The 135078-nt window shown below is 35.7% G+C and overlaps 5 protein-coding genes and 1 non-coding gene across 7 annotated transcripts; 5 read left to right on the top strand and 1 right to left on the bottom strand.

Annotated features, from left to right (window-relative positions):
* Nucleotides 1-17241: 17241 nt before the first annotated feature.
* LOC134753881 (protein zwilch) lies at nt 17242-29387 on the top strand. Its single transcript, XM_063689845.1, has 14 exons — nt 17242-17470; nt 17568-17625; nt 17704-17845; nt 18006-18246; nt 19360-19524; nt 20709-20854; nt 21266-21480; nt 22115-22194; nt 22809-23032; nt 23854-24073; nt 25238-25361; nt 27618-27762; nt 28347-28483; nt 28729-29387. The coding sequence occupies exons 1-14, from the start codon at nt 17345-17347 to the stop codon at nt 28842-28844; spliced, it is 2139 nt and encodes a 712-aa protein (XP_063545915.1). The 5' UTR covers nt 17242-17344; the 3' UTR covers nt 28845-29387.
* A 27190-nt stretch (nt 29388-56577) lies between these two features.
* Nucleotides 56578-132030, top strand: LOC134753738 (chaoptin). Of its 2 annotated transcripts, XM_063689677.1 has the most exons (26): nt 56578-56870; nt 99009-99085; nt 107657-107746; nt 110573-110777; nt 110883-111053; nt 111689-111897; nt 112315-112469; nt 112779-112881; nt 113304-113504; nt 114250-114386; nt 115213-115432; nt 115509-115730; nt 115978-116219; nt 116293-116465; nt 122446-122527; nt 122657-122822; nt 122974-123116; nt 123764-123905; nt 124554-124688; nt 124986-125183; nt 125609-125752; nt 126200-126340; nt 126428-126670; nt 126766-127001; nt 127124-127250; nt 127955-132030. In XM_063689677.1, exons 2-26 carry the CDS (start codon nt 99083-99085, stop codon nt 128057-128059), a joined length of 3993 nt encoding a protein of 1330 aa, XP_063545747.1. In that variant the 5' UTR covers nt 56578-56870; nt 99009-99082; the 3' UTR covers nt 128060-132030. The 2 variants fall into 2 exon arrangements, with proteins under 2 accessions (XP_063545747.1, XP_063545749.1); XM_063689679.1 differs by lacking the exon at nt 124554-124688.
* LOC134748894 (uncharacterized) lies at nt 89025-92070 on the top strand. The gene is made up of 6 exons (XM_063683729.1): nt 89025-89227; nt 89319-90030; nt 90113-90155; nt 90869-91164; nt 91439-91868; nt 91982-92070. The coding sequence occupies exons 1-6, from the start codon at nt 89025-89027 to the stop codon at nt 92068-92070; spliced, it is 1773 nt and encodes a 590-aa protein (XP_063539799.1).
* On the top strand, nt 92079-93231 carry LOC134755477 (uncharacterized). The gene is made up of 4 exons (XM_063692032.1): nt 92079-92352; nt 92433-92640; nt 92752-92915; nt 93010-93231. The coding sequence occupies exons 1-4, from the start codon at nt 92212-92214 to the stop codon at nt 93223-93225; spliced, it is 729 nt and encodes a 242-aa protein (XP_063548102.1). The 5' UTR covers nt 92079-92211; the 3' UTR covers nt 93226-93231.
* Nucleotides 99416-99487, top strand: Trnat-ggu (transfer RNA threonine (anticodon GGU)). The gene has a single exon. It is a non-coding gene; the product is annotated as a tRNA-Thr (tRNA).
* An 844-nt stretch (nt 132031-132874) lies between the features above and the next one.
* LOC134755476 (sodium/potassium-transporting ATPase subunit beta-1-like) lies at nt 132875-133866 on the bottom strand. Its single transcript, XM_063692031.1, has one exon. It carries the CDS (start codon nt 133825-133827, stop codon nt 132907-132909), a length of 921 nt encoding a protein of 306 aa, XP_063548101.1. The 5' UTR covers nt 133828-133866; the 3' UTR covers nt 132875-132906.
* Between the last annotated feature and the right edge of the window lie 1212 nt (nt 133867-135078).

Below are 135078 nucleotides of genomic sequence, written 5' to 3'. Positions count from 1 at the left end.
AACATAAGAAAAAAAAAAACATTTGTACGTGAGGTACCTACCCTAAATTCTCGCCATGCATGATTAATGTATCCATGCCAAATTGCAGCTTTCTAGCACTAACGATCACAGAGCATAGTCGCGGACGAACAAACGGACAGACGGACATGGCGAAACTATGTGTTTCTAGATGACTACGAAACCCTAAAATGGTTTTTGGAGACTTATTTGTTTTGAAAGACTTATCCAACGATACCCCACACTATTGAGTCAAAGCAAATTATGTATCCATGCCAATTTGCAGCTTTCTAGCACCAAATATAATAAGATAGAGCGGTACTGTCATAGTAAATTTTGTAACCACTGTAAATTCACTGCCATCTATCGACATACTTTAAAACTAAAATGAAAATTTATAAAAATACGTTAAAATGTATTTAAATATGGATAAATGATTTTTTTATTTGCATTAATTATTTTTATATGATTTTGACCCATGTTCTTTCACTGATATGCGTTAAAATTATAAATAAAAAACGAAACCGTCAACGCCCTCTATACGAGAGTAGGCCAAATCTAGTGGCGCCATCTGATCGAGAATCAAATTTTCGTGATTTTCGAGGCACGTTTTTTCCTTAGACTGTATCCATCTATTACGGAGTTATATCTATCTTTGCTAGCACTAACGATCACGAAGCAAAGCCGCGGACGGATATGGCGAAACTAAGGGTTTCTAGGTGACTACGAAACCCGAGCAAAAGGGGACTCAACTTGTCAAGTGGGTATTTCCTACTCTTTTTCCCACGTTTGTGTCACATTTTGGAGTATTTCATTGTTATTAGAAAAAAATCTGCAGTTACAACAAAACTGTATTCTTCATTAAGTCGTCATCAGATGATGGCTGTACAATAGTTATTTGTTATACAAGGGTGCAAAGTTGTATTTTACCCGCGAGTGTGGAATTGCAACGACGAGCAAGCGAAAGGATTCTATAGTTGAACCACGAGCGAAGCGAGTTCTCTCTCGTTGAAACACACGAGAAGTAAAATACATTTGCACCCGTGTGTAACACAAAACTTTTCCCCTCACTATAGCGAGGAAAGTGCAACATCCACAGCAGGCAGATCATCTTCATCACTGGAATCACTCATTATTTTACGATAATACGATATTATAACAGAAAACTCTGGAATTTGTGTATTTTTATGTGTCGGAGTCTGTGAAAAAATGTATGTTGATGTTGATATGCGTTTGGAAATTGCATCGACTCAACTTGTGCGTTCAGAATTACATTCAACATCATTTAAAAAAACAAATGTTTCTTATGGAATTTAAGGACTTAAAATCATTAAATAAAGCTACATTTAGTATTTTTAATTAAATTCTCAAATCATTTATTTAATGATAATTAATATCGAACGAACCATTATGAGCGTGTTACGTTTTGTTATCTGTCAAAAGCTACTTAAACACGCTCCATCCAAGGTCAAATTACTTTCCCCACTAGTAGATAAAATGCGTTTTTCCCAGCTTGTTTTAAAGGATAAAAGACGGCTTTCCGAGCTAGTGAGGGGAAAATGTTATAATTTTACTACCTACTAAATACAACTAGGTACACCAAAACCAAGATTTACCTATACCTACCTATCTGTTTCAATAATAGTATGCAGCATGAGGTATATGAGACATGAAGATTCCTGTTTCCTGGATGACGCTATATTCTACGAAATTCAATATCACTGTAAAAACTATCAATTGTTTAATGGCACGTAGAACCGCCTGCCCACCAAACAGTTTATCGAACGCCGCCTTTCGTAGTGACACGTGTTCATTGCTGGCTTACAACCAACATTTTATTTTGGGTTAAGTAAAAAAGAAGCAATAGGTGTCAGTTATAGTCTAAATACTTAATTATATGTATTGCAATTAGTATGACGCTTACAAATTGAGTAGGCTGAGAGTTGGAAAAGCTGTTGTACAGTCGCTGTCAGATAAATCGGAGCGGCCAATACAAGGTGCTCACAAATATCTGAACAGGCACTCTAGCCCCTTGACAGTAGAACTGTGTTCAGATATTTAAAAGTACCTTGGCCGCTCCGATATATCTGATGGCCACTGTACAACGACTTTCAGCGACTTAAAAGCTCCTTTTATACCCACGCATTTGATTGTATTTCATTTTGCGTTAATTCATTCGGCTTTTAGAATGGACAATCAAAACTCCATTTATTTTTTAGAAAGGTTTGAAAGTTGTGTAATATTCTAAGGGAGCTCTAATTGTTGGATTTTCATACAATTGTATATGGAAAAATTTCTTAACGCCTAATATATCTTTATGAGAACCTGCTTTCAACATCTTAACACATTCATTGCGGCAGTCCATTTCGTATTTCGTACTTTACGTTAGTGCTGTATCAGATATTTTAGACCTGTTTCTTAACTATTCGTTGTAGGGTTTATAGGGTCGTACCTATAGATCTGTTCGAGATGCATGTGTTTAAGTGCAATTTACTGGCTTGTGGTAATCATTCGTATCTGTTTTATTCTCGTAATATACTTTCGATGAACGTATTAACATACTACTTGAGCCGGAATCGAATAATCAGAAGACTATTATAGTACATTGTGATACAAGTGTGCTAAGTTGGACATTAGCGGTGCGAGCTGTAAGCGAGCGCGCAATAAGAAAGCCGATGTGTGTAATGACCAATGCACACGCGTTTCATAGGACGTTTCTCGATACACTTGCGAGGAAAAAAAAGAAACTTTCATATTAATCAAATTGTAATTGTTAAAACAGTAAAAGTCTAAAATCTGTCATACTGTCGGCCGCCCCTCGCCCCGGCCGCGGGCGGGCCGGCCGGCCGGGCCGCGGCAGGCGTAAATAATAAAATATCGATGAAATTTACAAATACTGCTGCTTGGATTATCGTGAATGTTATGTATACAGGTGAATAAGATGCATTTTGAAAAATCGTTAATGTATGGCTGCTGGTCGGACTAGGATATAGATAGGATATAATAAATCGTAAGCGTAACTAACGAAACAATGTCTAAAACAAAGAAAAATCTTAAGGTACCTACGCATTATGGCTTGAAAACCACTCGCAGCGGCAACAGCCAATGCATTTAACCTCAAAAACAACGTAAGGCACTTAACGTTGTTTAACAACATTGGAAAGGGAAAGATAAAAAAACAAAGGCGAGGATTTTTATTGGGAGTGAGAACAGCATCCATTTCGTTGATTGGATATATCCCGTCAGATTTTATGTGATCACTCGCAGTTAATGAAGGTAGGCAACAGACCCTGGATTAAAAAGTACTAACTAGTGTCAGATATTGCATTCCAAAATAAGCACCGTCCAAGTGCGTCTTTATACGATATGAAAAAGGCATACAAGCAAAAGGGCGTACCTTTCGCGCCACTTACACTTTTAATAAAGAGAGGTGTTTGGAAAAAAACTCATTAATGGCTCAACTGATAATGTTCAAAATAATTCTCGCTTCGCTCGTGGTTCAACTATAGAATCCTTTCGCTTGCTCGTGTTTCAATTCCACACTTGCGGGTAAAATACAACTTTGCGCCCTTGTATAACGGCTGAAACGGCCGAAAAGCGGACTTTCGATGTTTTTAGTGAAAAACTTATTTTAAGAAATGCTATTCGATGGAAAATGGCTTAAGAAATATTAAAATTGTAGTACTTACCTACGTATAGATAAATGTTTTCAATATAAAGCAGAATAGAATAATAAAGTCTGTTTTTCGTATGCAATCTCTATCTCTACCTACTCAACTACCTAGTTTGTATCTTTTTTTAAGAAAACTATTAGATAGCCTTTCTTCTAACCTTCAGAACTGTATTCTGCTATATTTATGGAGTACAAAATGAAAAATAGTCTACTTCTGTAGGTGTTAGATATTTTCTTAGTCCAGTCAAAAGTCCACGCAATTTTTCTTTTATTTTCTACTACAGTTCCATCATTTTTCAATGTTCCTTAAATCATTTTCCATCGAATAGCATTTTTTTTATGTAAATTTTTTGAAAAAATCTAGAAGTCCAATTTTTTGCCGTTTCAGCCCACAGTGCGACGCCGACAGCACGGGTACAAATGGGGGCGATTTTTACAGTGCCATATCTGCTGTATTACCTGCTGCTGTGATTAGGTAACGAAGCGAATGCTTTTGCGCTGATAATTTGGTTAAAATCCTAATTTGGGATTTCGTAAACAAAAATCTTTGCAGGCACACCTACACCTTCGTTTGATTAGGGGCATTTTTTTGATAAATATACCAAAGTAGAAAAAAAAATATTTCCATTATTTCTTACTAATTAGCTACATAGACCCCGGCAGTGAAAATCCTACGATGGGTATTATGATAAAACTACCAAGCGCTGTCTGAAAATTGCTGAGACTTAAAAAAGCCGCACCATAACAAGTTTAAAAAGTGCCAGCAGACGGACGGACAGATTGAAGGACGGACGGACGGAGAGCGAGAGATTAGTAATAGGGTTCCGATCGTCACCTTACGGGTAGGTAGGTACGGAACCCTAAAATAGCTTATAATAATACTAGCTCTTGCCCGCGACTTCGTCTGCGTGGAATTAGTTCCAGCAGTCAGAGTAGGTAAGTACAGCGCCTGGATAAAATCTAATGGCAATAATTTTGAGCTTAATATGCTTAATTGCTAACACCAATTAACAGGCAATTAATTAATTTTCTCCCCCCTTTTCACCCTCTTGAGGGATGACTTCCCATATAAAAACTATCCTACCCGGGACTTAAACTTCTATGCCAAATTTAAACTAAATCCGTTCAGCGGTTCAAGCGTGAAGAGGTAACAGACAAACAGAAAGACAGACAGACAAACAAACACACTTTCGCATTTATAATATTAGTATGGATTATGACACAACCACAACCCGCTGCATGGCCATTGGCCAGGCTTTATCATTCCATTACACGTGGTAGTGAAATGTAATGCAATATTTTAATAACAAACCATTACACTATAATTTGACAGAGGGCTCAAAACTGAAAATTTAATTAAACTTTGTTCCTCTCTGACGCGTGAAACTTCTACAAGCATGATATGACAATTACAACGTCGCATTTGGTCTCGGAGGAATATGGTAGGTACCTATATCTACCTACTAAATAATATGTCTACTGCATCTATTTGATTTTTCTGTTACGAAAAACCAGCAAAAAAACCCAGCTATTTTGATGTATAGCAGATTCTCTTCTAGTTAGATATATTGCCGTAAGTACTATCCACTATATTTACTACTGGATCCCCAGGCATCTGCCAGTTTTTCATTAGCAAGGCAGCAAAGGGATTTTAAAATAAAGAAAGGACGCTTAGCAAGTTAGCACGACGAACTTTGTACATTGACCCGCCTGTTCCAATCTCTATCGCACGCGCTTAGTTATATTACTATCTCGCTCGCACAGTGTCATTGACCGCCGTCGTCATGGGCGGGACAGCAGCAATTATATAATTGCGCGCGAGCAATAGAAAGGGGAACAGGCGGGTCAATCTACATGGGGAACAGGCGGGACATCGACATTGTCAAAAATAGCTTAGTTAGTATAGTTGTTAAAAAATTGTTTTCCTAATTATTTTTCACACTGCACCCACATTTGAGAATTTCTGTTTTGCCCTATGGTTGACTGGTAGAGAATGCCTCGAGGCATTAAGCCCGCCATTTGTACGTATTTAAATTGTGCAATAAAGTTTAAATAAATAAATAAGTAATTCTACGAAATTTCTTTGTTATAAGTGTCCTTTCTTTAGCCTATTTCATGGGCGTCATAAAGGACACACACTTACCATCAAAGCAAGACCCAACAATAACAAATTAAGACTGCCTGTTACAATGGTAACCTATTTAAGTTTTCTTCCTTTTAGTATTGCCGCAATCAAATAAAATTTAATATGGTCAGTGCCAGAAGCATCTATATAATAAATAACACACCTGCAATTGATTTTACAACCCTTAGGCCCCATTCTCATGATAGCTTTTTCAATGCGCGTTAAAAAAGCGTTTGGATAACACAAATGGATAACCATGTACGTGTTCACACGAGGCGGTTTTTAAGCGCGGCGCTTTTTTATCGAGCACTGTTCGATTTTCGGCGTTGAGTGTTGAGCATACGGAACTCCGTGTATCAGTTCTCACAAGCGTTAAAAAAGCGCCGGCGCTGCTGTCAGTTAGCTGTCAAGTGTCAATCTTTGGTGTCAATCACAGGGACCGGCCCGCTATCCCTTATCGGGGTTTTATAAGGGTATTGCATAAGGCTTAACTCACCATACCCTTTGCCAGACGAAACCCTTTGTTTTGCTTTTAAAAACCCTTATATAAAGCTACCACATTTGAGTAATCGGTAGCCCAAATACCCTTACAAAACCCTTATCATCCGCTCACCAACACCTTGCATATTGCTTATAAGGGTTAGCCTTATAAAGGGCTTCCCTTTTAGCATATAAGCGTACTAATTTAAGTCGTCTACCTTGTTCATAAAACACACATTACTTCGAATCCGAGCGATCGTCACGAATTAATAAACGTAACTTTAACTTTATCGATATAAATATCGACATTGCGCAGCATCTGAGTAGCGAAGTTATTTGACATTTAGGATAGCGAATATTCCAGATAAACGTAAAGAATAGTGACAAAGGATTGTGAACTCTAAGTTCTAACTGATAAAATATAGATTTACTTAACGAACATTCGTAAATAATGCAAAAGAAACAGATTTTTCGTATTTATCGGATTATATTTAAATAAATAACCACCGGTGATAGGAAATACCTCCACGTGAAAGATTTTTTAAACCGCTGTGATTTCTGCAGCTTAATACTGCACAATACGGCATTTTAAATTTAATTATCAATTTTTGTTAGACGAGCGTACGTACGACGTGAATGTCATTCGAGCATGAAGTTTACACAACAACTGAGCATAGTCTGTGCATAAAGTGAGTCGGTCGCTACTAACTGTCGGATAGACGGGAACGCCCACTTGCCATCTCCAGTGGCGGCGACGGCGGCGTTCTTTGACTAGGCACGTATTTTCTTTCCTTTTCATACACTACCGTAGATATATACTAATCCTGTCTCTTTCACGCAAAGGGAAACCTTTATAAAAAGCGCTTAAAGATAAGGGTAACCCTTATTAAGAGCTAGCCTTATTTTTGGTTAGCTTTTCGGTAAGGGTTAGTCAGGGTATGAATGGGCTTGCAGTTCAAAAGGGAAAGTCTTTCAATGTGTTAGCCGTGTTTAAGTGTCGCCCATTGAAAGGGTTTTATCGCGGAAAGGGTTGTCCGGTCCCTGGTCAATCATCATGGCTGTGCCGAATTCGTAATAAATAACTATGTAGGAGCTCGATCCCGAATTGTTAATTCTAGAAGTCTAGTCTCGACCATTACTCTATGTACCGTATCAAACCTTTACCGGAATACGCAAATATAGTACTTAAAAATGAAGCGTGTTTTTATTACTACACGTCCACAAGGCAGGGAGTACGAGTCACAAGTGTTTTTAAGCGTTCATATGAACACAAATATTAGAAACGGTAAAAAAGCGCCAACGTCGGGTTTTAACGCGACGCTTTTTAAGCTCTCGTGCGAATGGGGCCTTAGCTGGTCTCTCAGAATAATGACTAAAGCAAAGAAGCCGGGCAAAAATAAAAGCTTGGTAAAAGATATCGTATTCACAACACGTTATTACTTTTTGTCTATGAGTGAGTGAGACAACAATCCGCAAGTTCTTTCGTTTTTTTCAGTATTGTCATAAGATGAACTGAGGGAAATGTCAAATGGTCCTATGTGGTTCTATAATATAATCCAGCCAAATAAAATATAAGTTCGTTATTTCACAGGTAGGTGTCAACTGTAACAACTTGACATAGTCGTATTATTTTAGTTGAAATATTTCGGGATGTTTCAGCGGTCATCTTGGTTTATTTTAATTATATTCTTGCTATTCCTGAAAGATTGTTGGAAAACGTGTTGAGTTTTTATTTGTAATGGTTTGAAGTTCCCTTTGTGATAATGTCTTGTGTGATCGAGGGCTGTAAATCGCATACAGGAAGAAAAGAAAATACGCACGAACCGATAACCTTTAATCGGTGAGTTTTGTTCAATTTTGAAGAAATTAATTTATAGGACCTGACCCTAAACATAGAAATCGATATATTGTTTATGTAATTATTACTTGCATTCAAGTCTATATAGATTTTTGCATAAATTTTCGAACTTTTCTGCTAAGTATGAAAGGTTATATTTTTGGCATAGTGATGTATCGACCTCAGATCAATAACCTATCGACATTTACAGCTTTCTTATAGTTTGGCCCAGGACTGTCTCATTTTAATTAATGAGTACAGTCAAGGGCATAAATATATATACATTCCCAAAGTCTCAAAAATATGTGTACGCTCAGACAATAAAATCGTGTTCACATATTTTTAAGCCATTTGTCTGGATCGATATTTTTGCCTTCGACTGTACCTATAGTTTTCTTTGTTCTTACTTACTGACAAATTGTGTTTGCCAGACTATAGTTTAATACTAAAAACCGGTCAAGTGCGGGTCGGACGCGCGCACCAAGGGGACCGTACTTTTTAGTATTTGTTGTTATAGCGGCAACAGAAATACATCATCTGAAAATTTCAACTGTCTAGCTATCACGGTTCATGAGATACAGCCTGGTGACAGACAGACGGACAGCGAAGTATTAGTAATAGGGTCCCGTCTTTACCCTTTGGGTACGGAACTCTAATAAAAAAGACATTGATTTATTAATGATCATTGATGAATGTTCCTTTTATTAATATTGTTGGTCACAAAACTCAACTTTTTATTTCAGATTTCCAAAGGACGAGGAATAGGGGATATTAATTACTGCAATGTTCTGCCACCAGAGAGCAGCACTAGCTTTTTTAGTGCACCGTATCGTAACTTATTCATACTGTACCTTTAACAGGTTTTTGACAAGTTTTCAGGGGACCTACCGGAAAACTCGAATCCGAAATTTCGTTATCTAGCTGCCTCTTTATCGCTCGAATACGCAAGAGATGTTAGATAACGAAAGTTCGATTTTCTTGTTTCGCGATAGACCCTCAGATTGTGATAGTGGCGCCACCTACGCCGAGTTTCGCGTAATATTCCCTATTATTAAATAAAAAAAATATATTACACGAACGTTTTTTTTTCATTTCCTATTTGGTACAGTCAGCTGCAGAGAAAATGTACCCCACGTCCATACTAATTTACAGAACTTTGTATGCAGGGGGGGTGCCTTTTCTCTGCAGCTGACTGTACATGATTAGAAACTATACTTAGTCTTTTAGCATTAGAAAAAACGGTAAACCATTTCCACGTGTCTTTTTATTGACAAGTTTTTTTATAAATATAGCAATATTTTACTTATGAAAGCAAAAGGTAAATGATCGTATATTATATTTGTTGTGACTTATTTTCAAAGTGTTTTTCGATAAAACGACACGTTAAGATCGCTCGCCTTCTTTCTAATGATAAAAAAACGAGAGGTATAGTTAGACGGTTCTGAGTAGACTGCAAATGAGATAAAAGCTATATTAGGTACATGCATTAATCCTCATATCAGGCGGCTCTTTGATTCCAAGGATTGCATAATTTTTATACTTTTTAATGATTTTTAGAATATGAAAATTATAAAAAGTATAAAAGTTATGCAATCCTTGTATTCCACGCATTTCATTTCATTTCAACGAGCAGCCTGCTACAGATTTCTTGAAATTGCCGCGTTTTTTCAGGTTCAACTTTCATTAGCCAGACTATTATCAATTTGCCAATTTCGTGATTATTCTTTTACACGGCACATAAACTTATGCATAATTTATCGATATAAAAAGTCGACACAGTCACATCCCTAGCAAACTATCAAACTTATGACACCGTACGTAAATGAGAAATAACAAGCATATATGCATCTCTTTTCGGCACATTATCTAATTCGTAAGGAAGTAAAGTACGGGTATACATATTTGCGAAGCATTTTTGCCCGACTTCTATGCTTTAGTCATTATTCTGAGGCTGGTCTGCCACTCAGCTAGGCCTCCATCTATGATTAGAGGGCCTACCGCGAAAATCGTAGGTAACTCAAAATTACGATAATCGAATTTAAACTATCGTGAGACATATTAACTTAGCTAACTTAGTAGTAGGGCTTCTAGCCTAGACGCGGGTTGGACGCGGGCTCGACGTCTGCATACCAAGGATCACGGACATGTGCCTATTTGAGTAAACGATATTTTATGAAGTTATCAATGAGGGCTATCGTTTTTTTGCTCACCAGTTGGCGCCTCTGTTCAATCAATCTTTAGGTAGTATGGCTCAATCGATACTGTCGATGATTTCGCCAAATGGGATCCACGTGGGATCGAATTAATATTTCAGCCAGTGTACGGTAAATAATAAAATAATGGGCCTCTAGGGCTCTAGCCAGACACGGTTAGAGGTAGAAATACCAAATGCTGTTAGAGCACGACGTTGTTCGGTAGTTATTATTTGTAGTTAACTCGTAAAACCGATAGCTGGATTTTACGAGAAGCACGTGGACTACCGGCCGTTGACTCCAAAATGGTGGTTAAACACGCTTTGAGATTAATTCTCCATTCACTGCACACTACTACATTAGATTACTGTATAATAAAGCTATCGATATTACACTTTAAACAATATTAATGAGCAAAAACCAAAGTAATTAATTACGAGGCTACTATCAAGATGGCGTTCGAACCGGAAGTCCTGGTCCTGGCGCCTCTGTTGATGGCACGTTGATGGTGGTCCACCTTTTTCTTCTTCTTTTAAAATTATGGCTTCAGCCCAGTGGGACTATTTCGCCAGTATCAAGGTATTGAGAGGTTTACAAACGACAAAAATTGTACGGTTGTACAAGACAGTGTACGGTGATTTGTTAGCTCTTGTAAATCGATAGCTAGACTTTACAAGAAGCACGTGGACTACCGGCCGTTGACTCCAAGATGATGGTTAAACGCGCTTCAAAATTAATTCTCCATTCACTGCACACTACCACATTAGTTTACTGTATAATAAGCTATCGATATTACACTTTAAACAATATTAATAAGCAAAAAACAAAGTAATTAATCACGATGCTAACTATCAAGATGGCGCTCGAACCGGAAGTCCGATGGTGGTCCAAAAGACTAAAGAACAGCTGTCAGTCATTGAAGTGACAAGTGACATTTCGAACTTTGCGAAGACCACCATCTACACTAGCGCCCCTAGCGGCGAATTCATCAGCTATAAATTCATCAACAATTGTCTTACTGAGCTGATAGACCTGTACCAATAACTTCTGAGGTTATAAGAATATTAATGTTGCTTATTTTTTATATATAGTTTCCAGACCATATACTAAACCTAAAAATAATATTTTGTGTCATCCTAGGTATTTGCTTAGGTAGAAATTTAGGTATTTCTTTTTTCAATCAGCATTCTGTAAAAAAAATATTCGAGACGAAATTCTTTGTTTCCCTGTAAAGGCAAAGTGGCTTCCGACGTACACACGCATTTTGTGTCATTTTCATCCACGGGTATAATGGCATTTAATAAATACCTAATATTGATCCTAAAACGCCTAAAAAAATATTAGAGTCGGTAAGTGAAGTGTTGTACTTTACAGAACATTGTTATATGTTATTCAAACAAATCTGTGTCAAATTCATCCACCGCTTTTATTTAAAAAAAAATTTTTCTAATTAACACCCTGTATCTGCCACAAAAAAAAATTCATATTATTAAGTTTACGTCTACAATATTATAATACCACATTGAGACATCATTCATAATTTGGGTCATTTTGATCCACGGTTTTTTTACTATCTGGCAAAATAAAACTCAATTGAGCAAGAAGGGCGTGCGCGGGGAAGGGTACCTACGCGGGTGGGGTGCTTATTATACTTGCCGCAATATCAGCTGGCGACTGAGATCTTAATACTATCTCCTTTACCCTTGTTAAGACCAACCAAGAGATGGCATTATGAGCTGTCTCGCCACTTAGTTTTGCGATACAGTGTATTTATTTCATTCGGAGGCATAATTACATTGTCTTATCAATCTTACCGTAGTAGGTATATAAATATAATTAAAAATAAACTGTAGGCTGCACTCCTCATACTGACCAACATTTGTGACGTTCCTAATCAAAAGGTACCACTTTCTCTGACAGGTTATTTGTATAAAGATATAATCAAATTTCGTCTTTATGGTAAACGACAAAGTGGTACCTACCTTTTGATTGAGAATGTCACAACAGCGACTTAAAAATTACTTTTGTTTCGATTTTTAGTAGACTTTTTAAGTTTATTTTAAGACGCAATTTATTGTGATTTTTGTTATGTTTAAGCGTGGCAAGCAACATTAATTACATTGATGATGATGTTCATTAAATACAATATTTTTTCATACTATACTGAACTGTCACCCTATACATGAGAATGAACAGCGCCCTCTTGACAATGATCATATATTACTGGTCAGGCTTTAATATGTGTCATAATTTAGTAAAGTCCCCTTTGTGGATTCTAAATCCAGTACTTCTTACCAATCTCGAAACTAGCTATGTACAGAAACGGTCCTTACTGTAGATGCGTCATCATAGCAAAAACTACCCAAAATATTGAAACAGGAAAGTAATGACAAAATATTTAAAAATAAGTTAAAAATGCTGCTCACCGATAAGTCTTACTATTCAATTGACGAATTTTTAAATGATGACACTTTGTTGAAATGGAATCCGTTAAGTTAAATATAGTAGGAATGAATATGATTATGTAAATATTAAAAATAATTATAATATCAGATTATGACATTGCATTGTATAACTTCTTAATTTAATTAATATTGTTTTGACATACCTTTGCTTTGCATGAACTATCTTAGCTTTAAATTATATTAATTATTTTGATTTTCGCTAGAATTGTAAGTACCTATCTGTTAGCATTTTGTGCCCTATCAGGGTGTCATGTACCAACTACCTGTAACTAACATCTTTTGTAATTCACATGACATGTAATGTTGAATAAATATAAATATAAATATAAGTTTCCGAGTTACAGCAGTTTAGTGAAAGCGTTTTTTTTTTAAATATAAATTAAGAGTTGAATAAAGAGGAAAGAAAATTTGATTATTTTTGTGCTACGACGCACGGTTTAGGAGATACAGCCCTATAAAGTTTTTTTTTATTGTTTTTTTCTTTTTTACATTGTGTTTTTTGTATATTACTTTGGGGTTTCATAAAGGGGAACGAAAATTTAATTATTTTTGCGCTACGACGCATGGTTTAGGAGATCAAGCCCTATAAAAAAAAACTTTTTTTTGCGTTTTTTTTGTATAAACTAATGGTTACATAAAGGGGACCGAAAAGTTGATTATTTTTGCGCTACGACGCACGGTTTAGGAGATACAGCCCTATATAGATTTTTTTCTTTTTCTTTTTTACGTTTCTAAATCTTAATTAAGGGCTTTTTGATTATTTTTCGCTACCATGCACAGTTTAGGAGATACATCCCTAAAGTTTTTTTTGTTGTTTTTTTTTCTTTTTTTTGTCATTGCGTTTTTTGTTATTACTTTGGGGTTTCATAAAAGGGAACGAAAATTTTATTATTTTTGCGCTACGACGCACGGTTTAGGAGATACAGCCCTAAAACGACTTTTTTCTCTTTTTCTTTTTTGCGTTTTAAATCTTAATTAGGGGCTTCTTAAAGGGGAACGGATATTGATTATTTTTGCGCTACGATGCACGGTTTAGGAGATACAGCCCTATAAAGTTTTTTTGTTATTATTTTTTTCTTTCTTTTTCTTGTGTTTTTGTATATTATTTTGGGGCTTCATAAAGGGGAACGAAAATGTTATTATTTTTGCGCTACGACGCATGGTTTAGGAGATACAGCCCTATAAAGATTTTTTTTTTAAATTTTCCGTTTTTTTAAATATAAATTATGGGTTGCATAAAGGGGAACGAAAATTTTATTGTTTTTGCGGTACCACGCACGGTTTAGGAGATACAGCTCTATAAAGTTTTTTTTCCTGTTTTTTTTTTGTTTTTTTTTTTAAGTATTAATTACGGGTTTCTTAAAGGGGTTTTTTAAATTATTTTTGCGCTACGACGCATGGTTTAAGAGATACAGCCCTATAATGATTTTTTTTTTAAATTTTGCGTTTTTTTTTTTAATATAAATTATGGGTTGCATAAAGGGGAACGAAAATTTTATTATTTTTGCGCTACGACGCATGGTTTAGGAGATACAGCCCTATAAAGATTTTTTTATTGTTTTTTTTTTCTTTTTTTCTTTTTTACATTGTGTTTTTTGTATATTACTTTGGGGTTTCATAAAGGGGAACGAAAATTTTATTATTTTTGCGCTACGACACATGGTTTAGGAGATACAGCCCTATAAAGAATTTTTTTTAAAATTTTGCGTTTTTTTAAATATAAATTATGGGTTGCATAAAGGGGAACGAAAATTTTATTGTTTTTGCGGTACCACGCACGGTTTAGGAGATACAGCTCTATAAAGTTTTTTTTCCTGGTTTTTTTTTGTTTTTTTTTTTTAAGTATTAATTACGGGTTTCTTAAAGGGGTTTTTTAAATTATTTTTGCGCTACGACGCATGGTTTAAGAGATACAGCCCTATAATGTTTTTTTTTTTAATTTTGCGTTTTTTTTTTAATATAAATTATGGGTTGCATAAAGGGGAACGAAAATTTTATTATTTTTGCGCTACGACGCATGGTTTGAGGAGATGCAGCCCTATAAAGATTTTTTTTGTTGTTTTTTTTTCATTGTGTTTTTTGTATATTATTGTGGGGTTCCACAAAGCGGAACGAAATTTTGATTATTTTTGCGCTACGGCGGTTTAGGAGATACAGCCCTATAAAGTTTTTTTTGTTTTTTTTTTTCATTGTGTTTTTTGTATATTACTTTGGGGTTCCGTAAAGGGGATCGAAAATTTTATTATTTTTGCGCTACGACGCACGGTTTAGGAGATACAGCCCTAAAATGATTTTTTTCCACTTTTTCTTTTTTGCGTTTTTCAATCTTAATTAGGGGTTTCATAAAGGGATTTTTTTAATTATTTTTGCGCTACGATGCACGGTGTAGGAGATACAGCCCTATAAAGTTTTTTGTTATTTTTTTTCTTTTTTTTCATTGTGTTTTTAGTATATTACTTTGGGGCTTCATAAAGGGGAACGAAATTTTTATTATTTTTGCGCCACCACGCACGGTTTAGGAGATATTATATCTATATATATATAGCTTTAATAGCTCTATAAAGTTTTCCTGGTTTTTTTAAAAGTTTTAATTAAGGGTTTCTTAAGGGGAACGAAAATTTGATTATTTTTGTGCTACGATGCACGGTTTAGGAGATGCAGCCCTATAAAGATTTTTTCCTCTTTTTTTTCTTTTTTGCGTTTTTAAATCTTAATTAGGGGCTTCTTAAAGGGGAGCGAAAATTTGATTATTTTTGCGCTACGATGCACGATATAGGAGATACAGCTAATACAGCCCTATAAAGATTTTGTTTCTTTTTTTTTTCATTGTATTTTTCATGTATTACTTTTGGGTTACATAAAGGGGAACGAAAATTTTATTATTTTTGCGCTACGACGCATGGTTTAGGAGATACAGTCCTATATATTTTTTTACAATGCATGTGCTCGAAAAGTGCGTTTCCTACGGAGCCATATCGTGCGGAAAGTACTGTTTTTCCGCACAAGTGCTTTTTGTTTTCAATTTTTTTTTACAGTACATATGGTGCTACTTTCTCGCACTAGTGCGGAAAAGAGCACTTACCGTGCATATGTCGAAAGTTTAAAGGGCCATATGTACTGTAAAACGTACGATACACGTGCGAATAGGTAATTCGCAACTCGTGTCGATTTAAAACACTCCTTTTAATAATTAAACTTATTTGCCATGACATGTTTTTTTATTTACTCGCACAATGCATAGTAAAACATTGTATGATACACGTGCGTAAAGATGATTTCCGCACTTGTTGCATAAACAGCAATTTTTTTTATCAAAGAATGAAAGAAAGTCACGGTATTAATAACCAAATTTTACTTTATTGGTACCTTTTCCCTATCACTGTCACAAATGTATGTGGCGTTCACGTAAACGCGATATTTTTAAGATTTCCCTGCGCAATGTTGCCAGCTCGCTCGCAAATCAAACATGTACTTACAGTTCTTTTGCATAATGGTGACATTGTACAATATCTATGAGTTTTAAATAGGTAAAAGATAATTCGACGCATTCTTTACTTGCTTTTTGCTTGTTGTTGTGTTGTTTGCGTAACTTCTTTGAATAAGTTGCGTTAATTTGGCGCACAGGCGAAGTAAACATGCGTTGCGTACGGCAAGGTCACGCCGCGGCCCCACCCTGCACGGCCTCCGTTGCCCATTCAGACCGCCCGCTAGCTTCGTTTGAACGCAAATAATATTTTTGTAATATTTGTTTATGCAGTGGATGCAAGTGACACAAATTCATACATCTTATTTATCCCGCATTTCAAATTAATAAGATGTAAACTCTAATATCTTTAATATTCTTTTGTAACGGTGACAGCCTGTTACAACAAAATCATCAAATATCTTATGAAGCTATGCCTTAATAAGACACAAAATCATTTAATGGACCTATTTAAACGATTAAATTCGACCTAAGTAATTTTTTTTAACTCTAATTTTTTTTTGTGTCATTTAGAATATTATGACATAGTATCAGATTGCAGTGGACGTAATTGACACAAACTATGTTTTCACACTAAAAACACTATCCTAAATGCAACACAGTTACATGTTTTCTCTCGAATATTTTTTTCTCCAAGATAATTCAAAATAAAAAATAATTACCACAAAATAACAAATTACTAGAAAAGCAAATTATATATATGACACAAAACAAAATGTAAGATTTACATCTTAACAAAGTATTCATAAGCGAAAACAGAATTGACTTTAATATTTTTATAACCTAGGGGTCAAAATATAGCCAGCGGTACAGGTCTATGAGTACTGACTTATCCTAAAAACTTTCCCTGGTTTTATTAAAATATATAGATGTATAGAAGTGAGGAATAAAAAACAACGATTTTAACAGTTTTAAATATTGTTTCTCAAAAACTAGGAATCAGGCGCTTGAATTTTTCTACTGATCTGTCATTTGTTAAAAAAGTATACATTCATTCTAATTTCAAAATAAAATTTATCGTTACGAACAAGTAAAACAAAATTGCATTGTTTCTCTACTTTCTCTTTGTTAAATAAATAATCTTAAATATAATGAACACCGTTCTCCAGCCAGTTTTAGATTTATATCCAAAATATTGCATAGAAAGACAAAAATGTCCAAGCTACGTTGAAATGTACACAAAAAATTCTAGTGATGTTATTATGGTGTATTTAAAGGTAAATTAGCAATAAATTCGTTTGACCTAATCTATGAGTAATAGCTATAACAATTCAATTGAATAATTTAACCTGCAAAACTTCTACTTCCTCACAGGCTAAACAAAATGTGTTGCCTGCTGATACAACTGGAAAAGCGAGTCAAAATCCCAAAGGTAAGTTGCATGAACTTATAGTATTTATTGTATTTAAATTACTAATTACTTATCATAATTTATTTACTGGAATTTCAGAGGAATTAGATTTAACTGGGTCTCCACTTAAACTGGACTTGAGCCTGCACACAATTTTGGATGATACACTTATATCAGAAGAGGCTCAGTTGTGGAACAAGGATGAAAGCAGCCACGTACCAATTGGCATTGATAAGGCTAGGTAAGTTGTAGGATTTTATTTGATGGTATTAAATTTTAAAAAGTTTATTCATTAGTGTCAAGCTCAACTGCAACCATTTCTAGTCATAATCTAAAACAGTTTAGAGAACTTATCATTCAAAGCTTTATTTTATGAACAGTGTTTTGTGGTTCTAATGCAGAGAAATAGCCAACCTTTACAATATGGGTGTATCAAAGCTGCATGCTGAAGACAGCATACCTATGTGGATAGTATGTAACCCAGAGTCTGAGGGTAAACCATTGTTGTTAACTATACAATCAAATGAAGAACAGTTTGCTAGGGGAATTGTGACTTACGATGGAGCTAAGTGCTTGGAAGAAGTAGATGTGGAGAATATAACAGAGAAATTTGCTAAGGAAGAAGGGCTAAATGAAGATTTGGTAAGCATTCATTTGTAATTTGACTTTAAGCTGGTGCATAAGTGAGGTGGTTCTGCCACGGTCAAGTAAAATCCGAACATCAAGTAGTGTATGACACCTTAAACTCTCGCATTCTGTACACATAATTAATGTCATTAACGGGTCTAACACGATTAAATTTCATTAGTTTCAGCCAGGTTGCACTAGCTGTGGTCATGGAAGAAGGTGTTGTGGTGTATGTGAAGGTGGAATGAAATTTAATTGCATTAGACCCGTTAATGACATTAATTATCAAGTAGCGTATACACCAATTTTGTTTTTATGTTTGAACATCCCCTTGGTCCTTGGATGGTCCCTTCAATAAAAGCAACCAAAAACCAGCTAAAGTCAAGAGGACTTGTTACAGTTATCACTGTTATCAGCATTTGTTACTTGCAAGTTACCTGTAAAAACAAATGCTGACATTGATAGAGCGTGACATGAAAAAAATATTTATGTAAAGATGGAGGACACTTTTTATTATATAGGAGGCAAACAATCAGGCAAATCGCCTGATGGTAAGCGACTACCGCCGTCCATGGACACCTGCCACACCAGAGGGGTTGTAAGTGTGTTGTCGGCTTTTAAGATGGGAATACACTCTTTTCTTGAAGGTTTGAATATTGCCTTAAACTAGCAGCTAAAGCATAACTTTATTGCAAACTGAATAACAAATTACTGCCCGAACTCTAATATGAATCAATCCAAGTGCGAGTCGGACTCACGCACGAAGGGTTCCATACCATTATGCAAAAAACTGGCAAAAATATCACGTTTGTTATATGGGAGCCCCACTTCAATATTTATTTTATTCTGTTTTTAGTATTTGTTGTTTTAGCGGCAACATAAATACATCATCTGTAAAAATTTCAACTGTCTAGCTATCACGGTTCATGAAATACAGCCTGGTGACAGGCAGACAGATGGACAGTAATATGGTCCCGTTTTTACCCTTTGTGTACGCAACCCTAAAAACAGTTCATAAACTATCTAAAACAGTAAAATCATCATCAGCTGTCTAAAATGAAATAACAAACAATACATGTATACCTTTCAAAGTTCAAAGTTCCCTTGTTTAATTTTATTTATTTCCAGGTCGACATATCAATGGATTGCAAATACGTGCTGTCAGGCATGTCATACAGCTCTCGCAACACTGATGAGTTGCTGAATGCGCCCCACGGAGGAGTCACAGAGTTACACTGTGAATGGACAGGAAATACACTTATAACTCCATTCATAAGTTGCAAAGTTAAGTTTGTAAGTGCGTTTTTTTAATAAAATTGTCAAACTAAAGGGCTATCAGTGACTATTAGTCCACCGGACGATATCAGCCTGTCATTTGTTCAGAACTGTCAAATTTTTGCTCTAACTGACAGGCAGATATCGTTCAGCGGACTGATAGTCAGTGGGCCCCTTAAGTACCGATATTTTTCAAACCATTTTCTTAAAACAAATGACTGCCGAATGAATTACGTAATGCTATCTAGCAAACCCACATTGCGTTTTGTAATTTTTCATTATTTGAAGATTTGGTACACAATAGGTACCTACTCAATTTGGACTTACCTAAAATAAATTGTACCTTAATAAATTTGGAGTAGGTACAAGGCTAAAATATTTGTGGTTGCTGTAGAGGATCCTCCCAGCAACCCCCTCCTACTACTACACTAAATTTTTCACTAAACAAGTGGCCTGAAAATTTTGTACTCACGATTTTACCCTCAAACAAACTGACTAGGTATTTCTAGTTTAATAGGGGATATTACTGCAATGTTCTGCCACCAGAGTGCAGGACTAGCCTTTTTAGTACACCATATAGAGTAACTTATACATACTGTACTGTAGGTTTTTGACAAGTTTTCAGAGATAGTAACATATGACATTGATGCATCAAGGCGGCTTGTTTCACGAGGACCTACCGGGAAACGCGAATCCGAAATTTCGCTATCTGCCTCTTTATCGCTCGAATATGCAAGTGACAGAGATAACGAAATTTCCATTTTCTTGGTTCGCGATAGACCCTCAGATTATGGTAGTGGCGCCCTGGTGCCCCCTACGCAGAGTTTCGCGTTACATTCCCTATTACCTAATAATGGCTAGAAAGCTCGCAAAATAAATGTGATCACCATCGATGACCGAATTAGAAAAATTGGTTCCTGATCACCGATTAAATTTCATCATGTATTATCTTTCAATTACGCCGTCATCGTCGTACTCGCCGTAATTAAAATCAAAACAAGTTATTTTTAAAAGCTGCTGAACAAATGTTGGTCAGTTTGAGGAGCTACAGCCTACAGTAAAATTTTTTGCTCCTGTTACAGGCCCCACCCGGTATAGCTATGCAGCTATGTCTAAATAGAGTTGAAAAGGGTTTTATTCACATTTCATCTTACCTTTAAAAATTCTTCATAACTAAACCATTATACAATTATCTGTTTCAGGAGCAAGAAGTAATAGTAGGGCATTTAGCAAGCCCCTGCAACGCAATCTGGAAGTCTGTATACGCACTGCACAATATTAACCAAATCCTAGTTGACATGACTGCTGCTGGCAGCTCTTCTGTCAACTTGGAGACTGCTCAAATCAGGTAAAAATACCAGTGTATTTTTTCAACTACTAAATACACAGAATTTCAAATTACTTGTACTGGTCTTGGAGAAACTATTCAAAGGAAAAGGAATAAATGTACCAATTCTTGATAAAAATGAAAGAATGCAAAAACTCCTCAGTGGTTCACGCTTGACCAACTGAGCTACAATGAATATTTTCAATATATACTTGTCTGCCTAAAGGGGCCCACAGATTACCACTCCGCCGGACGATATCAGCCTGTCAGTTGTTCGGAACTGTCAAATTTTTCTTCTAACTGACTCAGTTATCGTCCGGCGGACTGATAATCAGTGGGTCCCTTGGAAACGACTATTGACAACAGCTCTGTCCTATCTATTTTCCCCTCATTTTTCAAAGTTTTGGATTTTTACCAATTGAATTATTTCAGATTATCCAACCCAAGCCTAAAATACCCGAACAACTCCAAGCGCCTAAACCAGCTGCTAAACGAAACAGAAGCTTACGCATACACCGCGCAGTATCCCGAAGGCGGGTGCGTTTGTGTCACAGAAAACACCACCACGCTCAAACAGTGCTTGTCCGTCATGAACGCGGAGGGTTCCAGCAACGACTTTATATACAAGCTGTGGGACATATTTAGAGGTAAAGAAAACTTAAACTTTCAATAATATAAGTAATAACTTAAAGATACTGAACAAATTATGAATTTTGGATCTAAAGCTGGCCATATACACTACTAGGGTATGCCTGCGCAGTTTTGCCTTTACAGTCCAACCGCACAGGTAAAAAGGAGCATATGTGACATTCGACTGTAGTTTAACCGGCATTACCTGTGCAGTTGAACTGTATAGGCAAAACTGCGTAGGCATAGCCTAGTGTCTATAGCCAGCTTAAGTTATGCAATGCAGTATTTTAGGTGTTAAAAGGACCGATCGCGTTCGGTTCGGAACACACACTCTAGAACTTGCATTGCTGACGTTGGAAAAAAGCCGTCAGGCTTAAGTGGGACTGGGCTGAAGCCGTGGGAGTAATGGGATACTCAAATAGGCTAAAGAAAGAAGAAAGAATCTAGGGTAGGATCGGAATTCATAAATGGCCACTGGTGACACATTGTCAGGTCATTTGTACTTACACCATCTTCCTCATCTTAACGTTTTTCCGGTTGAATGCTATAGGAGCAACAGTGGTCCACTTTGTCAACCTTACCCAGAGAATTAAATAAAGCTTACAGTTAAGTTTATAATTACTAAACAATCTTGTATTTTGTTTATTCCAGATTGTGTAACTGCTGCAGAAGTCGTGACGTTACTGTTACAAGCCCTCAAATTCATATCCAGTGGAAAGATAAGACCATTCGTAAGTAAAGCATATAATACAAATAAATACGTAGGTAATTAAAAATAAAAGAGTGAAGTGAAAGTAATATAAACCAAAGAGTATTATAGTTACATTTGACTAAAACCTTGGCAGAATGTTTAACGGCATCGTCGAGACAATAGATTACAGAGCTACATACGAGAATCTCACAAAACCGATGATTGACAATGAATCTTGTTGTCCGTCTCTAACGCATCGAGTCGCATGACGCGTTCTCTTTTTTGCTTATTTTATTAGACCTGCCTTGGAGCAGTGGTGAGCCGATCGCGCCTGAAGAATACCACAAACTTGAGTACCTATGTTACGTCAAGTTAGAGATCACGATTTGACGACGTGGCTACCAACGTACAGGTTGATTCGCAAAAGCTGGTACGAATGGAATGAACGAAACTTTCATTGCATGAGTGTCACCTGTGTCGGTATACAGTCCGAGCCACCATTTTATTGGTTAATGTGATACACACATAGATATTTTCATTCACTCATTCATTCCATTCGTGCCAGCCCTTGTGAATCGACCTGTATGTCGCGTGACATTTTCTAATTCTCCCCTTCCAAATTCAAAGCCTAACAAGAACTTTTTTTTTCTTCAGATAGACGCAAACAACAAAACCTACCTATCCAAGTTGGTACTAAAGTTATCCCGCGGTCACTCCCAAGCGTCCAAAGTCCTAAAGAATTTGCGCGCCAGCCCGCCGCAGGCGCTGTCGCTCGTCGCACAAGTCGGCATTGAGAAGACCATGTGGGAGTACACCAGAGTCATGAGTCTCTTGGAGCATTCCTTCTTCATTGCTGGCATCTGGACGAACGATAACAGGTACTAATGTTTTGTTAAAATTCACTTTTGAGACAAGATAAATAATTATTCACCAACTTTCATCAAAGTGGTTAAAACGAGCATGACATGCGTTTCGCAACCCTCGACCCGACGTCGAAACTTCACATACCTACTTTATCTAAATTCGAGTTGACCTGATGATGGAGCTCCAGTCTCCATAGGAACAGTGGCCATAGGAACTCTGTGATAAAATAACGGAAACTCATTGAGTAGCGGTTTGTTAGAATTGTCTCAATGAGTATTTGTTAACTGTTAAAAGTCAGGAATAAAAACTTGTATCAAAGTCGAAATTTTAATATTGTCTTCGGTTACCGCGATAGTTACTCATGAAATGAAACTATGAAAACGGATTATATCGCGTATATTGAATTAATAATACATCCCGATGTTTCGAACCCCTTACAGCGTTCGCGGTCAGCGGGGTGGTCCTATATTGGGATACCCTCCTACAATTTAGAAGGGAATTAAATCTTCTCGGGTCAGAGGTGTTGAGTTAGAGCCGGCGTAGCTTTATCGCGTATATCTGTACTTGAAAATAGTTGTATTGTATAACTAGCCTTAAGAACCGATTTTGCATGTACAACCAGCCTTAAAGTTTATAAGTTTATTATGGTTCATTATTTTTGTATGTGGGTATTTTTGCACATTTTAGCTTTTCCTCAGTCACCCGTTGACCACGAAAGGGTTCGAAACGTCGGGGTGTTATAAATTCAATATACGCGATATAATCCGTTTTCGTAGTTTTATTTCAAGATAGAAATTTTTGACAATAAATCTTGTTTACTGAGGTTTTTTTCCAGAACTCACGAATCGATAGAGCAAATAAACCAAACCATTCAAGACATGACAATGTGCGGCGAGTTCTCTCTGAACCCGTTCGAGACGCTGTCATCTGGGGACCACTCCATCCGGCTGGACTCGCAGTCCTTCTACGAGGACGACCCTCACGAGCTCACTGTAGATGACTTCGCGTCGCTCAAGAAACACGGACTTGTAACTGAAAAGAAAGATGTTAACGAGGTACAAATGAAGTGTTGCCAAGTTCTAGTTTTTCAGTTACCATTTAAATCGTTCGATAACTATTCCAACGAATTAAGTTATTAGAATGACACATGAGAATCGTGTTGTCTATAGAATAAATCCTATCCGTCTGTTAACTGAGAACCGAAAAATCGGCTCTTAATATAGGGAATAAATATCAGATATTCGGTTATCTGATATCCCTTAATTATGAAGGCTATGGCGTAAGTATGTACAGCGAGCTGTAAAAGTACGTACCCACTTTATGAATGAAATTCAGTCATGAAGTGGGTATGCACTTTTGCAGCTGTGTGTATATCTAAAAATAACCTTGACCCATACTGCAGCAATAGCTTCTTTACATTAGGTATAATTTTCGACAATTGACGACCAGTCTGGCCTAGTGGGTAGTGACCCTGCCTGTGATGCCGATGGTCCTGGGTTCGAATCCCGGTAAGGGCATTTATTTGTGTGATGAACACAAATATTTGTTCCTAAGTCATGGTTTAATTTTCTATGTATATAAGTATGTATTTATCAATATAAGTATGTATATCGTCGCCTAGCACCCATAGTAAAAGCTTTGCTTAGTTTGGAGCTTAGTTGATCTGTGTAAGATGTCCTCTAATATTTATTTATTATTATTTATTTAAATTTTCGACACGAATTTTCTACATAGCGCCATGGGAGCTTCTGTCGGGCTAGCACATGATTGGCGCCAGAGTATCTCGCCGCGACTAGACTACCCGTCCCCCTTTAATTCATACAGTTAGCAAAAGACGGGTAGTCTATCTCGCGGCGAGATACTGTCGCATCAATCATGTGCTCGGCCTAGTGGGTTATTCCCCTTAGTTACCACCAAGTTGTTACCAGTAGTTACCAAGTTGTTAATAACCCGGAGCTTCCAAAGACCGTTGCAATATTTGGCTTCGATTCCGCCCCATTTGAGACCTGAGACCTGACCAACAAATATTTACAGATAAATTTTGTCCCTCTTCCATTGTCATTCTCCCTAAAAACATATAGGTACCATCTGGATGAATATTCTATTCGTTTAGCCGCTCATTTTAACATTATTCTCGTTATGATCGACGTCACTCAAGAAACACGGACTTGTGACTGAAAATAAAGGGGTCAAATAAATATTTGTTTTGTTTGTTTCAGGTGCCTTTAATATCAGACGAAATAGATATCAGCCCTTGGAAAAACCTGTTGATGAAATTTGCACAAGTCCACGTGTGCTTGGAACATTTGTACCGAGCGGAAGTTTGTTTGCGAGCTGATTTCAGTAAGTTACTATTACATTAATCGTTACATGCCCTTCAACTATCGTTGTTTATTAGGGTTCCGTACCCAAAGGGTAAAAACGGGACCCTATTACTAAGACTCCAATCACCGTCTGTCACGAATAAAATAAATATTTAAGTGGGGCTCCCATACAACAAATGTGATTTTTTTTCCGTTTTTTTGCGTAATGGTACGGAACCCTTCGTGCGCGAGTCCGACTCGCACTTGGTCGGTTTTTTTATACCTCGACAATTGCAAACAAGCGTATGATCCACCTGATACCGAGACACTGATATCGTTCATTTTTAAGATGTAAAAAAAATCTAATTGTGCTTACCTCTACTTGTGATTGACAGATAGTTTTATACTATGTACATAGTGCATATAATATAAATTCGATTTTTAACCTTGTCCCTATAGGGTATTTGACAACATTAAAAATATATAACGAATTGCTGTCATCCTGAAAGATAATAAACTAATAAAGTATATTTCACTATATTTGAATGTAAATTATGTTTAGTTTTTGGAATATAAACGAAAGAAAATTTAATATTTTTTGAAATTTCATCAGGGACGTGAACGCTCTGTGATTGGTCAACGCTCGGATGACGTCACACGCGCGTAAACATTCTTGATTGCCTTGAGTGTTTTAACTGTTTTATTTGTATTTAGTTAATTTTAGTTATTGTTTCACAGTTTTCTGATATATTCCGATTTATCCGTATATCTAGTAGCACAATATTCATAAGAATCTCAAAATGGAGCCGAAATATGTGAAAGCTGATAGCGGCAACCTACCAGACATAGACGCACCAATGGTAGTAGTAGTAGTAGTAGTAGTAAATCACTTTATTGTACAAAACAAAAATTGTTAACATGAAATTCATATAAATTTAGGTACAAAGGCGAGCTTATCCCTATAAGGGATTTCTTTAAAGATCAATCAATCAATGATCAATGAGATCAATGGTTGCACTTTTCTTTAAAGATAATCCGGATTACTATGCTGCGGAACTTAGAAATGTAAAAACAGCTATGTGAGTATACGTAGAAATTGTTTATTTACGAACATTTCGATTTCGATGATACGAATACGACGACGATATATATACCTATATAGAATACGATGACGAGAATATTATCTCCATACTGAACTTTAGTTTGAAAGAAAAAGTATGCTACTAACTACCTACTAATGCTGAAAGAGCTATGTTATGAGGTTATGTAGTAATACATTAAATACCTAGATCTTGTTTCGTTAAATACAACAAAATCCGCTGCTTTAACTACCATATCTATTTACAGTTAAATACTACTTACATCGAAGTGGTCTTCACACATAAAAACATTTGTATGCGCTAAAATGCTCTTTGGGTCTCTTCGCGCTAGTTTTAACCACATTTTTCTTTTTTTGGGATTCGTTGGAACGGAAACAAACAATTTATCTGGATTTTTTATAGTCGTACTTGAATATTGAGGCACTATACACCATTTATATACCATTTTACAGTGAAATAATCAATTCAATGCACATAAACCATAAGATTTACTATGGTCATTGACTGAGTTTACTCGCGTGTGACGTCACACGTGTCACGTGATTAGCCCCTTTGCAAAAACAGCGTTTAAGGCGCGTTCAAAATAAATAAACTTTAACATAGATTTTTTATATTTAATACAGGAAATTTCACGGAAATATCAATGTAGTGTAATTATTAAGTCATAAACAATCAATTAAAACCATTTTCAAAAATTAGTCAAATAGCCTATAATGACAATTCTCGAATACATTTTGTTTGTATTAAGGTAGAACATTAAATATAAGAATAGAGACAAAATCACTGTTTGGGTTCCGTACCCAAAGGGTAAAAACGGGACCCTATTACTAAGACTCCGCTGTCCGTCTGTCCGTCCGTCTGTCCGTCTGTCTGTCTGTCACCAGGCTGTATCTCATGAACCGTGATAGCTAGACAGTTGAATTTTTCACAGATGATGTATTTCTGTTGCCGCTATAACAACAAATACTAAAAACAGAATAATATAAATATTTAAATGGGGCTCCCATACAACAAACGTGATTTTTTTGCTGTTTTTTTCCGTAATGGTACGGAACCCTTCGTGCGCGAGTCCGACTCGCACTTGGCCGGTTTTTTACTTGTCTACACGACTAGTGACATAATAAAAGCTATTTAGACTTAGGTACACAGACTTCCACACGTGACATTATAAGGGTCAACCTTTGTTTTTTTTTCAGCAAACCTGAAGCCAATTGCAGCCCGTCTTTTAGAACACTACGTGTCAGAACGATCCCCTGTCAAAACCGTCGGACAGCTGATCAGCGACCCGGTGCAGAGAACATCCATGCTCATCGCCAACAACGTTGTTCAGGACCATCTGAAGTATGTTCACATTCCGTCTGTTAGAACACTACATGTCTTATAGATACCCCGTTAGTCTGTCAGACAGCTGATGAGGGACCCGGTGCAGAAGACATCCATGTCCAACCTCAATTCCCTCTATCGCACCAATATATCAGTTCGAGCGAGATGGACTGCGATCGAGTTTACAGTCGCTAACGTAAACTTCAAATGTCAACTCGTGGTACACCAGGAATATCTGAATTATGTTCACAAACCAATTGTTAGAACAATAAGTGTCCAATAACGAAGCCCTGTAATAAACACGTCTTTATTTATCGCCAACGACTTGAATTTAAGCAAGCGTTTTTAACAGACTGTAGCCTTACCACGACTGCCTTAGCGGTGTCAAACTGACATATTCGCTAACGTCTGCGTGACTTACTTTCTATACATCTCGCTTGCACTAAAATTCGAGTACGAGGAGATGCATAGAAAGTAAGTTACGTACACGCTAGCGAATTATTATGTCAGTGTCAAACTGGTGGTGGTAGCCATACAGCTATCTCAAAACAAAGTTGCTTCCTGCGTATAAATAACAACCGTCTTTACTATTTTTGCCTCAGGAAATCTGCATTCTGGTACCGCATGGTGTTGCAAAGAAAACAGAAAGCAGCGGATATGGGAGTCAAAAGAGAGTCTAAACGAGTGTACGTATTCACTCAGCTACCAGTGTTTCCCCCTTCCGTGTGGCAGAATTTAGGTAAGTGGTATTTGAATATAGGTTTGTGTTATAGTAGTAGCCTTACCACGAGCTTGTCACTGACATATACGCTAGCGTGTGCGTAACTTACTTTCTATGCATCTCGCTCGTACTGGCATATTAGTGCGAGCGAGATGTATAGAATGTAAGTTACGCAGACGTTAGCAAAATGTAAGTTTCAGGTCAGTGGTATGCTTGTGGTGGTATTGGAACCCTAGAAGTATTAATCGAGTTTTATATTTCAGAACCACCAGCAGATGAAGTTGGCGAAGTCACTAATATCGGGGTGGAAGAGCTCAAGTATCACATCACGAAATACACATACATTTGCAACAAGATCAAAAATAGATTGGAGATTTAAATTTTAAATTTACTTTTTTAATAATGTGCCTTAAGAGCCCATCGACGTGCTCACTAGCGCCACTGGTAAATAATTGTGATTATTTAAATTTAACAATAGATATTTAAAAAAGGGGGCCGCTATGTACTGTATTTTGTATTTAAGTACCTTTTGAATACATCAAACTAGTTTTTATGTTGCTGGATTGGTCGATCTGTGAACTCAAAACAAAAACGGCCGTTTTAACTTTCGACGCATGGATGACGAATCCAGCAACGTAAAAACTATTATAATGTATTCAAAATGTACATACAAGATACACTACATAGCGGCCCCCTTTTTTAAATATCTATTGTTAAATTTAAATAATCACAATTATTTAGCAATGGCGCTAGTGAGCACGTTGTTGGGCTCAAGTAATATGATATTACATCATATAACAATACTTCCAAGAACAATTACTTTTTTTAAAGAAAACATACCTGAGTTTACAGATTTTTACCTAAATGTTCATTATTTTTTCCCAGTTATATTTGTCTGAAAATAAACATGTTATCAACCATATTCAAGCTGTATTACAAACCCGACACTTGAAAAAAAAAAACAACCCCCTATGGCACACTGCGTCCGATTCGTACGTCGCTCCGAAGTGTGAGCGAGTCAACGCTATGCGCGTATTTTAGCGACATCCCGCTCGCACGTAGGAGCAACGTGCGAATCGGACGCATTGCGCCATGCCCCATAGCCAACGAGAGAGAGACCAAAGTTTAGACTTAGAAGTAAAGGGTCTAGCAGGCTAAGCGAACAAGAAGTGCCCCCAACGACGGATTTGGTCATTCTTTCAGGTGGTGTACTGGCAGGACCTAAGAACACTACGCTTAATAACAGTCCTCGATCTTCTTTTGTTTTCGAGTTATTCGGGATAATGTAAAATAATCAGCGTATCATTGAAAGTGTCATATTTTGTAAACTGTTTAAGTTAGATGAACCAAACAAAATTATATTTGACAATAATAAAATAGATTACAAAATTCATATTTTTTACTTGCATCATGTCCTTATACTTCATTACAAAAAAAACTTTTTTTTCTTTTAATTTTTTTTTACTTTTCGCGGAGGGTACGGTACACCTACAAAAAATGCATGAGTAGCCACTCATACCCACTACATACAAATATAAAAATATTTGCATAAATCTTCGTGCATCATGTCAAAAAAAAACATTATCGAACAAGTAGTTACTAGCATATACACGGTGGCTAAAAAATAAGTGCATTCCCGTTTCCAGGGAGGTTTTGGGATTATACTGAGCAACTTTTACTTTGGGACCAACCCCAAAATCGCGAAAAAAAATGGCTGTTTCATACATTTTGGCTGGTCCATTTTCTATGGGAGGGTAAAAAATTTTTCGCGATTTCGTGGTTGGTCCCATAGTAAAAGTTGCTTAGTATAATCCCAAAACCTCTCTGGCAACGGGAATGCACTTATTTTTTAGCCACCCTATAAATAGAGTACCAGTGCAGTGTGAAGATAAGTTAGTATGTAGGTATACAATCTCGTCTAATAAACCTATTTATAATGCACCGACGATGACATGTCAACATTGATAACATTTGACAATAGTTATTTACGATACAAGTGCGGAAAAGAGGAAATTCGAAACGAGTGGCGATAAATTAAAACACGACCGCAGGGAGTGTTTTAAATCGACACGAGTTGCGAATTACCTATTCGCACGTGTATCGTACAACGTTTTATAGTACAATGGCCCTTTAAACATTCGACATATGCACGAAAAGTGCTCTTTTACGCACTAGTGCGAGAAAGTAGCACCATATGTACTGTAAAGTATTTTACTCGTGTTGGAGTGGTGAAATTTTGTGTTTCGCTCGGTAGCAAAATGTTCAACCCTGCCTTGACACCTTTTTGTGCCTTGAAACCCTCGCAACGCTCATGATTCCACTTTTCGAATTAATTTTGGAATCTTTCGCTGGCTCGGGTATCAATATTTAGCACGAGAGTGACTTGTAAAACCAATAACTATTATCACGTCGATAACGCCATAAATCATACCATATGTCTGCTGCTACTTAACTTAGTAAGTATATTTTTGAATTACTTTAGGTACAGAGTAATCTTCAAAGAACTCTAAATGCAATAATTTACCGCATCGTAAAGATCCAGGCCTAAAATACCATAATTAAAGTCTCAATCAATATAAAATAAACCGATACAACAACGTCCGTTTAACCCGAGATCAAAGAGTCGAGTTTATTCCTCCATTTGTTTATGTCCTGATTCGTTACGCCGAAACGCGAAATTTGTTTAACGTGTGCCTGTGAGTTTTACAGGAAACTTCCTTTTTGTGTATTTATTAATATTCGTAAAATGCCGAAATTCACATTTATTTGGTTTAAGTATTATGTTCACGTGTAAGATTAATTAGTATATTAATGTTTTGCACTTACGTGAGAAAAAGGCTATTTTACACCATGCATGAAATAAAGCACCAGAAGATTAATAGAGAAACGTAGACAGCAGTTGTTTTGAGACTCAATTTCTATTTTAAAACACGTATAAAACTATAAAGAGTAGGTAATTTGATTGTGACGTCACATGCTAGTGTTTCATATAAATTTCATAGTAGCAAAATCGTTTTGACAGTTTGAAAAAAGAAACTGATTTGACTAGTAGTCAAATACCCTATTGATGCAGACTACCCACTAATTTTCGATTTAACACTAAACTCTCGCGTTTTATACACATAATTAATATCATTACCGGGTTTATTTGTCTACCCCGAACATTTATATAAAGTAATGTCGGGTAGTTTAGTGTTTTTTTACCAATATCTCAATTGACATTTGCTGGGACATTCTTCTGTGACCACAGCTAGTGCAACCTAGTTGAAACGTCGGAAAAAAGGTAAAATGTGGTATTTTCTATATAAAAGGGACCTTATTGTCGATGGCGCTTGCGCCATTATAAACGATGCTCCGATATAAATACAATGCCGCGTGACGCTGTGCGGCGTAAGCGCCATCGACAATAAGGTCCCTTTTCATAGAAAATGCCCCAAATAATGAAATTTAATCGCGTTAGACCCGGTAATTACATTAATTAATTTTCGATTTGTCACCTGCGTCGGATTATACAGGATAACAGGATGTTTGGAAGCTACGTGCAAAGCTTTAGCTGAGGTATTTTTGATTATTTTTAGCCATATTTGTCATAGACGAAATCCAGAAATATGGGTGATGATTTTGTTTTTTTTAACACCCCCGAAGCAATAAGAGGGGTGTTATATGTTTGACGCGAATGTCTGTCTGTGGCATCGTAGATCTCTAGCGGGTGGCCCGATTTCGAATTTCGATGCCGTTTTTTTACGCAGTGCAGTGCGTTTTCTTGTGGCGGTTGGTGGTTAGCTATGTTTCATAGAAATCGATCCAGCAGTTTGAAAGGTAGCTCTTACTCTTTCCCAAAATGATGCAAGACATTTTTGGCATAAAATGGATTTTGTTGGCTTATAGCGTAGGAGGTAAGTAAGTATTTAACATTTTTGATTTCTTTATGCAGATGTTTGTCGAATTCTAAAAATTATTTGATTTTGATCAAATAAAATTTCCACTTTCATCAAGACTTACTTATCAACAAAATTCGGATTACAAGTATATAACCGTCAATAATTTTTTTTTGGTAGACAGGTACACACTTTTATTGCCGATTGTATAAAGGGAGAACCCTTTGCATGTCTATTAAAAGCCTGAGCTCGGATGTGATTGTTTTTCCATCGAAGAGTTAGCGATTTTCCGACTGCATTATCAGATCAGCTCCATGTTAGCATAGGTATTATTGCAGTCATCGGATATACGGAAGTACCTATGCCAAATTTCAGCTCAATCAGATACTGACGGGAAGTGGTTTAAATTTAATTGCAAGATTCGAAGGCACATACCTAGTCGGCTCATAAGTTCTGTCACTGGCCTTTAAAATTTAAATTTGGAACTCCTAAAACAAAAACCGTTCTGCATTTGAATTTCGAATCTTTATTAAATATTTGAGTAGTATAATTTTGCAATTTTCTGTTTTCTTCAACATGGAGTGGACGCTTAAAGATAGCCGTACCGCAATAATTGCACTATATCGTTGTGGTCACTCGCCAACTAAAATTTTTAAGCTACTTGAAAATTTAAAATTCTCTAAGATTTGTGTATCGTACCATAGAAAGATACAGTGAGGTCTCTAGTTTAAATGACAAGAAAAGAAGCGGTCGTCCGCGTACAGCTAGGACTCCAGCGGTTGTACAAGCAATTAGGGCACGCATTGCCAGAAATCCCGCTAGGAAACAAAAAGTTATGGCCCTCCAGATGGGTTTGACCTGAGACTTCGTGCTTATAAACGAAAAACTGGCCATCTTCTCAATGGTCGGCTTAAAGCTTTAAGGCTTAAAAGATCTAAAGCTTTATTGAAGAAGTACGCTAAAAATAAGCACCGTTGTATACTGTTTTCGGACGAGAAAATTATTGACATAGAAGAAAACTGTAATAAACAAAATGATAGAGTGTACGCTCGCAATAGTAAAGAAGCGTCTAATAGCATTCCCCGTATTCAAAGAGGTCATCACCCTTCATCTGTGATGGTTTGGCTGGGAGTTTCTTATGCGGGCGTCACTAGTATGCATTTTTGTGAGAAAGGAGTAAAAACTAGTGCCAAAGTGTACCAAGACACGGTGTTGACTAATATTGTGAAACCACTATCCCATACGATGTTTCTAAACCAGCATTGGGTTTTCCAGCAGGACTCTGCTCCAGCCCATAAGGCAAAGTCTACACAAGCCTGGCTCGCCTCCAATAAAATCGACTTTATACGGCATGAAGATTGGCCCTCCTCTAGCCCAGATCTTAATCCTTTAGACTATAAAATATGGCAGTATTTAGAGGAAAAGGTGTGCTCAAAACCTCATGCAAATCTAGACTCGCTGAAAAAATCTCTTGCTACGGCAGTGGCCAATATCGACATGAAAGTGGTGCGTGAATCCATTGACGACTGGCCACGAAGACTTCAAGCCTGTGTAGATAATTATGGCGGTCATTTTGAATAAATGTTATACATTTAGATTCTCTAGTTTATAAGCTTTCAAACGCTGTACAAATTATACGGAATAAACTTAAACTTTTGATTTTATTTGATACTATGTATATGACAGAACTTATGAGCCGACTAGGTATACCTACCTACATGCAGGTACGCGGTGTGAAGCTAATAAATAAAAGTGTGTAAAAACGATAACATGTTATATATGTAGAAATAAAAAACTCAAGCAAAATGACGTATGTATGTTTAAGCTCATTTTATTGTTTTAATAGAAAATGACGAATGATCTTAAAAATAAGCACCTTCTCTGAATGCTGTGCCAATTGGGATACTCGCTCGTTAATAACTCGCGCCGCTTCCTGTGCCCTCTTTTTCCCAATATCTGTTATGATCGATCAATGACTTGACGATGTACACTTTCTGCAAAATGTACTGTCAAATGCAAAAGTGCTAAAACTGTTTAGTTGGTACTTACTATAAGAACTACGAGAAATAATACCTTACGTTTTAGGCAATTCCTTTGAAAACTTGCTTACGTGCTCTTGAAAAGTATCCTTAATTTTTAAAATGGTATCGCATTGACTTACCATGAAACTCAGCACTCTCAGTTGGTATTGGTAGTCATTGTCATACTTAAATCTACTATTTCGTTGTTAAGTACCTATACCTACCTTGTTGGAAGAAACTATCGTTTAGTACCTCACCTACAAAAAATCTATCAGACTTCATAAGAGCATGGTATGTAAAAAAAATTACCCTAACACCATCCGTTTCAGTCTGAATTTTACCGGTACGGGTACTTATAAATCCATAATACTATATTTAAAATTTAATTATGCTTAAACCTTTTCTTTTCGCTTACGTTCTACTTCTCATTGATGCGTTCAGTTTACAACCGCCGCGTTGTTTATGCTAAGAGCCACGTGCGCTAATTATCCCTTGTTACTCAATCATATTGTGCAGCTATTTCGGCTTGTTTTGCATCGTCTGCCGCCTGCTGGCGCTAACTAATACTCGTAAATTTCGTTCAGGGATGAAATTATGAATATAAATTCCCTGTTTCGATGTTGGACCCTTTTGAGAATTAGTTACAACAGTATCTAAAACCGCTGCCGGCACCATAGTAAATCTGATCCTTAGAATCAAGTAAGTGTACTGGTATAATAACGTTCGTTTAGTCTTTCATTAGCCTCTTAGCCTCTCTATCGCTCTTGGGAGTCTTGGGTCAGACATTTCAGAAAAACGTCCCATCTGTGGACGAAACAATGAAAGTTAACGCACGTTATATATTTATTTATTTATGTATTTATAAATGCCAATCGTAAGAATGTCCTATAATATTTAATATCTGGGAGACCGAGCTTTGCTCGGAAAGCATATGAGAACTTAAAAATGCGCGTTTTCCCAGAGATAAGACCTAGCTAGATCGATTTTTCGCCCCCAAAAACCCCCATATAGAAAAAATTCAACAAAATCGTGAAAGCCTTTTCCGAGATCCACGAAATATATAAATATATACTTATAGATAGATAGATATATACAAGCATTGCTCGTTTAAAGGTATAAGATTAACGGCCTAGGCACATTTATAGGTATCACGTTTTCATTATTGGAGTCTCAAATACTGACAAAATTTATCCTGCCCTGCCTGTTAGGGTGCGGTAAAAATTCGCTTTTGATTCTCTCCACTTTGTGATGTCTACAAGAAAGACGCTAAAGAGTTAAACATACAATAAAATGTGTAGGTATGACCCTCTTTCTTACGGGAACGTAAGAGATACGGTTTTTTCAGCACCGACCTACCTCTACTTTTAGCGCAAAATCTCCTCTCTTTCCAAAGCTTTTACGATACTCTGTTTTTGTTTACTCTTAAATTCTGCTTGTAGGTATTATTAAATGGCATAGCGAAATGCAGTAATAGTTTAATTAATAAGCGGGATGAATGCATCTCGACGTTGCGCGACCTCGTTGCGGACTACTGTTTGTGCAAGTTTGCATTTCACAAATACTAACTGCATAATATATAGGCATTCATATGGTACGCGTTAAATGTGGGTTCCGTTGAAAATAAGTTTCTGGCAGTAAAATTATAAATAAACTATTTTATTGCCGACTGTATTAAACGCCCTTAAAGTATTGAACACTTCAAAATGAATCTAATGAGCCCAAATTTATCAGTTTTACAAGTGGCTTCATTTTACGATCAATATCAGAAAGGTAGGGGGAAGCGGGGCAGCTTGGTACACCTTTTTTGGAATCGATTTTAGGCCTTTTGAACTCAAAATATTTATGGCTAGTAGTAAAAGAGATATGGATTTTAACTAAAAATGGGATTTGTTCAATTCTGCCCCACCTGCAGGGCACTTTGATACATTACATTTACATGGGACAATTTGATACATTATTTTGGGTTTGGGACACTTTGGCACGTGAATCAAAGTGCCCCGTAAGTGTTTCAAACTGCCCCGCAGAGAGCACACGTTACAGATCAACTCACTTCGCTGACCATTAGTAAACTTTTGAAACATTATAAAATGTCTATTAAGTGTGGTGCTATTAGTACATACTACAGTTATTAAGTAGGTGTACTAAAACTACAAAAAAATGTTTTAATGACATCAGTGTCAGTTTTTAACAAAAATTGCTTGGGTTGTTTTAACTTTTCATTGTCAATTTTCTTTCTGTTTGTACGTTCGCACTATTTACTAAAAAACATTTTATTGCACATTTCATAACAAAAACCGGCCAATTGCGAGTCGGACTTCCAAGGGTTCCGTACCATAACACAATTTTTAACAATGTATTTTTTATGTGAAACGTGAGTGAAATGTCTTTAAAAAACCCGTAGGGGTCAGATCAAAACTAAGTAAGTAAGTCCGACTTACGCTTGACTGCACATTTCTAATAGGTTTTCCTGTCATCTGTCATCTGGTAAAGAACTATTTTGTGTATTTTTTTTTTCCAAATTGTAGGCCAGGTAGTTTCGGAGATAAAGGGGGGGGGGGTGATTTTTTGGCGATATTCTTAAATAACTTCTAAACTATTTATTTTAATAATTATTTTTAATACCCCATAAAAGTGCCCCTTATGTTTAAAAATTCATTTGTTTACGTTACATGTCCGTCTTTGGGTCACAAACTTACATACCAAATTTCAACTTAATTGGTCCATTAGTTTCGGACAACTTAGGCTGTGACAGATGGACAGACAGACGCACTACGATTGATCCTATAAGGGTTCCGTTTTTTCCCTTTGAGGTACGGAACCCTTAAAAACTGGCAGGAGCACTTAGATACACTAAATTTGATATCTTCAAAACTGCCCCAATCTTTATTGTACCAAAGTACCCGAATGGTCAAATAAATGAAAAATCATAAAAAACGTACTTAAAGCTCATTATAATGTTCATCCGGTAAAGCCTAAAATTTCGTTCCACAACTCGATATAAAATCGTATTTTTTATTTACTATGCGACCGCGGAAACACGTATTGACGCGCCCAGCGACAATAGCTGGCAGACCAGGTGTGCCGAAGCTGGTTCCTCATTCACACATACAAAGCCACGATTTAGTCTTGCAGAAGGTGAACATAAGTTTTTAGTTAAGGAATTATTGTGGGTGTTCAAAACTGCCCCTTGTGCCTATCTGCCCCGCTTGCCCCTACAAGTTAGATGGGTCAGAGCACTTCCGCTGTGTCAGACCTTTAACTTTGGAAGAAAAATGCGTTCAACGGACTCCTAGCTTAGTCGATAGTGACCCTGCCTTATGAAGCAGGAGGCATTTATTTCTGTGTTTATATCACAGATATTAGCCGAGAGTTCGCCTTTTGTACATTAAGTTGTTCTTTCGTGCAATAAAGTTTAAATAAATAAATATTCTAAGTTATGGATGTCTTCTGTGTTTAAGTATTAATCTGTATTCAAACTACATACAAAGCACCACGTCATAAATTACATTTTAAGATAATAATTTAAATTAAGAAGTTTATAACTACGCTACGCCTTCCAAAATAAATTTGAAGCGAAACCCTAAAAAATCTCAGCCGGCTTATTAAAATACAAGCCCGCGAAAGGCTTGTCTAGCAAGACTTATGAATCCTGAGTATAGTACGGTGGTTTTGGTCTAGAAGGCTTCTGGAAATCGATTTTCGCTCATGCCATCGCAAATATGGATACATTTATAGGTAGTATCAGTGCATTCAGTGTGATGTCCTGAACACAAATATATGAGATGACAAGCGCAAAAGTGGTGGGGGTAGTTGCTGTGACGTCGTAAAGTCGGCAGTACAAAATTTTTTACTTTTTTTTTTTAAATCATACCATGTGGGGTATCAAATGAAAGGGCTTTGTGAGTAGATCACAAATATATAACATACTGTAACATTTTCAATACTTTGTCTAACAAATTATTAGAAAACGTTCAAAAATTTCACAATCCACAGTTGACTTTGAACTGCTCTAAATTGAAAATGACTGAATGGATCATTCCAAAATACATACATACATATTTTTAACAGAAGTAATTGTTATTTAGGTATCTAAATAGGAAATATTACTGCAATGTTCTGCCGCCAGAGTGCAGCACTAGAGCCCATCCTAAACATCCTAAATATCCTAAACCGTAGAGTAACTTATACATTAACTTATACCTTAACATAGATGCATCAAGGCGGTTTCTTTACAGGTGGCCTACAGTGAGACGTGAAAATCGAAAATTCGTTATCTGCCTATCTGCCGATAGAAAGTGCAAGTGATAGAGGCAGAAATTAACCGAACTTTCGATTTTCATGTTTCGCGGCAGGCCCTGTGATTATGCTAGTGACGCCCTCTACGCAGAGTTTTGCGTACCTTATCACAAAAATAAGATTCCTAAAATACGCCTTGTCAAAGCGAAATTTCGAAACCAGACAACTAACAACAGGAAAGCGAACCCCGTCACAGTACGGGATGATGATGATGATGATGACTGGAGAGTTGAAGGTTCGATCAAACCAGTATAAATGTCAGTGATTATAAGGCCGTTCCATCGGTTTGCCGCTATCCCTGTCGTATTTCGCAAGAAAGAACGGGAAAGACCATGCGCTCCAAGTGTCAATTTGGATCGAATTATTTAGATTTTTATTTATTTTAAAAACGTTACCTTACAGTATCGAAATTCGCAAGCTGTCAAATTACTATTTAACTTAAGATTGTTTTTTCTTATTTTTTGTTTATTGTGTCACATAATAAATAACCGAGTAAAGTTTGATTAAAAGTCCGAGTTAGAGGTTACTTTGGGAATTAATTGTATCGAGCGAAGTGTCATAATTCTTGTTTTTATTATTCGGTCGCTCTGTCTCTAAGACTGCTGACAATCGTGACATTGTTATAGGTATTTAAATTTTTCAATAACAGCTCTCCTCTCGGCTTAGGTAGGTATAGGTATCTATAGAAGTTTAATGTGTTTCAATATTTGAAATAAAGAACCTATACGACTCACTGAATCAGTTGTTATTCTGAATCGAAATGTAGAAGTAGATATATATATATATATATATATATATATATATATATGTATATATACACTTAAGTACGTAATCAATATTTTAATCATTACTTTAGGCTGTTGTAATTCGATGTACCGCGATGATTTAAATAGCATGAAACGTCTTCACCACCATGTCGGTAAAAATTGGGATAAAACTTTTTTTATTTAAGTTTCCAACTGTGTCAACTGATTATTAACATAGACATTCATTTACACTGATTATATTGACAAAACGCTAAAATTTTATAATGTAGTATCGCGAAAGAACAAAGCGAAGCCATGCAAGCGCCTCTTCGAACAGGAAGGAGGGCAAACCGGATTTAACATGAATTGCCTGCTTACTGGACTAGGTAATTGTGTAACGTATACAATACCTACAACTTTTTGTATGGGTGCTTTTATAATAATAATAATATATTATTATACAAGCACCCATACAAAAAGTTACTTACAACTTTTTGTATGGGTGCTTGTATGGTCGGAAGCAAACCTTACTCGTCGCACACGGACTACACAGGTATAAATGTAGTAGTAGTAGTAAAACTCTTTATTGTACAAAAAGAAACATAAAACAAGAGAAAAACGCATCATTTGTACAAAGGCGAACTTATCCCCTTCTTAAAATGTATTACCTACTTTAGGTATTCTATCTAACACCACAGTCCATAACGGAGTGCAATGGTGGATGTGTTATGGCGCGAGTAGGTTTAACACGGTAAGCCTAAGCCTGGCTACTGCGTGTAGCAGTATTGTAACTATTGTAATACGTTTTTAATCTGCAAGTTCCCAACTATAGTGGGCGCTTACGGACTTGAAACTAATAAAGACTGCGAATAACGCGAACGTCGGATTTTTCTCCCCAGTTGCTCGAGTGGTCGCTGGTCATCTGGTCAACTTTTATTATGACTCGACAGTTCCTACAGACATAAACTATTGCGTGTCCAACACTAGACCTATGTATAGGTATATACGAGTAAGTAGGTACTACGCCTGCAGTTCGACTTTGTTTTGCCACCGAATGAGCACAAAAATATATTATATTTTTACCACACCATCTTGGAAAGGCTCTATTTCTTTTTCTTCCTGCCCTTGTCCCACGTTATGTTGGGTCGGCACTCGGCACAACATGTTTTTCTCTTCCATTCTCCTCTATCTTTCGTCACCAAAGAAAGGCCCTATTTATACTTCAAAAACAATGAGAAAGTTGCATTTTATCCACAAGAGTGGTACTTAATTTGATGCCATATTTTAGTTATTTCCATATGTTGGCTGGTAGGTAGGATTGGCTTTTAAGTAGGTAACGGTATTAAATGATAAATATTAAAAAACGTTCATTTAGATTTCACTTGTAATATTTTACACTTAGTATTTTCCTCGCGTTAATAGTGTGGTGAAAAATGTTGTGTTTTACTCGGTAGCAAAGTTTGTTTAACTCTGCCTTGAAACTCTCGCAACGCTCAAGATTCTAGTTTTCGAACCACTCGTTATGCTCTTGGTTCTATTTTGGTGTCAATATTAGCACGAGGCGTTTAACAACAACTTGATAAAATAATAAAATAATTTGATTTGTTCCCAAACTTGTTAACAACTCGTAAAACAAATAACTCTTTCATCACATTTGCTCAAAACAGATCTTATTACATCTCATGTAGGTGTACTGGAGGAATAAGGCCTATATTGTTCCCGCGGGGGTTATGGATTCTGAAAAAAGCTATAACTCACGAGTGAGTTATAGCTTTTATCTTTTTTTTTTATTGTCACTAATCCATACGAACCAAGTAGGTATAAATGAGTTTTACTTTGAAAATACTGGCGTTTATAAATTATTATTTTTGTTTATGCTTTAAAATATTTAATTTTATTAATTTAATAGCCGTTTAATAGTTATTTGTTATACAAGGGTGCAAAGTTGTATTTTACCCGCGAGTGTTTCAACACACGAGAAGTAAAATACATTTGCACCCGTGTGTAACCCAAACCTTTTTCCCTCACTATAGCGAGGAAAGTGCAACATCCACAGGCGTTAGATCATCTTCATCAACTGGAATCACTCATTTTTGTACGATATTATAACAAAAATCTCTGGAAATTCTGTACTTTTACGTGAGAAGTTTTTAAGTAAAATTTTTGTTGACAATGTTGACATTTCTGACGTATGAAATGTCAATGATGCGTTTTGAAATTGCATCGACTTAACTTGTGCGTTCAGAATTATATTTAACATAATTATTATAAAACAAACGTTTATTATGGAATTTTAAGGTTTATGACTTCAAAACATTAAATAAAGCTAAATCTGGTATTTTTATTAGATTCTCAAACCATTTATTTAATGATAATTAATATCGAACGAACCATTATTATGAGCGTTTTACGTTTTGTTATCTGTCAAGCTACTTAAACACGCTCCATCCAAGGTCAATTTACTTTCCCCACTAGTGGATAAAATGCGTTTTTCCCCGCTTGTTTTAAAGGATAAAAGACGGCTTTCCGAGCTAGTGAAGGGAAAAATGTTTTTACACAATTTTAATTTCTGGCTGAATGCAATGTTTCAAATGTCACCTTATTTAAGAATGATTTCGCTTAAAATTTAGTTTTTTCTTCGCAAGTGTAATGAAAAACATTGTGTGTATATAATATAAGTCCGGGGGTAAGTACCTCCCCCCACGTTGCACAATGTACTATTTCTTAGAGAGGTAAAGTCTAAGAAAAAAACGTGCCCCTTAGTTTGACGTCCAAAACAGATGCCGCTGTATTTGTATAAAAAAAATTACTTAGAGAAACTTCGTAATAACATTTGACAATCAATTAAATCAATCATATTTCTATTGCAACAATACAATACCTACATGCTTTATCCGCTCTGAGAATTAATAGGAAAGAATCGGAAAGATTTTTTCCCCTCACTAGCTCGGAAAGCCGTCTTTTATCCTTTAAAACAAGCGGAGAAAAACGCATTTTATCCACTAGTGGGGAAACTAATTTGGCCTTGAATGGAACGTGTTTAAGTGGTTGACAGATAACAAAACGTAAAACGCTCATAATAATGGTTCGTTCGATATTAATTATCATTAAATAAATGGTTTGAGAATCTAATAAAAAATACCAAATTTAGCTTTATTTAATAATTTTAAGTCATAAACCTTAAAATTCCATAACAAACGTTAGATTTTATATAGTGATGTTAAATATAATTCTGAACGCACAAGTTGAGTCGATGCAATTTCAAAACGCATATTTGACATTTCATACGTCAGAACAGAAATGTCAACATTGTCAACATCAACAAAATTTTTACTTAAAAACACTTTTCACCGAATCACGTAAAAATCAGATTTTCCCGTGTTTTCTGTTATAATATCGTACAAAAATAAGTGATTCCGTGATGAAGATGATCTAACGCCTGTGGATGTTGCACTTACCTCGCTATAGTGAGGGGAAAAGTTTTGTGTTACACACGGGAGCAAATGTATTTTACTTCTCGTGTGTTGAAACACTCGCGGGTAAAATACAATTTTGCACCCTTGTATAACAAATAACTATTTTACTTTACTAAGCTTATTTGGTGAACTCAGTTAATAAAAGTACTGAAACAGGAGCCAAGTTTACATAAATCAAACTCTTTTCCCACTCGTCGCAAAAAAGTAGCAGAATTACCGAGGCCAGCGTCGTGGTTGTTTATGCAAAGAGCACGCCGGAGTACTGTTCCCGTTTCAACAATTACCTATTTGGCAGGGTTTCTGAAAAAACACGCTGTGTTTTATTTTTAGGCCAGGAAATAAATGCCCAAAAAAAGTTATAGAGGGAAATGCATGGACCTGCAACCTTCAAATCCCCCCTCTCCCCGCCAGCACCATGGTTACGGCCGGGGACTTTTGATATGTTCACCCCCTAACTAGTCCAAACAAAGCTACGAAGTCAAAAAGTGTTTTCCTAGCATTTCCCTCTATACCTTCTTATTGCTTGGCCTATTTACTAAAACAACGGAGGGTGCAATGAACGGTCATATTTGGAGTATTTTCTGGTTGCATAATGAATAGTAGATAAAGCAAGCGAAATTAAAAATAGCAGTCTACATTTGTAAACAATATTTGCACTAAGGCCAGGATTACACTTGTAAATTTTACTTACGTAAGTAGGGACAAAGCTATTTGCTAGAATGAGATAACGATATTCAATCTCATTCTGTAGTATAGCTGTGTCCCTACTTACGTAAGTAAAACGTACAAGTGTAATCCTGGCCTAAGTATATACAAAGGTATGTCATAATGTCATGTAAGTAAGTACCTAATACGAGTTTGAGTCGCCCACCGTTACTTTATTCCGTGCTTCCAACTTTTAACCAACATTATAGATCACGACACATCTGATTAACCAGTCGGACAATAACAAATCATAAATCATTTATTTGCTTGACAAGGGTACAGTTACAGATGTTCACGTCTGTTGTTGTCCTCCTTATTCAGCTGTTCACAAATAGCATGCAAACAATTCAATTGTATAAGCAGGAATATTAAAATATGCCTACTTATAACACTTAAACTAATAAAAAAGTCCATGCCTATATATAGGTACAAGAATGTCCATGTGCACACAATTAAATTACATATGTCAAATTTTAATTTCATAATTAATATAAAATTCATACACATAGCTAAATAAATAAGCAAGGCATAATTAATATTATGTATTATGTTAGATTTGAATTTTCCCGTCTAAACCGCTCATATGTCACTCCAGCCCGAAACAAGTTTTTCAATTGCTTTCTAGGGGATTACTCAATTTCAGCTACCTCATTCAAAAATGCTTTAGTCCCGTATATAAGCTTACGCTTGTAATAACTTGACCTGGTAACCCATAACAACCACGTGTAATTGAAAGTCAGGCATTTACTGGTTCATCGGATCTGTCTGATGTGATGATGTAATTTGTTGTGAATACCTACCTCCTAAGCTCAGTGTTCGCTGTGATGTGAGCAATTATTTTTGAAAGGCGGCATAAATTTTCTTCAGTTACCGACCATAAAATCTGGATTTCGTATGAGCTATGGATTTTGTAAAGCTCCTAAGACTATGATACTGGCGAAATAGTCCCACTGGACTGAAGCCATAATTTTAAAAGAATGAATGAATGAATTTATTTGGAAAATATTTTAATACAGCGTTCGTCTGTTCCTACTTGTAAGAACTAAAATAATAATGTACTTAAAACTGCCACAGTTCCAAATAAGTAGGTAAGTACCTAGCATCCAGCATTTCCCAAACTATGGGTCACGAGCATAGATATAGGAAAAGCGAATATGAAGTGGGCCCTGAAACTACTGGGGCACCTGAGCGTAACAATAAGATTTTATGCCCCTTTTTAATACGGCCAAGAGGTTGGTTCCGATTTTGGCAGTTTTTGTTAGGTGGGTCGGAGGCCAGTCAACTTTGGGAACCACTCACCTAGTCCCAGGAGTTGTGTAAAATCATTTTTAAATCGCAACCTAACAGCGACACTGATGGTATCAAATGTTTTACAAGTCGCTGAATCCTTACAAGGCGCAATGTTGGAGGGACTGGTGAAGCCCCAGTTGACGTGTGAGTCAGACGACCTCCACCTGGGACAACGGGGTGTGGCGTGTGGTCGTATACATTTATTCAACGACATTACATATTAATTTTCCGCAAATCAACATCCAAATGTGCCTATTTTGCGTGAGACGAGGTAGCGCTACTCTAACCACCCCAGCTCCTCCACGAAGCCTAGCAAAGTTCAGGTTGCTAGCTGCGTCCTTCAGTGTACATGGATTGTATATACTTCTACCTGAATGAAAGGGCTTTTTTTGACGATCAAAAGTCTATACTATTACCTATAGGTGTGGTTAAAGATTTTTATTGATATTTAAAGAAAATTACATTTTACTTAATGAGATACATGCACTAATTAATTATGTTCAAAAATAATAGTGTTCCTATTATTTTTAGTAGGCAAAGTTGGCTAGTTTCACGGTATATAAGTAAACAGGCGAAAATGGACCATTCCCTCACTTATCTCCGAAACTACTGGGCCTAAGATAAAAGGCGAATATGACGACAAATCCATCAAGACGTTTAAGGGTCTCCTCAAATATATCATCGACGCAGATTCGTTTAAAAAAAGCCGATAGAAAAAAACCTTTATTACTACGCAGTAAGGGCGAATAAGCTTGCTAAGAAATGGGCATACCTACCTACGAAAAACAATAACTTCCCTTTTTTGTTAATGAAGTAAACAACGAGCGCATTGTGAAAAGGTGGCCTGCACCCGCGCACGCGCATCATCCTGCCATTCGTCGCTCTTGCGCTATTGGATAATAACTCCGCCGCCAATTAAAGGGTCGGAGGTGACTGCGACTGTCTCAAGTGGCGACGCCCGGTTCCTGTCTAATTAGGACCCTAACACTAATTTTATGTTTCTTGCTTGTTTGCTTGTCCAATCGTATGTTGCTTTTGCATAATGTAGATACATTATTCAGAATAGTAGCGACCCGCCCCGGCTTTGCACGAATAGTTCAACTAATTTACACAAAACCTTTACAAATTATACCTTAATTATACCTTCCTCTTGAATCACTCTATATATTTAAAAAAAACCGCATCAAAATCCGTTGGGTAGTTTTAAAGATCTAAGCATACATAGGGACAGACGGACAGACAGCGGAAAGCGACTTTGTTTTATACTTACTATGTAGTGATGCGTAATTTACATGTCGAATAATTCGGTCCTTAGTGCAATAAGTATATGCGACGGAAGTTTTACCGTTAGAATAGTATTAGATTAATGAGGAATTTTAAATGCGCCCTCGATTTATTTGTGTTTTTAATAAAATAATATAATATTCACTATATTTAGTTACTACTATACAGCGAAGAAGTAAGTCCGACGCTTTTATAGGCTAACTATGGAACTTATATCACTATACACTATTTTTATAGGTGGTCAGGTGATAAACCATGTAAATTCTGTCAAGGACCTCTTGGAGTGAATTTTTACCCCGAGCTCACAGTTAAGTTGTATTTGCTTCGGTATTTGTAAGGTTTATTCACAACCTGTCAAGGTAAGGGATAAGAAAGATAAGAAGCTATGAAAGTGTTAATCGGTCAGCGGTCAGCCATAAATGAAAAGTTTATTTTTCACGGAGTGTCTACTCGTACGGTAACTCACATTTACAATGACGGTTTAGGGAAACATTTGAGTTTTCTGCTATTCTATTTGTCGCAGTATAATCGGAATCGAGTTCAATCTCATTGTAGCGAGCTCTTATTTCCAGCATTCATACTAACCGATACGCGGGCTATGAACACGAACCATTACGATTCCAATCTTACTCATGTGGGTATATAGCCCTCGATCAAAATTTCATTTATTCTCAAATGAGACTATGCATTATACATATATTATTTGTGTATAAACTGTAAGAAATCATTATTACCACTTTTATCATGTAAACTAGGACTGATTCTTCGGATACACTTAACCCAATGCCCGCCCGGGAAGAGAGGTCACTTGTCACTGCTTATCCGTCTGACTCATGCGACCACTTGCGGCTTCCGTCCTGCGTGACATTGTCGCGTAGGGCCGGTACAGACACAGACCGACTGCAACCAGACTGCAACTTGTATGGGAACTGCATTGCAGTTGGCGTGCAGTCGGTGTGCAGTTCCCACACAAATTGAGGACGGGTTGCAGTCCGTCTGTACAGGTCCTTAATATGTCACACAATAAATATACAGGATGACCTTAGCCATTGGACAAACCCTGAAATCCCACGTAGGGTTACTTCTCAGGAATGCTCTAACGTTAATATTTTTTTAATTAGAACAAAAGATAGAAAAATAATAATAATCGACAACAAAAAGAAATATACTGTATTAATTGGCAGTGCTTTTGACAATTTGTTAGAAAATGTGCGGCAATGATGACATTTGTCAAAAGTCAGAATCGTATTTGTATCATAAATAAAAAAGATAATCAAAAAGGTCGAAGAAGGTTTCATACTATTTATTACCTCAGGAGCTACTAACAGATACAGGCTGCTCCAAAGTAAAAAATCGTAATTTGTTAATTTCTTTGTAACCGCTACACCGGTTGTTATGATACTTTATACTGGTTCTAAATACCCTATTGCAATTATGTACATTTCGGCTGTATCCAATGGCTAGGGACACCCTGTATTAAGCATAGTAATTCATTCGTATTTGGGTCACCGACTTATAATTATGTGTATTAAATTTCAACTAAACCGGTCCGGTAATTTTGGAGCAAATTGGCTGTGCCAGGCGGATAGACAGACAGACAGACAGACACGCAAGTGAGTAATCCTATAATAAGGTTCCCTGTTTTATTTTTGAGGTACGGAGCCCTAAAAACAATGCCGGTGGATACTATGACGTTGGAATTTAATTTGGCTTTGGATTGCACATCAGCGACGCGGTATTTAAACAATTATCAGACAATTTATTAATTTTCTCAATGGGACAGCTGCACTAGCGGTCAAGGCAGCTGACGGTCAGAGCTCGCAGTAATTTCGTATCAACCTATATCTCATATGTAGAAATGTTGTTTTATGGTATGTTAACAGGAACAATGAAACAATTCAATTTTTTAACATGCAGATACGTCTGCGAGCAATACTCCAAATTTTTATATTAAAGCCGTAAATCCGTGCGTTACGGATTGCGGAGGTTGCGGGTTCAAATCCTGCCGGAAGTGTAACTTTTTCCATTTTTTTCCTTTAATATAAAAAATGGAACAATTTTTAAGAATCAAGAACAATACGACACAAAGACCCGTGCTACGTGTTGATCGAACTAAATGAAAGTGTTGTATTTGAAATACTTTCACAGTAATGTGTTTAACAGTAACGTACCAAAAAAGTCGTAAATATTCGATAATTTTTTCGGCTTATTGAATAACCTTTCATTTAATTTAATGTTATGCACTACAGGTATTCAATCCGCGATGTAACTTACTCCGCAGTTAGACTTGTTATCCTTAGTTTGTAATAAGTAAAGAAATATCAGACACAGATATAATAATAGCCAAACAGCCTTATCTGTATTAAAAATTAAGTTGAATTTAGAGTATCTAACACTATAATGTTATTTTGATACGAGATTGCGAAACATGTTCTAGTTAGTACGATGCAACGCGTAATCGGAAGATTCTCTTATTATGTAGATATTTCCTAAGTCCATAACATGCCCTTTCCGTCATTGAAAGTAATTTATCTGTAGTGATTCAAAATATATACTCTATTTCAAAGCAATTAAGGTTTAATTGTATATGTTTAGGCAGTGTTCGTGCTACGTTTGGTAATAATGGCATGTGTTGTTAAACGTGTGCGATGAACATGGCGGGGCAATGGTAATATCTTGTTCATATATTTCTGGATGAGTCCTATGTTGTTTGCACATGATATATTAGTGAACAAGTGTAGCCTTGCTAACCTTGCTTTGCCTTGTAACCATCGAAATAGTTAACTAAGATAAATTCATCATTATCAACATATATACGAGTATATACCTGTGAGCTGCAAAAACACCGCTTACGGTAGAGTTATAATTGCACTTATACTGCGTATTAAGGGAAATAAAATCCGGGATAACTAGTTAGTACCTTTCTTATTTCAAGTTATGACTATTGGTGTGCCGGATTGTATCCATTTATGTATATCGTTGTTTTTGCGAGAAAGCGTGAGTGAGTTTATAATACCGGCTGTTATAGACCCATCGAGAGCCTGTTGCCAAGAGTCTCCGCAAAAATCCGACCTAATTGGAGAAGGGCGAGGCGAGACGAGTAAGAGCGAGACGAGGAGGGAGCAGCATGTAGGTATAGGTACACACTCGTTCTCGGCCTGTCTCGGGGCCATACGACGAGTGTGTACTGCTGGTATTTACATTAATAGTAGTTAGTAGAACCAAAGATAAAATATTAAAATTTAACATTTGCTATATACCTACTTCTAGTAGTAGTAGTAGTAGTAATCAGTAATCACTTTATTATACACAACACAGGTTTACAACAAAAATACAATATTTGAAATACAAAGGCGAACTTATCCCTATAGGTACTACTTGTCACCTCCGTTTCCACGTTTCTCTAATTCCTTGCGAAGTCGACTTCCGTGCCGAGTGTGGCTTCAGCTAACTCGATTTGCGAGCTATACCTAACACAAATTAGTATGGTTTCAGCCGCAGGTTCACCCTCGGCAGGTAACGTGACATAGTCTATATTATGACTATAACTACGCGTTCTTTATTGCGTGTAAATAAGTAACTAAATATTATACAGTTACGAGTATGAATGTGTTGTTATTTTGATATTTAAATAATTTACACCATATGAGGTAAAATTTACTACTCTTTATTTGCCATCCAACGTTAATGTATTTCTTAAGTAATAATAATATAGAGATTAATATTAGACGCATAACGCTACTACTCTCCATACTGACTATAAGTAGGTACCTACTTTGAAACTTAAAATGAAAAATGCATTAAAAAGTAAATTAATAACATAGCGACCTAAAGATAAACTTAACGTCAATATAATTTAGGAGAGCTTGAATAAAAGTAAAGCGTTACTTTTTTTTTCGATGTAAACATTTCTTCTCAATTCATTAAAATAGTGAGGGCTTTCCCCCAAGGCCCCATAGTCTCAACCACAAACGGCTCAAATATACAACCACTATTTATGGTTGCATACTTGCGCCGCTTGAGGAGCTCGGCCGAATTGACGGCCGAGAGCCGAGCCAGCCTTCACTGCAGTGCCATGGAGATGGGATAGCGCTAGAAAATCGGCACAGGTTGCGTCCCAAACCAATGGTCGTCCCATCTTCCATTTTTTGTAATCTTATGCCTTTCTAAGAAGTTTCAAAGCATTTGTAATTGATTTTAAACTTTCAATCCCGCCTTTTTAACCCTTTTAGGGGATGAAGTTTTAAAAACGCTGAAATGACTTTTCTTGTAGGTATTCTAATAATATGCTCACATACAAAGTTTCACGTCCCGCATTCAAAAAAATGTTTGATCTCCATACAAACTTTCAACCCCTTTTTCACCACCTACAGGGATGAATTTTCCAAAACGCTGAAATTCGTTTTCTTCCATTTTAATTCTTGTACACATTACAAATGAAATTTAATGTAACCTTTAGTGTCCCGCGGTGTTAAAAAGTGACAGTTATTTTATCACGTGGATAAAGCCATCCATAATACGCTTGCTACGTTTAAACAAAAACCGGCCAAGTGAGAGTCGGACTCGCGCACTAAGGGTTCCGTACCATTAAGCAAAAAAAGGCAACAAAATCACGTCTGTTGTATGGGAGCCCCACTTTTATATTTGAGTTGAATGAATGAAAGGTTAATTGCGGTTTACGATTTATGACGAATTAAAAAAAACTACTTACTAGATCTCGTTCAAACCAATTTTCGGTGGAAGTTTGCATGGTAATGTACATAATATATATTTTTTTTTTATCATTTTCTTATTTTAGAAGTTACAGGGGGGTGGACACATTTATTGATCTTTATTCTTATTCTTATTTTACCACTTTGTAAGTGTCTTTCGCGCAAACTATTCAGTTTAGAAAAAATATATATTAGAAACCTCAATATCATTTTTGAAGACCTATCCGTAGATACCCCACACGTATGGGTTTTTTTTTCTATTTTTGTGTGAAAATCTTAATGCGGTTCACAGAATACATCTACCAAGTTTCAACAGTATAGTTCTTATAGTTTCGAAAAAAAGTGGCTGTGATATACGGATGGACAGACAGACAGACAGACAGACATGACGAATGGTTCCGTTTTTTGCCATTTGGCTACGAAACCCTAACAACTAATAAATGACAGAAAACACTTAATAACGTCACTGAACTTGACTCAGCTTGGTGCCAAGGTATCTTTTGGATACCTTGACGCTGGTCTTCCGTGGAAACCCTTCCAAACGTGAATATTATTGCATGAGGATAAAATATTTACTTAATTATTTTTATTATTTACTAGCTGTTGCCCGCGACTTCGGACGCGTGGATTTGTATGTTAGTGGTTATATATTCTACATGAGCATAATATAGAACATTATGCAGCAAAAGATATCAGTAGGGACGGTTAATCATTTGTTAATAATTATACAACGCATGAAATTTGTCTTTCACAAACTACGAAGTTTCAAGACCCTAACTGAAAAAAATTGTTCCCGATATAATTCCTCTCGACCCTCTTAGAAGATTTACAAGTCCACTATTTAAAAAAAAATTCGCTCCCGAAACTATTAATACAAACTTTTTAAAAACGGTGTAAGTAATCAATTTTCGTCTATTTTAATATAATGCCCTTTTTACCAAGTTTCAAGTTCCTAGCTTTAAAAAAAATTTGTACCACATATAAACTTACATCCCCTTTTTAATCCCTTTAGGGGTTGAATTTTTAAAAACGTTTAAATAACTTTTTTGGAATCTTATACAATGCCTTTCTAAGAAGTTTCAAAGCATTTGTAATAGATTCACTTTGAACCCCTTTTTAACCCTTTTAGGGGATGAATATTTAAAAGCGCTCAAATTACTTTTCTTGTATTCTAATAATATATGCCTTTATACAAAGATTCAATTCCCGCACTCAAAAAAATATTTGATCTCCATACAAACTTTCAACCCCATTTTTACCACCTTGGGGGATGAATTTTCAATAATGCTGAAATAAATTTTTTTCTCTTTTATTTATATATATTTCTATGAAGTTTCAAGTACCTAGCTTAAAATAAAATTAGGACCACGACAAAATTTCAACCCCTTTTTAACCACTTTAGGGGATGAATTTTTAAACACGCTGAAATCACTTTTCTTGTATTCTAATAACATGCGTTTATGCAAAGATTCAAGTCGCGCACTTAAAAAAATGTTTGATCTCCATACAAACTTTCTACCCCTTTTTCCCAATTTTCATAAACGCTGAAATTACTTTTCTAGTATTTTAATAATATGCCTTTATACAAAGTTTCAAGTCCCGCACTCAAAAAAATTTATGATCACCATACAAACTTTCAACCCCTTTTTCACCACCTTAGGGGATGAATTTTGAGAAACCCCTTCTTAGTGGATACTAACGTCATAAAAGCTATCTATTGTGAAAAATTCAGCTCTCTAGGTCCAACGGTTTGGGCTGGGCGTTGATTTAAGTGAGTCAGTCAGTCAGTCAGTCAGTTAGTCAGGACTTTTACGTTTATATATATAGATTAGCAGAAAGTGACAACTCAACAGCGACGTAAGCTTGTTACACCTAGAGTGTCAAGCGTGAGGCTCTTAACAAATGAATGAGTAAGTTAGATATTATGATGATCGTTGCGCTGCTTTACCGTGAACTATCTTCTACAAACTAGTATGTCATCTATCACAGGTACGTGATTCGATCGCTGTTATTTATTCAGTAATTAATCAACAGTTTACCTTCTAAAATATAATTTGCCGGCGAGTGGTTTTCCTTAATTGGCCCCGTTGCCCCTTCGTCAGTCTAGGCTTATTTCGATGTCTTCCAAGCTCGAGGGGAAGCAGCCATGGACGGATTTACATTTTAATCGTGAAACTTGATTAGCTTACGAGCAAGATAAGATAATCCTGTGATTATTGATATTATAGTGAGAAGCCTTCAAACCTTCAAGCGCGTACGTAAAAGAGCGTACCCCCAACGCACATACATTCATACAACCCCTCTGGTGATGCGGGTGTCTATGGGCAATGGTATTAATCGCTTACCATCAGGCTATTCGTCTGCTCGTTGGCCTCTTATATCATAAAAAAAACCACCCGGCTATAGTCAATCCAATACTGCAACCACGGTCCACAAGTTCAATAGGTACTTAAATGTATGAATACCAATGTTCCTTTTGGTTTTATCTCCTATCTTCGAAAATAATTTGACTCAGAACTGCGCTACGCTGCGTCAAGCTTCAATGTTGTAGATCCTTTAATGGTTTCTTTTTATAAATAAAATGCGATTCGAGGCAAGGATAAAGGGAGTTTTTAAACACCACTTGACAACTGGTTTTCACTCAAATGCTATATGTACAAAAAGTTTAATTCTTTGTTCTGGATATACCTAGGTACCTTTTACACGCGCGATTTTATATTTCATTAAAAGGCACAAAAATTAGTAGCTGGTTAAATACCAATTACTGAGGCACAAACGACTGCTATCATGTGCTTCAATCGAAGCCTTCTCAATCTATGTATGGGCTGGATAAACGTAGTAAGTACGTGCAATCGGGGACCACACTTATATTGGTTCACCTGCGATGCACTAGGAAAGCGAGGGTAACAACATACCTGTGCCAAAGAGGATATAATATTATAGAGCGGTACTGTCATAGTAAATGTGGTTACTACAGTAAATTCACTGCCATCGATCGACACACTTTGAAACTAAAAATTAAGATTTATAAAAATACGATAAAATGTATTTAAATATGGATAAATGATTTTTTTTATTTGCATTAATTATTTTTATTAATTTTAATCAATCAATCAAATCAATCAAATCAAATTTAACCCATGTTCTTTCACTGATATGCGTTAAAATTGTTAAATAACAAACGAAACCGTCAACGACCTCTATACGAGAGTAGGCCAAAGGTAGTAGCGACATCTGATCGAGAATCAAATTTTCGTAATTTTCGAGGCACGTTTTTTCCTTAGACTGTATCCATCTATTACGGAGTTATATCTATCTTTGCCTGTGCGTATGTATATCTATATTTTGTATAGCATAATCAATTTTGCCGTGGCATTACTTTTTACGAACCTTAGCCCCTTGTTTTTATCCGCTCCTTCAATAATTGCTTTAGGTGCCCTCTTTTATGTTCCTTTTAATCTGGTAGAATAGTTTATTAAATTTAATCTTTTCGTATGAAATATAACCTATACCTATATGACACTTTATTGCATATGAATATGCGATAAAAAAGTTTATTCGTGTTATCAGTACATTTTGTAAAACTAGTCTTATCATATCAAATTAAAAAAGCTACGATGCCTCAGAAAGTCATAGACACCCACTACCCAGACACACAGACAGAAAGACATTGGCGTCAAACATATAACACCGCTATTTTTAAGTCGTCTTCAGATCAAAGTTGACTCTACATAATTACCTATAGGTAAATCGATATTTTGATATCAGCTGGATATTATGAAATTGTCAGTCAAATTTTACCAAACAATCGAATGTCATTAAAAATCACGTAATCTCACTGTTAAAACCCAAACAAATCGCGCATTCCAGAAATGAAAACGAAACATCGACAGACAATACAATAAAGGATACCACTCCAAATTGATAAACAAATTACGTACTTGATGAGTTTTATTTCTGCAGACAATGAGGTCTAAATTCCCGTAACCCAAATAGAAGGCCCAGGCCTGGATCGGGAGCTAAGGTTTTCCAGCAACCGAACTGTGTTAAAATTTCCCTCAGAAAATTTACTTGACCGTCCTGCCAACTACTAACAATACTCCCAATATTTCTTTTTTACTTCTTGCACTTCATGAGATCTTAAACTTAATTATATTTCAAGATCTTTAATCTTTCTCGCTCAAATGTGAGATACCAAAAACAAAACACGCTATCTTCTTAAAATTTCCTCTATTTCCCAAACGCGCGTTCGTTTGACGTTTTCGCAAATTTCGCGTGTTCGCTCTGTGCTGAAGTTAGAAATGGCCGGGCTGGGGGCATAATTGAAATTGCTTGCTATGCGCAGGCTAGTCGAGCTCAGATGAACCTTTACAAGCCCGGTCTAGGCTACGCATCGATGTTACGGATGTGTAGACCACAGGCTACTTGTTCGCCTAAGCGTGTGAATTGCCAGCGCTCGGGAAGCAATGAGAATCTACGGATAGGGGTGCGTGGCGGGGAGCGCAGGCTCCAGGGCCACCCGTAACTTACATAACGCGGGGAAAGCGGATGATACAACCCCGGCCATTCGCCTTCTCGCTCGCACTGGATAAAGGTGTGTGCTGACTGGCGAGAGTTTTCCTTTAATAAAGTACCAGGAATTTTCTTCCCTTAGCAAGTAACACCTAGTGTGGGATATTAATATAATATGATGCCGTTTTAATTTAAATCAAGTAAAGTAATCGTACTGAGAGCAATATGTGGATTATGTGGTAAAAGGTCGATTCAAGAAAAACTTTATATTTTATGAATACGCCTCTACTAAATGAGTAGAACGTCATCCCAATAAATTATTGATATTGTTTTCCTATTTTAACAAAGAACACTTTTATACAACCACCAAAAACACAAGCTAGATTGAGAGCCTGTGTCATAGCTGGACCGTACATTCGGGGCTGTCCGAATACAGAGAGAAAAGGTCATTAAGTTACATGTTTTAATTTTTAAGATTTTGCATGGTTTATTTCTGTGAGACCTCTGGAGACCTATTCAGATAGTAGGTATTTTTTTGTTATGAAATGCCCTGCGGGCTTCGCACGGTAGCATTTTTATCGCCTGTCACCAAGCCTGTCACGTCAAGTATGTAAGTGCCACGTAAGTGCGCAAGTGACAGGCATAGTGACAGGTGATAAACATGCAACCATGCTGACACCGCTGGTGAAATAAATGCCACTGTTGACAGCCGACAGGTCAAATCCATAAGAAATTTATAACAAGCCTCTCTATCTATTTATATTTTATCAAATTTATTCTATCGGAATAGGCCTCCAACAGTAGCAAAATAAAAATCATTATTTGTATAAAAAAACAGGTACTCGTATAATTCATTTATACAAGTGATTATATATGTATATGTTATTATATACTTATACTATACTTATACTTTACGAACGACAAAGTAAATAAATAATAAACATCAGTTTTTTTAATAAATAAATAATATTTTTTACTTTGCTCCGTTATTGGTCAATATTTTCTTATGGAAAACATATAAAAGTAATATTCAGTCATCGTCCGACCGTTTAAACTACTCTAAAGATTATACAATTTCTAAAAAACAGTCAACTTTTCAATTAAAATAATTAAATTATTAAAAAAACAATCACACAGAACCAATCAGCGCGCGGCCTTACCTTCGCTCGCACATGTGCCGATTGCGCTGACATTTACGTAGTGCGCCCCGTGCCGTCGCGTAGCACGTACCGAACGCTGCCGACGAAAACCGAGCGAATATAAAAAAAACAAGTTCCAAATTCAAATGCTTGAAAATCAAAAATAAGGTGCCTAATTTATGTATTTTTTTGTGATTTTAGTTTTTTATATTGTGTGTTCGGATGCTAGCAAGCGCTCTCCCTGGGAATTGCTATAGCAACGAATGACGTCAAGTTCAGGGTTGGTGCATTTTCGTTCAATACAAGTTTCTGAGATTTTCATTCGACCAGTCGCCGAGGATTTGAGGTAAATAATATTTTTAACTATCATACAATTTATATATTTGTGAACAAGCTTTTATTATGCCAATTAAATGCTAATTAAACGAGATTAATGTAATCATTAATTATATAATATGAATTGTATAATTGGAAAAACAACCAAAGGAAAAGAATGTAATATCGTATTTTATTAAGGGTTGCGTGGCCGATTTTGCTTGAGATATTTACATATAAGGTGTAAATATTCGGGTCTTGGCATATTGATGCGACGAAACAGATTTTACAGCAGGGGTTTGTATTCTTGAAGAAAACCGAAAATACGTGTCTTAAAAGGATAAATAAGATATTTATAATAAAGTTCATCTATGGTAACACAATAATTGGACCAATACACGGTATTGTTTTGATAAGTAACTGTGTTATTTTGTGCGCGAAAATACCTACATACTTTATATAAATTCATGTTTTTAAGTTCGGTAGGTAAAATAGTATTGGTATTACTTATATGTATATTCACATTTCGGATGATACTTGGTAACAGTAAAGTCAATATTTAGTGGCGCGTACTGTGAAACATAGACTGAATTTATTGAAATCGATATAAATAGGAACATACTTTTATCTATTTTATTTATTTATTTATAAACGACTAAAGCGGCGGCGGTTTATAAGCAACTAAATAAATAACTTAGTTACTGTTGTGAATTGTAATATTTTTGGCAGTAATTATTGGATTCTTTTTTAATTTCTTGGCATCTAATTAATTAATTAATTTCACACTTTTCCTGAAAAATCACACTTGCCGTTTCCATTATATTCGAATGAACCAGAACCAGAGTTCATAAAATCATGGTCATGTACCTTCTTATGTACATGACCATGATTTTATGAACTCTGGTTCTGGTTAAACTGGTGACAACATTGTATATATGGTTCAAACATATATACAATGTTGTCACCAGTAATATTATACTAATCTATGGTTGTCACATAGTTGGTGAAGCCAAGTAACTAGCTATGTGCTCACTTTCTATGAATAGACGGGATGCATATATAAGTAAATTTGATATAAACAAAACTCGACAGTTTACGGGTAATACTACATTGGTATAATTACCCGTACATACCACGAGTCACTGACAGTGTCAACACTGATATATATACGCTATTAACTTCTACGTAACTTACTTTCTATGCACCTCGCTCGCACTGACATATTAGTGTGTGTCAGTAACTCGTGATAAGGGTAAAGTTGTCATATGTCACGATATGCCATTTTAAAACACTTTATAGACCGCTTCTGCTGACACGATCAACGTTAATCGTCCGAGTCAATCCAAAGTGACTAGACGCCACAATCATCAGCAGCATCAATTCGAAATCGATTAATTATTAAGTATTCGACTAGGTATCATCCAGAAAATATTCGATTAAATCACAATCCAATCCAGTACAAGGCAAAAGATACTTATAGTAAAGATAACACAATCTTTACTATAAGTATCTTTTCACCCTTGCCCTACATTGGAAGGTTCCGGAGTCATGACATGGAATACAAAAAGTGACGAAGATGGTCGGAATAATAAATAATAAAATAAAAAGCCCATTTATTCCATAAACCAACTTAAACTATAGGTACACGAAAAAAATATAAATATAGAGTTCTAATTTTAAACTAATCACTTAACATAGCATCATTAATTGGATCTATACATATGTATTTAAAACTAAGTAGGTTTGGACCCCTCTCGGGTAAAGGCCTCCTCCAAATTATGCCATTTCGCTCAGTCTTGAGCTACTTCTTGCCAGTTCTTTACTTTTCGTTGTAAATCGTCTGCCCAACGAGCGTTTGGTTTGCCCTGTCTTCTCGTTCCTTTTGGCCTAGACCACAGCGTGACGATCTTAGTCCATTTCTCTTCGTGCATTCTTGCCACGTGGCCGGCCCACTTCCATTTTGATCTTAATGCGTATTCTAGAGCATCAATGCATTTTGTTTTTTGTCGTGTATGGTCATGTCTAATTTTCTCGATTAATTTTATGTTTAATATATTTCTTTCAATGGCTCTCTGACATTTAACTATTTTATCTTTAGCCTTGTATGTGAACTTCCATGACTGACTGCCGTATGTTAGTGTAGGGAGTAAACACGAATCTATTACTCTTTTCTTTAGTTTAAGTGGTATATCGCTTTTTAATGTTTCTTTCATACTCCAGAACTTGTTCCAAGTCTTTTTAACTCTTCGCTCTATTTCTTCCAAATTATTAGTTTGATTGATCGGAATACTACTACCTAACTTTTATTCATTGACCATACAACGTCGCTCTGAGCACAGTAGATATCAGTGACATATGAAACACGTCCCATACCTATATACAATATTCACACAGACCTCGAAAGATAGAACATCCCATGGGACCTATGTATATGAATATCACGAAGAAACACCGCTGTCTCTATACGTTTCGGCTACTTTGACCTCTTGAGATGTGGAATGAATGATTTTTTTTTATATTTTAAAGAATATTTACCGGAAATAAACGATTTTTATCTTTATTTTTATTTTTATATGGTAAATCTTTTAAATGAATGTGCATTATCAAGCAGCGCTTTTTTTTAATAATTTGTAATTATCAAACTACATAATAAAATTACAAACATAATTTAACATTAGGTTGTCTGTGACTTAGACCATTATATATTCCACAGTATAGTATTTACCTACCTATATTTTTTTGTACACGGTCTTCTGACAATCTTTACCAAATTCTCATGATAAAACATTTTATTATTTTTAATTATACAAGACAAATTATATACCCTATTACATTATCTTGTCAGAATAGTTAAAACTTTTCTAATTGTATTCAGATTGAGATAGTACTTAGGTGTTTTAACTTCAGTGAATTTAACTTTTTTACATAAAAATGCCTCCCATAGAAAAACGACTTTCTGGGCTTGGAGTCGAAAGTCTGGTAAGACGACATTCTAGTGAGCATAAAACAGCTTATAAAATATAAATAAAATTGTGGCATTGTAGCAGGAAGTGAGTAAAGATTATCAAAAAACGCTGTACAAAAAATTAAAGGTATGATGGAATATATTCAGCGAAAACTCACAGAAGCCCATTTATTGTATTATGGTTATATTTTTAGTAGATAGTACTATAATTACAGATTATTAAAATAAAAGAACCGCTTAAATATGTGCATCCGGTAAAAATATATACCAGATCATGCATGCCCGGATTTTGTCGTGTACAGTCTTTATGATAATTCATATCAATATCATATTCATCGCTTTCGCTTGCGCATTCGCTCGTCATTTCAGATTATTACCCAGGATTTTTTTTTTGATATTCGACTTAAATTCCGCATCTATTCCGTAATATAACCAATTAAATTTTTACTCTACGCATGGGTAGTTACACCCACAGAAGACTCAGCTCCGATCGTACATACATACTCTTACATATGGCAAGGTATTCGCAGTTAATTGATGGACTAGGCATGATTCATGCGTGTTTACTACTAGTTACCAGGTTTGATGCTGATGACGTGACAATTTGCATTACTAATTATTTTCCTATTCCTTTGAAAAACGGCAGTGACTCACCTATCAAATATTAAATAGTAATACATTTATTAATGGGTTGAGACTTTCTAATTGTCCCTCAAAAGTTAAAAATTATAATTGGTATCAATAAAAATAATAAATTATTATTTTATTCTTGAATTATTTGTTATTTGTTTGAATGTTTACAAGTATTGACTTTTCTTGATTAAAGTACCTACTTACTTAAATTATTGCAATAACTATGTAAATAAGGATGAACTGTAATTTTTGGTACCTAATGTTAATTCTAAATTGCTTTTAGATATAAATAATTTCTTTTTTGCTAGTTGAAATGAACTGTTGACATGTAAAATATTACTTTATACCAATAAACACAATCAATCAATGAGATTGTTAACTAGATTTCCGTAGAGTTTACAGGACCCCTAATTATCTTAAGATAGATCGAAATATTTGTATCAATCAGAGAGAAAATATTTCGCTCTAGGAGCCTGAGCACTAATAATATTTTGGTACCTATTTTACTTTATTTAGTAACAATGCGAGCAATGTGTACTTTTGCTCCACGCCACAACAATTTACTGTCCTCATTAGATACTTATTACCATTACGAAACATTACGTTAGAACCCAGTTTTAAAATCAATTCACCTATTTAGTCCAGTTGAGGAAAGCCATTAGTTGTAATAAGTACTTGTCTGGCGGTCAAGCGGTCTGGGGACGGTGTTGTAAACGCCCGAAACACTAACTCGTCGCACACAAGTCAACCTTTTAAGGCTAACCAATATAAATGCGCTGTTGATTTCCCATAGTTGTTACGCATCTCTAGGTCTCAGATATACTAGTTTTCCTGAGATGCTTCTTGCCTCTGCTAGTCAGCAATAATAATACATGGCCTGAGCAAACTAAAAAAACATTAACTTGACGGCCCACTTGGCAAATCGTTTGTTTCGATACTGCCAAGTGGAGGTCGACGATTTAAACTGGAACAAGAACTTTATTTAGTTGTAAACCAATAAGTGCATTCCATAATATTTATTGTTTTTGTGAATGGAGCGATAGGTATATTAATATCTTCTTATTCTCATAGATCATGAATGAGAAACTTAACGAATCAGGTACCTCCATACAGGAAGAGGGCCTTGTAGACGGCTATCTAGAAGAAATCACTATATTATTTAATTGTTCAACGATTTTACAACTTAACCGGGCATACCTATAATTATTATTATATCCAACGAACGTTCTTAGTTCACTCGTAGTAAGTAGTCGAAGTAAATGCTTGAGACCCCGTGTCAAAATTTTGATTATTAATCTGTAATGGCGTGTTAAGAACGTCTGGTGGACAATAAATAAAAGTTCGCACATAAACGTTCAATATTACCTGATATCCCATATTTTCACTTGTTGCCATCGGCCTACCTGGCATGTACGCTGCCATGTAAGTAAGTAAGTAAGTAAGCTCTTTATTTGCGTTAAATGCGGTTAACAAAAAGGTCTTAAACATTATAAATCAAAAAAGTATCACACATTTAGCTGAATTGCAGCATGCAAAATATACACCTAAATCTAAAATCTCTCACAACATGCAATATGATGTACACAAGTTATCTACAATTAACATATCTAAGAGTTGAGAGCAAGAAAAACAGAATTTAAATCATTAACAATTTGGCTATTTTGAAATCTAAATCTATATGAATTTTAAAAATAAGGTAATAATTAATACTAAATGTCAGATTATGTAATAAATATGTCAATTGCTAAGAATTATTATTATTAAAGAAATCATTTAATGAATAGTAACATTCTTCAATTAACCATGTCTTAAGATTTGTATAAAATTTGTGTCCAACTATACTAGTAATAGGTTTCGGCACAGTATTATAAATTTTGCTTAGCATATAATAGGAGTTCTTTTTAAATAGACTCAAATTTGCTGCTGGCATGTTCAAAGGTTTTTGTGTAATTGTTCGTTTATTATTATTGTCTTTAATCAGAAACAGATCCATGTGTTTCTTTACAAAAGTACATGCCTCCAGAATGTATAGACAGGTGAGCGTTAAAATTCTGTGTTCTTTAAATATAGGTCTACACGAGTCTAGAGGTTTTAAACCGAATATCGCTCTTATGCAGCGCTTTTGAGCTATGAAAACCTTCGATATGTCAGATGAGTTGCCCCACAATACAATTCCATATCTGAGAGCAGAACACACGTGTCCATAATATACTAACAGGGCAGTTTTATGTGATGTTACTAGTCTAATTTTTTTTATTGCAAATACAAATTTATTAATTTTGTTGCAGACTGCCTTTACTTGCTCTTTCCATTCGCAGTGCTCATCCACATAAAGACCCAAGAACTTTTGACACTCTACTTTCTCTATCGGTTTCCCATTACATTTTATATTAAGCTTTAGATTTTTTCCCTGCCTGGTACGAAAGTAAATATATTTGGTTTTCTCAGTATTTATAGTTAGATTATTTCTTGTTAGCCATTCTACGGTTTCCTCCGAAACTTTATTTAATATATCATTATAATTTCCTACATTTTGACTTTCTACTATGATGGTTGTGTCATCGGCAAACATAACAGTAGGATGTTGGACTGCACGAGGCAGATCATTTATATAAATAATAAACAATAGGGGTCCTAAAATACTGCCCTGTGGTACTCCGAACTTATTTTCCCTTTTTGAAGAAACAAAATCTTCCATTGTATTTGTTACTTCATTCAATTTAGTTATTTGTGTAACCTGTACACGGTTAGATAAGTAACACTTTATCCAATTCTCTGCAGGACCACGAACACCATAAGAATTCAACTTTTTTAACAGTACATTGTGATCTACAAAATCAAATGCCTTGCTCATATCCAGAAAAAGAGCAACAGTTGGCATTTTATTATTAATATTATTTATAACTTTTTTTATTAAAGTAAAAGCGGCTAAGGCTGTAGATTTATTTGGTCTAAAACCATTCTGTTCTATCGCTAACATTTTATTCTTATCTAAAAACTTTTGTAATCGAGCATAGAAAACTTTTTCAAATATCTTAGATATGACAGGTATCAATGTGACAGGTCTATAATTGCCCATGTCCGTTTTTGATCCTTTTTTATGAAGTGGTTTGACAACAGAGAATTTTAATTTGTTCGGAAATACGCCTTGCTCCAAGGATAAATTTATAATGTGACATAACGGTACCATCAGATGACTAGCTACAATTTTTAAAGCTTTCGTATTTACTTTATCATAACCAACGGAACTGGTGTTGCGTAATGACATTATTGTTTTGAATACCTCCTGAGGGGTCGTGGGTTCTAAAAACATGCTATTTACACTGTTAGGAATAAGGTCACATATATTTTCATTCGTCGCATTGTTACTATTAGTAATATTACTGTCAATATTTGTTAAATTTATAAAATAATTATTGAATGCATTGGCAATGTCAGTTCCATTTCGAATTAAATTTGCATTGAATGAGATCTTATCAAATTGTGGTGAAGTCTTAAAATTACCTATATTTTTATTTACAACATTCCATGTCGCCTTACATTTATTTGGCGCTTGCTTTATATACTGATCGTTACAATTTTTCTGAAGTTCAAACAAGCATTTTCTTAATATTTTAGAATAATTATTGTAGTACAGTTTTTTTTCTTCAGTTTTGCTCTTGTAATATTTATATCTAAGCTTTCGTTTGGTTTTACAACTCTTTTTGATTCCTCTTGTAATCCATGACATCTTATTTACCTTTTTGTATCGTTTTACTTTATATTCAGGAAAACATTGTTCAAACAACAGTACTAGTATATCATGAAATATATTAAATGCTTCATTAGTATCATTTTCCATTAAAACTTCATTAAAACTAAGGCTATGAATGTAATTTATAAATTTGTTCATATTGTCGTCGCTAAAGGCACGTTTTATTATGTACCACGTTTTAACAATGAAATCCTTATTCGTGTTTATAGAAACAGATTGAGCGGTGTCGTGATCCGACAGACTAAGTCGATGTATTTGGCCTACAACACTTTTGAAATTACTTACTATATTATCAATGCAGGTATGTTGCCTTGTAGCTTCATTAATATGAGGCATTAAGTTATGATTCGTGAATACATCATACAATTGAGCTTTCTTTTTTGAGTCAGATAAAAAGTCAACATTAAAGTCACCAGCGATAACTAAATTGTAATTCTGGTTTTCTAAGTTATTAAGGAGTACTTCAAGCTGCTTCAGACCTGTTTGAAAATCTGAGTTAGGAGTTCTGTACAAACAAATAATTCTCGTTTTTATAGATTTAACAGTAATACCACAAACTTCAAAGTCTTTCTCAATTGCCAAATCCTTAATCATATCTAACGGTTCACATTCTATACTATCCCTGCAAAGTATACATGTTCCTCCTCTACGCGCATTTTGTCTTGAAAAATTAGCCACAAGGTTATAACCAAGAATATTAAGATAGTTTTCTTCCCCTTTAATTATGAATGTTTCAGTCAGACAAATTACATCAACAGGCGAGTTGCTTTCTTCCAATTCCCGAATGGCTACTTCTAGTTCACTTGATTTGTTTAACACTCCGGCTATATTCTGGTGTAAAACGCGAAATTGCGTTTTCCTATTCTTTACGAAAAAACTCTTCGTCTTTATCTTCTCCACTCAAGACTTGATCGTTACTGGAACTTGTCGGATTACGTTTGTCATCTTTGTTATGTGTATCGTTCGTATTATTAACTTTCTCATTATTCCATTTTACGTCTTCAATGGTTTCTTTTAATATCATGCATATATTTTTAATTCCGAAGTTATTAATGTCCCCTGAGTGTCTCCTAAACATATCGTAGTCATATGACAGATTCTTATTTGAGTCCAAGAGATAGGCATATTCATACGTGTGTATATCTCGCCAAAGCATGTTATTAAAAGTCTCGACTCTCCAGTTAAAAAGATTAGCACCGTTTCGACATTTGTATGTGGGCGCGCATATAATGAAGTTTGTATGAAGTAGCCCTTGCAGTGATTCTCTTATTATGGAAATTAAGGTATAGAAGTTAGTGGTGTATTTAAAGTCTTCTTCTCCAATGAAAATAATGCAGTAATCATTTTTTGTTAAGTCACTTGTTTTTAGATGGATGTCTTTTAAGATTTCCTTAATTCCTGCATTAGGTGACAAATAATGACATAACTGCGAGTCTTCTGCAAAGCAAGTCACAGCAATTTTCCGAAGGTCATTTTTTTTATTGCTGCTTAATATATTAATCTTATTCATCTTTACTGTAAGTTTTGGTGAAGGTTTTTCGCTAATCGGAAACTGGCCTTGACTATTGGCAGATTTACCCCCTAATTTAGCTTTTTTGCCTAAGTTACCTTTATTCGATTGGGAAGATTCATTTGAACTGGAGCTGTCTCTAAAGCATTCTTCTCCTACGTATCCAGTTCTTTCTTCCAAAACAGGGGTTGAATGACATGTACCTATATTATTTGGTAACGGGGAAGGAGACGGAATTGATTGTGAAATTATATTCTGTTCATTAGTGTGTGTGTATTTATTTTTTCGCTTTCTACGTGAGTTTCTTTGAATTTTGTTTGGCGTTTTTTTCTCAAACATTGTTTTATACATGTTCATTTTTCTTTGATAATCTTCCATAGTTTTTTTTAAGTTACAGATTTCGCCGTTTAATCTATCAATTTCACTATGCGCACTTAACAGCTGTACGTTCAGTTGGTCGATTTCCCCTTTAAGGCTTCCTATTTCAGAGTTATTTTCTTGTCTCATGCTAGGCACGTTGCGAGGTGAATGTGGGCTGTCGTATCTGCTCGGTGAACAATTCAGGTCCTCATCGAGTGTATTGTTTGTTAAATTACTTAGAGAAAAATGCAACGTTGTATTAACATTATTTACCACATCCTTACTACCTGGAGTACCCGATGCCGAACTTTCCTTTTGTTTTTCATCCGGGGTGTTCATATTTGGTAACTCAATATTCTCGATCTGGTCCTCTTCATTACATTTTTTCTCAGACGATGTTATAAATTCACTTGAGCTAGGAGTCGTCATGTATGCGTCGGCCTGTAGTTTAGGTGAGATTCTGATCGGTTTTCTTCGGGTTATTTTAACTCTTAAAGGAGTCTTTGTGGGGCTCGTAGTCTGAAATGTATTTTTGTGTGTCTCTGTCTCCGGTGTATTATTTTGTATAAGACGTGATTGTGGGTCTATTTTTCCTCTATTTTCTAAGCACGTTCTACATGTCCAGTTAGACTTATTCTCCTTAGTCATTAAATTAAATCGTTTTATACTTACAACGGCACAGTCCAAGCCAAATGTATGTTTACAAGTAGAACATATTAGACATTCCTTTGGTCTGGTAACTATTTTACTGCATTTAATGCATGTCAAAGCACCTTTAATATTTTTATGAGACGACATTTTGCACTATATTTTGTTTATTATTGTCTAAAATCCTCAAAATAAACCAACACAAACAAGTTCAATTGTTCCTTTCAAACGTTCCTTTCTGTCAAAAAGTCACAAGCCTTGCAGGTTTTCGGGAATCCGTGAAGCATAGGCACTTTAAGAATTAAATACTGGCCTCAATTCATTATCTAAAGTCAACTATTACCTGGGCTAAATAGATACAGTCAGGTGGAGTTTAGTTTGATTTCAAATAAGAACACGATTTATATTTCCTGTCTAACTTCCTGTATCGTTACCAGAAAATGCCATTACCAAAGTACTTAGTACTCGTGAGCCACTGTGTGAAAAAGGGAAATTTCAATTGGTATTCTCTCCACGTGCCGCTATTGTTTTCTCCTGCAGCGGTATGGGCACGAGCTTCTTGCCGCTTTATAATACCTACTATCACACCATTAAATACACACTATAAAATAAACATTCAACTTTTCCAAGTGGAAAAACATCTACCTCTAAAACATTTTTCTCTCTATTTCGAGTCTGTATAGTCTGGGTAATGGGTTGAAATGGCATTGTAAATAAAAACCTAGGAGCTATTTACGGTGATTAGGTGTACTACTTTAGTGTTCATTCAAGTGCACCTTACACAATGCATTTTTAACTTGTATGTTTAGTACAAATATAGGTAATATTTGTATTACACTTATTTAGGTATTAATCTTGTTCCTATAATTATTAAGTATTATACAGTTTATGATAATTTATGAATATATTAACTAGTAGCGGTTGATAGTCCTAAAACTATAAAGGCCCATTGAATTATCTAGGTTTAGCAATAAATCAAGCCTTCAGCCACATAGTGGAAGCAAAATTGCGTGCAAAACCGGTTGTAGCTTGAAGTACAATAGCTGTAACCAAGCAACAATTATCCCTATGTACATCATTTAAAAACGAATTCGCAAGCCATGGTATGCGGTTCTAATACACCAATGAGAAATAATTGACCCTTCTAATAGATATTTCGCACTTGCTGAGCTGCACTTTATGTAATGACCTGTTACATGAACATAAAATAACTTAACACTACCTACCTGCGCTGACCTAATTTTGTATTTTGTTTATGTTTATGTTTTATAAATAATAACTATTTCGTCTTTTTTGGACACCACTTATTGACGCAATTCCTTTGAATATTTATGAAATACAATGCCTTGACATGAAACCCCTTCGATTCCTAAAACATAACTAGGTAAGCTTCTTTTTTTAAGGTTTGATCGTTTTTCAAAGTACATATTTTATTGTCAAAAAACTTTAATTTATACACGTAAAAAGCTCAAAAAAAATCTTAACGAATAAACCTTATTGTCATTCAGTAGGAATTCTTAACTTTACTTCCTCTACTAAGGTATCATAATTACTACACATAATAGCCAGGAAGAAAATGAAACCATGCAATTAAGATAATACTTAAAAACACGGAATTTTACACGCCATACAAATTCAATAGTAAGCTCGAACAGCTTCCCATACAAGTTGCCATAATGTTGTAATAACATTAGTACAGCCTCCAAGAGCCAAAAGTGCATGCTCTTCTGCCAAGCTAGATTAGACTTTATCTAGTTGTAATAAAGACTTAATCGTGGTTCTAGCGTGACTGGTCTTATACTAGAAATTTTCTTCGCGAGGTCTGCGTTGCGTAAGCTACGTTGACACAGTTTCGATGGTGAGGTGGGGCCTACCATAACAAATAGTATAGCATTCGGGCTTGAATGAAGCACATATTTATATATAAGTACTTAACATCACTTTGTTTAAATTTTTTGTAGAATTCACAGGTTGTGTGTGTTGGTTGCGAGCACATATTAATAAGGTATGGCTTTAATATACAGATTAAGGCATTACGTATTGTACCTAGAAAAATAGTACCTAGACGATGACTGACTAATTACTGTTCACGGTATGAATTTTACTTTCATCAGAAAGAAGGCTCCTATAAAAATGCAGGGTTGGCGACGCTCATGCGACTCCTTAGGAATGACTAGGTAACCGTCAGAGAGGTCGAATTGTTAGTATGCCACCTTTATGCATATACGTTAGTACAGTATATATATATATATAAAGTTATTTGTATTTTATACTACGTTTTATTCAAAGCGAATGTACCTTCCTCAACATGTGAACTTCCCCACGCACTTTTACTATCGCTACCATCGAACAAGCCAGTTGGCGGCACGAGTGCACATTAGTATGCTCGATTTCTTTTTGTGAGGACTGAAAGCTAGCCATTTATAAACAAGCCTCAAAATATGTGGAAAACGGAAAACGAGCGCAAAACTACATTCCAAACCAGTTACTGGCTAGTGGTTTTACCAATCTGAGTACAATTTAGAGAAATCAAATAATAACTAGCATTACAAAATTACATATAGGCATTTAAGCAAACAATAGTAAAAACGACCACTTAAAAATAGGTAACTAGATTTTATTAAACACTCACATTTGATTGTTTTAATAGAAATCTTATAAAAAGTAGTAATTTGTTCGTTCAATCACAATTTGTTTTAATTCATTACGACGGCGGCTAACAAGCGTAAAGCCCACTTAATGATAAGCGGAAATTGTCGCCCAAAGAAGGCTGCAACTCCAACTGTAAATGGTATTTACAAACCAATATGATTCCGATATGTTTTTATTATTTAAAAAACACCTCATATCAGTCAACATCGTTTTAGGGCTGACCTTTAAAATGTAACCAAATAAAAATCAAAAGTATTCTACAAAATCAACCAAACCAGTTAAATAGCTAATAGTATCACTTCCACCGTTACTTACGTCATCTCGGGCATTACCTTCTCACCGGCATAAGCAAGTAAAAGTGAAATCATTCCGATCCAAGCAGTTATCCAATCAAATGGTCTTAGCTCCTCCATGACGCGGAACGCTAGGCGCTGACCCACAAAACACAGCCATGCGTTCTATTGAATGTGCGAGTCGCGCTCGGGTCCTATGGTCGAGTATAAGGTGTTCTTGAGACCCATAGTAACGATGAGTCGTTGGAGAGCGCGCTTAATTATATTGGTTTTCTAATCACTATTTCACGGTAAGCGATTGGATGAATACCTTTACACTGATTCCCATACCACATACACCTCGTGTACCATTGTTAGTGTGATATCCCAATACGCATTGTTATTATAGAACTGGAGGTCATACTTATACTGGAATAGAAGCGATGCGCTCATATTTGTTGCGAACAGTGCAGACATTTGTCTTGAATGCAAATGCCGATGCCGAAGGTGTCATAACAACACATGTAAGTAATATTGGCACAGACCTGGGTGCAGATATTAGCCTTGAGAACAGGCTACAATTGAATTAATAAAGCCTAGTTATTGCCTGTGTATATTTACGACCATTGTAACACTATAAACTATACCTAGAGTAATACAGTGTAACGAGACGAGTGTGGCTAATGCATTTTATATAATAATATAGGATCATGGAGTATTCTTTTGTTAGAGCCGCAATTCCACGTTATTCTAAGACATCATGACATCATAAGGCCTCTATGCCACCTTACAAAATTCTTACCTTATGGAACTTATACCTGTTTCGCTGCTTCAACTTTGTATAAACATAATGCATTTCAAATAACAAAAATGAACAGTAAGCAGATTGAATTGTAGATCCCCGAGCTTATCGGAAGACTGTATTAAAACTAGTTAAAATTCTCTCCATAAGTTCAAGGTCAAGTCTTATGATATTAGGTTTTATACGAGATAAGATATGTGCCCGAGGATGAAAGGAGTGCTTCAAGCCGAGCTCGAGAGCACTCTTCCTATGATATTAATTACGATTAAAGGTCAATATGCATCACTTTTAATTTTCAAGCCTATTTTCGTCGGGTTCAAATCCTGGTAAGGGCATTTATTTATGTAATAAGCACGAACATTTGTTCCTCAATTATGGCTGTTTTGTATGTAAGGTCAATGCGGTCATTTCCGTCAACGGGGCATTTCCGTCAAACGGCGTTTGCGGGTATACAAACAACAGTACACACTTACTGACTCGATCGGTAAAACAGCGAGAAAATTGAATACCCGCAGTCAAAAACAGTTGGCGCTGTCTAGCCAGTGAATGAAAGAAAAACCGCTTTCAAAGTTTAGTTGCGCTCCGAGCTCGAACGCGAGTGTACTAGTATGCTGCTGTGTTTCGCGACGGTGCGATGAGAAAATGTAAGTTACGGCTTAGTAAGTAGGTTTATTATATAGTTCGATATGCATGCTTGCTGGTAGTTTTATCAATTTTCAATTATAGGCTGTTTGTGAGAAACTATGGGTGGTTAAATATTCGTATTAACAAAATGATCGAGCAGACAAATCCGTCAATTGCGAAACGGGCAAAATAGTCATGTGCCGGAATTTCCCATTTCATATATTGCCAACCTTTTTGATTTGACTTAAACATAAATAATAACTATGAAACTAAATACCGAGTTTAAGTCTCGATTTAATGTTAATATCGTCGGCTAAAGTCGCAAACCTCGTAACTGAACCTGACCAAATTTTGCAGGAGGCACAAAAAAAACTTCATTGTCGATTTTTTGTATGCAGACGCTTAGTGTTTATTTACAAAATGTTAACTCAAATGAAGCCGTCAGATTTATTTATGTATTTATTTAAACTTTATAGCACAAAATACAATTTTTTTTACTAATGATTGTTCACATTTATTCAATAAAAAATGTAATCTGAACCCAGAAAATATGGAGTTAAGAGTTTTTCTTGAGGAAATCGTAAAACTATTATTTGTATATAATGGGAGTCAGCAGTTTTGCCCAAAAAATTTATGAAAATCTTTTAATCCGAACAAGTTAGGTATTGTAGATTTGTAAAATAATAAAAATAATTCAAATTTGTGGGTTTGCTTAACACAGCTATTTTCATGCATGTCTACATACACATCTGGTATAACTGTATACATGTTAGCATGTGTTGATTAGTCCATATACGATTATAATTATTTTGTGGACTTTTTATAATATACCGGATTATATCGTAAATATGAGTTACGGTTCAACAATCATGTCAGTAAGGGGAGTTAAGAAAAAGAGGTGTAAAACTAAGCAGGTCGAAGGAGAAAGTTATTAAGATATAGTGTTATTGTATGTATTAAATATGATTTGTAAGTAATCGAATTTAAACTGTTGTGAGACATACTAACATTAAATAACTAGGAGACCTAGGCTCTCCGAAACATGTCGCGCGAGTGACTAAAACAAGTGAATCTAAACCGTGAAATTATTTAATGATTTGTAAGTAATTAAAAATATTATCGCGCCCATAATTACTTGGACACTGTACTTCAGACCTTACTCAACAGTGGCACCAACTGGTGAGCACAAAAACAGTAGTTATTAAAAACATGTAGTTGACGGATTTTTCCTAGGGTTTGGGAATCTGTTTTAAAAGGTTTACTACTCCTGATCGTAAAAATAGGCCGGATTTGCCCCAAAAAAATATACTTTGCAATACAATGGAAAATAAAGCTTATATTGAGTTCGCAGGTTTAGTTTCGATTAAGAGTATAGCGGTATTTGTTCACTTGAAGGATATGTTTGTAAAACGTCACGATACAAGAAAAATCGTTGGTTGACGGAATAGCCCCAAACCGTAGGGAAAATCCGTCAACTGACACGTTTTAAGTAAAAAAACATATTTAAATAACCAACGTTACTAGCATTTTAATATGAGTACCTTCATATAGTTAAAAAAATGCTTAATCTATTACAGTGATCAGGTTTATTAAAACGTAAATATCATAATAGTTATGACCGGCCAAAGTGAACTAATGAAAAAGTATGACGGAAATGCCCTCATTGACCTTACCTATTTATGTATTTATATCAGGTTGTTTTTTTAGTCACCTGCAATCATTTACCGGTGAATATATAGGTCATACTGAGCAACTTTTCCTAAGAGACCAACCCCGAAATCGCGATAAATAATTAATTAGCTGTTTCATACATTTTGGCTGGTCTGATGTAGGATGTGAGGATATTTTGTATGGGAGAGTTAATATTTTTTTCGCGATTTCGGTATAAGTAAATGTTGCTCAGTATGACCTATACATTCACTCCGTAAATGATTGCAGGTGACTAGTATAGGTACATCGTTGTCTAAGTATCCACAACAAAAGCCTTATTTAGCTGGGACTTAAGTCAATCTGTGTAATAATATCCTATAATATTTATATATTTATTTATTTACTGCTGGGCCCAGGCTTTCACTTATTGTATGCATGACAAGGTTTTGAGTTTTGGGCTTCAAACTATAGTGCAATGCGGATAGTTACTTCACACATATCAATATGCAGAGTAGATTAATTTTGCAATCGGATGCGACAGCACCGACGTGAAGATAAGTACATTTAGTACGTTCGACTGTTAAAGAATGCTTAGATTCAGAAAATGGCCGAGCAAAATATATTGACGTATATTAGTAGCTAAGCTACACTAGTATACCTAGATACCTACAATAATCTTGCGCAGCGATGCGCACAAAAATTTTACAGGCTCGTAAGGCTCTACTAAGAAAAAACGAAAATGAAAAAGAAAAATATGTGAAAATAAGAAAGATATGTGTTAGAAATTTTTGAACGCTTCGAATAAAAAATATTATTCAAGGTATTTAAACGATCAAGGTACCTTCTATTTTATACTAGGTATATCATTCGCTGGAAAGAATTTACCAGGTAACTTTTTAAGCCCAAAAATGGTACCTACCTACATTTTTATTCAGCACTTTAGGTACCTACTTATAAATATATCTCTTTAATTTTGATAATCACGGGGCTGTTGAAAATAGTTTACTTTAAAAAACATTCGAGCAATTTGAACATACAATGCATTGAACTACTTACAAAACGGCAATTATATTATACATAGTAACATGACAGGGGAATTAATTGGCACTATTGAATGTTGTACATATTCGAAATACTTAGTTCAATAAAATTTGACTTGCATAAAAATTGTGAAAATTTCTAGAAGCTGTACTACAAGTAGGGTACTATGTATTTTGAGTAAGTAGGTAGTTGCGTGACTTTAAAACCTGCAGATGAAAAAGTGTTTATAAGGACAATAGTATATTAAACTTACAAACATTTAATTTGTATCTGCACATAAACGATTCATTTGTAAAGGTAAAACTTTTGGATCAACTTCATTAAGGCTCTCGCATAGTTCCTTCTATTTGTATAGGTATGCTTTTACTCGGCAAAAGTGCGGACCCTTGCTTGACTTAACAAACCGAATAAAATGTGTTCGGACTTTCCGAACTGCGATTTGATTCTGCCTGAATTTGATTGTCTTCGCTCAGTTCATTTAGTACAAATGTTTCCATTTAATTTCTCTGCACTCAAAATATTTTAACACCGAGTTAAAATACTTGCAAAAAGTACAATCAGTACCTAATGAAAACAAGAACATGAACATTTTCATACAAATGACCCGTTTTCTATTTTCTTGAGATTGGTTTATATCTTTTAAAAAACTGATCGAATTTGTTTATATAGTGTGGCCACTATATTTGTGTTGTTCCCATGGAATCATGAAGTAGTGCTATTACTATTTATGTATGTATTAAGTAAGGCCCATGACCTTTTCCAGCGCACTAACGGTTATCGCGAGGGGCTACAGTATGGGGTTCTTCAAAAAAGGAGTGTACAGGTTTTTAAAGGGTCGGCAACGCGCATGTAATATCTCTCGTGTTGCAGGCGTCCATAGGCTACGGTGACTGCTTACCATCAGGCGGGCCGTATGCTTGTTTGCCACCGTCGTGGTATAAAAAAAAATAAAAATAAAACGTGGCATTTGTCTAGAATACAAATAGGCTGGTTATATAAAGTCACACTAATAAAATATGTCATACTATTACTAAGTGTACTAAGGTTTTTCCTGAAGTAATATACTATAAAGATGCTAGGAAAACACAAAAATTGGACCACTAGAGCGACCGCACCGTTGCCCCAAGGCCGCTCTCGCAACGTCTTTGTTTACGGTCCAGCGCAGCGCAGCACGTCGTCACGACATTACTATGACGTATCACGGTGTTTTACGACGCCCGTCATGTCATAGAATGACGAGGCAGCATGTTGCGTGGTGTTAAAAATACTATAAGAAACAATAAGTTTCTTATATAAACTTTATGCAGATTAGAATATTTAAACTCGTATAAATAAATAAATATTATAAAGTGAAAACAAAGTAAAGATCTATTTAAATAAAATGATAATGATGAGATGCAACAATGTGATAACATATGTATTTTAGTAGTAGGAGCAGAACAGAACACACATGTATTTTATTTGTACCTAGAGCTTTTTTGTAGTAAACATATCTCAAAATATCTCTATACTCTATATTGATAGAGATGGCTTCTTAAATGGTAAAGTTCGTAACTGTCTTAACTATCGTCCTAGTTTGTAGCATCGAGGGGAGACAAGTAGGACATGAGGAATGGGTTCTCATTCACCCCAGTTTACCCTGTCTACAGTGCGGCTATTCAATTTGAACACTCCTAGCCGTATGGCTATATTTGGTAAACTAAAAATCAACACATCACAAAATAAGGAGTTAGGGCCAATTTTGATTACATACATTCTATTCAATTCGCCTCCAGAGGAGGCAGGTATTCTTTTAAACCTTTAATTACAAATAATTGCTGTATTTAGAGTAATTATTTTCTTTCCTAAACATATAACCCTGAGAAGCCCTTTACACCACTTGTAAAAAGTCAGATTGAGCCAAATAGACAGCCTTCTTTCTACATGCAAGGTTTTTCCTTTAAGTGCGTCTGTTAGGCTTTGCTGCCTAAATTGTTGCCTATATAGAATTTGCCTTTAGGATATTCTCATCATCTTCCTCGCGTTGTCCCGGCATTTTGCCACGGCTCCATGGGAGCCTGGGTCCGCTTGGCAACTAATCCCAAGAATTGGCGTAGGCACTAGTTTTTACGAAAGCGACTGCCATCTGACCGTCCAACCCAGGGGGTAAACTAGGTCTTGTCGGGATTAGTCCGGTTTCCTCACGATGTTTTCCTTCACCGAAAAGCGACTGGTAAATATCAAATGATATTTCGTATAGGTACATAAGTTCCGAAAAACTCATTGGTACGAGCCGGGGTTTGAACCCGCGACTTCCGGATTGCAAGTCGCACGCTCTTACCGCTAGGCCACCAGCGCTCGCCTTTAGGATATTCTATCCTTGATAATACATATCTACTTCACTTGTTCATGACCTTTGCCCGGAATGGAGGCGGGTGAATAATGGATAGGTTAACATGTAATTTGACGTTAGCCTCAATATTGTCGACGGGCATAATACTTCGTCATACAGGAGAGGGATGGATAAGCTCAGACGTGGCTTAATTCCATTACCACCACCATTATTTCTTCGCAATAGGAATTATGCGATTTTATTCTCACTAGGTATTTACTACTTATAAAAAAGGTGGAAAATATGTTTTTGAATTCTTTGCAATAAGGAATACCTACTGCGATTTTATTATCACTATTTACTACTTATAAAAAGTTGAAAAATATGTTCACCATGAAAACTAAATCCCGTTGTCAAAAATACGTATCCTAAATTCGCCTTCAAATTAAATGAATGAAATTAATAAAATGAAAATTGCAATACAACAGAAAATATTATAGTATATTGCTATACCCTTACAGGGTTCATGTGGAACTGTATTAAGTAGTTTAAAAAACTGTATACTAATATGAGTGCAATAAACAATTCTCGTTTTGATTCTGATCTTTTAGGAATTCCTATTTTCATTTGTTGGTTTAAAGGATGCACCAGGTAGGTATGAGTACGTTCAAACCAAAACTTATACAGTATTAGGATATTATTATTCCACTTTTATGACGTCGAATACCTGCTGGCCCGCGTCAACAATAAAAGTGCCTGGTTGGCTAATTCTGGCAACACCATAAACCACGTTTCGATGCGAATCTGGGTTGTGTGAACTGATTATTTGATTAAGCGCTAATTTCCCCATTGTTCCCGATACCGCTAACAAGGTTTATATCACACCTTGCGCTAAAACTGGACACGCAACGCGCTATAAACTTGCTGGCAATTTTATTTTCATCGCGCTTGCTCATAAACGGTTATTACACGCAAGCATACAGAGCAGTTTGTCGGATTAAGAATGAGTATATTAGGGGAAGTTTGAAAGTAGCACCAGTAACGGAGAAGATAAGTAGTAGGTTAGCGTGGTATGGGCATGTGATGAGGAGGGATGAATGCCATATAGGCAAAAGAATGTTAGGGATGAATGTTGATGGACGGAGAGCGTATGGTAGACCCAAAAAGCGAGGGATGGATTGTGTGAAAGAGGATATGAGAAAGAAAGGAGTGAGTGCTGAGGTGACGAAAGATAGAGGAGAATGGAAGAGAAAAACATGTTGTGCCGACCACACATAACGTGGGATAAGGGTAGGAAGAAGAAGAAGATACAGAGCAGTTTGATATTCATTAAAACGGCAAGAACTCTACCTACCATAGAGTAACTTATACTAGAGCGGTACTGTCATAGTAAATTTTGTAACTACAGTAAATTCACTGCCATCTGTCGACACACTTTAAAACTAAAAATGAAGATTTATAAAAATACGATAAAATGTATTTGATTTTTTTTATTTGCATTAATTATTTTTATGATTCTGACCCATGTTCTTTCACTGATATGCGTTAAAATTGTTAAATAACAAACGAAACCGTCAACGCCATCTATACGACAGTAGGCCAAAGCTAGTAGCGCCCTCTGATCGAGAATCAAATTTTCTTGATTTTCGAGGCACGTTTTTTCCTTAGACTGTATCCATCTATTACAGAGTTATATCTATCTTTGCTACCTACCAATGAACCAACCTACCAACCTATATGTGTACTTAATAAAAAAGTCAATTATATTATCGTTAAAATAAAAGCCAATGAAAAAGTAATTTCTAAATTTGTTTCAACATTGCACCTTTAATTTTCCCAGGCGGAGGAAATATTTGCGTGGCACATCATTCACTAGTACTGGACAAAATATTCTTCAGGCATCCGAGTAATTTTTTTAGCGTCGAAAACAACTTCCCTTTAAAATATTTCATGTTATTTTTATAAAAAAAAATATCACCCATCTTTGCTAGCTAATTTTAAAACCGTTTGATGGGCGAATATAATTGTTATTTATAAGAGTATCACATTTTTACTTTATAGGCAAAACACTTTACTACCTCATAGAATATTAGCTTAATCTTAAACGTAGGTATTGTGAATTTGTCGTAGTTTAGCGATAGCGTCACAATGACAAGTCAACTTTACAGTAGATATACATATAAGAATACCATATAAATCCCATAAGAGCGGATTGGACTGGGTAGATTTATGTACAAGTAAATTCCAGGTTGTTAATTATTTATTCCAGAGAGATGTACAAATACTATTTAGTATTATTTTTCCGGGTAACGTAGGCGGAATCAAAGTAATTTCTTGAGGGAGCCAGGCTGAGCTACTGATGCAGTGCCGTCATGTCTGTGAAATGTTCGGAAAATTTGATTTTCTTAAGTTGCTTAAGAACTAGAACGTGAATTTGATTACTGGCGGAATTGGCAGGAATCAACGAGGTTCGATCATTAGGCACCGGATAAAGAGAGCTTTTTGCCGTATTAAGCATTCAAGAAAACCGGCCAAGTGCGAGTCGGACTCGCGCACCGAGGGTACGGAACCCTTTTTAGTATTTGTTGTTATAGCGGCAACAGAAATACATCATCTGTGAACATTTCAACTGTCTAGCTATCACAGTTCATGAGATACAGCCTGGTGATAGACAGACGGCTAGACGGACAGCGGAGTCTTAGTAATAGGGTCCCGTTTTTACCCTTTGGGTACGGAACCCTAAAAAAATATTCTAATAAAATATATACTTTTTATTTGATTTGAATACCTAGACTTATTTTTAAGTCCATTTAAAACGAATTGTTGGGTTATTTTTTTTTTATTGATAAATATCTGGTTTCCCGAATTTAATATCCGCTCAAAAACCTCAAACGCTTCCTGCAAACTTATTTTTCTTTAGATTTTTTTTCCGGAAATGAGACTTATGTAGCTAGTTAAATTGATTTTTTTGTGAGCTTTTATTAATGTCTGGATCAAGAACTCGTTTTATATTTAAAAAAATTGCCATTTATATTTATTTATTTAATTAATACCAGTACTTAAATGTTTATTTGTTGCAATAATGAAATGACTTGATACTATAGGTTTCCCGAATTTAATATCCGCTCAAAAACCTCAGACGTTTCCTGCAAACTTATTTTTCTTTAGATTTTTTTTTCCGGAAATGAGACTTATGTAGCTAGTTAAATTGATTTTTTTGTGAGCTTTTATTAATGTCTGGATCAAGAACTCGTTTTATATTTAAAAAAATTGCCATTTATATTTATTTATTTAATTAATACCAGTACTTAAATGTTTATTTGTTGCAATAATGAAATGACTTGATACTATAGGGACCTCTACAACAGCTGCATTTCTCCAAGGGTCATCCGACGTCTGATAACGGATCGGACAATGTGAAAATGCTCTAAGATTAAAACGAATTTGTGTTTTATATTTCCATAAAACACAAATTGCAAAAGTCATTTACAGATCCGAAATAAAAATCACTAATAAAAAAAACTTAAGTTTTCCTCGGAAAATGCAGTTCATAATTGTTCGGGTGCGTCATTCGATGCGGTTGACCCGTGATTCATCTTAACCGCACTCAATAGATGCACCGCTGCACAATGAGCCAATTAAATCTGACCACTATCCCGGTGCTCGAAAATCATATTCGTTGGAAACAATGCTTTGTATTTTGAAATTGCATAAAATACTTAAAGGTACAGAACGGCAAACTACTCAAACAAAATAGTTAATCCAGAGGCAAACAAATACACGTATATATTTATGTTTTTCGAATTAAACATTGTTAATATTAATGTAATCTAATCAACCTCCTTGACCTTGTTGACAATATAAATTTGCTATATTAATGCAAAAAAAAACCGGATAGGTGCGAGTCGGACTAGCCCACCGAGGGTTTCGTACTGTTTAGTATTTGTTGTTATCTGGTGGCCTAGCGGTAAGAGCGCGCGACTTGCAATCCGGAGGTCGCGGGTTCAAACCCCGGATCGCACCAATGAGTTTTTCGGAACTTATGTACGAAATATCATTTGATATTTACCAGTCGCTTTTCGGTGAAGGAAAACATCGTGAGGAAACCGGACTAATCCCAGCAAGGCCTAGTTTCCCCTCTGTGTTGGAAGGTCGGATGGCAGTCGCTTTCGTAAAAACTAGTGCATACGCCAATTCTTGGGATTAGTTGCCAAGCGGACCCCAGGCTCCCATGAGCCGTGGCAAAAATGCCGGGACAACGCGAGGAAGATGATGAGCGGCAACAGAAATACATCATCTGTGAAAATTTCAACTGTCTAGCTATCACGGTTCATGAGATACAGCCTGGTGACAGGCAGACAGACAGTGGAGTCTTAGTAATAGGCTCCCGTTTTTACCCTTTGGGTACGGAACCTTAAAAAAGAAAAAAGGGCAATAAAATAAAAGCAGATAGTTATTATTTTGGCCCATCTCTTTATAACATCCTAACCTATGGCACAGACGAAGCAGTGTCACCTACACTGAGTCACATCGTCACATTCATCTGCTTTCTCATTTTGTTTCGTCTATGATCTCGTACGTAGTGTAATTTGACCTGAAATTCCTTCACAGCAACGCGTTATCGCATGTCACACTTACTGGTTCATACTTAAGTATAGTCTCTGTAATATTGTGAACGACGTGGTGCATGTCGCGCCTTTAATTGAGGGCTCACGCGTAATGAGGGCCGTGGGCGACCCCAGCAGGTGCCATGTACTCTCTTAATGACCGTTTCTGTCCATACGAGTAGATACCTGATCTAATTTTAAAGAATTTTCATTTAAAGTTCAATAAAACTAAAATTCAAGCAACATTTGAAAAAAAAAACTTAATAAGTTGGTTTTGATATGTTTTTTATATTATTAGTATGCATTGTTAATTTATTACCTAAATCTGTGCTTTATTACTCAGAAATATAATAGTTTAATAGTAGGATAATTCAATTTCAGTAAATCTTGCTAACTATTTATTGGAATACGTGTTGTTGTGAGGATAAATCCTACAATAATATTATTTCAATTAACCAACTGATTAGAATCAAGAAACGTCGTAATATTAACAATATATTTCCCAGCTTATTAAGAGGAAAGGGGACGGCCGCTACTTCATACAAACGTAGTCCCCATTTTCCTCTCTGGATATTGACATTATGGAAAATATTTTTACATAATTTGATGTATATTAACCATAAAAATCAAACCAAATCAAAAAAATCAAACGTAGGGGCATAGCTATGGCTGAAATACAACAAATTGTGTCAAAATATTTTCAATAATGTCCAGAGAAGAAAAGAATCCAGAGAGGAAAATGAGGACTATGTTTGTATGAAAATGCTATTTCGCGCAGGTCCTCCACTGTCGTCTTAATGTATACTTAATCTAAGAATAACAAACTTCATAGTGACAACATGTTTTGATGTTTCATATACCTACATTTATTATAGTTAACCTACCTATAATAGCTAATTGAACTGTTTAAGGAACTAGCCTGTTGTTAAAATTAGCATGCTCCTTCATCGGTCACCTGCAAAGCATCAAGGGCTATAGATCACGTTCAGTATGTAGGCCATTTATTCGCTGCGTTTTTATGACTAAGCTATGCGGCACCAGTGCATGCTGCACGTAGTAATTGTAACCTCCAAGGATCCATGACTCACATAAACAACAAACACCGCGACAAATCCATACCTGACGGAATGTGAACCTTAGCGTCATAAACATACAAGTCACGTCAAAATCTCGATTTCTACAAACAAAGAGGCACCAGTCGACCTTAGACATTCTTACGTTATATCCAGTCAGCACTATCGTGAGAACGATTGACAAAAACTGCATTTGATGTTAGACCTTGCGCCATACCAGATTGGGTTTAGAATTCATCACTATCTAGAGTGCCTAGTTGTAGTGAGCGGTGTTGTGGACGGCTGTTGCGACGTGACCGGTTGTCATTCCATTCTTGAATGATAAATATTCAATGTATTTAATTTAATAACTTCCAGGGATCAATTGATCCTATTTTATTGCTAGAGTTAATATAAAGTTCACTTTATTTAAAAAAATGTTACAACTAACTATTTCTAAAACTGGCAATTACAACACTTCAATATCAATATCGAAGAATTTTCATTGATAAACTACTTAGCAATTTGACAATTTTATTTTGTATAGGCAAATTTTATGAGGTGTTATTGAATAGGTACAGTCGAGGTCAAAGTTATGTTTACACTTTTGCACCTTATTTCTACGTAATAAGGCGAAAAACGTTAACATATATTTGACCTCGACTGTAGCTACACAATTTATGAGAAAGCGAATAATTATCATTCAAATTTATAAGAAGTATTAAAAAGGTTAGCTAGCCTCATAACCATGTTTCAGCGCTACACAGCTAGTGTTTAGCTATCTAGTTATGACCTTATGACTTACGAGCTAATAAAATAAAGGTTCCGGAAGGGACAGTTTTCACGCGTTTATGACTTCAGACAAATATTATGTTATGGTTCATGTCAGGGACTTTTTATATCTATTATCTGCACATAAAATTACATTTTCATTTACAATAGTGAACATGTGAATAATTTATGTATCGAAAACAATGGTTTAAGCGTCGACGGTGTAGTCCGCGCAAATGCCTGCAGGAGATATTGAGAGTTTGTACTAAAGATCAAATATTTGAAGTAAATCCCAAGTATATATTGCTTGCATGAATGCAATATTATTTCAAGTTCAAACTAGTGAATTTTTCTATTAATTTTTTTTTAAATAATTGGTGACTTGACCGACACGATTTTGTATAGAATTTTCGAACCGGAAGGCAAGACAGGGAAAATTACGATTAAGATGCTAACTCGAACATTAAAAAACCCATTTTAATTTGTTATTAATACCAGTGCATCTCGTTTGCAACAATGTATAAGTGTTAGATTATGCACAGATATCAATAACCGATTAAGGTGGAATTTTCAAGGTTCGAACAGGCGTCCCTGAACAATATGAACGAGTTTCAGTTACATCAGGATGGCACGCAATCTATGAACTTTGATTTTATCTAGACACATGTGCAATTGTTCTTTTTTATCGCCACAATAAAGTGTCATGTCCATGAACGTGAATGGAAAGAATAATGTTGAACATTATTGTTTAGTAGCTATGTTTATTGTTCAAAGGGAACAATAATGAGGTTAATGGTCTTTGCAAAAAGGTTAAGTTTCTTGGTCTTTATTTACCATCAATTTCCTTTAGCTTTCGGTATAATAAAAGTTGCTAGAATGCATGTCCATTAGGACGATTGATCACTGTACGCGTGACGCTTCTATTGTTCTTTGACGGTGGCAATATCGCAAATCTTTTGACAAAAGGACGAACAATCGTGTCAATTACCACGAATTAAATTGCTTTTGGGTAATGACATGTCTCACATGTCATGCCTTATTTGGGCAAACAATATGACATGGCATCATAGACAGTATAGTAGTTATAGACATGAAACCGAGCGACCAGGGGTAAGAGAAAGACATATTCATGTATTGATGTTAGTGTATGGCAGCATAATCCTTTTTCTCTTTCACTTATACATTTCGGTATTTCGCCATCGCCTCCTACCTATGCTGCCATAAACCGACCATTAAAAAAAACCCGGTCGGTGATAAGGACAAAGCATGGCACTATTTTCTCTTTCCTCTTATAGGAATCGCAATAAGACTATCTTTCTCTATGAAAGAGTGTCAGGCCCTTGCATGGCATAGATTTTTGAATATAGTAAGCTCAATAAGACTTGTGTTCTGGGTAGGCACTTAAACAACGATGTATGTAATATATAAATATTTATAAATACTTAATATCTTCAACTAAATATTTGTTTAAATGATATGTTCGGTTACTATTATAAAACCTTAATAGTTAGTAGCGGGGTCTTCTGTCACAAGTATTTACAATACTTACTAAGAGATTCCAAGCATAACTAAATTGTGATTTGTGAAATGTAACCAAATAAACATTTTTTTCATTTTCATTATATATAAATTCTTATATGTGTATAAGAAAATACCGATGACTCTCCTGAGTCATGGATATTTGTTCCTACAAATATCCATCCTCATCGTAAAAATAAATACTACCGGGATTTAAACCCAGGACCATGGGCTCATAGGCAGGGTCACAACCAGACAGGTCGTCAAAAAATCTAAAGTTCACAGGAAAAAACAAACAAATACCTAATGTATTTAAACATAAATATAACTACAACGGATTTCACAAGGATCAACACATCGAATGTGTTCAAACCCTACAAGATATTTGAGCTGCAGGGTGTATCTGCTACCAATCATAGTAATATAAACATAAATGCAAAATATAATAGCCTCCAATCATAATATGTTAGGTACAACAACATCACAACTTAAATTTGATTACAGCATTCCTGGCGGAAATGTCATATAAATGTCATTAAAGCAACGCACCCGACTGCAGTTCAGGTTGAATGGTTAAACAAAAAGCGCATAATGGACATTGTATGGGCTGCACCTACTCTATTATACAGGTATACACGGACGTCTAAAGGACGCAGAGAATGCTCGTGGGGCCGTGGTAATGGATTTGTACATGCTGCAGCGTAGTTAATGCAAATCTGAGCTAAGTGGAGTTAATGCAAATCTGAGGTAGTGAACTCAGTTAAGAGATCATACTAGTTTTAGCTTAAGTATGTTTTACAGGAATAGGTAATGCGAAGGATCAATAAGAGCTTGAAACATTAAGAGTCCCCGGCAAGCTCGGCCGAATTTCACATTCCCATACAAACAGAGTTCGTACTTTGCACATGCAATGACATTAGGTATAGGTATCAACAAGTTTTGTATGAAAAACTTAAATGGTATCTGAAGCTAACTACATAAACTAATTACAGATCTAGATATATATTATCCTATTGTAAGTACAAAGTTTCAGAGCAATCTAGCTAGTCGTTTTAAAATGAGAGTGTAACTTTATATAATACGTTTGTATGGAGAATGGAAAAAAATATAGAAGTCTTGAAAGACTGTAACGAAATACTTCAAGCCATCAAACATCAATAAAATGCTGGTTTTTGGCATAAATATTAGCTAGTATTGTCTGAATAAGGAGTTATTTAACTGAATTAAGGCCAATTTAGAGGGGTCATGAAATTTACGGCAATGGCAAAAAGGTAAAGGTTAAATTGTCATATTAGGTAATCTTGTCTGGGCCAACGATTCCGTGCGATATCGCAGCTATACTTACTCAACCTCATATTTGCAACACTCATTTGATGATAAAACTCCCGTGAGACTCAAACATATTAGATTATTTTAATCCGGATTATTTTTTATTTTAATACGTGAGTGACCCGGTTTAAAATAATCTAATATACTCATTTGATGACAAAAACACCCGTATTCCGAATGAAAGAAAAGCGACATTTCCATTAAATGATTGTTGCAGATATGAGGTTGAGTAAGTATAGCGACGATATGGCTTATTTAGGGCCCTGATTAGAGGTTGCTGGTGTTATTTTAGGAGGAACCATAAAATGGTGAATGTGTCGTATTAAATATTTAGGATGTCGCATTACGAATGTTGTTCGTTGTTGATTTTGCTTGTGATCTATCAAAGTGAATTAGCTAAATCTACACATTGCAATGATTTCTTGTCCTGTAGTTATGTTTCAAAATTATTCTAAGTTGGACAGTGGACTCTACATCATATAAGTAGTAATTTTAATTCACAGCGGATTATCTACTGTTCTTATTTAATTATTTCTTAATGCAAAAAGCAATGGACTCAGTAATTTCCAGTTTCGCAGCTATTGAGTGATTAAAAGGATTTTCGCGAAGTTATTGTGATACTAAAACTGTTCAATGTCACATCGCCGACAACCCTAACTCGTAGCTAGTAGCTACTACTGAAAGGAACAAGCTTTCAAGACATTTTATTTTTGCGTTGACGTTCTCTTGTATTATTGGACCTGAATATACGTAGCAACAATGCGTCATCGGAGATCATAAATATAATGGCCGGCTTGAATAGCAACGAAAGTATTGACAGCCGTCGACCAGCTAAACGAGTATCGTTAAAGTTGCCGAACTGTACCTCTTTAATCACCTACGAATAAATCATTGTTATCTTGCTCGTTAAGTCATTAGAGCAACTCTTTCCAACTTTGCAACACTGACAACCTTAATTCAATCTCTCAAAATTTACTTTCGTGTAGCAATTTAATCTAAGCGTCAGCTTTTGCTTTCGTGGTTGCTTTTATAGATTATATGAACCTAATCTTTTTTTTAAATAATTTGATTAATAATTTTATACTGTGATAAGTGTATCAGTGTGTGTTTTATACAGTGGTGTGTATGACTGTGTACCACTGTGATAGTAATAATGAAATAACTAAATTCTAAACCTGATAATCTTCCTCGACAGATATAGTCTGCGACTTGCTTGATATTATTACTGGACACTATTGTAGTTACTTTAGTTACGCTGTTAATTTCATATCATAAATTCGCTGTTTGTTGTTGTGGTATGTCTTGTCTGTAAGCTGGTGTATTTTAATAGCTAAGCTGCACGCTTCAACTACGTCTCGCACAAAGTCCATCAACGACTCCATTCTAATTCTAACCCTGACCCGTATTTTGTAAGTTTATGTACAATCTATAAGTTGTTTTACTGGATGCCCGCGTATTTATTTGAGCGACATGTACTTAATCATAGGACGGCAAGTCCGTGTAAACTGAAACTAATCTGTTTAAATGAAGCCCGAAAGTTTGGTAACACAAAGCGTATGGCGAAGGACGCGTCGATCAACAGCTGACAACGACATATAGGTAAGGCTGCCGACAAGTTTGCAGAAGTACCTAGTGTAGTGTCGTAGAAGATAGTACTTTTGCGTTAATAGTAGTTATATAACACATCAATAGTATGCACATAACAAGCGTTATGCAAAATAGAATCCCATTACCAGTATCTTAAAGGCCGGCAACGCACTTACAACCCCTCTGGTGTTGCGGGTGTCCATGGGCGGCGGTAATCCCTTACCATCAGGTGATCCGTCTGCTCGTTTGCCTCTTATATCATAAAAAAAACTATTTATTTCCATCTCCACAGTCACCACAGTCCACCGACGTATGTGACAATTTTTTGGTGATTGAGGTCGCATAGGTATTTACAATAAAAACAGTCTAAGTATACGTTCTTCCGCGATAATGCAATGTATTTTGTCCCCGATTTGGTCTGAAGATAGAGATGAAAAAAGGTGACTGAAACATTCTCGGGAGTATGGGCTCGTTGAAATCGCCTTGATTGATTGATACAAGCATTTTATTAGCTTTCAGACAAAACTGCTTGAGTAGGTGCTTTTAACGAGCGACGGAGACAGTTTTAAAAGAAGACTTAAAACCTTGTAAACTGTAAAGGACTTAAAAATACGAGTAATTTTGAGATTAGAAGTACGAGTAGGTATCAAAACTAAGAGTAATGAGTGTTGAAAAAAGTATTAAGACTGAGTTTGGAAAAGGCGTTATAAATTTGTGTGACGCTTGATGGTAACTCGTAATCATGGCGTCGGAATATTATTTCCGAGTCAGGCCGCAAAGTGCGATTCCGGCGAGTAACGACCCGGGCAAAATTGGTTTTGTTATGGTAAAGGTGGCTGTAAAATAGAAACAACCCGCGGCATTCTTGTATGAAGCCGAAGTTTGTTCACGAGTGATTGCATGATTATTCTCTTTTCTTGAAGGTTTATAACTCAAATGTAGATGGCTCGTTGTGCGAATCCGCATTCATGAATTCGATATAAGTATTCGTCTTCATATAGTATTATGGTTCTTAAACGTAACAGAACTGATTGGCGGGATAGAAAATTGTGATTAAAATTTCAAGGTTTCTCTATAGTAAATGCATGGAAAAAGATTTATTTAATTTGTGGCTTTTTAGTACTTTACCTTAAGTTGACCCCTAGGAAACTATGGATAGGAATGGAATCGATTGGCATAAAAAATAGCATGTGAAAAATAAAAGTTTAATTTTCATAAAAAATTTATGGAAAAAGATTTCCTCGATTTGAGGCTTTTCTAGCCTAAGGTAGAAAACTAGAGGTCGTCGACTTTTCTCTTATCAGCGAAACGTTGAAATAGAAGAAGAGAAGAAAGTTTGGCTTCTTACGTACGCTACGTAAATTTCTGATGTCCTATAATGTAATATGTCCCCTACGATTTCTATCGAACTCTGGTCACGAAGAGCTCCTTGAATAACATAATAGATTCAATTTTTATGTAAGTAATTCAATATTGTTTTCGTAGTATGTTCCAATCCAATTGTACCTGAATTCGGGGTACTTCAAGTATTTACCTACGACGAACACGTAGGTAAGGTCAACTGGGCTAAATGCGTCACTTTGAGGTAAATGCGTCTTTTAAGGTGGTTCGATTTTCATACAAAATTCAATCTGCTTTAATTAAGGCACTACACACTATTACTACACAAATATTTGCTCATTTATCTACTTTCGAGTATTCGTTTGCGCTAAATTAGTAGAAAAACTTTGTTTCATACAGAAATCATACATAAATCAACGCAATATTTTCATCAATTTTACGTATGTGTGTGTCACAAATGTCGTGTACATATATGCTGCGACGTTGCCACTCTATGCCTCGGCGGCTGGGCTGGCATCGGCGCGAATTTGTATTCCCGTCATTTTTATTCCAGTTTTTGTTGATACTGAATACTTGACAGGTACTTGATAGACATCAAAACGTGATCAAAACTACCTCATGTTTATTATGTGACTTGTAAATTTTATTTGTTTGTGGATTGAAAATGATTGCAACGTCCAAATCAAATTACAAAAACCACCGGTATTCTGGTCCGCGTAAATCCAGAAAAAGAGTTTACGCTCAATTGAAGCTTAATTATGGTGGTGAAGTGTCGTAAGTTACAGTTTCATTCGTTCCTTGTACTTTGTAATTTTCTCGTGCCCATCTTTGAGAAAATAATTCTTACTACTTCCGTAATCTTGTTTATAAGAAAAAACTTTTCTTTTGCCAGTCGTGTAGATGTATGGCGTAAAAAGAGAAAAATAGAAATACCTCAAAATGAAGCAGCTGAAAGTGCAGGGTAAGTTTTAATTTCTAATTGCACTTTAGCTTCCTGTTAGGTACACACCTAGATTCAGATGTGATATAATAATCTTCAACTTCTTTTTCAGACAAAATATTGTGAAAACTTATAGTAGGCAAGTGCCAGTCGTACATCTAGAGGCTACTTTTGATGCAAAATCTAATCAGCCATCAACTAGTACTAATAGTTCTGAAACTAAGGCTTTGAAAATAAACTGGCCAGTAACTGATCTAACTTTGGCATGCCATGAATTGACTATTGAGAAAAGTGTTGATAATAACTTGATTGGTCTGACTGGGAACAGAATTGTTGACATCCAACACGTCCTTCACTGGGCATTTGCTCTGGAAAAGCACACAAAAACTTGCGCAAATAGTACCATTGAATTTGTCAGAGAGCTGCGGAAAGGCTTCAACAGTATATTCATTTTTAAATGCAGCATGTGTGATAAAGAATTTAGAGAGAGCAATGAGAATAGTGATGGTGAAAAACTAAACACTGGCTTTGTGTGGGGAACTGTAACAGGTGGGGGTTATTATACACAAGCGTCTCACTTAACTAATGTAATGGATATCCCTACAATGGGTCCTACAAAATTTAGGAAGATAGAAAAATCACTGGGACATACATGGAAAGATCAATTGACAGAAGAAATAAAGAAAATAGGACAACAAGAGAGAGCTATAGCTATTGAAAAAGGCCAAATTACTGACGATGGCATTCCATACATAGAAGTTGAAGTAGATGGTGGGTGGGCCAAGAGGAGCTACGGTCATAACTATAACTCAGCATCTGGTATGGTAAGTGACTAAATTATATTGTTATTCTTTTATTATTTATTTTGAAAATTCAGTATTTATTATCTAGTTTACTTGGTTTTAGGCTTGCATCATTGGGAAAAACACGAGGAAGTGCTTGTATATTGGCATAAAAATAGTTATTTGTTATACAAGGGTGCAAAGTTGTATTTTACCCGCGAGTGTGGAATTGAAGCACGAGCAAGCGAAAGGATTCTATAGTAACCACGAGCGAAGCGAGTGGTTCAACTATAGAATCCTGAGCGTAGCGAGTGTTTTAACACACGAGAAGTAAAATACATTTGCACCCGTGTGTAACACAAAACTTTTCCCCTCACTATAGCGAGGAAAGTGCAACATCCACAGGCGTTAGATAATCTTCATCACTGGAATCACTAATTTTTTTACAATAATACGATATTATAACATAAAACTCTGGAAGTTCTGTATTTTTACGTGTCGGAGTCGGTGAGGAAATTTTTGTTGACAATGTTGACATTTCTGACGATGCTTTTTGAAATTGCATCGACTCAACTTGTGCGTTCAGAATTACATTCAACATCATTTAAAAAAACAAATGTTTCTTATGGAATTTAAGGTTTATGACTTAAAATCATTAAATAAAGCTAAATTTGGAATTTTTATTAAATTCTCAAACCATTTGTTTAATGATAATTAATATCGAACGAACGATTATTACGAGTGTTTTACGTTTTGTTATCTGTCAAAAGCTACTTAAACACGCTCCATCCAAGGTCAAATTACTTTCCCCACTAGTGGATAAAATGCGTTTTTCCCCGCTTGTTTTAAAGGATAAAAGACGGCTTTCCGAGCTAGTGAGGGGAAAACAAATATTGTTATCATTGTCATTTATACGAGAAAGACAAAAAGGATGTGCCCCCACACAAATGTTTCAAAAATTACCAGGGATCATCAACTGGTATGGAGGCAGAAATATTAGTGGAGGGCTTTCAGAAGTCAGAAGAAATGCATGGTGTACAATATCTTTCATTTATTGGAGATGGCGATTCCTCTGTTTTCGCTCAATTGAAAGAAAAAGTGTCATATGGTCAAAAAATACGGAAAACAGAGTGCAAAAACCATGTTATAAAAAATTATACAAGTGGACTTTATAAGGTATTTTTCTTATATTATCAATGATAATTCCTAAATATATTGTATCATATAATCGAATGGATCTGACGTCCGATTTTCAATCCGGAGGTCGCGGGTTCATATCCTGGCTCGTATCAATGAGTTTATATGAAGTCCCTCTATCCGCATTGGGCTAGCGTGGGGAGTATAGCCCAAGCCCTCTCGCGCAGAGGAGGCCTGTGCCCCGCAGTGGGATGTATACAGGCTGAATTATTATTATTAATAAAATACATAATCCCTACTAATACTATTTCAGATACTGGCTAATACCAAATTACCTTTGTACGGTCGCAAAATGTTAAAAGCCAGGTTGTCAAAACTAACTGTAATTTCGAGAATGATAATCTTGCATCATGCCGAAAATAGATTGGCTATGAGAAATGACCTGCAGCATGGCCCTTCACATGTGTTTGGTGAACATGAAAAATGCCAAGATTATTTTTGCAAATTCACTGCAACTGGCGAGCAAGATGAAAATTATGTCACCAGTATGAAGAAACAGGCTCCTGCCGTTTGGGCACTTATTGTTGCTGCAAATGAATCTGTAATCGCTAAAACAAATCGGTTGTCAAATGATACAACCAATCATGTTGAAAACTTTATGAGTATTATAAGTAAATTCAACTGTGGTAAGCGGCTCAATCTTCACACAGGTGGATCTTATCAGCGTAGAGTGATGGTTGCAGGTAGGTAGTTATTACTAGAAGTTTTGCGCAATTCCTAAAGATAGAAAATAATAATAGTGTTATGACTACACATGCAGAGGCTCAATTTCAAATATTTATATATATTTTTACAGGCCTCTCGCAAGTAACTGGTCAAACTTGGCATAACCCTGCGTGGCGAAAACATACTAACAGTTCGCCAGGCAAAACTTTTAGGAAATAGAAGAGTGAAAGGACTAAGGCGCGGAGGAAACTCTACAAACGCAGGCGACTTTTTCATGCCAAGCCACCTCAGCCCGATAAAAATTATGGTCCTGAAGCTCAAGACACAGCAGACCCAGTAAATCATGATGACCTAAAAAAAATGTGTGCTGATAAGTTGCCTGAATTCAACAAAACTGCTGACGAAATCAAGGCTATAGAAGAAAGCACTATAGGTCAACATGAAAATGATCTGTACAATATGTATAGGAGTGACAGGTTGACAGCAAGTCAATTTGGATTGGTTAGTGCCTTTGTCATTTTTATGAAGGTACTTGATGATGATGATCTCCTAGACCCTTTGTCATATTTGTTTTGTTTTAGATATGTAAGCGAAGAAAAACTACGCCGTCTCACAACCATGTCAAACAAGTGCTTTACAAAAGCAACATTTTGACAAAAGACATGCTTTATGGACAACAAAACGAATCTGTGGCGAGGACGTACTTTATAGAAAATTACAAAAAGACAGTTCGTCAAGCTGGAATATACATTGATGCTGAATTTGGTTTTCTGGGCGCCAGCCCTGATGGTAGGATAATAAGCAGTGACAATACCTATATCTTATATACCTATATGTAATTATGTATTACTGTTTTGGATGCCGAATAGTCAATGTGTCACTAACTCTAGGTTTTTTTAGGTATTGTGCAAAATGAAGAGGCCATCTTAGAAATAAAATGTTTTCCTTCATTGGCCAGAAGAAATCAGAGCATCCTTACTGCAGTAAAAGAAAATAAAAACTTTCCTGTGATTGAAAATAAAGGACTTTTGTCCATGAATGAAAAGCACAATTATTACTACCAGGTAATTAAATAATAACTTTATTAGAATCCATATAGTTGCATCAATTACTTCCTATAACATTAGAGATGATATCATGATATTATTTTTCTTTTAGGTACAGGGACAACTACGCGTCACAAATATGAAAAAATGTTATTTCATTTGTTATGTAAATCCGTCTACACCAATAACTGTGATCGAAGTCTACAAAAATGACCAATTCATAAAAAATATGATCCAGAAGCTAGTTCACTTTTATAAAAACTCTATTTTGCCAGAGATCGTACTTAGGCGAATACCTAAGGGAGCTAAAAGTATTGATCTAGAATAATTGGATAGTTGAATTTTTTTTAAATAGTATCTGTTGATCAGGTTTGTTTTGAGGATCTAATGTCTGTATGGGTCGCAATACAAAAGTCACAAATGATGGTCAAAGTCTGGCACCCGCACTTTACTGACGAAACGCTCTAAAAAAATGGCAACACATCGTGACGTCACGCCGTTTCGATGTATGGAAAACAAGGAATTTGCTATTTTGTCGGTGAAATGTTGCGTTTATGTACATATTGTTGCTTTACAATTTTTTTTATAAAATGTAAGGAATCGAATGGTACCGTTATTTTTTTCCTATTTGAAAGTTTAAAAAAGTTAAGTTTTTTTTTATTATTCCCATATATTTTTTAAGTTTCCAATTTATTGTGATAAATTGCTAATTTTCTATATATTTAACTAGATTTAGTTATAAAATTCAAAATATCGGCAAATCAATAATATAAATATACTTACATGATAAATATCCCTTTTCACCTCAGCAGCTCAAACAAGCCTAATGACGAAAGTGCGACTTTCCTCACTCCAGGGAGTGAAACAAAGTAGCTTTTTAATTTAGTGAAGGCCATGAACTGACACTTCATACTCCTATTACTTTTTTTTCTCTGTATTATTCTGTGTAATTCGAAATACATTTTAACCTTTAATATGTTCTCACTACTGAGGTGAAAAATTATATGTGCAACACGAGAGCAAAGTTATTTTACATCTCGTGTTTTTGAGTCCCTCGCTACTCTCAAGATTCTAACTTAGAATCACTCGCTTCGCTCGTGATTCAATTATAGAGTTTTTCTCTTTCTTAGGATTAAAAAAAACACTCGCAAGAAAAACCACTTTCCTCTCTTGTTGCACAAATAACTATTTTATATAATTGTTATAATTAGAAGGCCATGCAAATGTTGTAAGTCACTGTACTGGAATTCAAAATAAAAAGATTTAAAACATGTTGTAATTTTATTTTACAATTCCTATTTTATAAGAGGCTAGGCAGGAAGGGATTGCTTTACTGGTAGAACAAACTATTACCCCCTTTTCACACCCTTAAAGGATGATTTCTGGGATAAAAACTATCCTATGTCCGTCCCCGGGACTCAAACTATCACTATACCAAATTTCAACTAAATCGGGTCAGCGTGAAGAGGTAACAGACAGACAGACAGACGCACTTTTGCATTTATAATATTAGTAGGGATTGTAGGATTTATTTATTTATAATGTTAGTATGGGTATACAAGAATTGCTCGTTTAAAAGTATAAGAAAGATAACACAAAAAGGACAACTAAAAACAAAAAAAAGTACCTACTCGTCCCAGTCTTGAACCCGAATCCTCTTGCACGTATTTCCACGAACATACTGCAACGCCATTACAGTATACTTACGCTCCGTGAAATCTTCTACTACAAGGATCACGGAAACACTGTTTGCATGTGTGAGTAATAGTAGGAAATAGCATGACAGAAACACTCTGTCGACTTTAAAAGTGTTTTTTGCACTAATGAAGTATTCAATGTTTATTATAATAGTTTAATATTTATGTAAAGATTGCGCTAAACATACTTTTAAGTATACAGATACCAACACTATTCCACAAAAAAATAAAACCTAAAAATTTGCGAAAGTGGGGCCATCTAGCGGGGTTTAAGCTTTGAGTAACCTAGTCGAACCACCTTAAAGATTTCTTCTAAACGGATCATCTTAGAACTATTGCAACCCTCTCTGTTCGAAGTGTAGTCACTGAACTTTTAATGCAGACGGCTATAATACTTATAATATGTTGCGTTTCGAAGATCTTATGTTCTATACTAACTCGCCTTAAAATCAGGTTTTAAGTGACCCAGGAAACCGTAATCATGGTAACGGGTGACAAGAAAAAGTTGATTAACCCAGGTACCAGCTAGCTATATAAAAGCAACTGATACCAACAGTTGGAAATTTTCTTTCCGCAATGGGTTTACTTGGTTTCAACCTTGAGCCCTGTCGGTAATTGCCAACAGGGTGGTAACACGCTACATTGTAATTTGTGCGGTTAGGAGTTTTTCTTACTTAAAAAATAAGGTCACAAAAATAATTATCGGCGCGATTCGAAAAATAAATTAGAGATTCACTAGATATGAAATAGTAAAGTTATGTGACATTTCACGGCAAAATGTACCTTATGGCGGCTGGCGCTTACGGCGCATAGCGTCGCAAATTATTACGGCGCTATGCGACGTAAGCGCCATCCAATATTAATTGCAGCGGCGTTAATAATAGCGTAAGCTCCAACCGCCATAAGGTACCTTAACCAGTGGGACGTCACATATCTTTACTATTTCAAATCTAGTGAATCTCTAATTCATTTTCCGAATCGCGCCGTATATCTCTCAATCTCAAGACAGCCAGACGATTTCTAACAACAACCTTTAGGCACATTGTCACTGTATCACCCATATAATGTAAATTGGCATGTGAAATTGGTTAATATCTACTGGTCAATACTCAAGAACTACCAAATATATTTTAAAGTCAATTAAGCTCTATAGGTAAAGGTGTGAGTGAGGAATGACTAGCAAGTAATTAAGCCACGTAACAAGTTTCCAAACAGAGTTGTTTTGTTATCCTACAAAAAATAACTTAAGGATGTTCAACAATCTTCATTCAAGTCGTTTATTGTAGTCGTGTTAGAAAAATTGAAACTGCAATTGATTGGAAACCGGTTGGATTTTCCTCATAGTAACTATATTATATCACTGAACACAGCATCTAGTATGTCTAAACAACCATTCATTCAAAGCTAGCTGTTAAATCTTTGTGATAAGGCCTAGTAATCAATAAGTACCATAACCTTCGTGCAATATCTAGGTATAAATGGAAGCACATTCCTCTGTATATTGTAGCGCCTAGTTCTATTTTAGAGCAATTACCATTCCAACATTACACGTTTTTAAAAGGCATTTGCTTGCGCTAGCGCAGCGGTGAACCTGTGAGGGATAAGTTAGAAGGCATTTGTTTTTTCAAAGGGGGCAAGGTTGTTGTGTAACCCGTCGTGCTAAATATTGATATCCCGGCAAGCGAAAGATTCCTAAATTGAACCACGAGTGTAGCGAGTAATTCGAAAACTGGAATCTTGAACGTCGCGAGGTGAAACCCAAAATTTTTCACCACACGAACGCGAGGAAAATACGAACTGTAAAACATTACAGATCAAATCCCAATGAACGCTATTAAATATTTATCATAAATATCAAAATCATCACAATTGTCATAAAAGTCAATTCTACCAGCCAACATGATGCAACAGTTCAAAATTTTCACCAAATTGCTTTGCGGATAAAATATGAATTAACTCGTTTGGTGAAACATAATTTGTTTAGTGCCCTGCCACACTAAGCAACCAAACATAGCCTACAATAAAAATTAGTAGATAAGTAGGAAATATAATAATTTAAATTTTGACAAATTAAATTTAAAACTTGTTGGATTTTGTTAACTTTCTAATATAATACATTCGTGTCGTGGCGGTACTCTAATTTACTCAGTATACCGACACAAAAACACCCAATACAGAATATAGATATGTTATGTGCACAAGGTTTGATATATTTGCTGAGGCACGTAATTTTGTTGCCTAGAAAATTTGTACTGTCACATTGCTCTAACCATAGAGTAACTTATACTAGAGCGGTACTGTCATAGTAAATTTTGTAACCCCAGTAAATTCACTGCCATCTGTCGACACACTTTAAAACTAAAAATGAAGATTTATAAAAATACGATAGAATGTATTTAAATATAGATAAATGATTTTTTATTCGCATTAATTATTTTTATGATTTTGACCCATGTTCTTTCACTGATATGCGTTAAAATTGTTAAATAACAAACGAAACCGTCAACGCCATCTATACGACTGTAGGCCAAAACTAGTAGCGCCCTCTGAACGAGAATCAAATTTTCTTGATTTTCGAGGCACGTTTTTTCCTTAGACTGTATCAATCTATTACGGAGTTATATCTATCTTTGCTCTAACTAAACAATCGCCTGCTCTATGTTACTCGTAGTTTTGTTAGTCATGTACTTAATTTTTGTACCAGTATATAAAAAAAAAAAAAACATTTTTTACATAGAAGTTTATATAAAAGTCGGATGGCAGACGGCGCTTTCGTAAGATCTAGTGCCTGTGTACTTTAGCTCGGTCTCTTTATGCAGCCGAAAATTACTGAATAAAAACAATAGCTTCCACTACAATAGGCATTTCGTCTATATATTTAAAAATGTCACTTTTACAGATTAAGGGCATGGTGCTGTGATGCAATACATATTCCCGTTCTGTACATATATAAGGCGTAATGTCATCGCCAATGAAGATCTGAACGCCTGTGGTTTAGATGATGACGTCCAGGAGAAAAATAGGAAAGCGGACCTCGTTAGTACGTAACAAACGCTATAGAAGGAGCGTGATGAACTATGAAAAATATCTGTGGGCTATGAAAGTATAAAATAGAGGGTGGCCCAAAAATACGATAACAAATATTTTTTACTTAAATTATCGTGGTTTTGATTTTTAATGACATTTGGTAAATGACGGGTAAGAAGAATATTCCTAAAATATATACTGTATAATATTCCTAATCCACTCTGATCTGATCTTGTCGGGCCTGACTGCTTGCGAGGATCCTTTGAACTGTTATTTCAATTATTATAATTTTCACTTAAAAAACGTATAATCATAAAATTCAATCCAACAATACTATTAATTTGGTACGAAGTCTAGGTAAATCGGAAATTGGCCGTATTTCCTGGCTACCGGCTTTACATCAATTGGCGCTAGTCGCATTTAATTACGTTAAGTTAGATCAGCCCAAGAGCGCTGGTGGCCTAGCGGTAAGAGCGTGCGACTTGCAATCCGGAGGTCGCGGGTTCAAACCCCGGCTCGTACCAATGAGTTTTTCGGAACTTATGTATGAAATATAATTTGATATTTACCAGTCGCTTTTCGGTGAAGGAAAACATCGTGAGGAAACCGGACTAATCCCGACAAGGCCTAGTTTCCCCTCTGGGTTGGACGGTCAGATGGCAGTCGCTTTCGTAAAAACTAGTGCCTACGCCAATTCTTGGGATTAGTTGCCAAGCAGACCCCAGGCTCCCATGGAGCCGTGGCAAAAATGCCGGGACAACGCGAGGAAGAAGAAGTTAGATCAGCCCATACGTAACGGGTTCATGGCTTTGCGTGTACACGTACTATATGAACATCGTAATAGGGTCACAGTTAGCATTGTAATTTTTTTACCTCGTACAGTCGTCACATGGACATGCCAACAAGGTGCTCACAAATATCTCAACGCGACTTACTCTCAAGATCTCGATCTATGAATGTGTCTGAGTGCATTACGTTAACGTTGAGATCTTTTTGAACACTGTAAATACCTAGCACTGATTTTTTTTTTGCGAATGCACGTTATGACCCCGCTTTACGGACCACCGACAACGATATCTTGTGATAAACATAGTGTTGATTTAATACATGTTTTTAACCACTTAGATGGTTGGCAGTCCTCAGCTGTGCGTTTCTCCAGAAACTTCCTGCCTCGCACAGCTAAACTGTGGAATGAACTGTCGCCTGCGGTATTTCCGAATCGATACGACATTCAAACCTTCAAAAATCTTAAAGGCCGGCAACGCACTTACAACCCCTCTGGTGTTGCGGGTGTCCATGGGCCGGCGGTAATTGCTGAGGTGATCCGTCTGCTCGTTTGCCTCTTTTATCATAAAAAAACTTATCGGTACATTTGTTTTGTCCGCAGTGGCCAGTCGCATTGAAGTGAACGTGTGACCCGAATGTAGCGGTTTATGGAGGAGTGCACTTACTTCGCGAATCATGGTGAGTGCTATAGTAATGGTAAGATGAGAGAAATAGGTGCGAGTCGTAATTCATCTGTTTATAGCTCACTCTTACTCTAGTTATCGATGAGTCATTGGTGGCTGAAGCTTAATTTTATTGTAGGTACATTGATTGCTCAAAATAATTCTGAAGGCCTACCGCGAAACACGAAAAACGATCATTCGTTATCTGCCTCTATAGCTTGAACGAAATTTCGAATTTCGTGTTTCGCGGTAGGCTTTCCGTATTCTAATAATGCTTTTTTCTAGAGAAGAAAACAAAAACAAATTGCATTGTAGGTTATAAACTGCAAAAATGTGCCGGCTACGTGGCTGGATGGTCAAGTGGTCAGGACGTTAGCCGGGTAAGCTGAAGACGCGGGTTCGATTCCCGCCTCAGCCACCGATGGAGTTGGTCACTTTTTCTTTAGTGTATGATATGTATTTCAGTTTATAATTTAAATATATATAGTAGTGTGACTACTTAAAAAACACAAATCAAAATATTTCATAAAATAATTTGATTTGTTCCCTAGTTGTATTGTACCTATCATGTTACAGTGCAAAAAATGAAAAAAAGGTTCTGCCCTGAATCATATAAAGAACTTGTTTATAAGAGTAAAATAATATATTCACTTGTTATTAATCCAAGCCCAGCTACCAGCTACACAATATTAAACACAGATTTTCGTATTCTATTTCATATGGCGTCGTATAATAACGTATTAATAATTCGTGACAATCATATAAAGCGTTCTGAATACACAATTAGTGTACCACTTACAAACATAATAGTAGACAGATACACGGTGGTAATGAGAGAATTGTTTCGTATACCTAAATGGAAGTCTACAATGTCTTCTACATAATAATATAAACTAGTAGTTATTGGAGCGGTTGGTATTAAAGGGTGTTAAAATTGTATGGACACAGTTGTTACTTCGGTACAATCAGCATCAAATAGATAGTGACAGTCAGTGGGCAAAAAATATCGAAACGCCTTTGTTACCTACCCCAAAAAAGTGTTCCGCTATATTTAGTCACTTTGGCCGTTACTATCTATTTGACGCTGACTGTACAATAAAGCTGAAAGCATAAAATAACCTGTGTGATTTCCGTGTTATTTAACTGTGGGTATGTAAAAAAAGTTATTTGTTTTCTGGATGTATGATTACGAATAGTAAATATATATTATAGTCACATTTTCTATATCAATCCAAATTCTGTTGATATATTTCGCACCGAACACAATTCAATAATGTTGAAATTTCACAGCATCCCGAGGGTGAAAATATGTCTTCTCGACCGCAATACACTCAAATATAACCGGATTGAACGCAGTCTCATTTTAAGGTCTAGTTTTTAGCGGGTTTGATTTTGAACTGTTAGCACTAGGGTCGTCGTCGCATTGTACTTACTTTAGTGTTAATTCACTCGGGTTTTGTTATTCGGCCAATTTTCCAGCCAGTTGAGGCAAACATGAGCATTATGCGAGGCCATCATTGTTGATCTGATCATGCGGTTTTATATAGGTACTTGTTTCAATGAAATAAGTATTCAATGTTCATAAAGTAAACGCATGATTCATTAACAGTTCACTCAAGTCATATAAGATCAGGTATTTAATGTCTTAAGATTATACCCAATACAGATTATTCTGTAGACAGCACAAAGCTTCGATAAAACCGCAATTATAAATCATAAGCTAAATTTGTGTAAAATTAAAATGATGAGTGTTTTTTTAGGGAAAATTCTAATAATTAAAAGTTTAAAATGAGGAGAACTGGAAACGTTCGGGAGACGCTTTTCTTGTTATTATGGTGTACGGCTACAATGAGAATCCATTTCTGGTAGAAACTCACGTCATACGATGAAAACGTTAAACAGCTAGAAGCAAAGATAACTTTAACCACTTCACCTTGTAGAACTTGACTGATTTTAATAATGCTCACAAATTTACAAAGAGCCTAATGTAAAGTCCGATTTTCGAAATTCTGCTTATTAGTTACTTTACACAAATCATACATAGGTAGGGGGAAATCCCCGAGTGGCGGACACCTAAGCCTTTTTGAAGAAAATAAAAAAGTATTTGATAAAATATAATATATCTTTATTTATGAATTACTTTAGTCAACAAACTAGAATCAAAATAAAATAACACAAATGCAACTTCCACATAAACTAATTCAAAAACGAAAAGTAAACTAATGAAATAAAACTCGTACTATGCAAGAGGCACCTAGTACAGGACGGACTACATTTTGAACCCCTAGCACCGGACGGTTTAATTTTTTTTTACTACGATCACAATTATAATCTTCTGAACTTTCTGGAATATCAAGCACAGGCATCCTGCGCCCACCCATGGCAACTGGAGCACTGTATCCAGTCTTCGTCATGGTCTAAATATACTACGGGCTGCATTAACCAATGTTTGCTGTTTTTCCTCCTGTTTAGGGTTCCGTACCCAAAGGGTAAACACGGACCCTATTACTGAGACTGTATCTCATGAACCGTGATAGCTAGACAGTTGAAATTTTCACATGTTGCAGCTATAACAACAAATACTAAAAAGTATGGAACCCTCTCTCTCTTTTTAACTTCGCTCTTCGCTTGTTTATTTAAATAGTTTCCGTTCGGCTTCACCTTTTTTTTAACTTTTAAATCGTTAGCTTGATTTCCTCGATATATCAATCAATCAATTGTTGTCTTCATTTTGCATTAAAAGTGGTACATCGTAGAAGTAATTAAAAGATATTTACAGGTTCACACAATTTACCGACATCTGGCATGCAAAATAATTATTCAGATATTTAAAAACTACCATGCAAATCATTATACCTATGTCAAATTGTCACTTCTTTTCCGAACTTTTTTTTCTTTTCTTCCATTTTTACTTTCTTAAGTTCTTCTATCAGAAACAAAATACAACCGAAAAAAAACATATTCACTGTCCGGTATTACGGGACTACTACTATGTCCGGTACTGAGGGATAGGAAATCATTACAATTATTTATTGTGTACCTCAACTATTTGAATTATGTAAAAAAAACTTTTATAGACTACGAAATATAAGTAAACAGTGAGTTTATTAAAAATAAACACATCCAGGTAAACAGAACAAATAAGCCCAAACACTCACCCGAAACTTATGCGACGCAGCGCTTTCCCTATAAAAACACTAAAAGAGAGCTCCCACAGTCGCTGCGTGCGTCACAAGCAATGCGCGTGCCGTGCACGTCCATGGTACGTCCTCCGCGCCATGCACTTTTACTTATCCTCAAATTGCTCGTGTTGCTAGTTGCCGAGATATTACGTGTGTCCGGCACTATATGCCGTCCGTGGTTACGGGACTTCCCCTACTCTGAGAATAGACAATAACCTCTGTTATCATTGTCGGCAAGTAGGTAAATAGTTTGTACCAATAAACTATTGGACATACTTGAGACAACGGCGAAATTAGAGAAACGTCTAAACGATAGTATCATCAGCGTCACACAATTTATTTACTTTTTCATTGGTCTATGTTTTGAGGAAAATGTAAAGAGCTAAAATCGTCCATAATATAATAATATTTTAAATAAACAATTAAGCAACATTGCATTTATATGATCTGTACACAGGATTAAAAATTAAAGCAAGTGTCTCGAGACTGGACGGGCACAGCTGCGCTGCAGTTAGGTCGGCTGCTGAAACATTGATAACGCAGGCACGGCTCAGGTCCTTTTTGAAACCTAACAAAATACAACAAAAACGAAAACTGCACATTACGGCAGACTTATAAAGGAGAGTGTAGGGTATGCTATAGAATCCTATGAATATTTTAAACGCAAAACTTGTGAGAATGGATGGAGCATCCAATGATTGTTCCTTTTACAAGCAAAACCTACTGAAATGAAGCGCTAGCAAAAATGTTTGTTTTGAGTACTTCAATGTCAGATAACTTAATTTATATGAACATCCTAGATAATAGATACCCTATAAACATACTAATTGTAAGTATGTGCAAGTTTAAAGGTTAAACTTAGTCCCGAATAACATTTTATTACCCTTTTCACATTGTGCATAGGCACTTATTATTTCCACACAAGCCCCGTGATTTAAAGTCGTTTTTATTACTTTAAATAAATCCTGTGTTATTTTACTTATTGACTAGAACATTTTACATGATAAGTTCATAAAAAAATAATTATAAAAATTAAGAATTTTAATTTGAATTCTTCCGTAAATGTTAGTTGGATCATGGATCCGCCGCCTAATAAAAAGCGGCGCGGCGGAGGCGGCTGCCCATTCATTTCGCAAGCTTTTCAGAGCCTTGCCTAATTTATTCACTTCATGACTAACATTTCATGTAGAGGTCTACCGAGATGAAATATATTGATGTACTTATTGCTACACCAGTTGAAAGTATGTTTTGATTTTAAATTAGATACAACAAAAGTTAGTACAGTACATTTTATCAGTGATTTGGCTATGATGCCTAAGTATTTATCATGTCCGTTTCAGTTCTATTTTAGTTGAAATTGGAAAGTATTAAATGGTGACATCTCTTTTTAGGGTTCCGTACCCAAAGGGTAAAAACGGGACCCTATTACTAAGATTCCAATGTCCGTCTGTCCGTCTGTCTGTCACCAGGCTGTATCTCATGAACCGTGATAGCTAGACAGCTGAAATTTTCACAGATGATGTATTTCTGTTGCCGCTATAACAACAAATACTAAAAAGTACGGAACCCTCAGTGGGCGAGTACGACTCGCACTTGTCCGGTTTTTTAGAAACTTAGCATTCTTGTCAGCATATTATCATTATTCATTCATCCGCTACGGAAAGACCGTGTTATCGGCTATACGCGTAGCAGCAGCTAGCAGGGAATGTGTTAATAAATAAGAATTTACGAGTACCTACTATTCACCAATATCGGAAACTTGCATATCGTGTGATATCGTGCTCATTATCCGTTCATTAAAGTCAGCGATATGAAACCCCCAAATAGAAGCGCGGTTGATTTAAATCAACCTCACAGAATCGGGCCGTCAAAAGGTCCCCGAAGTCCCCAATGAGCGGCGTGGCATAATTAAATATTCATTATCTTTCCATATTCGTTTTATAATAAATTTCGGCACTGTCCTGAACTTATATTTAATATTTAAACAGATTTCACGACCTACATTCTGCAATAAAAGTTGGAATTAATATTGAAACTCACACAAACACGAACACTGTTTATGATCACTATTTTGATACACTACTATAAATATTTCTTATGGTTTGCTCATGATTATGAATATTAAAATATTAAAGTATAAACAATGAATACTTAAATGTGTTAGTTTAAAGCGCTGGTTTCCTAGCGGTAAGCGTGCGACTTTCAATTTAGAGGTCGCTGGTTCAAACGTTCAAACTTCGGCTCGTACCAATGATTTTTTTGGAACTTATATACGAGTATTAAATATCTTAAGCTTATCGACATGTCAACACATGTGTTATGTTATGTTTGTGTGGACCAAATATTATTATTTGAAAACTCATATGAGTCATATACAACAATTACTTTGCCCTGTAATTAATGAGGTGTGGGCTTAATCAATTAATATTTTACCAGTGATAAAAAGTTAAAATCAAATCAATAATATATTGTTTATCCAAAAAATACACCTTGTATCTAAGGCAGGAGTGTAAAAAAATCTTTACAAAAAGTATACTTAATGTGTTTTTTTATATGTATATTATAATTATTCGTAAATACTTGTAACCTTATAACCCTTTTCTGCATATACGTACCAAAGTACCTACCTATATTAGTCATATTAAATTATTTTTCCCCTCACTAGCTCGGAAAGCCGTCTATTATCCTTTAAAACAAGCGCGGAAAAACGCATTTTATCCACTAGTGGGGAAAGTAATTTGACCTTGGATGGAGCGTGTTTAAGTAGCTTGACAGGTAACAAAACGTAAAACGCTCATGATAATGGTTCGTTCGATATTAATTATCATTAAATAAATGGTTTGAGAATCTAATAAAAAATACCAAATTTAGCTTTATTTAATAATTTTAAGTGATAAACCTTAAAATTCCATAAGAAACGTTAGATTTTTTGTAATGATGTTAAATATAATTCTGAACGCACAAGTTGAGTCGATGCAATTTCAAAACGCATCGTTGACATTTCATACGTCAGAACAGAAATGTCCACATTGTCAACAAAATTTTTACTGTTCTTCTCACCGACTCACGTAAAAATCAGAATTTCTAGTGTTTTCTGTTATAATATCGTAAAAAAATTAGTGATTCCAGTGATGAAGATGATCTAACGCCTGTGGATGTTGCACTTTCCTCGCTATAGTGAGGGGAAAAGTTTTGTGTTACACACGGGTGCAAATGTATTTTACTTCTCGTGTGTTGAAACACGCTACGCTCAGGATTCTATTTTAGAACCACTCGCTTCGCTCGTGGTTCAACTATAGAATACTTTCGCTTGCTCATGTTTCAATTCCACACTCGCGGGTAAAATACAACTTTGCACCCTTGTATAACAAATAACTATTAAATATTCGCAGAGAAAAATAATCAGCACTTGCCTTGTGTGCTTTTCTGATTGCTATGGCTGTGAAAGCTTATAAAATGCTATTTTGATCACATAATACGTATTCCTAATACAACTTTCAATCTTGTAATATATTACTAGTAATTTTAACCGTCAATATGCCCGGCGGCTGAAACTCCGCAGCTCGAACGACACAAGAATAAGTACCTATACAGCTACCACCAGAGGCCCATTTCTCGAACGGTATTAGTCTAATATTATAAGTGTGTTGCCATGGTAACCCATGCGACTTGACAGTTCGTGGACTAATAATATTAGTCTAATACCGTTCGAGAAATGGGCCCCAGCTTGGCACTGACATAAACGCTAGCGTGAACGTAACTTACTTTCTATGCATCTCGCTCGTACTGGCATATTAGTGCGAGCGAGATGTAAAGAAAGTAAATTACGTAGACGTTAGCGTATATGTCATTGTTGACACTGTCAGTGAATCGTGGTAGGGGTACTAGAGTGCTTGCAGAGGCGCGCGCAGGTTGCAGTGACCTTGACCAAATGGGTGCTCCGTGAACTTCTGCATAGGGATGTAATGTGCAAAATTGAGATCATGAATATTTTAATCTGCTATGCGTGTTTCGGCTTTGCATTAAGTGGGTGAATTTTTTTATCGTTGTCTTGTTTCTGACCACTCTGTCACGCTGTATATCCGTCTTTTATCAAATAAATAAAAAAAGTCGAGTGCTATCGCATGTCTTTCTGTAGCTGTAGCTGTGTGTGTAAATATATTTTACATGAGAAAAATTAAAAACTAAATTTCATCTCATATACAAACAGCTACACTCCGTCACATTTTTGGGTCATCAAGTATCTATAGTGTCTGTTTTAATGTCTTTATTATACTATGTGTCCTACAGTGGCGTCTCACGGTTACATGCCACCTTAGCAATTTGACAGCTGGCATAGCGTTTATTTTTTATAAGTTTATACAATTACAATATATAAAATAACATGCACTCTGTCACATTTTTTGGGTCATCAAGTATCTATAGTGTCTGCTCTAATGTATTTCTTGTACTATGTGTCCTACAGTGGCGTCTGACAGTTACATGCCACCGCAGTAATTTGACAGCTGGCATGGCGTTTATTTTTTATAAGTTTGTAAGCATTATCTTGTACTTTTTTTATGTAAGTACCTGTGTTCAAACTTTTTGAATAAAAATTAACTAAAATCGCTTGCAATTCGTTGCAAAATCTGTAGACGCCTTGATGCGTTCGATGAAAATGTTACTAGTAATATTAATACTTACAACTACAGTTTTAACTATTAGTTTTCTATTATTCCAGACCTCTGTGATCAATACTCATTACGAGTAAGAGGAAAGTGGACTACCTACTGCTTCTCCATACAAACGTAGTCTAGTCCCCATGTTCCTCTCTGGATATTGACATTATGGAAAATATTTTTACGCAGTTTGATGACTAGGTATTATCCATAGCTATATTATGTTGATATTTTAAGTTAGCAATGAAAAACTGCAGTACTGGTGTATATAAAAAGCTTGTAATAGATGTACTTAGAGATAGTAACTAAATGTAATATCTATATACATATATGAAACGTAAGTTTATACCTTTTTTTATATATATAACGTAATACTGCATGCACTGCACTGTTAACTGGTAAGCGTTAAGGATTTTTTTTATCTTCTTCGTGAATTTATAATGTATTAATAATACTTATATTTTCTTTTGTCAATGTCTCCCGGAGCCTTAAGCTCCAGTGGTATATAAGCTCCGAATAATCAAAATAATTGTATTTATTAAGTGGTGAACGGTGTTGGTCACACATACTGTAAATAGTGTTAAAACTACTATATTTAAGTTTCCCTTGTAGTGACTGTTTGTTTACCTAAATAAATTGAAAAAAAAGCACGACATCGGCTACACGCGTAGCGCGTAATAGCTCGCGCTGGTAGTGAATGCTTTAAAATATACCAAGTAAAACTAATGTTATGTCTGTTTGTTGCAGAGTTTGATGACAATCATCAAGTTCGGGTACACCCTAGTGGTGGTCACACTCCTGCTGATGATATGGGCCTCGCTATCCAGAGCATTAGACGTAAGTCTGACTTAACTTAGCTATCAATCTTAGCTTATACTAAAACACTCCGTTATTTTAGTAACGGACATAGCACAGCCTAAACCGTACTTAAACTTTGAAAAATAATATTCAAATATAGTTGAGTATATATATATATATATATTTATTTATTAATTTATTCTACTCGTACCTCTTAGGGAATGAAAATGAGGTTGTCAGGTTTTAATTACTTTTTTGTGTGGTTCGTTTCCAGACGTTTCTACTTACCCAATACAAAATTAATTTAATAAATAACTTTCGCACTTTACTGTGGTGGCCCTTGATGCAGCGAAATATTACTGCTGTACAGTTTAATATTCACGCAAACTTCCGCGCCCGTAATAAATGAAATGACCTTGCACCCGACCCATCGCGTCGTAGGTAATATAGGTCACATCATGAGTGAGCAACTTGCGATTGCTTGCGATGCGATTTATATAACCCATTAAAAGAGGCTTAGAGCCTATATTGATGTCAATTTTGATATGATTTAGAAATTACTCGCCCGTGCACCAGTATACATAGGTAGGTATTTTATAGTATTGTACGAGCTATATGCTCTGCGAGAAATAATATATAATGATATTAATAATAAGACATCAATAACAGATTTATAAAGTTCGAATGTCGCGCTAGAGCTTTCACCCCTTTCTATGCGATACCAGGGTAAACTGCTATCAGGCTATGAGTACCTACATGCCATCACTACAAAAAACGTGAATAAAAGCAGCACATACAAGATTTGAACCCTCACTCAGGGGTTAAACCGTGGAACAAGCTGTTTCATCTAGTAGAAATATTACACTTACCTACGCGTAGTATACATAGCAGCTTGCAGTGTTTTCAGATATAGAGTCCACAAAATGTCCAATCACTTTTGTACATGTACAATCTAAACATTTCTGTGTACAAAGAACAGTACAAACATTTTTACAATGAAACCAAAAAATCTGAAAAATCTGGAAAAAGATTTAGCTAAGGTGACATGTCTATGAACGTGACAGTCAACAGACTAGTTTTTAGTTGGCAGGTCTGAGGATTTCAAAATAAGTCTGTATGATGTTTCGAAACTTTTTTTAAAAATATATTTATCTAACGTAAAAGGTAATTTATACATCGCCATACAGCGATAACGCTGCTAGTGTGATGTGTGATGGGGACCTTTGGACGCGGCATGGCTCAGAACGGGTTTTAGTTTCTAATATTTATGTATTTCTAAACTAATGGACTTTGTAAAATCGTATTATGACTCTTTGGTCCTTTAAAGCTGTTTCATATTTTATGTCCTGCGTAATAATTTTGTAATAATCAGCGGTTATAATTCATTTAAAATAACACCATTTTGTCAAGTCCATACAAAGAAAAAAAAACGTTTTGACACTTTAATATGACATTTTTCAATAACTAATTTTATTTCTAATAATTCTAATAAATTATTAATATTTAACAAAGACACATTGCAGTGAACCCCGCACTAGACATGACCTGTATCCATAGATATCCTGCATCACTTAGCCATTAATCAATCATTTTGAATTTCAAGTTCCCATTGTACCCCGACACAACTTGCCGAAAAGTACTCGTAACAGAGCTTTACAACTTGTTTAGAACCAACAAATCTGTTTTTGTTTGTTTATTTTGTATTTCAAGTTCCCATTGTACCCCGACACAACTTGCCGAAAAGAACTCGTAACAGCCGGGCTAGCACATGATTGGCGCGAGAGTATCTCCCCGCGACATAGACTACCCGTCCCCCTTTAATTCATACAGCTAGTAAAAGACGGTTAGTCTATCTCGCAGCGAGATACCGTCGCGTCAATCATGACTGTGCTCTGCCTACAGAACTTTACAACCAACAAATTTGTTTTTACTCTAAGAACAAATTAAATAACTTTCTTATGAAAAGATTTTCACTGCACTGCAGGCCTTGGTAATTTTTCCTTTGTATATGATATTTGTTTCGTTTCAATTTCTTTTTGTTTGTTTATTTAAATTCTAGCAAGGACTATAATATTTCTATGTCATGTGACACTAAAGTCAAAATGTCATGAGGCATGAAAGTCCTGAACCATACTTATTTTACTCTTTGTCCTGAACTGTCATATTATTAAGTAAGCAAATTGTGTTTTTCATTTCTCATGCTCTGAAAGTGGGTCGTTGTTGTTCTAAAAAGTGCGCAGAAAATGGTACATTTCTGCTCTAGAGAACTGTATTTTCCAAGTATGTTTTTTATTTTTTTTTACGATAGGCAATTAACATTTTGGTTTTAAATGGATTTGTTGCACAATTTCCATTTTGATAATTAACTCCCCATTCTATAAATTACGATATTTTTACGTAATTTTTTAATTGAAAGTACCCTCAAGAAGTACCGTAAGGTCGGGGTACTTTAGCCCTCCAAGGTTACTTTGTTCACCCATTAAAACCTATTTTATTGAATACATAAATTCTTAAAAACGACATTATGAGATTAATCTGTTTTTGTGTAACAGTTTAGTGTCGTTTTTAAGAATTTATTAATTCAATAAATGGGTTTTCATGGGTGGACAAAGTAACCTTGTGAGGGCTAAAGTACCTCGACCTTACGGTACTATTGAAGTTCATACTTAGCCGTGTTTTTTAAATGCACGTGTATTTTACTCAAATACGAGGGTATCTGAAATGAAATGTAGTGTTTAACTCGGGTGAAAGGCACCATTCCATCCCTTGGTTAACAATCTACTATTATTACGGCACAAACCGGCCACGCAGCAGGAAACATTACTTTTGAACGCCCTTTTAAACTTTACCAAACAATGTCTCCAGCTCCACGTGGACACCGGTCACCCGCCGTGCCTGTTCCAAGCGCTCTGCACGTGCTCGAAGCCGGCCGGAGACCTCGGCATCGTGACTTGCAAGAACGTGCCCGTCCTGCGCGTGCCCGCCGCCGTCAACAGCTCCAAAGTGTTCACGTTGCAGCTGACTGGGAACAGGATTAGAGATCTTGAGCCGCATTTCTTCCAGACAACTGGTATGTTGGGGTAATCATCCTTGTACTATTGTGTAGTTATATTTAAGCTGCGGCAGGTTATTAGTTTTTTTTATTCATAACTGACTCAAACGTATTACGTTGCAGGACTATATAGACTGGCGATAAACCAGAATCCCCTGGAAACGATCCAAGAGGAGGCGTTCTACGGGCTGGACAATACGCTGTGGGAACTGGAGCTCAAACATGACGGGCTTACTGCCGTCCCGAGTCGCTCCCTGCGGTATTTGCAGAAACTGAGGCTGCTAGACCTCACCGGTAAGTCTAACCTCTTAGTTATGTTACTTTACTACAACGTAAAACCAGAACCCGTTTAAGACAGTGGGACTAAAGTACAACATGTTGACCATCGTTCTGAGCCGCTCTCTGTGTTTTTTGGAGAAGCTAAATGAAAACTCCACTTCCATTTCCAATTCTTCCACTTCGAATTTTTTTCACATAGTAATGGTGTCAAATATTTATTTATATTTCATATGCTGAAATGTTTTGCGTCTCCGATTATCCTAAATCAATGGCATTCATATTTCTAATATTTGATTGTTCAAGGCAAACACGTAACATAAATTAACTTTGATGGGAAACGAAATTATAGTGTTGTGTTCCTTCCAGTGAGTAAGGTTGCCAGAGCTCATCGAGGGTGATTGATTGATAATTTGGTAATTTATTTGTCAATATGGGTTACAGAGGTCTTAAAACTATTTACAATATGTAAGTACATAGGATAGGGTGTGCAGTGTTAGGGTCGGCAACGCGCATGTAACACCTCTGGAGTTGCTGGCGTCCTTAGGCTACGGAGACTGCTTACCATCAGACGAGTCGTATGCTTGTGTGCCACCGACGTACTATTAAAAAAGAATAACCAACTAACATGTTATTTTCCTCCACTTTTCCAGGTAACGAAATCACAGACATATCAGGCGACAACTGGCGAGGCTTAGAGAACACGCTACAAACCCTGGTGTTGGCGGACAACTCCATCGCCAACTTGCCGGTGGACGCGTTTGCCGGGCTCCCCATGCTCGAGACCCTGGATCTTCGAGGAAACCACTTAGCGATCATCGAAGCAGGCGTCTTTAGAGATGGCATGAGCAGGCTTAATAAGGTAAGTAACACGTAACACATAGTGTTCGTAACTTTTTAAAGACGAACCTCTTGTTATACCTAGTATAGTACCTAATACGCGGCGTACGGCTATCGTGCACTTTGTGTGCGCGAGTGACTTAAATACGTGAGTTTAACCGTATTATTAGCTCAATCTTGTTATAGTTGTTATCGATAATTATTACCTCTATTTTCAATTGCCATATTTAAAAATGAACCTTATTTTGTGAACGTGAAGTACCTCAATGTTTTTTTTTTTGCAAAACGGAGATGTGTAGATCGATCAGTGATTGCTGTAACTCTTAACATCCATATGACTGTAGTATATACCCATGTACATGAAAACACGACATGTAACTAAACGTTTATTGACTGAATGAACCTCATCGTTAATATAAAATATGATTTCTCATTACAGCTGTTGCTCGGCGACAACCAACTGAGCTATATCCCGTACGAGGAGTTGTCCCCCCTACGGCAACTGAGAGTCCTGGACCTTTCCAACAACGTGATCAAGCAAGTTCCACCGCTGCACGACATTAACGGCGTCAGACTCTCTTTAGATGTCTTAAAGTAATTAATTGCCAAATTCTTTCGATAAAAATATTTGATACCTAGGTGTAAACTTGATTCTCAAATGTATTATCGTGGAAATTAATATTAACAAACGGGTAGATTAACCAAAAAAAATTAAATACCATAATATTTTTTATTTACATCAATAAAGGACGGAGGATTGCGTAATTGATCAGACATGACCGGTACTAACATTTTACTTGACTAATACATGATGTACTCACATTAAATACTTGATTGTAGCGACACAATCTCAGGGTCAAATAGAATCTTGTCAGGCTTTAAAATCCTCCTAATATGTTTCAGGTTAGACAATAACATCATCAAGATGCTGAATCCCGGGTCATTCCAGAATTTCTACGTTCTGAATCAAACATCACTTGATGGAAATCCCATTTATGCCATTAGGGTAAGTTAATTCGGAATATTTCAAGGTCACTTAGTAGGTAGTAGAAGTCAAACAATTATAATCTGCAGTAGGTACCATTGCAGTAACGAAGTGAGAAAACTGGTGTAACATGAGCTATAGAACTGAGTTGGACGTACACAACCGGGATACACCGCAGAAATTATTGGATAGAAAACCATACGGATGTCGCTATATCAGTAAGCTTCATCCAACCATGATGGCGTTGAGAAGGTCCTGAAAACCTTTAATTAGCCGCTGGAGAGAAAGGTCTAGAACAGACCAGGTCAAGGTCCCACACTGGATTTTCGAGCTTTGAAAGCTGACAAATGTTCTATTTAATGAAGAACATTAGAATAGGTTTGTTTTTAGTTTCCTATATTTGATTTAATTACCTGCCTCAATTTTAACACATGATATTACAGGAAGACGCTTTCCGCAACGCAAAGATACGGACCCTGTCTCTCCGCGACTGCGGCATCACGGAGCTTTCCCCGGCCGCCTTTGCGGGGCTGGAGAACAGTCTACAAACCCTCGACCTGGCCGAGAACAACCTCACCATGATCTCCAAGTTCATGCTCAACAAACTGGACGCGCTGCGGTTCTTGAACCTAAAAGAAAACAAGGTAGGTGATAAATGATAATATATAAACTAATGGTTATTATTTATGATTCAATCAAATTGACATCAACATCTCTAAGCTGCGCTTGTTTTTAGAACTACCTAGGTTTTTCAACCGGGTAATTCGAAAAACTCGCGCAGCTAAAATATGTTGATGTCAACTTTAGCCAGTCTCTTCTCCGAGACCACGGAGACAATGACGTCCTCGAAACGTCGGAGGTCATTTTAAAACCGTAATATCACCCAACTACAAGTATAGTTCAAAAGCTCCCGACTATGGTCCAAAATGAACTCGAATATCTTCGTTCAGGTGTGACTTTTATTCGAATGTCGTATTTCTATCGCAAGATATTTATAGAAATGAAAGAAAAAACACAGACGAATGCAAAAAGTACACTGCTATTTATACTTTATTACCGTATTGTGGACCATAGTTGGGATACTGGACTATAGTTAGGTGGTTTTACGGAACTTAATGAAACGCGATTTTCATAAAATATTGTTATAAAGAATTGCATGACTGCCTGCTAATTTAATTTAAATTAAACGTTGTTACCCGTCTTTGATATTTTTGTCACTTTTTGGCGTTAAATTGGGAATGTATGGCGACAATCATTTTAGTACAATGTTTTACAATTATGTAAATAAAAAAACAGGATGACAACTTCCACTCACACCAAGCTACTCACAATCACTGAATATAGTATGCAGAACATACAAATCAACGCGCTTCATTATTTGCTTTACAGGTGGATACAAACTTGATAGCCACAAACACGCCCACGGAGTTTTCGCAAGCGAATTTCAACAATTTTCAGTACAAGTTGTTCTACTTAGATGTCAGTGGGGCATCTTCTATTGAAATGAGCATACAGGACGTAAGAAGGTAAATATTTTTTTTTGTAGTGTCATGTTATCTAAGAAATCCCTGTTACAAGAGGCGATTTTTGGTAAGATTAAGTAAGCATTAAATTAGTTAATGTATTAAGGAAGATGTTGGTGTGAAGACCGCCAGGCTAAAGTGGGACTGAGCTGGACATGTCTGCCGGATGCATGATGACAGACGGGCCAAAATAGCCACTAGCTGGCATCCCCAGTGTAGTCGTGGCAGAGGCAGACCGAGAAAGAGATGGCGGGACGATTTGGATGCGTTCCAGCGGGATTGGCGGGATCTTGCTCAGCACAGGGAGGATTGGAAAGGGAGAGGGGAGGCCTTTGCCGAGCAGGGGGACACACACATAGGCAAATAAAAATAAAAATAAACTCTCTTGTTCATAGATGGCAGCACCAGTCTCTCTCGCTACAACGTAAATCCGTAAGGAGTTCGTTTAGGAGGTGCAAGCGCGCACTGCTTGCCCTTAGAGCTGGTCAAAGACGCCTAGTCTTACTAAGATGGCATATAGTCGAGAAATTCGGACGGGCACCGCCGTGGCGAGGTGGCCTAGGGGTTCATGGCGTTAGCCGCGATAGCTAAAGACGCCGGTTCGAATCCGGCCTTCACCACTGGAGGGCTTCGTCACTTTTTCTTTAATAGATGCTATTACAGTTTTTAATTTATATATAGTAGTGTGACTACTTTAAAAAAACACAAATCAAAATATTTAAAAAAATAATTTGATTTGTTCTCAAACTTGTTAATAAAAATAAAATTAAGGAAAATAATAAGCAAAACTAAATATTCCTAGGTAACGAATATATGTAAAATGTTTCAGGATGAGATCCCTGCGATACCTAGCTGTAGGCAGGCTTATCAGACGCAGTATAAGATCGGAAGACTTTTTAGAGTTTGGAGTGGAGTTGGAAGATCTCAAGATCTACGGGAGCACGATCAATAGAATCGAATCGAGCGCCTTTGAGCACGTACGGTCTATCAAAACCTTAGACCTTTCTGAAAACGATATCGACTTCATTGACCCCTTCGCTTTTGCTGAGGTAAATTTAATTGAAAATAGTATGTGATATGTGTTATTGAAACCTATTAAGACAATAATATAAACTTTATTTCTAGTTGCACAGTTTAACTACGTTAAAAATTGTTAACGGCTTAGCAGACAACGTGAAGATTCTGCCTTTTGAACCACTTAAAGCTCTCATCGAGCTTCAGTATTTGGATTTCAGTAATAACAAACTGAAGAATGTTCCTGACACGTCGTTTCATTTCTTATACAAACTGAGATCGTTAAATTTACAAGACAATTATATTGACCACTTTTCGAAAGGGACACTTCAGGTAGGTGAATAATATAATCTCTTATATACTGTACATATGTTTAATTAAGTTATTTACATATTTTTTGAAAACATCGGGAGGAAATTCAAAGGTGTACGTGAAGTCCCCAACCCGCATTGGGCTAGCGTGGGGACTATAGCCCAATCCCTCTCGTGCATGAGAGGACCTGGGCCCAGCAGTGGGACGTATATAGGCTGAATTATTATATTATTAACTTCTACTTAAATAAAAAAAAAATTTTTTTTAGGGTGACATTCACAAACAATTGGAATCCGTTTACATATCTCATAATCAAATGAGACAAATAGTACAACACACGTTTGTAGATCTGAGAGAACTCCAAGAAATTTTCATCGAGGACAACTTAATTGAAATAATTCAAAGGAGAGCATTTACGGGTTTGGATAACTTGAAAGTTATAAAACTTAAAGGAAATATAATCAACGACATTACTGATGAAGCATTTCAGAATTTACCTGCACTTGCCGAGTAAGTTACATTTACATTTTCTGTATAGGTATCAAAATTAAATAAACGAAATTAATAATATTTCTTTTTTCAGGTTGGATTTATCCTTCAACAAACTGTTTATATTCAAGTTTTCAGTATTTGACCAAGTGGGGTCTGCAACGGCGTTGAAAGTAAATGCATCTTATAATGAAATTATTTCACTGGCGGATTCAAATGCGCCCAGTTTCTTCACTTCAAATTTCTATGCGCCTCCTAAGGCACTAAGTAAGTAATTCCTACGGTTTATTTTGTGTTGGTCGTCCATCATAATCAATTAAGATCAATATTAGTTGCATGCCGTTCATTACATTACAGTAGTAATGTTTTTTGTTTCGAACACTAATACTATTGGAGCATTGCACTACTGATTGTTCAACTTATTGTTTTCATTTTCTAAATAAGTTGAATTTGTATTCTATTGCCTCTTTTTTCTTTTAAGCTTTAAAGCTTTATTGTGCACATTTTTATTTTTTGTTTTGCAACCAGGACTTATTTCGGATGATGAATTTCCTTCCGAACAAGGTGATTCAGAAGTTGTAGGTATTCGTATTACAAATTAAATGTGTTGTCCCCCTAATTATAGTTTGTTTACAGTTGAAATATCTTATTTACGTCACGACTGTGAAAGTGTTTGCATACGCTAATGTGAATGATGGGGTTAAAGTTATAGGTACAGTAGCGGAAAATAATCTATCATATTTTTTCAGATACATTTGTATATATTTTTTAAATAATTTCTCAAAAATGGCTCCAGCGATTTCGACGAGTTTTACAATATAGGGGCGTATTAAAACCACAATTCGATTAAGTTAGGGTTCATTTTGAAAATAATTAGTTTGCCTGAGTTTTATTAATGTTCTCCAGTATTGTAAACTCACTTGTGGTTTTAAACCTCTAATAGACTTACTTGTAGGCCCGCTTACTATAATAAAATGTTGGAGTAGTTTTTATGTTAAAATCGGGATTAATCCACTATAAAATATTACAGGTCAATTTTAGAAGAGGGTGTTTTGTCGACATATGTATGGCCTTTTTAAATATTTGGAAAACCAGATATAATTAAATTAAATTAAATTAAAATTAAATTAAATTATATTAAATTAAAATTAAATTAAATTAAATAATCATTTATTGCAGATCATAAAAATCCATAGATTTTGTTACTTTGTCTTAAGCTAAGTACCTAATAACTAGTGTTAGTATTTAATAAGTTAACCTACAACTAAAAAAGAACTAAACACCATACAGGTCAACATACAGGTCGCCCAGTTAAAACCACCAGGTGCCTCCATATTCGACAGTCGTATCTATCGGATAATACTTTCAGAAAGCTGTTGGGACTGGGCTGAGCGCTTACGCAAGATAGCATGGAAACCGTCTGTGCGCGCCTCTGCAAACATCGTCGAGGCGCTGATAATATAAAGGGTGTCCCAAAAAGGACGAAAGATTTGAAATTGATGAAAAACACTTTTTTTTTTCGTTATAATACATTTGTATATAAAATCTTGAAATACATAAAATAGGGTTATTTGTGGAATAATACGTCAGGCAAATGTCCTCCTAGGCTTTGCTGGCACATACGCACTCTTTTGTCAAAATTTTCTATGACCATTTTGCATAGATGCGGCTGAATTTCTCCGATGCAGCGTCGAATTTCCTCTTTTAAAGCATGAGTGGTTGTGGGCTTATTGGCATAGACTGTAGAAAGAAGTCCTAAAAAGAAGTCTAAAGGCGTTAAATCGCAAGATCTAGGGGGCCAGTTCTGATCAGAAAGATCACCCGAAGATCACACGACTAGGAATTTTCGAACTGTACTTACCCGCCAAACTTTCATTACTTTTGAAATATTGTTCACTAATAAAAACGCGTTGATCTTTCGTATAACCCGCCATTTTTACAAACCCTAAACATTCAGCTGTCAAATAGTTTTTTTTAGGGTTGCTAACACTAAAATACAAAAATGGCGGCAGATTGAAATCTAGCGTCCTTTTTGGGACATTCGTTATATTCATCGTTATTTAGGAAGGGTTGCTGTACGAGGCACCACTCTACTGTTTATAGTTAGCTAGATATGGACGTTTAAATATCGACATTTGTATGGCACTATACAGCTAATTGTAAGGCGCTTTTGACATGTACGAGTATATGTCATTGCTTCGACATTTTATGGTAGTATCAAATTTTTTATGGCACTATTTATTATTTTTGTGGCATTTGTAAGACTGGCGACATTGGTATGGCACCTTTCCGACATTTGTATGGAACTGTGTCGACAGTTGTATGCCACATTCGATATTTGTATGGTCAAAGTAGCCGTACAAATGTTACCATAGAAATGTCGACAAAAATGTTTTTTGGCCATTATTCGTACATTATGTTTCCGATTCACGTATTTATTAAGGTGGTTCGACTAGGTTACCCAAAGCTTAAACCCCGCTAGATGGCGTCACTTTCGCAAATTTTCAGGTTTTATTTTTTTGTGGAATAGTGTTGGTATCTGTATACTTAAAAGTATGTTTAGCGCACTTTTTACATAAATATTGAACTATTATAATAAACATTGAATACTTCATTAGTGCAAAAAACACTTTTAAAGTCGACAGAGTGTTTCTGTCATGCTATTTCCTACTATTACTCACACATGCAAACAGTGTTTCCGTGATGCTTGTAGTAGACAATTTCAAGCAGTGTAAGTATGCTGCAATGGCGTTGCGGTATGTTCGTGGAAATACGTGCAAGAGGATTCGGGTTCGAAACTGGTACGACAGGGGTACTTTTTTTTGTCCTTTTTGTGTTATCTTATGTTTCTTATACCTTTTATTCTTCGAATTCTTGTCCGATTCCGATATAACCGAAATATATTTCAGTGATATCGGAAACGGCTCTAACGATTTCGATGAAATTTGCTGTAAGGGGTTCGATCTAGCTAGGTCTTATCTCTGGGAAAACGAGCATTTTTGAGTTTTTACTTATGTTTTCTTTTTCTTCCAGATATTCAGTATTATTAATAAATTAGTTTATAACGTTTTATAAAAATATGTGACGTTTTGAACTAAAAGGTACCACATTGTCGGTTGTCGATTAGGTTGATTTCATTTTGAAGCTTTATGGAAATATGACAACAATAAGTAGGTACCTGTTTGGTTGAAAACGCCACATATATTGAAAACCTGACTTTCACAAATCTCACCTTTTTGGGTTCTTCCAACTCAGAAAGGATGGAGAATACTGACGATTCTTAGTAGCACTAGCCCAAGGAAGTCCAGGTTTGTAAGTGTTAGGTATCAGTTTTTTTTTAAAGGGCTAAATATAGTTCTACAAGTAAAGCAATCCCTTACTGCCCAGCCTCTATAGTATTTTTCAAACTGGAAGGGTACGATGATAGATTTCATCTCCATACAATTTATAACCTAATAATGCCAGATGTTGCAAAATTATATTGAATTGAGATCTATCATCGTACCCTTGCAGTTTGAAATAGTTATTTACGATACAAGTGCGGAAAATTCGAAACGAGTGGCGACAGATTAAAACACGACCGCAGAGAGTGTTTTAAATCGACACGAGTTGCGAATTACCTATTCGCACGTGTATCGTACAACGTTTTACAGTACATATGGCCCTTTAAACTTTCGACATATGCATGAAAAGTGCTCTTTACGCACTAGGGCGAGAAAGTTGCACCATATGTACTATAAAATACTTTTTAGTACATATGGTGCTACATATACGTTACCGCCCTAGTAATTAGTACAATACGTGCATATGTCGAAAATGTAAAGGGCCATAATTATGTACTGTAAAACGTTGTACAATACACGTGCGAAAAGGTAATTCGCAACTCGTGTCGATTAAAACACTTCCTTCGGTCGTGTTTCAATTTATCGCCACTCGTTGCCAATTTCCTACTTTTCGCACTTGTATCGTAATGTACTAATAATAAAGTAGTAATTGTAAAATAAAATTAAAACTTTTTTTATTTTATTTTTTTGGATTCAAGTAGGTGCAGTGAGTAACAACATTGCATGGCCTTCTAATTATAACTATTATAGAAAACGGGATATTTATCATGTTTATTTATATTATTTATTTCTCGATATTTTGGCCGGTCTTGCAAGACCAGTCGTTGTGGAGATCCCTGGGGAGGCCTATGTCCAGCAGTGGATGTCTTGTTGGTGTAGATGGATTCACACAACAAATGAAATAACATTTTTTCATATTTGTTAGCCGTAGTTGTCCCTGTACCTGAAAGAAAAATAATATCATGATAGCACAAAATCTCTAATGTTATAGGAAGAAAGATGATGCAACAAATTACCTAGTAATAATTGTGTTTTTCATTCATAGACAAAATTCCATAATTTTCATCCCCAGGAAATGTTTTATTTTACTTTATTGCAGTGAGGATGTCCTGATTTTTTCTGGCTAATGAAGGAAAACATTATATTTCCAAGAATGCCTCTTCATTTTGCACAATACCTAAAAAAACCTAGAGTTAGTGACACATTGACTATTCGGCAACCAAAACAGTAATAATTACATTATATAGGTATTGTTCACTGCTTATATCTACCATTACGGAAGAAGTGAGAATTATTTTCTAAAAAGATCGGCACGAGAAAATTACAATGTACAATGAAGGAATGAAACTGTACCTACCTTACGAAACTTCACCATCATGAATTCCGCTTCAATTGAGTCTGAATTTTTCTGGTTTTCGCGGACCAGAACACCGATGATTTTTGTAACTTGATTTAGACGTTGCTATCATTTTCAATTTATACAAACAAATTGACACAATAAACATGACCCTATGTGTCAGTGTCAACACTGTCAACAAAGAATGCACTAAACATGACGGCACTGCAAATCCTGCCAGGTCGGCCAGGCAACGTCGCCAACGTCATAGAGTGGCAACGTCGCACGCAACGTATTTGTACACGACATTTGTGACACACACATACGTAAAATTGATGAAAAAATTACGTTGATTTATGTATGATTTCTGTATGAAACAAAGTTTTTCTATTAATTTAGCGCAAACGAATATTCGAAAGTAGATAAATGAGCAAATATTTGTGTAGTAATAGTGTGTAGTGCCTTAATTAAAGCAGATTGAATTTTGTATGAAAATCGAACCACCTTAAACACAACATTCTTACACCATATTGCTAACTTGTACTATAAAGAAACAAAGTTTTATTTCAATTGTATATCAACCTGTCGCCTGCGGTATTTCCGGACCGATATGACCTTCAAACCTTCAAGAAAAGAGCGTTTTCCCATCTTAAAGGCCGGCAACGCACTTACAACCCCTCTGGTGTTGCGGGTGTCCATGGGCGGCGGTAATCGCTTTCCATCAGGTGATCCGTCTGCTCGTTTGCCTCCTATTTCATAAAAAAAAAAAAAATAGATAAGGACCCATACAAATGTCCAATAGGAAAAGATCAACTGTTTCTTTGGTCAAAAATACTGTTTTAGCTGGTTTGATAGTGCACGACACCTAGCATTTTGTGACTATGCGCTGAAACTTGGCACAGTTGATTCTTAGCTGGTCTTGAGTAGATTCAGACCGAGAGCCATCGAGAGCAACCGCACGTTTAGTGGGAGGAGGGGGGGAAGTTCGACGTTGCCGCGCTTCAATTGAAGCAACATTTCTCTAAAACTTCATATTAGGGCATTTAATATATCATTTTCGTATAAATTAAGTTATTTCGTATAAAATCTATTTTTAGAACAAAAACGATGCACTTTCTAACAAAAAAAAAGAATGAATGTATAAATCTGTTGATATTTACATGGGAGATAAAGAATAATATTAAGCGTGGGTCAGGGTGATCTCAAAGCATGATCGTCCGTGAAGTAGGGTTTTGGTGCTGTACTCCCTTTTTGGCGAAGATTGTATTACCGAATTTTACTTGGCAACCAACTTTTCGCCAAAGTTTCATTTGATAAACCAATCATTACCAAATAATTATTTCGCAACCATTTCATTTCCTAACCCCATAGTTGGGAAATGAAAATGACGTACTAGGTTGGGTTAGGTTAGGTTGGATTATATAAAGTTGCGAAATGAAATTCGGCCAAATGAAACTTTAAAACATTTTGCCCGTACTTAACTACACCTATTTTAGTCGCAAGTCTTTTGTTTTTAAGTACCTAGCTTTGTTTTTGCCTATAATACTAAATTGCTTGTGTCTTTCAGATCTTGGGACTGTATCCGTCAATATCAGAGTATTGGATTTCTCTCACAATAATATTACATATATTGCCCCGTATTACTTCAGGTAAACATTACTAAAATAAAGACACGTACCGCTAAGAAGTCAATTTTGATATAAACGTGAAGTTACAAATAGTAGTAGTACAAATAATTATTTATTATATTATGTATGTTAAATCTGACATTATTACAGGCACGCAGACTTAACTCTTTCGGAACTTCGGCTTTCACACAATAGAATTCGTAATGTTACTCGTGATGTTTTTGGATCTATGGTCATGCTGCAATATTTGGATTTGTCGCATAATGAAATATATGATTTGGAATACGATTGCTTCAAAAAAGCTAAAAATTTACAGGTTAATTTATTTCGTATTTTTAATTTTATTACACTAGCAAAATTATATTGTGAGCCTATACTAACTGTATTTTTTTTCTTATATAATTCATTTGATTTATAACTGATGTTACATATTGTGTTTTTTTGTCAATTAAATTAAATATTTTCAGATATTGGATTTATCTCATAACCATCTAGTGGAGATTCCGATTGAGATATTCCACGATATGCAGTATCTGACGTCCGTTGACTTGTCCCACAATCGCCTTAGAAATGTCCCTGATAATTTGATTATTTCATCTGCGTTGGAAAGGTAATTTTACCTACCTACCAAATAACGATAAGATGTAATCTACGTTTTTTTAGGGTTCCGTACCCAAAGGGTAAAAACGGGACCCTATTACTAAGACTCCACTGTCCGTCTGTCTGTCACCAGGCTGTATCTCATGAACCGTGATAGCTAGACAGTTGAAATTTTCATAAATGATGCCGCTATAACAACAAATACTAAAAAGTATGGAACCCTCGGTGGGCAAGTCAGACTTTCACTTGTCCGGTTTTTATAATCATTAGAAAGAACTTCGTAGAAGTAAGCTTGTGGTTCAAAATTGGGCACTTTATTAGGTATTAACAACAAAAGAGCCTGATAAAAACTGCACGCATACTTCTGTGGATTTCTTTGTAATGCTAAAAAACGAAGATTAGGACTAACCTTCTATAAATACAAGATCAAATGTTTTTCTTTATTGCCGATATAAACCGTTGATATCCGATTTATTTTCTCATATGTCATCTACCAATTTAGTGATTGAACTAATCTGTAAAACTGTTTGTACAAGTATGAATTTTAATACCTATGTAATAATAATAAATGAGAATTATGATATTTTACCCAAAACACAATAAATATTTTTTAAATGACCGTACTGTAGCAAACATTGATGATATAAAACACTTCAGGTTTGACTTGTCCGAAAATCAGCTATCGAGGGTCCCAACATCTTCTCTATCGTCTTCAGCAGCAGCCAATCTCGTCGAATTTGACCTCAGCGGTAACAACATTCCTTCAATTGCGATATCTGACTTGGTTCAGAGATTTAAGGTACAGCTATTTTATATCATTTTAATTCTGCATTGTAGTGTCAAAGATTTGGTTGAGACAGTTTGAAGTAGAATATAAACTAACAGCTTGATTGATTATGGAAACAGTAGATTTTTATTCAATGGATTGCAAAAGTATCTAGTTATGGATATAAAATTAAATAATGTCAGGGCTAATTTTACAACCTTCGTAAGGTGTAAAGATTTTATGTAAGAATGCAAATTCAGCCCATAGTCCACTCTCGTAAGTCCGCTTAGTTTATATATAAAAAGTGTTTAACCCTGATAGGGCAGTAGACGATCTACATCATATAGCAACGTGTGTAGCTGTGTATTCCTTTGTCCTAGACTGCACAGTGGTATCAAAACTGTGCCATAAAAGTATGGATCACCTAACTGGCTATTTATAGGAAATGGATCCCAATTCAAAAATCACTCCAGGACTTGCGAGGCTGTGACACTTTTCTCATAACCATTTGATGATGTTCCATTTTGCCGTAAATCCTTAATTGGTTTCTGACTAACAAGTTTGGTTTGATTGCCATAAAATAACCGCAACCCTGTGTGCTTGGCGACTAACGAGCTCTGTAGTCATTGCCAGCGTGTGCGTAGTGCTAATGAGTTGTCCTATCCCTGCATGTGTTGCCAGAACTCCGACCAAGTGGGCGAGTACTGGCCCGACGAACAGGACTACAGCGATGAGTACATGTACCACACGGCTAGACGAGATCATCAGAGAGTGTATCACCAAAAAAAACAATATCCGCAGAATATTCTATATAAGGTAGATCTTTAAGAATTTCAAAATTTTATTTAAAATAAGGTAGTTAATCTACCTGTATTCGATACCTAATTGATATTCTACGATACTGAAATATGTATAGTACATTGTAGGTATATATAGAGTTTTACCCTAGTTTTACCACATTCATTTCGGCCATCACATCGCTTTCATAGTTGTCATTTGTAATCGATCCATTATTGATTTGCTTAGATCATTAAATTATTTCTTGTTTTCAGTTTCTATAGAAAAAAATATCTTAGTTACTGAAAAACGTCATTTTTAAACATGTGTTTCCAGTCTCTGGCCTGGCTCGATTTGTCGGACAATCACCTGGTTCGTATAGAAGGCGGCACATTTACAGCATTACCTAAGCTCCGATGGTTGGACCTTAGCCATAACTCTCCATTTAATTCTGGAGACCGTGAGAACAACGCTTTCAAAGGATTGGAGAGAAAACTTTTGTATTTGGGTTTAAGAAATGTCAGCCTATTACAGGTATTTACGCATCTCTGTATTTAAAAAATCCGTGTTTCTTTTTACAAGCTTTTATTTAGTTTCACCTGTCCCGTAGTCTGTGCATCGGTCTGTAATCAAATGTTTCAACAAGTTACAGTTAACCCACTTCCCGGTTTCCGATGAAGCTGAAAATTTGCATACATATGTAAGTCGGGTGACAATGCAATATTATGGTACCATTGAGCTGATCTGATGATGGAGACAAGAGGTGGCCATAGGAACTCTGTGATAAAACAACGCAACCTAATTGTATTTGAGGTTGTTTGAATTGTCTCGATGATTATTAGTTGCCTGTGAAAAGAAAAGTACAGTCAGCGATAAATGCTTGTACCAAAAATGAATTTTTTGCCAAAAACTTATGTACTAGACTTAGAATTAGACTAATCACGTAACACATATTTTAGGTGCCAACGTTGCAGTTGCCAAAGCTAAAGGGTTTAGATCTCTCATATAACAATCTGCCATCAATCGCACCAGACGCAATAGCCAAACTAACTCATTTGAGGAAGCTGGATGTTTCCTACAACGACCTTAGTACCGTGCCAGTGGTAAGATGTTATTGTATTTAATGAATTTAGTAAATATGTAGTACCAATAATTACAAAGAGTATGTTGAGATGGTTTGGTCATGTAAAGAAGATAGATGAAAGGTAAGGTAAGGGAGAGTTTGAGGTAAAAGACGGTGAGGATGAGGACGATGCCAGAATTAGCTAGGTGATTGCATGCATTTTTTGGAAGATGCTAATCGATTCTACTTCCCGTGAGATTAAAATGTATCTAATAATCCTGCTATCTATTGTGTCCTAGAAACTTCCAAATTGCGAAAATAAATGCGGCGCGTGCATTTTCAAGCCTCATACAAAACAAAATAAAAAAATCGCGCGGCCTGTAACGTCACATGTCATAGGCTCATGTAATTATGAGAAGAATCGTAACTGTTATGTACCTAAATACTTCTATTTATAGTCTTGTTTTGATATATACTCGTATTTCAGGCGACACACTCCTTAAACGAGCTGCGTTGGCTTTCTTTATCCGGCAATCCTATAACGGCGTTGATGAATACTAGTCTTTACGGACTATCACCGAGGCTAGAATATATTGACCTCACACATCTTCGATTGAAAATACTTGAGGTATGATTCCATAAAAAGCATTTTGTTGATTGTTTTGGGCAGCTACCTTATGGCAATGTATTACATTACACGATTTTTAATTTCCAGCATGGTGTCTTTAACAAAATGTATGGACTCAGAACACTAAAAATTACTGTATACGATAACGTCAGAGACTTTAGTGTTCCAAAAATGTTGACACACAACGCGGCTTTGGAAAATCTTTTACTGGAAGTCGAAAGTCCAGCTGTTGAACTTGGTAAAGAATTAAGTGGCCAGTTGCCGTGCAAACTTAATAACATTACTATAACAGGAAGAGGAATGAAGTTCCTTTCACCATATCTGCTTAGCGTATGTATAAAATATTTTTCTTTCGTCGATATAAAACACTTATAATACATCTTTGTTTATGAACTCGTACTGTACTAAATACGTTTTATCTTTAGGGTGTACATTCGAAAGTTCTGAAGCTTACGATTTTTAATACGAGCATAGAAGAGATACCACCTGAAGTGTTCTGGGGCCCAGGTCGTGTCAAGAATATAACGCTTGATCTGAGGTCGAATTATCTGATGAGGGCGCCTAATCCGGGCACAAGAGAATGGCCAGGAGTACCCAACAGCATGTTCCTTGAAGACATTTTAGTAGCTGACAATCCGATTTACTGTGATTGTGGAATTGGGTAATTGGAATTTATGTTATTGTAAAGCGCATATAAATCAGAATCAAGAAATGTAACAGAAGTTGATGTGGAAAACTGTTTCTAATTTGGCGAAATTAATATTTTATTTTATTTTTTTAAAGGTGGATAGAAGCATGGGACCGCAAAAGAAGACAATATCTTTGCGAAAGTCCCTCGAAGTGTGTTGCAACGCGAGATGATGTCAGATTTGCGAGGTGCTCGTACTATGACAACAGAACGTTTAGTGATGTAAGTTTGGCCACTTTTTTTAGGTACCTGTTACATCAAGTTACGAATTACCATTCACATTTAACGGATTTGACCAATAACGGGATGCAGGATTTATTAAATGAACCAGTAATATTAACTTAAACTACCGTAAACTTACCGATCCGTTTGTCTCATATAATATACACGGTGTTTCCTGTAATAGGAGCAATAAATTAAACTGGAGGCTGTACGCCTCAAACTGACCAACATTTGTTCAGCAACTTTTTAAAATTATGAAATTTTTAGATTATACCTTGTTCATACTAATTAAATATTATTTTCAATGTACGTTGCCATCTGTGTGTTTGACGTTGCTTGACACCCTTTAAACATAATAAATTTTAAAGTGTAATGAAAATCAAAACACAAGTTTTTTTTTTAAAGTTCTGAACAAAATGTTGGTCAGTTTGAGGTTGAGGAGTAAAACCTACAGCTTAATTTAATGCTCCTGTTACAGGAAACACCCGGTATACACATACATACCTACATAATTATATTGCATAATACATACATACATAGTTAATGCTAAGTTTTTATAATTTGTATTATTCTTGTATAATTATAAATATCTTTTAGAAGACTTATAGGTACTTATACTTTTATAACTGCCAAAGAATTTAATCTAGGTACTACAAAATTTTAAATTTAAATTGGAAGTTTAAAAAATAGCATTCTTTTTTCAGGTACTGAATCGAGATTTAGACTGCGGCTGGAGTAGTGGAATTCGAAGCATGCCCAATTTGCTTATCGTTGCCGGCATGTTGCTTCTAACATGTCTTTACGTATGAGGTCTATATTGGCTCCTTGGGGTATATGAAGAATTCCACCTTATCCTAGCACGAATATATGGTATTTAGGGAGTAACGTGCCGTAATATTTGGGTAATTATTCTAATTGCTCAACTGAGAAAATATTGACCTGCTAGGACATCAGAAATTGTCCTGTACCATTATAACCAGAAGAGTGAGATGGTGTAGATTTTAGTATCCATTTTCTATCTGAATGTAGGTACATGTATAAATGGCCTACATTACAACCCACTGAATCTCCCAATATGTGCTCCCAAATAGCCAAATTTGGATCGTCGTAGTAATAGTACGTGAAATAGACACTTCGAGGTAAAAAGTGAAGCTGAGTGAGATACGCGATTGATTAGTTGTATAAAGGACTTTTGTAATTGATTGCATACCTACAACTCTAGTGTTGCCTACTGTGCGTGATTAATTGCCGTTTTAAAAGATGAGGCAACTGATGTGATCTCAAGAGATTAAACGTAACCAACTGAAATATACTTGTTTCTCTTGCAACTTGGTATACAAAGTTGGAACCTTTTTTGAGTGTGCGTAGAATTAAGAGTATTTTTTTTAGATTTCACTCATTTCGTGCACTGCCTTACAAAAAACCTCTGTGATTTTTGTCCGGAGAAATGTCCAAGTTGAAGGTGCGCTTGTAATGATATCGAAATGAAAAGATTAAAACATTTTAATCGTTTATGTGTGGAAGTGCACTTAATGCGTCGAGGAGTTGCATTTATGTCGGGTTAAGATTTGTTCGCAGGAAAGCAATGACTTAATATTTGATGGTATAAGTAGACTGCATTCACTGGAATGAGATGTGTTCGTCCATTATTAAGGTTTACAATATTATTTTAGGTGTATGGTTTGTGTATTAGTAACCTTTAGATATAGGTTCTTTAATAGGTACCTTTTAATAGCCAATTAGATGAACAACTCCTGCATTGATTGTTTGGATATTAACTGTGCTCTTAAACATTTGTACAAAAATAAATTTCTAGATATTTTATCTATCTTATTTCAGAGTCACTATCTCTCTTAAAGTTAAAATTGTAAATTCTGTATTCATTACATGCACGTTTGTTATTAGTAAAGATTTTAGGCTGTATGTGCTAATTTCAAAACAAGTGGAAATTATTTATTTATAATGAATACAGGATTTATGCAAGTTTCCTCTTTACACTGTTTGGCATCATTGTTTAGCTGTCTACAAAGTTTATCAATATAACTGTTAAAATATATTTCATTGCATATTCAATGTCAGTAGCTCTAATGGTATCTAAGAACAATGTTCTTGTTTAGTCAACATAAGAGTAATGTAGGATATGAATGACTGATCTGAATATTTTAGAACGGCTGGCAGGTTATGTACTACGACCATTGATATAGCTAAAATTCAAAGTTTAATACTTGCTGTATTGATTTTATATGTAATACACATTCACATAATTATATATATATATACATTTACATATAATATACATTTTGTTCTCTGTGACGACTGAGTTGTTGTGATAGTTAGGCTTTACAGAACGTGCTTGCCGGTCTAATAATGACGATAACGTGAAGACGAACTACTAATATACAATAAATCAAAGTAAATTGCGTTTTCCGTTAATATGTATCTATAAATATATATTTTTATAAACATAATTATGCTTGATTTTTCCACATTATTTTAAAGCTTGTTGAGGTTATTTGTAGATTATGCTTTAAGTTAAGGCATGTACAGTTAGGACCTCTATAAGTAGGAACACCTATATATTGTAGAGAATTGCAATAATACATAATGAGCGATTTTTATACGGTAACATATCCAATAATCCGCACTAAAAAACTCCAGCCATAGCCACTTATTTTTGCTGGAAACTGATAATAGCTTATTTGAATCAAATTGGCAATCATTGGTTGATCGGAAATGAGTTGTTTACCCTAATATCAGTAACATTTTATTTATTATTGTCCTTTATGACATCATGAACCTGCCTAGGAAGCTGGTCTCGGGTTTGAATCCCGTTGTGTGTTAATCATAAATATTTCTTCATGAGTTGTGGATGTTTTCTATTATATTATATCGTCGTCTAGTACCCACAACAAAAGCCTTATTAACCTTTGTGTTAGATGGTCCCATTATATTTATTTATTTATTTTATACGTAATGAAGAGAAAATTAACCTTACCTGTATAGAAATCTCTGTATACACATTTAATATAGCTATATATTTTAACCTTTTCGCTGCCATTGACTTGATATAAAGTTAGTAGGTACATTTCGTGCCCCACACACCACGACTTGATAATATATGTTATACGGGTTGTTTACGTGCAATTTTGAACATGGCATTGATGACACTTTTATTTGATTACTTTATTGACGTGGCGGCGAAAAGGTAAAGGTAATTTTACTAAAGAAAACATCTACCTACCTGATGAATACTAAAAACGTTTTTTATAAATATAATTTTGTGTGTGTTTTCTTGCAATTCTTACATTAGGTCAGCGACAGCGACAGTGATTTCAATCGTATACCTCTTCTTCAGTGGTCCAGTGGAGGCGGTGTCAGGCCTACAAGTCTACATTTGTTTTCAATGCCCTTGCCTTCACTATTTCATATAATTTAAAAGAAATATTTTTCAGTTTTTCTTATTATAATTAAATAAATAATTACTTATTAATTGCATAATATTTTAGTTTTTATGAAAAAGTAATTAGAGAATCTTCGTTTTTTTTTTAAACGCATGTTAGAAAACGGTTTCGGCATTGAAAACAAATGAATATCGTTGAAACAATGAATATATTTTGTGATATATATTGCTATAATTATATTTTTGATAATGCCTATGATGGATATTGCTGAACTAATAGGGAATGGTAGCTGAATTTAAATAATACCTATATCTTATAAAGCTTCTCTATAGATAATGTAGCGTTCAGAATGTCAATTGCTAATTCAAACTCGATGATCAAATATATTATAACATTTATAACTTTTAACTAAAATTATAATCATTATTTTAGCTGAAATACAAATTTTGTGGAACCCACCTATTTTGTATAAGCATCAATGGTTTTGTTATTTTTATTTTTTTAAATATGACTTTCTCAAATCAGCGCTTTTACTGATTAATGATTATGAAATACATATAATTATGTAAATATTTGATATCTTACATAATACTAGTTACCTGTAAATTTACCTGTTAAATAACAAATGGTCAAAATTAAATTCAGTTTCCGAACGATTGAGTTTGTCAACTAATATAAAGACGTATTTTTCTTCGTGATTTTTAGTTGTTTATTATTTTTAATCCTTCATCGTTAGTCATTGTTTAACCTTCAAATAGGTATATTTAGTTTTCCCTTTACCTTTAAATTACAAATCCACTTAACGCTACAAAGAACGGCTTCGAAAAAATATATTTTGCAACGTTATGAATGTTATGAATTATGATAAAAATAATTTATATTTCCACTCTGCAAGGTCCCATTGTGATAGATATAGCTAGTGCCAACCCGTTATTTAATACAAGTGAAGAGCAATTTTAGATCATCGTAGATATTATCTATGCTCAGTCTTCCTTTATGGGATTGGAATAAAAAACTTAATTTTTAACGTCTTTCGGTATTTAAGGTCATTTTGATCGCTTTATAAGAGTTACTAATTCATGTCATAGCTTAGTCGTTATCAATTGAACATTGATTATACCAATCGCAGAAAGGACTACAAAATGCGTAATTCGGTCGAACGAATAATATTATAAACATAGTGTTGTAAATAAAATTCTTAAAATTTAATATATAAACGATATTTTAATTTCCTGGTTTAGGTACATTTTATAAAATGTATTTATTTAATGTGGATACTATTTAGAACAAGGGAAAGTTATTGTCTTCACTACTTACGAGTCTATAATAGTGTGAAATAAATTATTGAATTATTAGAGTATCAATAAATTATTGCGAAAGTTGATTGTTTCATTTTGTACATGATTAATAGGTATGGGTTTTTTTTAAATATCTTCTTGTTTATTCTTTTAATTTAAAAATTACCCTGAAAATATTGTAATGTGAAAAGGCAACCTATCCAAGATCACTCACTGCAACACCTACTCATATTACTTGTTTTTTTCCCTTGTCTCCATTACCCTAAGGTTATCTGGAAGAGATCGCTCTTTAGCGATAAGACCGCCTGTTGTCTACCATAGTTTAATTAGTGCTTAATTTGTATGTCATGTTCTTTTTCATATTGGTGAGCAATAAAGAATATTTGTATTTTATTTGTATTGTATTGTATCATTCACGTAATTTACTTGCTGGCTTAACAAATGTACATGACACACCTACAGTAATGTAGCCCTCCTTGAGACTGCAGATAAGTATTTATTAAATGCAAGGCTGAAATTGTATACCCCGTTGTGACACAAATTGGATCACCCAGCCATCACGATGGAATCTACGGATCAATCAACAAAATGGTACAGAATGCAATAACACGAGTCGAAATAAACACAACAATGTCGCTCTCCTTTTATTTATATTTTATTAGAAGCATTTCAGTTATTGCTTAGTGTAAAAACGACTTATTACATTTCGAGCTCTGAAGATGGAGGATTATTCCCATCTGTTACCAGCAGGTTGTTACAACTGAGATTTATCTTTCTCACCTGTTACCACTCAGAAAAGTTGGGAACTAAGTAAAACTCGAGATCTTTTTCATGTTCAATACTGTTAAAATATCTCAGTCGTTACCAGTTATATTAACAACTTGATGGTAATGGGTGGGAATAACCAAGCTAGATTAGAAATGTTTTTGTTAATATTTAGCAAACTAAAACTAATTCTTATGTTACTTTTTGCGAGCTGCTAACGTAAAGAACAAAGTCCACCGTAGATTTACCGCCTTCATAATACAAACTACACTCAATGGATAAAGCCATTCCTTTAGTAAAATTAGAGAACTGCAGTCCGACCAGACCAGTGTTAGAGACGTTGCCCGGGGCATATATTCCTGGGTCGAATCCTGGAGGGTCTGGATAGTACTTAACTGTGCCAATATGTTCTGTATCATAAGGACTGCTGCCGCTACAGTGCAACCAGAGCTTGGAAGCCGTGCTTGCCAATAGCTGAATTTTACGAGGAATGTGGCTAGAGTTAAAACTTCGAGGTTTCAGAGGTAATGCGCTCGAGCCGTAATGTCTGTTTATTTTTACAATAACACAAGGCGCGTCTCCGTATCCGAAAGGTGCTACTCCGCACGGTCCTAGCTGCTTGATGACATCTGAATACTTTTTACTGACATTTTCCAGGGCGACCACATATTTCACATAATCACTATCTTTGTACGAAATTAGTGACTTTTTATTGACAGCAGTCGGTATGGCAGTTAAGCCTATATTACCATGTCCGGGACATAAGAGTAATTTTTCAGGGTCGTTATTGTAAACTCCAATACTTTTAATGATGCATAAGGATGCATAAAGTAAAATCAATGTAAACACGCACAAAAATATGATGTAGAAAATGGAGTAAGACAAAATATATAACCAGCTCGTGCAAGATCTGTCGCAAACAGTTTTGTTTTGTTTATCGTAGCAGAATTGGTACCATTTTCGTTTTTGTTGTTCTTGCTGCTGAATATGAGGGGGAATTAACTCCGGAGGCTTAGGAGGAGGATTAGGAAGACCATCACGGATACTATTCGGCGCGATACGAACAACGTTCAACGGCCGCGAAGGATCCCTATTTAATTCACTTAATTCCATTTTACGAATAGACGAACATCACTTAATAATACTGCTTAAAACTATACCGTATGTGTTATAAATCAGATTAGTAACAGAGTAACAGTGACTGACGTACCTATATGACTGACGTTCTCAAATATTTATTTAATCTAACTGGCCATGGTGTGGTTTATAAAAACTCATAAGACACGTTAAGCTGGCTGTACACGCTGGCCTAGCCAAAGTCAAATATAAATGCAGATAGCAATATTGTAATAAATAGAGTTAGACCAAGGAAAGTCTGCAACGATTTTGATAGCATACGCAGTGCAAGTGTTAATTATACGTCATAATTTCATTTCGTTTAAAATAAGACGCACTGCGAATGCTATCAGTCGTTGCAGACTTTCCTTGGTCTAACTCTAATACTATCATTTTTAGATTAAGAAAGAGTTACCCACATGAAATGTTATTTTAACACAGTGCCAAAAGCTCCATTTACAATATAAAATAAACATTCTTAGCGCGTTCTTGACAGTGAATAAGATAAATCAAAATTACAAATCTTATTCTCGCTGAGCTCTAAAAACCGGCCAAGTGCGAGTCGGAGTCGCGTACATTACATAATTTTTAACAATGTATATTTTTTATGTGAACGTGAGTGAAATGTCTTTTAAAAACCCGTAGGAGTCGGATCAAAACTAAGTAATTAAGCCCGACTTACGCTTGACTGCACAAAGAACTATTTTGTGTATTTTTTTTCAAAATTTTAGGCTTAGTAGTTTCGGAGATAAAGGGAGGGGTGGTCATTTTCTGGCAATTTATCTTAAATAACTTCTAAACTATTAATTTTAAAATTACAAAAAAAATTGTTAGAAGAACTTTACTTTTTTCTTTTACCCCCCAAAAGTGGCCCCCATGCTTAAAATTCATTTGTTTACGTTACCTGTCCGTCTTTGGGTCACAAACTTACATATGTGTACCAAATTTCAACTTAATTGGTACAGTATTAGTTTCGAAGAAAATAGGCTGTGACAGACGGACGGACAGACATACAGGCAGACGCACGATAAGGATTCCATTTTTTTCTTTTGAGGTACGGAATCCTAAAAATAGAACTTAAACCCTGGAAAACCTCGGTAAAACAGATCCCTATGCTTCGTTTATCTACATTTATCTCTGCGGACGAACCCATTCGGGTGTCGCAATCTGCTGGGAGATCCGCAGATATTACTATACTACCTACTTTGACGCTAAATTGACGGAAGCACAATCTGATTTTACAGAAAC

Source organism: Cydia strobilella, chromosome 2 (genome assembly GCF_947568885.1).
Source record: "Cydia strobilella chromosome 2, ilCydStro3.1, whole genome shotgun sequence".
Taxonomy (NCBI): Eukaryota; Metazoa; Arthropoda; class Insecta; order Lepidoptera; family Tortricidae; genus Cydia; species Cydia strobilella.
This window is presented reverse-complemented; position numbering and strand designations above follow the sequence as displayed.

Excerpts from the sequence above, each read along its gene's own strand:
- LOC134753881 (XM_063689845.1), top strand. The coding sequence starts at position 17,345 with ATGAACACCGTTCTCCAGCCAGTTTTAGATTTATATCCAAAATATTGC. Across the intron at positions 22,195-22,808 it reads GTGGAAAGATAAGACCATTC|ATAGACGCAAACAACAAAAC; the intron begins GTAAGTAAAGCA and ends TTTTTTCTTCAG. Across the intron at positions 27,763-28,346 it reads GTTGTTCAGGACCATCTGAA|GAAATCTGCATTCTGGTACC; the intron begins GTATGTTCACAT and ends TTTTTGCCTCAG.
- LOC134753738 (XM_063689677.1), top strand. Across the intron at positions 116,220-116,292 it reads AATTTACCTGCACTTGCCGA|GTTGGATTTATCCTTCAACA; the intron begins GTAAGTTACATT and ends TTCTTTTTTCAG. Across the intron at positions 124,689-124,985 it reads CGCAGAATATTCTATATAAG|TCTCTGGCCTGGCTCGATTT; the intron begins GTAGATCTTTAA and ends ATGTGTTTCCAG.
- LOC134748894 (XM_063683729.1), top strand. The coding sequence starts at position 89,025 with ATGGTGGTGAAGTGTCGTAAGTTACAGTTTCATTCGTTCCTTGTACTT. Across the intron at positions 89,228-89,318 it reads GAAGCAGCTGAAAGTGCAGG|ACAAAATATTGTGAAAACTT; the intron begins GTAAGTTTTAAT and ends CTTCTTTTTCAG. Across the intron at positions 91,165-91,438 it reads ATACAAGTGGACTTTATAAG|ATACTGGCTAATACCAAATT; the intron begins GTATTTTTCTTA and ends ATACTATTTCAG.
- LOC134755477 (XM_063692032.1), top strand. The coding sequence starts at position 92,212 with ATGTGTGCTGATAAGTTGCCTGAATTCAACAAAACTGCTGACGAAATC. Across the intron at positions 92,353-92,432 it reads CAGCAAGTCAATTTGGATTG|ATATGTAAGCGAAGAAAAAC; the intron begins GTTAGTGCCTTT and ends GTTTTGTTTTAG. Across the intron at positions 92,916-93,009 it reads AGCACAATTATTACTACCAG|GTACAGGGACAACTACGCGT; the intron begins GTAATTAAATAA and ends TTTTTCTTTTAG.
- LOC134755476 (XM_063692031.1), bottom strand. The coding sequence starts at position 133,827 with ATGGAATTAAGTGAATTAAATAGGGATCCTTCGCGGCCGTTGAACGTT.